The sequence below is a fragment of the Furipterus horrens genome, unplaced genomic scaffold, assembly GCF_987537825.1.
Source record: "Furipterus horrens unplaced genomic scaffold, mFurHor1.1.pri manual_scaffold_6, whole genome shotgun sequence".
NCBI lineage: Eukaryota > Metazoa > Chordata > Mammalia > Chiroptera > Furipteridae > Furipterus > Furipterus horrens.
Window position 1 is genome coordinate 181,864,403 of NW_028327176.1, and position 144,179 is coordinate 182,008,581.

Here is a 144,179-nt window from a genome sequence, read left to right on the forward strand (position 1 = left end):
ATATGACATTTTGCTTATTGATATATCATATACATATATGTACATGCATATGTATACATCTGTATCACTGTATGTACGTATCTACATCTAGGCATACGATTTCTACAGAGGCAGAAGAGCAGGAGTGATTTCAAGCATAGGTTCTGGAATCAGGCTGCCTGGCTCAAAAGCTGTTATTTGTGTGACTTGGAACATGCAAGTTTCCTCAGCCTCTCTCTCAGATCTTGTATTTCTCTGTCCGTAAAATAGGTCTACTGACAACACTTACTTCCAAACTTTGGTGTGGGGCTCACATAAGATAATGGGTGTGGTGCACTCAGCATAGTGCCAGGCTTGTGGCGGCACTTCTGACATTTTAGCTCTTTGTGTTATACGGTGGCAGATCACTGGTTACATCACCTTGGCAAGTCACCTCTCTGGGTCTTGATTTCTTTGCCTTTCAGGTGAGAGCATTGTTGTCCCTGCTCTGTGAGCTGAGTTCCTGAGCCAACAATCTTCAAGTCAGTTGTTAGAGAAAGTGACGCACTGGAAGAAGCTATTTACTTAGCATTTTACTAAGTAAGCAGGCTGCAGAGTCTGGCTTCTAAGCATTCTCATTTTTTACTGAGTTCCAAAGTCTGATAATTCTAACTTATCTCTAGATGCTGCTTAAGAGAAGCAGATAATAAAATTACCACCGTGAAACCCTTCAAAGGACGCAAAGGCCAATACCTTCGGTTGCTTAAACCAAGAAGAACACCAGAAAGCTGTTCAGTTCATTAGTGAGGTGGAAGAAAGCAAGAGTTGAATGTAGCCCATCTTTTGAGAAGGTGAGAAAAAGGTGTGAGCAGAGGCCTGGTGGTGACAGTAGTAGGACATTTGCCTTGGGAGAGTGGATGTGTGTGGCTTTGTTACGCTCATCTGGATTGTCGTCATGAAGCTTAAAGTGTCACATTAATAACATGAAGACAAATCACAAAAACAAAACACTATCTTTTGCTGTGGATTTTGTGTGGTGGGAAGGCCTTCCAGGATTCTAGTATTTGGTTAATGAGAAAATGCTCTTGTTTACGGTGTCCTTCCATACATAGGCTTCTGTGCTATTTAAGGGAGAGGACCCCAGAAATTAGTGAACTTTGTGCCAGTATGCACACAGTGACTTCGGTCCTCAGGGGAAATTTAGGCCCAAAGGAATGTGCATTAGAACTACAATATATATTGGAGATGGATAAAAAGGGATAGGTTATCATTGAAATATAATTCATTGAAATTTTATTAGGTCATTGAATCACTTTTAACTTTCGCAAAGATGATACATTTTAAAAATTAGAAATACGAGCAACTTCCTAGAGGCTAGGACCTCATGGATGTTAGCATCTACACAAGGCTCTTAAATTATCTTCCAATATCTGTTTACGACAGAAAGCCTTGTATTCTGTCCTATCCTCTTTTCCCCCCAGTTAATATAATTTCCAGGGAACAAGTAAAATTCTTTATGCAGATGACCTTTTAGAATACAACAAACTGCCCTGCAGTTCAGAAATGATGGAAGTACAAGCAAATAAAACCTCTCCTAGGTAACAAAAGGTTTCCATTAACTACTACCCTCCTTCTTAATCTCAGCACTGCATGTTCAGAAAATTGGAAGCCTAGCAAGCCTCCCAAGCTATAACTGTAGATGACATAATCATAGTAGAGAAGAATGAACATCCAACTCTGACATATGAAAATTCAAAAAACTGAGTAGATATCTGTTCAGTGCATTAACGTCTCCCATAAAAGCAAGGGCTTAAATACCACTTAAAAAACCATTTTGGTTACCTAGAGTATCTAAAGAATCATGGATGCTTTTCATAAGAAGTTGACAATAGACTTGCTTAGGGATTAGTAAAAGCTGGATTGATCATTACATTTTAATCTAGTTTCTAGTTGCTGCACGTTACGCTAAAGCTCTGTGGGGTACTTGCTTGTTCAGCATGGATCAGGTGGCACCTTTAGGGAGACGACTCTTTGCCTGGGACCTGGCTGACCCTCTTTCAGGGGACACCCTTGTCCTGGGCCAGGCTACTGTGGGTGCGGGTGGAAAGTCTGCCCCATTTTGGAGCTCATATAAGTGTAAAAATCTTTATTTTTAATTGCCTGATTCTCAGCAGTCATTATCAAACCTGAGTGGGACTTCACACCTTTTCATTTGAAGCCCAAGTGTAGGCCTATAAGCTGTGGAGTGGAGGGAGATCTCAGAGATGTATAGTTCTCTGCAGCTCACACTGGGGTGCATGCCCCTCTTAACACCCTGCTGAGCGACAGGGAGGGCAAGAACCCCAGGCTGAGCCCATGCATTTCCCTAGAGAATCCATCTTAGCCAAAAATGTGTATGGGATATGCTTACTTATTTATGTTTATACTAAAACAAATCTGAGTATATTATGGAGTAGAACACAGAACTACATATAATTTATTTTTTCCAGTGGAATAAGATGGACTTCAAAGAAATTTCTGTCTTACAGAGGGCTACTTTGGGCTAGGTTTCTTGGTCCTTAGGAGAAATTGTCACTCAAGCTCTTCTGTGTTAGCGTTACTTTAGGGGGAGTATTTGGAATTCTTGTTTAACAACCTCATTTGACATGCAAGGAAATAAAGCACAAAGAGACCTAAATGTTAGACCTAAAACAATAAAACTCTTAGAGGAAAACATAGGACAAAAGCTTCAAGACATTGGATTTGCAGTAACTTTTTTTGGATATGACACCAATGGCACAGGTAATAAAAAGACAAGTTGAATCTCATGAAAACTAAAAATTCCATGCACCAAAAGCACTAATCCCAGAATAAAAATACAATATTCAGGATGGGAGAAAGCATTTGCAAATTACATATCTAATATGAGATGAATATCCAGAATATAAAGAGAACTCCTAAAAACAACAAAAACACACACATCCTGATTCAAACAGGGGCAAAGAACTTGAATAGACCTTTCTCCAAAGAACATATACAAATGTCCAATATGTACATAAAAAAATGCTCAACATCACTGATCACGGAGGGAAATGCAAATCAAAACTGCAATGAGATACCACCTCACATCCATTAGAATGGCTACTGTTAAAAAAAAATCACAGGTTGGAGAGGCTGTGCAGGAACTGGAACACTTGTGCATCGTTGGTGGGAATGTGAAATGATGCAGTTGCTGTGGAAAACAGTATGGCGATTTTTTTCTTTTTTTTTTTTTTTAAATGGAATTACCATATGATCTAGTAATCCCACTGCTGGCAATATACCCAAAAGAACTTACAGCAGGGTCTCAAAGAGATATGTGTACACCATGCTTATGGCAACAGCATTATTCACAATAGTTGAAATGTGGAAGCAACCCAAATGTTCATGAACAGATGAATGGGTAAGCAAATTGTGGTATATCAATACCATGGAATATTTATTCAGCCCTAAAAAGGAAGGAAATTCTGCAATATGCTTCAACAGGGATGAACCTTGAGGGCACTATGCTAAATGAAATGAGTCAGTCTCAAAAAGACAAAAATTGTGATTCTACTTATATAAGGTCCTTGAGTAGTCAAAATCATAAAGACAGACTTCCGGCCAAGATGGAGGTCTAGACAGACATGCTGCGTCTCCGTACACAACTAAGAAGGAATACAACTACCTCAAAACTAGAGACAACCAGAAGTTCCAGAAAACTGATCTGCATGGAAGTCCAACAAACAAAGATATAAAGAAGAAATACTTATCCAGACAGGTAGGAGGGGTGGAGCCAGGGCGGAGAGGACGCAGTGTGGTGGTGGCGGCAGCAGCAGCAGTGGCAGGCTGGCAGAAAGCGCAGTCACATGTTTTAAAAAATCAGGAGGGACACCTGGGTAGTGTTCCCAGCTCCTCACCAGACCTCACAAATCACGGTCCCATCACCAGGGAAAATCAAGCCTCATTGCTTCTGTCTGTGCAAACCAGTGGGGGTTGGGGCAGAGGAAGAAACTGCCGGTCTCTCAGCAGAGTCCAATTGTTTAAAGGGGCCCCATAGTCTTAGAACATCCGCAGACCCAACATCCACAGACCCACCCACTCTGGGAACAATGACAAGGGCAACAGCTAGAGAGGCGCTAGTCCCATACAGAAGTGAGAGAAGTGCCTGGAAAAGGGACAAGTGCTCAGCAAGCAGCATTGTTCCCTCTGAGACCCTGCCGCCACATTTCGGCAGCTGTCCGTCTCGAGAGACGATGGTGTAGCTTCTTAAGAGTCTATCTGCACTGCCGAGAATGGTTGTGCAGTCCGACTCGGGAGTGACACGGTATCTGTCTCCTCCCGTGTTGAATTGACATCTTGCAATGACGCTGGAGTGTCCTCTCCAGTGAAGCTGAAGCTACAGAGCCTGGGCAGGGTGATATGGAGGGTCTGCTGTTGCCCATGCAGCAGACCCCCCCTCTCTTCGCAGCTGAAGGGTCCAAGGGAAAGACGGAGTCAATACAGCTTGGCTTCAGGTGCGCCGCAGGAGTTGCCGGTGTTGACTACAACGTCAAACCGCCTTAGGGACTCCGGCTCCGGATTTTCTGTCGGGGTTTACTCCCTTAGCCTTTCCCCTGAAGAGGTATGCCGCAAGGCAGCGGAGGTTTTTTGGAGTCAGAGTTTTCCTTCTCTGATGTGCCCTGACTGGAAGATCGAACCAACGACACTTAGCTCGCAGGCCGACGCTCAATCCACTGAGCCAAACCAGCCAGGGTAGCCACATATAGCACCACAATGTGGTGAAACTGGTCATCCTGTACTGATGAATACCTAAGGCTCTGCACCTTACAACATAACAAGTGTGACAGCTTTACCAAAGACACAGAGACAAACAAACACAGGAGTCTTTCAAGTTGAGGAGACAGAGAAGTATGGCCCAAAGGAGGGAACAGATCAAGGTTCCAGTGGGAGAATTAAACGATGAGGAGATAGCTAACCTAACAAACGAGGAGATAGACAACCTAACAGATACAGAGTTCAAAACACTGGTGATAAAGTAGCTCATAGACTTGACAGATATGCTTAAGTATGGCAAATGCATAAGGGAAGAAGCGAAAGCTATGCTAAATGAAATGAAGGAAAAGCCACACAAAACCAATGGAGAAGAAAAGGAAACCAGGGTTCAAATCAATGATTTGGAACATAAGGAAGAAAAAAACAGTCAACCAGTACAGAATAAGGAAACAAGAATTGAAAAAAATGAGGAGAGGCTTAGGAACCTCTGGGACAACTTTAAATGTGCAAATATCCAAACCATAGGGGTGCCAGAAGGAGAAGAGGAAGAGCAAGAAATTGAAAACTTATGTGAGAAAATAATGAAGGAAAACTCTCCAAATTTGGTGAAGGAAACAGACATACAAGTCCAGGAAGCAAGAGAGTCCCAAACAAGCTAGACCCAAAAAGGACCACACCAAGACACATCATAATTAAAATGCCAAAGGTGAAAGATAAAGAGAGAATCTTAAAAGCAGCAAGAGAAAGCAGAGAGTTACCTACAAAGGAGTGCCTATAAGACTATCAGCTGATTTCTCAAAAGAAACTTTGCAGACAAGAAGGTACAGGCAAGAAGCATTGAATGTGATGAAAAGCAAGGACCTACAACTAAGATTACTCTATCCAGCAAAGCTATCATTTAGAATGGAAGGGCAGATAAAGTGCTTCCCAGACAAGGTGAAGCTAAAGGAGTTCATTATCACCAAGCCATTATTATATGAAATGTGAAAGGGATTTACTTAAGAAAAAGAATATCAAAATTATGAACATTAAAATGACAACAAACTCAGAACAATCAACAACCGAATCTTAAAAACAAAACCCAACCAAGGAAACCAGAATAGGAACAGAATCATAGGTATGGGATCATTTGGAGGGTTATCAGCTGGGAGGGGGAAGTGGGGGAAATGAGGAAATGGTGCAGGGATTAAGAAGCATAATTGGTTGGTACAAAATAGACAGCGGGAAGTTGAGGATAATATAGGAAAGGGTGAAGCCAAAGAATTTACATGCACAACCAATGGACATGAACTAAGGGGGGTGGGATTGCTGGAGGGAAGGGGGGGTACTAGGCAGAGGGGAGCAAAGGGAAAAAAATAGGGACTACTGTAACAACATAATCAATAAAATAGACTTAAAAAATTCATAGAGACAGAAAGTATAATGGTCTCTAAGAGCTGGGGGGTGGGGTGTGGGTTGGATAACGGGAATTATATTATTTAAAAGGTGTAGAATTTCAGTTGTACAAGATAAGAAACGTCATGGGGATGATGGTGGCAATGGTTGCACAAAAATGTGAATGCATTTAATACCATCAAACTGTCCACTTAAAAATGATTAAGATTGTAAATTTTATGTTACGTGTATTTTACAGAGGGAAAGAGAGAGGTGGGGGAGGGAGAGAAGTCACACAAAGATTTAACTCCAATGCTTGAAGGAAATCCGATAAGAGAGGGAAGTGGGCTTACCATGAACAATGCTAATTTTAAGCTACAAGGATGTGGTCGGTGATTCATTCATTGGCCTTTACTCCTAAACTTTGATTTGTTCCTTGGCTCCAGGCTTCTTCCTGATTCTGGGCCATGGATGTTAGAAATGCACACTCAGGCCACTAGCGGGCAAGAAGGAGTCTGCATTGATCTACCCCTACTGTTGGGGAACCAGGATCCACTGGAGTGCAGACCCCTAGATTGCGGTTCGGTTGTCAGGCACACAGCTCACCATGGTTCTAATCCTCTCGGACGACTTCAGATTGGGTCTCTGCCTTCCTTGCTCTTGGGGATAAAGAAATTGAAGATGACAGAGTGTATCCTTCTATCTGCAATATCTACCCCAACTCCTGCCTGGGGACTCCTGCACCCCCCCCACCCCCCGCAACTTACCACCCACCTCTTTGGCACCTTTCCCAGGAGCCCTCCAGTTCAGAGACCCCTTCCAGGTGCTCCTGGGATGTGACATGCATGGTTTTGCCATGTTTCTCCTGAGAGGGACTGAGATCACCATGAGAGCAGGAGCTGTGCCTACATGACTTTGTGTCCCTGTCACCTAGTGCAATCTGGCACAGGGAATGTTGTGAAATCCAAGAATTGATGACTGAATGGAGCACAAATGAATAAAGCAACAATATATTAAAATACTAAGTCCCCAAATGAGAAATTCATCCTGGTTTATGGTTCCTTAGAATTTTTTTATTTTTTAAATATATTTTATTGATTTTGCTATTAACAGCTGTCCCAATATTTCTCCCTTTGCTCCCTTCTGCCCGGCACCCACTTCCCTCCAGTGATCTCCTCCCTTAGTTCATGTCCATGGGTTGTGCATATAAGTTCTTGGCTACTCCATTTATTATACTATTCTTAACATCCCCCTGTCTATTTTGTACCTACCAATTATGCTTCTTAATCCCTGCAGCTTTCCCCCCATTCTCCCCCTTCTCCCTCCCAGCTGATAACCCTCCAAATGAAACAGGAACAGAATCACAGATACAGCGATGATTCCTTAGAATTTGTTATCAAGTTTCTCTCTTTGTAGCTATTAACAGCCTTGGCTGCATCCCAGCTGATAGGGGTTCAAATATCACTGAGACTCTATTTAGCAATTTTGTGTAGATCCCCCTGGCTCCAGCCCAGTCAACCCTTTTGAGCCTCATGCCAAAAAGCTCTTCGATGCAGCTGTGTCTTGTGAAGAAAACTCAGAATTTGAGTAGGACTAGGCTACTTTAAAGCAGCTCATCAGTTGGCAACTGTATTTCAGCCCTTCCATAATTAACTTCCTATTGATTACTCTGTGTGCTTCTTTAGAAAGATCAGCAAATGCTCTGCAGGTTGTGTTGATCTCAGAGGTTTTTGATGGTCCCTAAGAGTTCTTTTCCTTTGGTTAGTACTTCTTATTTTACCTTCCTCTAATTTTTGCTTGAGGTGGATATATTGGTGATGGCGCATGTAGTGGTTGTGGTCTAAATCAGGAATCTTTAATTCATGATTCAATTCTTTTCAACAAAAATGGAGTGAACATCTATGGCTTTAAAGACAGAGCGAGGGAGCCACTGCAGAAAGGACAACATGTGTGAGTCATCGGCTCTGTCTTCAGGCAGCTGATCTTGGGTAAATAAATAACTCAAATAACAGAAGCAACTGAAATGCAACGAGAACATGAGCTCTTAGAGAAATCCCACCCGAGGGTGAGCAGTGCTGCACCGGGGAGGTAGATTTGAAGTGGAAACTGAATGACAAGTAAGTATAACAGGGTCATGTGTTAGTTGAGCTACTTTATGGACATTATGGATTAGATCCTTGGGAGGAACTAGCTGGGATTCCCATCTGTAGAGTCGTTTCTGACAGAAAGCAAGTTCCAGGTTCTAAAAATGGTGAGCAGATGAACTTTTGAATGCCACCTGTTTGTAAGTCGAGGTTTTAATAATGATAATCATGATTTTAGGTTCAAAACGAATTTTACAATCTTGATTGCTGAAATTCCTATCAATGGTTGGCAAGAAAGATATTGGTCTGACTGGGTTGATAGAAACAATAAATCCATGTATGTTTCTTGTATGAGTACAAACTAGACTAACACCTCTCTCTCCCTGAAATGACCTCTCTTCCTGACTTGGCTGTTTTTTATTAGGTAAGCTTTGTTTGTCCTGGTGGGTTGCCTTTGATGTATTTCACCTTCTATGTAGCAAGGTGAGTGGTAATAAATTAATCATTGCTGTTTACAGGTGGGGCAGGGGAAGGGCACCAGCAACAGAAAAGGTGGGTGGGTTCATTTTCTCCCTTGGTCACTCTTGCCAGGGGACCTTGGACAAGTCAATTGACCTCTATGAGTTGAGTCTGGGCATCTGGATATGAAATAAGCGGTGGAGAGAGGCTTCATCCAGCTCTGAACGTCTCAGATCTTGTGTATGAAGCAAAGTTTTATAGTGGAACTTCTCTGAAGATGATTTTTAAAATTATTGTTCAATGAGTGATTTTTTTCCATCCCTTTGTATATTATCATTGGAGATAGGTCATAGTTTGTCTTTAAAGTCTGGGTTTTGAAAAGGTTCATATTGTTAAAAAGTGTGTCCTTAAAAAGTCACTTGAGTGGCACCGGACAGTCGGTAACGGTCGTGGATTCTTTGTTTTCTTTGTATTTTCTTTTTGATGCTCAGCTGGTAAGCTATTTGATTTCCATGCAAGCATGGAATCCTAATTTTGGAGTCATGAATGTGGATGGATACGTAAATTTTTTTTTTTTTCAAATTTAAAATTTAGGACTTCTTTGAAAAAGGTGACCTGAGGTATCTGAAAAGGGGAAGAAATATTTTATTCTACCACAGCACACATGTAGAAATAACTAAGCTGTTTCTCTACTGCCATTTTAAACTGTCGTTCATTTTTATCAAACTGCTTTCCAGCTTCAAAAAGAAATAAATCTTGGGGCTGTGAGTTTGTTTGTTTTTTTTTTTTTAAGTTAATCCCAGTGCTTTTCCTTCTGTAAACAAGGTTACTTCATTCCAGGCTGGGGAGGGCATAAATTCACTCTTTTTACAACGATGATCCCTCTGTTGATGTGAGAATGAGGAAGTGGTCATCTGGGATGAAACTCGATTTCTCTTATAGTCTGTTAGCTACACTCACTGTTCCACAACGAGACCCTGTCTGATATGTTCAGAGCAAAAGGGAAAGGAATACCAAAAGGGTAAAAAAAGGTTAAAGCTTATGAATTGGGACATGTCTTTGAAAGCTACCAGGAGAGAGAGCACACAGTTTTAAGAGGACAGGATTCTGCACAGGCACTGCTGGTTATAGGGAGGGAGAGGCCTGTACAGTTAGACCAGCTGGGGTGTGTGGCTGGGGAAACTTCTCTCAGGCCTGCCTTCAGGCAGAGCGGAGGAGGGTCAGTGGAAGCTTCGATGCCTTTGCCTTTCTTCTCATCCCTCACACAACCATCTTGCTCACGCTCAAAGCCAAGCTCCTGTTTGGGCAGATGTTTCCATGATACCCATTGGACTTGTGTTGCAGGTTGTTCTGGAAATATTATTTACTCGATTTCTCAGGTGAGGAAACAGATGTGCAAAGGTGAACCAGCATGCCCAGGGACGCCCTTGTTGGTAAGGGTCATCGAATTTGAAGCCAAATCACTTGATGTTAAATGTCATGGTTTCTCTGCATTTCCTGTTATTCTGGAAGGGATTCTCAGAATATGTCCGGCGCTGATTTTCTGCTTTTCATCATTAAACTTATAGCAGGGTGTTCATAACATCCTTTGGGGTTTAGAACTGCCAAATGCCACTCTTGTAAGGAGGGGTGAAGTGTCAAGTTGGGGTGGCTCTGAGTCAGCCGCTGGCACTTCTCATAAGGCTGGCCTCTGACTGAGCAGTTTGCAGGCATCTGGTAGCCTTCGCCTCATTCATTGGTGTTGGGGGTGGTGGGGGAGAAGCGAGCAACATTTATGGGGCACCTGCCGCATTCAAGCTGGGCGTTCCCTTCCGCTGCATCCTGGGAGGACCCAGGAGGGCAGATATTCCCTCTTCCAGCTCCTGGCAGCCAGGCAGCAGGCTTGTGGCCTGAGCATGCTGCTGACTGGATGCTTCTTCCTGGGGTCCTAATGTGGTTGCAGTGGCCTGTGGTGCAGAATGAGTCAGGGGTGACTCCCCGCAGCAGCATGGAGCAAGTGTCTGCTGGGGAAGTGTGGTGTTCCGAGCGGAATGTCCCTGTGGGCAATCCTGGCCTGGCCTGGCCTGGTTCCCATGGTTTGCAAGCCTGGGTCTTAGACCTCCCTTTCAACAGACTCTTTCTTTGAAAGATGGTTTCTGTTGTTTCCATCTGAAAATTCAACTTGGCAGCCAATAAGAGGTAGACACGGGGTTCAGATTGGGTTTCTCAGATACTGTAAGCACATTATTTATTCTTCTATACCCAAAAAAACTGATCAGAATCTCAGGGACTGCCAAGTCCTGTCCAGCTTAAGCTTTCATGGGAAATAAATTTACAAGTAGATCAGTGATTAACAAGAGCAACAGTGATCACATGCACACATATGTATATTCACACACACACACACACATGTTTACATTGATTGGTGACTTTTCATGAAACAAATGAGCTAAGCTTTATGTTGCTGGCATTCCTAAAGGAGGAGAGTGGACGTAACATTTTCTGAGTGGTTGTAAGAGGTGCTAAGTGGCCCACAGAAGTGATGCATTGGTTAAGTACAGATTGGACATCAGACAGATTGATTCCAATCCTATGTCTACTATTTAATACACCCTGTGACCCTGGACAAATTATATATCTTTCTTGGACCTCAGTCTCCTTATCTGTAGAATGGGGATAATAATACATATTTCATAGAATTTCAAAACAGCACACAGTGCTTGGTACATTGTATGTGCTTAGTAAAAGGGAGTTATCCTTTTAATTTAAATATATTGCCTCGTTCTCACAGCAATGCTAGTAGTGGGTGTTTGTCCTTTCTTGAGTGAGGTTAGGAATCTTAACTTGTTGGCATACCCAATGACCTCCTTCTAGAAGCAGAACATGGAAGTGGGTGAGGAGCAGGCGAGAAGAGGAGGAACTGGAACAATCTTTATCTGTGTTCTCTTTGAGCCTCAAGTGTTATTTGGAGTGTCTGTTTTCAGGCTCATTATTGAACTGTTAGTCAATAATTAACTTGACCTGTTCATTTTACTTGCCATAATACCCAAGATAAATTTAGATTTAAAAGAGGCTGCTCTAAACCAAGGGCCCTCAGCATTTTAGGATACACCATGATGTAGTTCTCTGGAATGGGGTTAGCCCTGCTATTTCTGTTCTCCTGACAGTCAGGTGCTGACGCACCCAGGTGAGCCCCACAGCTCTGAGCTTCCCTGCTGAGCTTCTGGGCCTGAGGATGCTGCTCATCCTGTGTCTCGGGAACCATGGGCAGGTGCTGAGTGGCACCAGTGCCGAAGCAGCCCCTTCTACCAACGAAGTGACGATGGCTTTGGAGGAAGCCTCTGAATCCACTTAGAACATAAGTCAACCAACACATGTTTATTAATGAATACTTAGTAGACATCCACATGGTATTGTATGTCATGAGGTAACAAATACAGGAGGTTTTCCCCAGTATGCTTGCAAATAACAGGCATTAAGGGAATAAGTTCCCTTCTCCCTTTCTTATACAAACTCTTTTTGTGGCTTGGAAACATTTTTCTTCTGAATTAACATATAATTCTCACAAAGATTTTAAGAGATGTGTGTGGTTTGAATCTCTCCTTTACAGAGGTGGAAATCTAGGATTTGGAAACAGGAGTTTTAGAGGGTTGTGCTGTCTGAAAATGGTAGAGCCAGGGCTTAATCCCAAATCTTGCACACGGATCCTGTATTCATTCATTCTCCATTTGTGGGTCATCTGCCTTGTACAGGGCATGGCCTCTGCCTGCGAGGAACTCACGCTGGTTAGGAAGAGTCTTTCCTTTTTGCCACCCTGTCTGAGACAGCGCCATTTTTGTTTCTGGCCCCAATTAATGGTCCATTCATATCCCAAGGCCGGAGGATGAATAGCTATATTCAGGTTTCTAATTTATGGTAATTTTTTGGAAACCAACCAGTTTCAGGTCTCTGTTTCCGTCTGACCACACAATTCATAGTTTAACTGTCAAAAATGATGTGGAACATGGACATACTTTTTATAAGACCCCAAAGAGGGGCATTTCTGAGGTACGTGACACCCCGACTCTCTTTAGTCTGGGGAACAGAGAGGAAGCTGCCCCAGAGTCAATGCACACCCAGCAGTTGTGTTTTTGGTTTTAGCTTCTTTTCTTTACAAGACACAGCTGGGTTTATTGCTTACCGTGGTGCAGGAGACAGCTGCTTCAATGGAGGCTTGCTAACATCTCAGAGGTATGAGAGTAAAGTTGGGTCATTTATTGAGACTTGGAAGTCTAATGTAAGTCTTTCCGGATGGTGCTTGATTACAATAGTTACTCTTTTAAAGCTTGAGAATTAGTAGATTGAGGGGAAAAGGCATGGAACACCCTTGCAAAGTTTGAGGCTGTTGTCTAGGTCTTCCTTTGGCCACATCGTAATGTAATTAGCCCCAAGAAATCCAGCTGAGGGATGTATGGACCAAGAGTGGTGACATGTATATGAGCACAGGGTGGTTACTTTGATATTTCATAGTTCACTACTACCCAATTTAGTCCAAGGACAAATTCTCCTTTCCTCCCTATACCCCCCCAAAGTGGCACTTCCTGGAAATATCGTACACAGGACGCAGTAATAATCATAACAATCATAATAATACTCACAGCCAACATTGATTTGAGCATCATATACATGACAAAGGAATAATCGTACCAATCACAGCAATACTAATTGCCAACATATATTTGTACTTACCCCCAAGTTGCTCAGAGAACCGGGCTAAGCACTCTACAGGGTTCCTCGTATCAAGCCCCATGACAATGCTGTGATGTGGATACTGTTTTCTTCTTATTTATAAATTGGACTAATGAAACTCACCAAGGTTAAATACCTGGGAAAAGATGTTAAATAGTGCTGGGGCCAGAATTCAAACCAAGGCCATCTGAGTGTAAAGCCCACTTGCTCTTAACTATTATGCTATAGAAGGCATCTCTTCTTTTTAAAATTATGGTTTCCACAATGAATTTTTCTAAAGCAATGTCCAAATGTTGGTGCACAAGGGGGAAGAACGACTCTTTCACTATAGAACTCCTGTCTTCTTTCAACCCAGCAGGAAGTTTGGCCTTGAAACCACATGTCAGTGACTGGCAGATCCTCCCTGGGTAGCTAGGGGGTGGAGGCACAGAGAAGGTGACATTCAGCTAAGCTGTGACAGTGCGGGAAAGGCTTGGGAGAAGGAAACCTGAAAACTATGACCTGAGGAATGGCAGGTAGGGTTTGGTCATGTTGTCCTGGTGGAAGGATGTCCTCAGTGGGGACAATAGTGAGGACACAGGCACTGAATGAGACACAGGGCTCAGTAAGAGGAGAAAGCTGGGACTCAAGGGGGCCTGATACGGACTGGGAGAAAACTGTGTTGGAAGGAAATTCAGAGCCAAGACATGGAGGTTCTTGAGTTCCCTCATTTGATGGTCAGTGGGGAGTCATTGGAAGCTCTTGGACTTGTCAATAGGGGCCTGGAGGGAGTGATGTATAGACTGTGGGTAATGCTCTGGTGCTGGGCTGACTGTGAAAGGCCATCTCCCCCTGCTCACTGAAAGTGATGGTGTAATCAGGGTAAGTACCAGTGAAACCAGGCACAATACCAATAGCTTGCTTCAGGCTGCACCGGCGGCTGTTGCTGTGATAAGAACTATGAGTAAGAAGGAGGTTATGAAAGAAGGCTGTTGCTAGGCACCTCTGAGTGATGGTAAATGAAGACTTCTGACCCCCTCAACGCCTCTCAGCTGTGATTTACTCTGAATCCTGCTAGTCCCAGCTCACGCTTCACTCTCTGATTATTTGAAAGCTGAACAACCCCCTTTTCTGGAAAGTTTACACATTAAAAGTTAGGCAATTGCCTGGTAGTGCATATACTGTAAGCATACACAAGTAGCCACTGTTTTGGGGGTGGCAGCTTTGCATCCCCAATCATGCTGACCTTCCACACTGTGCAGTTCTGAAGAACTAAGTGAAGTTATAGTCTGCAAATCTGTGGAAAATCCAACCCCGGAGAATCATGACCAAATCATCTGCGTTCCTAAGTGTCATTTCTCCTCACCAAGGTGAATAGTCCGGTGGCCACAAAAAATATTATCTGGAAGTCAAACATTTGTGTACCTTAACGGCAGTTCAGCATGTCATCACCACATCTCATTTTGAGGCCAAGTGGGCAACACATCTATTTAAAACTATGGTCAACCAACTTGGGTCCCTGGTTGATGGCACCAGCTGAGTTCCCGGTCAGCAGCCAACTCCGACTAGCCATGTGCAATTATCATTGAAAGCTATGGCTTTAGAAAGTGTTATTGACTCTTCATAGAAGTCTCCAGAAGTTTGGTGGCATCTGGCCAGCACTGAGCATCAAAGGGAGAAGATACAGTTCATCATCTTTTGATAACTCTCCAGCTATTTAGAACTGACCTTTCATGAGCCCACTCCACGCAAGGGAGTCCCTCTCTGATTATCCCTTAATCTCATTCCCCTTTCATGCTTGGAAATGATCCTGTTTTATGTATGTATGTATGTATTTACTTATTTATTTATTTTGCTTCTTGATTATTGTCTCCCCTTGTGAGAATGTAAGTTGCCAGAAGGCAGGAACGTTGTCCATCTCTCTCACTGCTGTGTTCATGCCTGGAACAGTGGGGAACATATATTTTCCTTCCGTCCATTGGAAGGAAGTCAGGTGGTCTGCATGCTGTCCTTGGGATCTGACCTCCAGATGTGAATACTCTTCATCAGCCCCCTGGCCTTTCATCTCATGTTAAGCATTTAATTAATGTAGAAGCTAGAAGTAGGGCTTGATTAAATAGGCACTGGTTAAAGTTTGTGTCATAGGTAAAAGCACTTGCCTTTTCAATGACAATCTTTGACACTGGTTTATTATATAGTTACATAGAAATCTAGATCTTTAAATAAAGATTAACTGATTTATATTGAAATATGTTTCATCTTTTTTTCCTAAATTTATGATAGTTCCCAATGACACAGAATGGGAAGGCAGTAGCTGATGACATCAGTCTTTAGCCATAGACTACCAGGAGCTCAACTATAGCTGAAGAGATTGGGTTTGTTACTATTGTAGTGGAGAGGACACACAGCATGGACAACCTTGGGACATGTCAGTAAGCGGTGTGAGACAGGGCTGATAGGATTTGGGCTGTGGTCAGTGGTTTAGGGGAGGGCTTGGGGAAGGGTTGCTTTGATCTGTATTGGATGCTATCAGGAAGTAGGGGAAATTCCATGGCTGGGTGTCTTAATAATTTTTTTAAAGTATATTTTATGGATTATGTTGTTATAATAGTTTCAATTTTTTTCCTCTTTGCTCCCCTCTGCCCAGTGCCCCCTTCCCCCAGCAATCCCACCCCTCTTAGTTCATGTCCATGGGTTGTGAATATAAGTTTCTTGGCTTCACCCTTTCCTATATTATTCTTTTAAAAAATTTAATTAACTAATTAATGTTTTATAACAATAAAAAATAACAGTCCCTCCCTCTCAAACTTAAGACCCTTTATAATCTTATAAAGGACAATGGGCGAAGGTCTTGTGCTCCTCTAGTTGCTTCAAGCTGGACATGATCATCGTCCTATCTACCCTTGGGTCCAGAAATCCCTAATAAGAGTGGGGGAGTGGAGGGGAGGGTGCACTTCCCACATGTGGAAGGATCGTGCAGACTCCAGGTGGGTTGGCTGTCCCCAGACCATGGCGTGCTTGGTTTAACAGGCTGGCATCCTTGTATTCTGGGGTAAAAAGAACAGAGAAGGGGGGAGCTGTGAAAGAAAAAGAAGCAGCAGCCACTCCTATTTGCCAGGACAGGGAGATCTTGGTCACTTTGGTCTTGTTTTTGTCATGATTCTTCCTGGTCACAGAATGGCTTTACCTGGTGTTGATGTTCTGTGAACGTGTTCACATTCAACGGAAGAACATCAGGGCCGACCTGTGAGTCTCAGGCCAGCTTCGGCAGTCAAGGGCTTGTCTCTTTCTCACCTACATATCAGAGCTGTAGGAGGCCTCAACCTTGATTTGGCTAGAAGGAACTGCAAACAGAAAAGGCCTACCTTGAAGCTCTCAGTCCGAAATAGGTTCCACTCCTATCACACAAATATTCTCTTATGAAGGTGAAATTTGCATTCAACATTTTAGTTGGTACTGCCTATTTGGGAAGATATAAAAAAAACTTCTCTAAGCTTATTTATATAAATGGGTCTAAGTTTATTTAGATGTTAACAAGAGCCTTGTCTTTTCAAGTTCCCTGTTCCTCCTCACCCTGCCTGCATTTTCATGGGGCGTCACGAGGGATTCCTTTTCCTGAGATCCAAATGCCACAGATTTAAGAGGTGATCCTCATGTACACAAGCTAAGGAGCAAGCTAGTTTGAAATGGGATGGGGTTACATGCTCTTCAGAAAGCGTGCTTTCTGTTAAAACTTGGTAGAGGATGATGGATTGTCCTAACAGAAGGAGTAGACTTTAAATTCAGGGAGACCTCCCATTTACCTGCTGGGAGACCTTGGTGAGGTTACTGAACCTCAGTCACTCCCATTGTGAAGCTGGGATAAATACACCTACCTATAAGTTTGTTGAGAGGCATAAACCCACTATGACAAAGGGAAACACATTGCTTGCATGTAACATGGGCCATCTGTGACAGTTTTACTTACAGTTACCAGATAGTTGCCACCCACCAGTCATTCCTCCAAGCAAGCGAACTGAAGGGAGATGACAGAGAGGGTCGTCTGAGGGTCTTCCTCTCATTCTTGGGTGACAGGGAGACGGCTGATTGTTGTGGAAGGATTATTTGACTTGGAGTCAGGTGATCTGAGTTCTAGCTCTGGCTTGGTATAACTTTGAACAAGTCTCTTAATCTTTTGAACCTCAGTTTTTTTTATTTATAAAAATGAAGTAATAATGGGCAATCCTTTGCACTGCCCAGAGTTATTGTGAGAATTAAAGGAAAACTGGTAACACTCAGTAAGTACTTATGTGACAATACTACATGCAGAAGCATGTCACAGGCACACAGCACTGTAAAAGCTAAGACACTCGCAAAGAAACTTAGGAACTCATTAAATACTTGCTCTAAAAAGTTGACTTCAAAGTGAATTTCTATAGAGAATATTCCTTTTGCTTTCTTTTTTTTCCTTTGAGATATACCATACAGAAGTACCCATTTTGACATGTTTTCCTCTATGTAACTGCCACCCAGATTAAAGTCCATGTTTTCAGAACTCTCCAGAAGGCTAATTCTGTCCCCATTGGTTCGTTTTCACCTATTTGTTAACTTCATATAAATAGAATCATACAGTATGTTCTCGTCTGTGTCTGCTTCTTTTGTTCTCATGGAGACTGTGAGAGCCATTCTGGCTGTTTGCACCAGTAGTGTGCTGTTTTTGAAAATGACGAGTAGTGTTCCATTGTATGAGCGCATACAGTTCTGCTGTCTATACCAGCCGTTCTACTGTTGACGGACATTTGGGCTGTTTCTAGTTTCTACCTGTTGTAAGTAAAGCTGCTATGAACTTTCTTGTCTTTTAATATTGGCTTCTATTATAAAATGCCAGATGTGTTTCCTAGAAAACATTTTGACTGTGATGAGTAATGGGAAACATCTAACATTTAAACAAAGGCCTCCATACCTCAAGGACAATGATAATTTCGAAGGGCATCACTCCTGTAAGTAAATGATACATTGTAAAGCAGAGTGTTTGGCTTTATTTTTCCTTTTGGCACAGAAGCCTAAGAGTCCACAGCAGATTTGCATACTGCAGATTGGGGACCATCCGTGTGTTATAAAATGGAAAACCCCTTTTTTAAGAAATAGAAAATAAGAAAAAAATTCAAACCCGGTAAGGTAAGAATTATATCTTAAGACTTCTGTTTCAGTGACATATGCCAGTGTTTTCTGGGTTGCGTTATTGCATAAAGGGAACATTGTCTCAAACCTCATCTGGGACAGAAATCTGAGCATGACAAAATTCACAACTTCCTTCCAGAAGAAATTAGAGTTTTAGGTAAAACCTCAAAGTGATTTTCTGTGAACTTTAATGGTATTAAGACTTGGTTAGAGAAACTGTCTGCCCACCCAGTTGACTGCTGATGCGTATCAGTCAAGAATCTGGTGACTTTTACCCACATATTTATTTTCTTTTAGTGGTTAGTCTAACAATAAACCATCTTTTCCTTTTATTTTCTTTCTCTTTTTTTAGTTTTTTTAAATCTTTTTTTAAAAATTGTTTTTCCATTACAGTTGTCCCACTTTTCCTCCCATTGCTTCCCATCTTTTTCTTTAAAATGCCCCCACCACAAACAGATTTTTGAATGGCCTACCTCAGGACTTATCCTTTGCAGCAAGTCTATAGAAGTAACTTAGAAATGTGTTCATAAATTAGACTGATGAAGTTTCTGTCACATTATATAAAGTATTTCTATTACACTACGTAAAATGTGTTTTATGGAACAGAGCACGTGGAATTTAATAACTTCCCAGGTTCATACACCAGACCTGTGCAATGTTTAGAAGGGCAGAAGCAGGGCTATAGGGGCTGTCCCCTCCCCAGAGGACACCTTCAAGAGCAGAGACCAGGTGAAGGGCTTGCCAAGGGAATGGTGGCTGCCCATAAATGAGGCCAACAGGGTCCATGCCAGGGCATTGCCTGTGGGCTGAGTCATGCCTTTGGGAGGGAGGGCTAAGTGGCTTCACACAGAGCCGAATAGTGGCCAATAGATGGAGGGCATGGTCTGAGGGCAGAGAGGGAGAAGCTGGCATCTACAATCAACCAGGGCATAATCATCCTAATCATCTGTGGGTCTTGTGTCTCCTTGGAGGTTCTGGCCATGGCAAGCGGTATCTTGTGGCCTCACTAGAGAGTGAGATCCCTGCAGGCAGGATGTTGCCTGTCTTGCTCTCTGATACGTATCCTAGCGCATAGTGGGTCGAATGAATGAAAGTGCTCGTTCTGCCATAAGGGCAGATGTGCGCCTCTTTGCCCAGAAGTCCTCTCCGTGCTCCCTCAGGCAGATCAGGGCATGGCTCAGGACTGAGTGGCAATTAGTCTCTCTGGTTCCTGGGATCCTACATTACCTGCTTCTTTCCCAAAGGGCCAGGGGCTAGAGCCTGACAGGTGGGCTTTGCCAAGGACCCCCAAAATGTGTGGTTACCAGGGGCTTAGTGGAAGCTGCTGCCTCTGAGTATGACCAGTCAGAAGAAAGAGGAAATTAACAGAGAAAGCAAAATAAAGCATAGATAATTATTGTAAACAGCATAGAAAATAAAAGAAAAAGAGAGTATATCTAGTGTACCAATGAACAGTGAATGAAATATTAAATGAGCAAATGCCTGAAAATGACTCAAGATATCTTAAAATCCCATACAGGGTAATGTGTATTCAGTTGGTTACCTGAAATCCTACATTTTGAAATCACAAATTTTAAACCATAAAATTTAAAACACACTATGTAGCGTATCTCTTCGTTTGTTGACTCTGCTGGAAGTAATTTGACCTGGGTTATAAAAAGCAGCCTTCAGAATGAGTTCATACTACATATTCCAGAAAATAAATCATCACCTTTCCCCACATAGCTGAGTACTTAAAAGAAGGCTGATGGTTTTATCTCTTTACTTGCTTGTTTCCATTGTGTCTTAACCCAGTCTGTGCAGAAAGTGGAGGCTTAACAAAAGGCCTACGTCTGAGGATTCTACTGGGGGGTGTGATCCGAGGGAAAGAAGCCACTTGGCTCTTAGCCTGGCCTTGATGTTCTGTCCCACTTGCTGGTTAAGGGGGAAATGATTTTCATCAACCTCCCTGAGGAGAGGAGGGAAATTTTAATTGAGTGATGGTTGGAAAGCATTATTGAAATCAGTAGAATAGCCCTGTACTTCATAACATGTAAACGCTCCCCTAATGGAATAGAAATAAGGATTTCCCATGGGCCAGCTGGGTTCAGTTTTGAGAGGCATTGTGGGAGACGTAAAACATGTAAGATATATTCCCCCCAAATGCGGGAGGGAACTTACACACACGCTTTGTTAATACGAGGTCAGAGAACCAGGCGCTGAACTGTAGAGAGCACAGGTGGAGGCAGGTAGAGGAGGTTTTGTGGCATCCTGAAGAACCGATCATGGGAAAAACCGAAGAAGGAAAGCGCCTTAGGCTCAACTGGTATTTCACAACACAGTCCGTGTTTTTGTTTGTATGGTTTTCATGAAGTAGTGTGGTGAGAGAACAGTTTCCCTAACTGGAGTTTCACTGGAAGTTCATAAGGCACTTTTTCCTGTGATTCCAGTTACTGCCCCCACCCCCACCCCTCCGTGGTGCTGAAGCGTGTGAATGAAGAGGGAAACATTCAATCGTCTGTCTGTTTTTTTGTTCAGTGTGCATGAATTTTAAACTGTTCTTCCAAATGTTGGCAGCACGGGGGCTGAGACATGACAAATGACAGAAATGCTAATCATGGGTTAATGAGGGCTGCAAGGAAACAATCATGAGCACGTTGCCTTTCTGTCAGTGTTTACTGTATAAGCCTGAGATTAATTTTATTTTAATTAGGATCATCACTGTGGCTTTGGTTTCTTTAATAAATGCCAGGCCGAACCCATTACTTATTTCACAGCTGTGAAAAAGTTCCATTCTTTGCTAACATTTGTATATTCCAGAGATCAGGTTTTTCTATTTTTATGTAAGACAATTTTTTTTTTCCTTCTGCTTTGTATGTAGAATATTTAAGTTGTTGGTTCTGTCAAAAACTGAACAGAGGAATGACATTTATGATCACTGCTCCTCAGGTTGAATGGCCTCATTTTCCTTAGAATAAAACTTGCCAACAGCTAACAAAAAGGATTTATTCTTTTTTTTTTTTTAGATGAATTGTCTTACATTTAATTAGTCAATATTACCAAGTGTTTGTGCTACATGCTACCTCATAACATCCGGGTATGTGGGTATCTATAAAAGGGGGGGATCTCTAACCTCTGTCCTACAAGGGGGCTGCCTGAGGGCCTGTCCACGGTGCTCGCTTGCCTGGCCTCTTGCTAGGTCAGGGGCTGTGGACCTTTGACCAGCAGGATTCTGAGTCCTGAGCACAAATCAGGGTTTCTCTCAGGCCTTCCTGTCATCTGCACATGAACCTGCTTGGCAGGTGGGGCTTTTTGTAGACATGGCCGTGTGCAGGCACGCACCACATGAGAGCGCTGAGCTGGGGGCTGAGAGGCCTGGCCTCCTGGGCTCAGGCAAGCAGGCCCCATGGCCTTTCAGCCAGAGGTACACGGAGCTGAGGGAAGAGAGCAAGAGGCAGCCCTGTGTGTGTAGCACATGACATTAGTTGCTGGGAGGACAGAGAGAGAGGCCAGAAACCATCGGGCAGCTGAGAAACCCAGAGACATAGTTACAGCTTGGGCACTGGGAGGAACCTATACCGACCCGGGCGGTCTCTAGCGCCAACCTGCCAGGGGAGGCCGAGGGGACCGCAGGCAGGCTCCAGCAGGCCCCATCCCCTGCCTGTTCCTCCCCCCAGGATCTGGGCGTGGCAGAGCAGAACTGCAGGCTGGTAAAAAAGGTGAACAGAAGCACAGACATCCTCACTGCAGGACTGGGGCTCGGGGAGACGGGAACCACAGGACCGATCACTGGTACTGCGGGCCTGGCATCTGTTCAAGGATCATGTCTTCAGTGCCATTGACCTTGATGTGGTACACTGTGCGCCAGAAACCAGAGTTAGAGGATCGGTACCGTCTGCCAGGGTAGAGCTGCCACCCGAGAGGCAGCACGCTTGGGGGCAGCTAGCTGGGGCGCATGGCTCCCCCTCAGGGGCGTCTGTTTTCCTGACACGAGGTCTTTGACGCTACCTTCCTTCTCGATGTTTATGGGCACCCACGTGCGCTCGTTCTCATCCCCATACACACCCTGCTGCCAGATCCACAGGCGGTCTGGGTGCAAGGCTGAGCACCCACTGTACTTGACGTCACTCATGACGCCGGGAGCGGTCTAAAGAGCAAGAGCTGCAGCCTCTCAAAGCCTGTTGCTTGTCCAGGATTTATTCTTAAGACAAAACTTAGATGAGTCTTTCAGTTAGGTCAAACTCAACACATCCATTATGGACTGAATTGTGTCCCCCCCCCCCCCCCCCCGCCCGCCCCGCCCCGCTTCAATTCCTGTGTCAAAGCCCTAATTCCCAGTACCTAGGAATATGACTGTATCCAGGGGTAGTGCTTTTAAAGAGGTGATTAAGTTAAGATGAGGAAATTAGGGCAGGCCCTAACCCAATCTGACTGATGTCCTTGTAAGGAGAGGAAATTTGGACACACAGAGAGACACCAGGGATGGGCACAAGATGGCTGTCTGCAAGCCAAGGGGAGAGGCCTCAGGAGAAATTAAACCTCCTGACACCTTGATCTTGGGCTTCTAACCTCCATCATTGTGAGAAAATAAATTTCTGTTGGTTAAGCTATCCTATCTATGGTATTTTCTTATGGTATTCTTAGCAAACTAACAGCATCTCCCATCAGATTTATTTCCCTATCTAAACTCATTCATTCTGCGACAGAGGCATTTCCTGCTTCGTGAATATTCATGTACAGTAATTTCCTTAAAAGCCCTGCCCACCTGTGGTTAAGTGGGGCCAGGCACTAGCTCTGGTCTGCAGGCGACAACAATCTTATCCCCTGTCCCAGGAAGAAGCTACTGTTCCAGAGGAGTAGCTCCAGGATGGTGGGGTTTCCATCAGGTGCCTGGGAGTCTGACTGGAGCAAAACCTCCACCAACCAGTGTAGGGTGTGTCTCCCAGGTGAGAAATAACTTGTTACTGTTTTAACCCTTTGAGTGCCATGTGTAATTGCTAAAATTCCTGTGAGAAATGCCAGGCTATTTTGCTGAGAAATGCAGACTTTATGAAAAATGTCTGTAAAAACATTATTACTCATAATAATTTGCTGAAAATTTCACGACATATAGTAAATACTCTTCTTTTGTAAGCAGTGTTCTTTGACGCAATTTAGCAAAAAATTTATTGCATTAAAATTATTTTGGTATAACAACTTTTTTAGAAAAAATAAATTCTTTCCTTCGATATGGCTTTTGAAGTATAATATATGGCATAATATAAAACCTATGATTATAATTTGAAAAAACACATAGCAACGTGCATAACAAGCAAGAAGGATGTCAAATATTGCATAAAATTTTTTTTAAAAAGAAAACTTCATAACATACAAATAAAAAGAACACAAATGGCATTCACACTAGAGACATACATCAATAGATATCAACAGTGAACAAGTTTATAAACAAAATGCTAATGCTATACCGTGAAGCAATGAAAATGTCCATTAGCAAAAGCTTCCTTATCATGCACACTGCATAGAGTTTCAATGATTATTGCAAAGACAAATGAAATTAAAAGGATCATTTAAAATGTAAGTAAAAATTATAACAGAATTAATATGTCAGTATTTGAACAAGCATAAAAATTCAAAATTTGGATCAACATGAGAAAAAGTTATATCAATGTATAACCTGAGGTACAAAAAAGAAGACAAAACATAAAATATGAATCATTCCATTGTTATTTACATTTACAGGGTCCCTCTCTGTATCGCGGTTCACTTATCGCGGCCTCACTGTATCACGGGATTTTAAAAAATATTATATTGAATTATTTATCGCGGATTTTTTGCTATATCGTGGGATTTTGAGGTTCCATATATGTGTATTGTTAAAGTTATGTAGGCTTAAGAGTGTAGAATATGTTTAAAAACGTAAGTAGTGTTTATAAAAGTGTAGAAAAGGATAATAAGGAACTGGGAACGGTTTATAAGTGTGTGGGAAGGGTTTATAAAGCCTTAAAATATATATAAGTACTAAAATAAATGTATTTTAGTACATCGCGGACTTTCACCTATTGTGGGGCGGGGGCGCGTCTAGAACATAATACCTGTGATAAGTGAGGGAATACTGTATAGCCACCGAAAAAAGTCGCTGGGAGTGGTACTGGCACTTTTGGGAAAATTTGTCAGCATCGCTCACAGCAGCGTTGGCATTCAAAGGGTTAAGCCTGGGATTTGGGGTTTCATTTGTTTCTTCAGCTTAACTTGGTTTATCCCGACCAGTACAATATCCACCCTTTTAGTTGTTTCAGGAGTGTAAACTTAGCCATGTATCTGGACTCCTCTCACTTCATAATTTCACATCTGACTGGTCATTAGTCCTTCCATTCTATTTTTGCAACATTCCACAGATATGCCCTTATTTTTCATTCACAGAGCTGCCATCATTATCTCCCTGAACACACGATGACAGCAATGATGATGATGGACACTGTTCTAGGCACTGTTCTTCGTTCTTATAGAAAGTCATTTAATCCCCTAACCTATGAAGTACTATTACCATTTCCTTTTTCAGATAAAGGAAATGAAGTGCAGAGGGTTTAAGTTGCTTGTTCAAGTTCACACTTTCACTCTGGTTACATCGAGATGATCTGTTTCTATTCTCCAAACAAATCCTGCATTTGCCAACCTCTGCTTCATTGTCCAAGCTCTTCCTTCAGAATTGCTCTAGTTCCCATCATCTCCCCCTTGGCCCTATGCAGCAACGTCCTGTGCACCCTGCGATGCCCCACTCACTAGGCGCCTCTTCTGGGAAGCCTTCCGTGGGTCGTCTTTGTTCAGCACTCTCATAGTCCCTCGCCTGTATTTCCCTGTGGGCAGTCATGGTTTCCATATTGTGTCTGTGCCTCTCTTTCCCTAAAGTATAAGCTCTCTGAGCAATGAGACCACATTGTCTTCGCTTTTAGATTTCCTCTCTAACTGATGAGCACAATGCATTGCTCACAATCTTTGGCTGACAAACGTTGATTGCAGTTAATTGAAATCCTTGATATTGAACGCCTTGATATCTCACAGAAGATAATTACATTCTCCTGTCTCCCTTTGGCCACCACGGCTTAGAATTCCCAATCACAATGTGTGAAAGTGACTTTATTAACATCAGAACATTTATTTCTTCATTCCTCTATCAGCTGTCATTTCTCTGAGTTTGATGCTATCACATCTCATCTGTGTCATGTTAGCAAATTGCTCCTTTGGTCTTTTTATTAGAACCAAATTTCACTGGATTTCAATGATTTCTTAGCCTTGCTTTGTTGATTAAGAGCAGTCTTTTATCTTGGTGGTACTTTTCAAGCAAGTAATACTATATGTTCCAGTGACTTCCTGTCTCTCTTTTTTCCCTGCAAGCTTCACCTTTCATGAAGCCTTAGTCCTTTTCTCTCAGGGGTAAGCAGAAAGGTGAGAGGAAAGTGGGGTTTGGTCACTTGCTGCCAGTGTTTCTGGTTCAACTGCAGGATGGATTTGAAACTTGGACCCAATTGGGTTTCTTTGAGGATTTCAGTCAGTCATGTTCCCCAAGAATGTATGAGTGTTAAATGTGTTCTTCCCAGTACATGTTCCATGGTATGGCAGCCCCCAAAGAGCCTCGCCTCCTGGTTTGCATGCTTCTGTGCTATTCTTCCCACACTAAATAGGGTAGCAATCCTATGTAAGCAGTAGGATATTGCAGAAGGAATGGAGTGTGACTTCCAAGACTAGATTATAAAAGACGTGGCGGCTTCCACCTTGCCCTGTTGGATCACTTGCTCTGGATGAAGCCAGCCTCTGGTTGTGAGGACCTGGAGCAATCCTCTGGAGATGTCCATGTGACAATGAATTGAGGCCTTCTGCCAACACTGAGCACCAACTTGGCAACCCTGTGAGTCCACCATCTTGGAAGTGGATTCTCCAGCCCCTGCCAAGCCCTCAGATTATTGTAGCCCCAACTTAAATCATGGGAGACTGGACCTGGGTCAGCCCAGCCACGTTGCTCTCCAAATCCTGACCTGTGGAACCTGTGTGAGATGATAAATGTTTCTACTTAAGACGATTTGTTATGCAGCAATACATAATTAGCATATATGACACATGAAATTTGATTTTACTGGTTGGTACTCTATGAATCCATACTCCTGAGTTTTCAGTTTTAAAGATATTTTGGGCAGTATGTAGAGTGTGACTCTCTGTATGGTAGAAGTGCAAATCAGTGGCATACAACCAGGATGGTCAGATGCTCAGCGTAGAGAGAGTGCCTCAGTTTCCTGCTCTGGTTGTGTCTGGATCCCTGCAACTGCTCCAAGACATGCTCCCTTTACCTCCTCCACCTACCCCAAGACTCCTTTTGTTCCCTTCTCTCAGGCACCCTCAGCCCTCTCACAGGTGCCCTATTTCTGCCATCAGGACTCAGAGGCACCCACCAATCCCAAGGTCAACCTGGGCCTCCATGCTCCTTACATCTGCCATCATGCCCAACTGCTCCGATGGGGGTGCTATGACTTTGAAGAACTTTGTGAAATACTCTTTTCATCAGTTCTGGAAGGAGAGACAACAGGCAACTACGAGAAAAGGCTGCAAACAGTGAGGTCTGCATTTCACTGGGTGGGGTGAGAACGTGAGTCATTCATCACTTCAATAGAACAAACCAGCTCCAGACATAGATGGTCCCACGTGAGGGACCTCTTTAGCACCCAGGGCCTGAATGAGCAGGTGAAACCACCAAAGTCAATGTGCGCAAGACAGGGCCTCAAATACTGACCCCACAGATAATCTCTTTGACAAGTTCCCCTGTAGATTGCTGTAACTAGTCAGGTCACGGGCTGCTTCTTCCTGGCCTTGAAAAAGGTGGCCTCACCCATTTCTGTCTGTTTTAGAGGTGCCTCTGGCTCTGGCCACCTGGGAAAGTCTACAGTGTGTTTCCTCTCTCCTCCCCCTCTTTGCTCCCTCTCCCCTCCTCCTTCTCTATGTGCCTACACCCTGGCACAATTATAAAATCAGTCCTTATAATTCTAAATAACACATTTGAGGCACCTAGTTAATTAGTGGAAATTCTGCATTACTTTATAGGCAAGGAGTATGGAAAACATGGTGTAAAGTTCTGGAAGGATTAATTTAATTACTTTAGAAAGATAAAAACTAAAACAAACATATTAAGTGTATATACTTGTTTCCTGTAAAATGTTTAAGAACACAAGTCATTTCCAACTTAAATATTTGCTGTGGATCTGTACAATTTAGAGAGAAGTAAAAGTTAAAATCTGCACGGTTAATATAGTCAGTGTTCAAAACCATACTAGGTGGTTGAGACAAGAATATATACTTCATCTACTTTGATTAAATCTGCAAGACACTGTAGCTGCCAAATTTGTACTTGGCTCCACGTTGTATTGATAGATTTGAAAGTTATTGTGAATAATTCCTGTTACCCAGATTCATACAACACCTGCCACGGTGCGCCTCAGACCCCTTCGGGTTTTAATCTACTGATGCTCACATCCCATGAACAGGTCAAACTTGGCTTAGTGTCCACTGACAGTGGCCTTTGGTGATCTGAAGCCATCCTGGTACTTTATCTGAGCTCCAGGGTCTAAGGGATGGCAGAGGATTCTCGTCCTTTCAGGCCTCCTGAAGATCTGTCCCCTCATGAGGATCACAGTTCAAGTCCAAGCCTGCCCCTCAGCCCCTGCCCTGCCTTCCCTGTTCCCCCAGGGCAGGTCCACGTAGAATGACTGAGTATCACAGCTCAGTTCTGGGAAGGAATGGGGTCTGGCTGCCTTTTCCTATTCATGATGTCAATCAGGTGCTTTAGGGAGTTGTCCCTCACCCCACCCCCACCCCCACCCCAATAAGAGCTATTGTGCTATTGAAACTGCTGTGGGCATTTCCTGGGTACGTGTAATTCATCAAACAGAAACATACAATGAGAAGTATGAACAAATTCTACAAGTGTTTGCTCCTCTTGGAGCTGCCAGGGGAGGAGAGTACTTTGTGCTTCTTGCCCTTGGAGAGACGCTGGGTGGTGCCTAGCTAGCTGACTGTCAGTCACAATTATGAGTCACATTTGAGCTGCTCTAGAAGAGAATGTCTGGACAGGAAGCCTGTTCTACAGGAGTGCACTCCATCCATTCCCCAGGGCCAAACGGCCATTATGGTGACCAGTTCTCTAATGAGGCCTGGACTCCAAGGGACAGCTTGGGGCAAAACTCTGAAGTGGGTGGATTTGTCTTACTGGTCTCCTTCCTTTGAGTCCTCTCTTCTCTGGCACTTCCCTTCCAGATTTTCTCATTTTCTGCTCTCACCATTCCTAGTCTGTGTCCTTTTCCTTCTCTCCACTAGCCCCCGACTACCTGGGCCAACTGGCTTCATCCAAGGTCAATTGGCTTCACCCAAGGTGAACTGGCTTCATCCAATGCAAACTTCCCTCCATCTAGGACACCCCAGGCTTCACCTTCTCATCCTTTCCTCCTGGCTTGTAATCCGAGAAGGTCCTCACCACTCATGGGACAAGCAAAGAGACCCCAGCACTCCCATGGCCTTCTCTGCTTTTGAGGGAGCACAGGTCCCAAGATGCTCCGTATGCACGTGTAAAATCACACCTTTCTGTAACCCAGCCGTGCCTATGGGGGAGAAGGTGCAGGCTCCAGGAGGGTACGTCGCTGTGGGTAGGCTGTGGGGAGCATCTCTAGGGGCAGCGTAGGTCCTGCAGAGGCAACCTTCAGATGATGCAAAGCTGACAAACTGCCGCTCACAACTAAGTAGCGCTCACAGGCATTTTTTGTTTTGCTTGTACAGTTTTCTTAAATTTTTATTTAGTTAACAACATTTTAAAATGAGATTTCACATTTAAAAATCAGTTATTTCTGGATTCTCTTGAAAACCTGAAGACTTGGTCCTGTGGGAACTGGATAGGTCTTGGTAGACAGGAAGAATGGACCTGTATTTGTATGCAAATAGTCTGTTGTACTTCCTTCCTCCGGCCAAGGCCTTGGGAAAGCCCAGTTGGTGGAGACAAGGTGTCACCAGGCCCCTGGGTCACCAGTGCCTAGAGCGATTTTGGAGGAAGTTAAGAGAGTTGAGATGCTGGCTTGCAGGGCTGGAATAAAAAGAAAGTGACAAAAGTGACGACTTGCACCTGAATAAACATAGTTTCACAATGAAGCTGATGTCAACACGTCTAACTAATTCCAGGTTTTATGATGCAGGGGGTTCCTCAGAGGTCAAGGAAAATCAGTTCTGGGGATCTAAAGGTGGAGCTCGGGGCCAGCCTCAGGGGCCTGTGGCCGCTGCTGTCGCATAGGGCCCATGCTTGGTTTAATGCTTTGCTGATGTGGTCTTGAAATTATTGATAATCTTTGGACAAGGGTCCCACAGTTTCATTTTGCGCAAGGCGCCCTCCCCAAGTTATGTAGCAGGTCCTGGCAGAGCTCAACTGAAGCAGGACCCCTACCTCCTCAAGGGAATCTTTTTGAGATTAGGCGCTTTAAAGAGATATAAAATGTTGATGGAGGCCCTGCAGCTCTGGGTTTTTGAGCAGAGTAATTTTGTGCAATGCTGTGCTAATGGGTGAAATTAGGGAATCCGATCAATGAAAGACTGTGTTCCCAGGAGAAAGTGGGAAAAACTTAACTCACTGTTAAATGACCAGAGACCTAAATGACCAGGTGAAGACAACACTTCTGCTTTAAGAAATTTAGCCAGTGTTGTATGGGCAGAGTAACTGGGTCTGAAGCTGAAATTTCTCATTGGATTTCCTGCTTTGGATACTTCTGGAGGGTGATCTATTCAATACTTAGGGTTGCTACTTTCCTTCTGAAGGACTATAGTATAAATATCAGGCTGCCGCAGCATTAAGTCAACCAAATCAGTTTGGGGAGCTGGGATGGAGCTCCAGGCCTGCTCCCAAGGCCATTTGATTGGGGCAGTTACATAGGGCCTGTGCTTGGTTCAATGCAGCCACCTCTTCTTGCTCTAGTGGCCCGGCAGCCAGACAACCCGGCTCAGTCAGGCTCCCTGGGCCTGAGTCAGACACTGGCCCACTGTGTTTCCAAGTGCAATTCCTGAAGCCCATGCCCTCAGGCTCGGAAGTCAGGGGCCAAGCACCATCAACCTGCCCCCTCAAGGCTGGGTGATGGGGACTCTCGGCAGCAACTCCCCCCACCCCCAACTCCTCTCTATGAATACCCTTAATGTGAGAGAGGGCTGAGAGAGTTGCTTGGCCCCTTCCCCCCCACATCCTTTCTGCAGTCCTGCATGGTGGTCTCACACCTTACTTTGGCAGGTGGTATTTGTTGTCATTTGGGGGTCTTGGTGAAACATGATTTGATTCCTGTTACAAGGGTTTACTCTGTGCCAGACCCCATGTTAATTGCTCCATAATACAGTGTCTAAGTGCATAATCTCATTTCATCCTCGTAATACCTCTATGAGGTAGGTACTATTCCTACACCCATCTTACTGAGGCCAGGAAAATTTAAATATCTTGCCAAGATCAACGAGCTACTAAGTGACAGAGCCCAGATCCAAATCCAGGTCTGACTCCAGGGCCTAATATGGATTTTGTCAGTTTTTAGTTGTCCAGAAAAGCCTTAAAAACAGAACTTTAAAATATTAACTAAGTCTCCTTACACCTTACATTGTTCAGGAGGGTACCTTTATCTGAGCACAGGAAATAAGGTTCAGGGTTTATCCATAATCCCACAGCTCATTACATGACAGAGGCTGGTATGGGCTCATCACAACCTTGTTCTCTTTTCTCCCTGGACACGCAGCTAAACTCTGTTTCCCAGGTCTCCTTGCAATGAGGAGTAGCCCACGTGACCGAGTCCTACCCAGTAGAATGTACCGGTTCCCAGCCTGGCCCAGGGAAACCATGCTGTCTTCCAGGCTCTCCCTCTTCTGATGGCTTGATTTCATCACCTAAGACTGTCACGTGTTGAAGAAAGCAGAGTTTTCATGAGTCTGGTTGTCCTTTAAAGTGACTGCGTGGATGAAGGCTGCTATGGGGGAGAACTGTTCACCTGTTTAGAATTAACATATATGTGAGCACAGAATAAACTTCATAGTGGTGCAGCCATCACATACTTTGGGTCTCTGCCATAGCAGTTAGCTATTCTAATGAACACACACTGTGCTATTGATACATAGGCAGGTAGGTGCACAAGCAGAGTGTGCTGCTCATGGGCCAGATGGAGACAGTGCCGCATAAAATCCCCGCATGGCGTTACTCCCCAAAAAACAAATGTAAGGATTCAAGTTTTTTGGGCTAGTTTTTAAACTATCATTTCATGCCAATAAAGGGTCAGTTAACTAGCGACATCCTGGGAGGTGTCCTGGGGGCAGTCTAAGGAGTTCATAAATAAACACAATCCATGTATTATCTTGACCACATCAGGTAAATGATCCCATTGGCAAACCTCCCTCAATCCCATTCTAATTTCTCATGTGCACTCAGAAAACTTACTAGATGCTCCAGGAGGTTTGGCAGAAGGAAGTCATCAATCTTGATTCCCGTGAACTGAGTTATCACTGCCGTCCTCTTGTTTAAAAAAAATTGCTTTCAATTCTGGCCATTATAATCATGTCCAGAGCACATGTGACATCTGGGAAGACAGCTATTTCAGCAAACAAACAGTTCAGCTTTTTAAATAAAACCATTTTATTTGCAAACACTAACTTTCCCCCATAGGAAGATAAGCCACAACTCTAGGTCCTTCTAATTGCAATGTGGTTTGTACCTTGTTTACGGGGTGTTGCATTTGAAAGGATTCCTTGTGCCTGCCTGACTCAGGGGAGAGAGAGTGGAGTGAGTGATAGCTTGATGAGCCTGAACACCAGCTTTCTGAAGGAGGCCGTGGAGAATCAGGATCTCGGGTTCGGAGGAATGTGAGTGTGTCATGCCCAGGATGAGCTTGCCCTGTGGAGACTCAGAGTGATGGCCAGATGTGCTGCTGGCGTGCACCGGGCCCTTCATAAATGTCTGCTGGCAGAAAAACTCTACATAGAGAAGGGGGCTCCCTGGCTGGCCCAGGCCCTTACCAGCTGTGTGATTTGGGCAAGTTGCTTAACGTCTCTGTGTTTTCCATCGCCTCATCAGCAAAATGATGAATGAGCACTAAACAGTTAGCAGGTATAAAAGATGCAATGATGACAGCAGCTGACATTTAGTAGGGTTATATAAGTATTGCTGTTGTTACTACGATAGTATTATTAATATTCTCCTTGAATATAGACTTTTAGAATGGCTTAGTAATTCTCAATGTTTCTTTTATGATAAGCTGAAAAGAAAAATATAGAAGAGTTACAGCTTATCAACATGATATTTTAACGTCCAAATAGCATTTGGTATTTAAATGTCTCTATATTTAAAAATTAACATATTTAGTCATGTATTTATTCATTAAATCTACTGCTTGCCAAATACTATGCTAAACACTAAGGATACCAAGGTACTACAGTAAGCCAAATCATTTTTTATTTTTCTTCTGAGTTTTATATCTAAACCTTGTTGGCTAAAACTAATTTTTCCAGCTTCACAATTTTTTTGAAACCACTTTGGTTTCTTCAATCTTAAATATTTAAATTTTAATAAACTGGTCCTTTCTTGCAGGATCCTTTCCTTGCACTTTGACCTACTAACTTGGTACTGGATCCAGTTTCTATTAATTTAAAAAAAAAGAATCAACACTCAGTGCACTTGTATAAGAATTAATAATCCTACCTTTTAAAAAAGGTTAGATTTATTTGAAAAAGACATTTGTAAAAGATTACTTTTAACTCTAAGTGTGTTATTTTGTATTTATTTCCTTTTTCCCCTATAAAGTGAAAACAGGAAACATTTCAACATGGAAGGACGGAGGGTGAGAGTGGGAGTCACTGACAGGAAGTGGGTGCTGCGGTTCTAAGCCTGGGAGGTGGCACTCACTGTCATTCTTTTTTCTGGGCTCATGGCAACCAATACTAGTGCCCGATGGCATTCTTCCTGGCAGGGTCTGGATGAGGACTCCCAGCTCTCCTCCAAGCGGAGTGCTAAGTGGCCCCCACGAAGCAACATGAACCTCCATTTGAGATGAAATGTATTTTCCACCCCACATCTACAGGAGACTATAGTTAGCAGTCAGGTGCACACTCAGCTTTAAAGACTGTGTATTAATTCTTTGTGTTGGAGTAACACAGTGCTACAAACTGGCTTAGAACAGCAGAAATTTTTTCTCTCCCAGTTCTAGAGACTTGAAGTCGAAAATCAAGGTGCTAGCAGGGCCATGACCTCTCTCTGAAGACTTTGGAAGAGGATTCTTCCTGCCTCTTCTAGCTTCTAGTGTTCCTGGCTTGTAGATGCATTGCTTGGCTTAGACATATCACTCCAATCTCTGCCTCCATGATTAAATGCATTATTTTTTCTACAGGGACACCAATCATTTGGATTGAAGGCCCACCCTACTTCAGTATGACCTTATCCTAACTAATACCATCTGCAGTAATTCTATTTCTTAATGAAGTCACATTCTGAGATTCCAGGAAGGACATGAATTTGGGGGAGTGGAGACACTGCTCAATCCAGTACCGGCCCACAATCTTTCCTGTCCCTCATTATCATACAGATGGTTTATCCTAGTCGGGAGTTGCCTCCTTGGTCCTGGAGGATGTGAGAGAGGGCTGGCGGTGGGGAAGGAGACATGTGGGAGACGTGGGGGAGGGGAAAGGCTTGTGAGGCGGTCTGCCAGCAAAGGGCTGTGGCAGAGGGGCAGAGCACTTGGGATACACACCTGGGGGAGGACAGGACCTGGAAGTTAGGAAAAGAGACACGTATCACCCACTCACAGCTTGGCTCCAGCCTGGAACCAACCCAGAACTGCATTCCAGGAATAGCAACTGCAGATGGGCCAGCTCACCTCTCGTGCTTGGCGTCTTGGCTTGCTCCTTTGCCCGCCTGGCCGATTTTATAGGACCCTGGAGGGGAGACAGCACAATAGGGAAATTAGAGTCTTACCCTGTTTCCCAGGAAGACTCCACATTGCTTGGTTCACTAGAAGCATGTACTTACTAGCATTTTAATTTTCTGAAATGATGGCTGCGATGACAGTCTCAGTTCTGCGATGTATACAGTGATACTCTTGGAAGTACCTTGAGGCTTATCTTCATTCATTTTGCTCTACCCCATTTCTGGGCTTCTCTGTATAGAACCTCTTTCTAAGGGGTCAGACAGCCTGAGGACATCTGTGGAATTTTTAATAATTTCCTTTCTATAGGTTGGGTAGTCGGGGCAGAGAAGGTTAATGTCATTTATTACTTATTGCTTTGCTGTCTACACTGAGGATGTTACGTACTCTCACTGCTCAGTTCCTTTTCTGGGCTGTAGCATTGTTGCTCTACCATGACATTAGGTATGCAACATCATGCAATAGACCTTTCTGTTATCTTAAATAGAAAGCTGGAAAAAAATGCCATTCTCTACTTTTTCAGCATATTATGATTCTTAGGAACAACATAAGTCTCTGCACAAGGTTCTGACAGATCACACTCTTAAGTTTTTCTTTTCTAGTTAGGTAAATAGATTTCTTGGTGGTATGATAGATTTACTGATTTATGCAATTATATAATTATATCTGATTGACTTATTATTCAATAAATGAGGCATTTTGGTCTGCTCATAAAAATACACTCCTTTTATATTTCAAAACAGTTGCCAAATTGCTTTACCAGTTTCAAATTATACAATGAAATTCATACTGTGGCTGAATCGTGCATTTCTGTTGAAATCAATGTCTTTGATTAAGCACTTATAAAGGATGTGATGACGATGATTCTGCGGTACTTGTGGAGCGAAGCCACAGAGGAAAGAGTGGTTAAGAATGGGAAAGAAAGGAAGATGGCTGAGAAGAGAGGGCAAGGCTTGGGGAGTCCAGTTATGATATCTAAGATTGTCCCCGGGTGGTCTGGGGCTGTGGTCCTCAACCCTAGCTACACAGTGGAATCACCCAGGCCTTTTACTTTATTTTATTTAAAAAAATTGTGAAACATGTTTATTGATTTTAGGGAGGGGGAGAGAGAGAAAGAGAAAGAGAGAAAAAGTGAGAGAGAGAGAGAGAGGAAGAGAGAGAGAGAGAAACACTGATGTGAGAAACATTGATTCGTTGCCTCCCATAGACGCCCCACCTGGAGATTGAACACTCCACCTAGGTATGTGCACTGACCAAGAATCGAACCCTCAACCTTTTGGTGTATGGAACAACATTCCAACAAACTGAGCCACACTTGCCAGGGCCACCCAGGCATTTTAAACAGCACCATTGCCCAGACCTGGCCTCCAGAGACTTTGATTTAGTTGGCATGGAGTAGGCCCAGCATGGGATCTGTGTCCCATTGATATAGTGACAATTGATTTCAGAGGCTCTAGTTCTTAAAGCAGAGAAAAGGGAAGGAAAGACTTTTTATCAACAAAACTAAACTTGACTACTCCCAATTTGGAACTAGCGCAGCAGTCCTCTGAGGCTGACTGTCACTGGGCTCTCTCACAGTGACCCCATGACCTACCCTAAACACGCAGCCCTGCCCGAAAGACCATGCAGAGAACTGAGAGATGGCTGGGACCGTCAAGTAAGAGTTTACTAAGGAGTAGGCCAGAAGATAAAAAATAAGGTCTCAGCTCCACTACCCTTTAAACCTCAGGGTGGAGGTGGGGTCACTTAGCGTCTCAGAGCTTGGTTCCCTTATCTTTCAAACACAGTCATCAACCTTGCATGTAGGTTATTGCTCAAATTTAATGAGGTAACATTTCTGTTAAAGTGCCTGACACATAGCAACTATCAGTGATTGGTAGTTTTTGGTAGTATGAGACCCCAACTATTATAGACCTGCATCATCCACTCCAGAGGACACTAGTTCAGGACCTGCCAACTGTGGTTGTGAGTCCATTTTCCCATAGAGGACACCGGTCATACATTTCCTCAAAGTCTAATCAAGAGGCTAACGAAAAACTGCCTTTAAAAATTTTTTTTACCTTCCTCAGTAGTGCTTGAGGAGTCTGGCTTCTAGAAGGACCTTCTAATTCTCCAGATAATTGACACTGGAATGTCAGGCCCTTCTTTGATACACAGCCTCCTGTCCACTGGGATGGAGCTGATTATAACACAATGCAACATGCAATGGCACACAATGCAACACACAACACAGCACAGCTATCCCAACAGTTGTGAGAGACACCTGTAGAAAAAGGATTCTCACGCCACCTTCCCCAGCACGTGGCGTGCAAACAGGGTGGTGGCCACGTGGGCTCGTCATTCTGGGTCATGAGAATCAGCTCTATTTTTATCAAAGATTTCCAGAGGAGAAAATTGAAACCTGTGTCTCTTTCTCTCAAGATCTTATCATAGCTATTAAAGTTTACAAGCCATTCGTAATTACAAAACAGGACCTTTCGTGCAGTTTTTCCAAAGGTGGCTCCAGACCTGGTGCCAGTCAGTGAACTGCTTGTTTTGGTTCCTGGTGACTTAAGTTCAGAATTTGAGAGTAGATGTTTAGAAAGCGTTGGCGACCTTAAATTTTTTTTTTATTGCAGATGACATACAATATTATATTAGTTCCAGGTGTGCAACATCAACATAGAGATTAGACACTTATATAACTTAGGAAGCGATCTCCCTGATGGGTCTAGCACCCACCTGACACCATATGCAGTTATGACACTATTATTGACTATATTCTGTACGCTGTACTCCGCATCCCCATGACTATTCTATAACTACCAATCTGTACTTCTAAATCCCTTCACCTTTTACCAGATGGGAGGGGTTGGGGAGGGTACAGGCTAATCAGGTTGTAGAGACATTTGACATCATCATGGGGCCAGTGGTAGGGACTGGTGTTAGAGAACAGGCTTTAGACCAGCCCGCGTGCTGTCAGGCACCCTTGGGGGATCAACAGTGACACAGGCTGCAGAGGAATTGTGCCATGCAGGACCACGCCTTGGTCCAACGACCTGGGACAAAACAAAACTGGGCCTTCTCCACAGATGGCCTTAGACGGTATCCTGCAGAATCATCCCCACTTCTGCAGAGGCAAAGCCACCACTGTGCTGGGTGATGGCAGAGTCAGGGAGGAGGACGGTTGGAATCACAATCTGATTTTACACCTGATTCCTCAGCCATGGTCTCAGGACGGCCTCAAACCAGCTGGTCACTGAAAAGCTGAACCTGAACACTGCAGGAAAAGGTGATTGTGTAGGGTCTTGGGAGAACTGGGTGACAGTTGTCTCCTTTGTTTATTGCAGAAAAATGGTAAAAACTCAGGGATCTGGAGAGGGGAGAAGTGTGACTTCCTATGATTTAAAGGGACAGCCTCTACCAGATTGGGCCTTAGTGAGGGGAGGTGAGAGAGACCTGCATTTTTGTATATTTGCACTGGAGACTTGAGAAAAAAATGTGCACAGCCAGAAAGGGAGAGTTTCACTCATTCACTATTTGGGTCACCAGCCACGTGGTAAGCACTGTTCTTGGTCTTGAGGACACAAATTCCAATGAGCGACCTCTCTGTCTTTAAGAGTTTATCACCCAGTGGGAGGGACAGATGACCTAACAGACCCCTCTGTCCACAATGAGACACCTTGTGCCGCTCATGGTCTTGCACTGTTTCAGGAAGTGGAGATACCAAGGTGAACAGTACAGTCCTGTTCTCGGGAAGTTTATAGTCTGATGGGAGAGCGAGGCAGTTAACACACACGTAGGCCATTTTCAAATTGTCCTGTGAATGAGGAAGAGAAGCAGAGGCTGAGGGGATAGAGGGTGCTGAGAGAAGGCCTGTCTGAGAAAGTGACGTGTAAGAAGAAACCTGACCTAATCAGGCTTGATGGGTGACGTGACAGAGAGACAGATGGTGGCCAGTGGGCCAACATGAGAGTGGCACTAGCTAGAAAATCAAGAAGAGCTTCACTGGGGAGGTTGTGGGCCCAGGCAGTAGACAGGGGTAGCTCTGTATCCGGGAACTCCAAGTTCATGCTGGGCAGCATGAGGTGTGTGTGTATGGGGTGGGGCGGGGAGTGTTTAAACAGGTGTTGGAGCAGAAAGCAAGGGCCAGAGCAAGAAGGGCCTCATGTGCAATGCTCAGTTGTTTGGACTTCAGCCTGAAAAGAATGGGGAATATCGAGGGAAGCGATGCGACCACATTTGCTTTTAGAAATCGCTCTGTAGGAGCAATACAGAGCATGGGTGGGAGGCAAGGCGTGGACTCAAGCTGAGAAAGCACAAGAGAAATTCGGGAGGGAGTGTGGAGAGATCCGAGATGCAGACAAATGTGGGATCATTAGGATTGGCTTATTGGTTGGGTACAGTATCTAGCTTGGACAAAGCAGTGGATGGTGTTAAACCATCCTGGCAAAAGGAAGAAAAGAAGTGAAGCAGGTTTATCCTGGGAAGGTGGTGATTTCAGTGTGCATTTGTTAATTTGGGGTGACTGCAAGGTGTCTCGGTGCAGATGTCAACCGAGTAAGCAGTTGGATGTTGCTGTTCACCTCCACCTATCGCACTTGTCAGTGGGAACACTAACCGAACTGTGCTGTGTGGTGAGTTGGAGCAGGGTCCCTGTGGAGCTGCTCTCTCACAGTTCTCTTCACGTCCCTGAAGACAGGATGTGGTGTGGCCATAAATTCTTTGCAACATCGCCGGCACCCTGGTGATTCAGTCCTCTCTGCTATGCTTGTGATCCCTGCACACACAACAGCAGGCGTTATTCTAAGCACTTTATTCCCAGTAACTCATTTCCCACAGAATAACCATGGACCATCTATTTCTCATAGATGGGTAAATGGAGGCGCAGAAAGGTTAAGGTACTTGCAAAGGTCGCACAGTGCCTAAATGGCAGAAGCCAGATCCAATCCAAGCGGCTGGGATCTCAGTCTGTGCTGGGACCCATCACTGGATGTTTGTCCTCAAGCTGAATGCTCTATTGATCCCAAACGGCCTTCTGAGCTTCATCCTCCCAGCCGTGACCGTGTCCTGTGGAGCACGGAGGTCCAGCAGAGGTGCATCTTAATGTTCAATATGCTTCTTCTTTAGTTCTTTTGTGGACCGTACGCATGCCCTATGCCAGCCATTCTGGGTCAGCATTGTTTACTGGAACACTTAATAATGACAGAGAGGGCCAGGGAAATAAACAACTGGCCTGGAGAGGTGGGACTGGCACCCATAGGTGCTGTTCTGGCTGACAGAAGCAGTTTTCGGATTCTGGGCCGCAGCCCTTTAGTGGGTTGGTATATCAATTTAGTAGATTGTAGCAGTATTCCTTAAAAGTAATGAAACACAACAGAATAGAATAGGATGTGTCAGAGTGTGTCATATGTAATATGGGTATTTTATGTGTGTGGATATATATATTTGGGTCATGACATAAAATGTATTTCTTACTGTGGTTTGTGGTAAAAAAAAAAAAAAAAAGAAAAGTTTATACGACACTAAGCTAGAGCATCCTTTACTGTGCTGACCATCCATGGCCCAAAACATATTCACCCCACTATTTTGCTCTCTAATGAACTGCTAAAGTTGTATATTTGTGTACTTCCACTACAAACATATTTCATAGTGCATTGGCCCTAAAAGCAGTCTTCCTGTGGATCTGAAGCTCAGACCAGAAATCCACTTTGATTTGGGGAGTCTGTGGCAAGTAGATGGTGGTATGTGATCAAAGCGGAAGTTTCAGCAGGAGGCAGAATACCTGGGGGGAGCCTGTGAATGAGCAAAGAATGAACTGAGGGAACCATCTACCTTTAAGGCAGGGATATAGAAAGGAGCTCACACAACCCACTGCAATGGAAGAAACAAAGAGGTGAGAGGCCACCCAGGAGGCTGTTGGCATGAGAGCCAAGAGAGGAGAGAGTCTGAAGAGCAGGGAGTGTTTCAAGATGGTCACAGGTGGCAGGAGGTCAAGTTAGATAAGAGCTGAAAAGCGCACATTGAATCGAGTAACATGGAGTTTGATGGTGACCTTGGTTGGTGCCTTCAGTCCAGTTATGGTAGTTAGATGCAGAAGGCCGAGTTGGTACGAGGGAAAGACAGAGACATGGGGCAATGGACAAATCCTTCAAAAGGTTTGGCAGTGAATGGGGAGGGCAAGAGGCTACTGGCTAGACAGGGATAACTGTCCTCTAGAAACGAATTTGACCCTCATTTACAGAGAAAGACAATATCCCACCAGCTAGGTTTCCATGAAAGCCCATGGATATTTAATCTTAGTTAGAAGGAATAAGATGAAGCTATATTTCTCTCCCCCTTCTTTTTCATTATTTCTGAACAGTGAGGGGAAAATGTCTGTTAATTGCTGAGACGAAATTTTACAACTGTGCCGATGGCGTTTGCTTTGGTTGTTTATACAAGTAATGGCTAAATTGATTTTGGAAGTACAACTTCATATTGTAGCACACACTACAATCAGAGGCTCAGAATTAGGAGGAAAAGAAAAGAGGATGAAACAGTAGCCCAAAGGAAAACTACATTGATATACTGTTAACAACGTTGCTTCTATGACTCTATAACGAATATTGAAATAATGGGCCATATTCTGCAAACTGAAAGTGCTCTTGGTAACTGATACAATCCCAAAGGATAGATTACATTTCTTCTGCTTTTTGGAGGAAAACCAGATTTATAATTACCTTTGATTTGTCCTTTTGCTTTATTGATTCTTTGAGAGAATTTGGATGTAGGCACCTTATCACCTACAGTGTTACTCAAGGTAAGAATTCCAGGTTGAGGTTTGTGGGCCTTGAGACCGTAATGATCACAGTCTCAAAGTAGATTACCAGGTGTTGCATAATTATTGCAACACCAAGTGTTCAAGGAGTAAGGAAATTTGCATCTGAGTATAAACATTTATAGTTAATCCTTGTTTCTCTGGGGAGAGAAGAAAGCTCTGGGACCCCTGATTAAGTCATTTTGTCTAGCAAGCTTTGGCCATAAAGATTATTTCCAGAGGTGAAGGACCCATCTAATTCCTACAATAAACTTTCCCCAACAAGAAAGCAAGTAAAAATGTTCAGTTAAGAAAAACAGAAAGCTATGCAGAAAAGTTATTGACAAATGAACCTTTCTTAGGCTATTCTCCCATGGAGCAGGGGGGCAATTGCCTTAAGGTAAAAGGTCATCTCTTATGTTCTAGAATATTCTAGGACTATTCAATTCACAAAAACTATTTACTGTTTTTGATGAACCAGCATGTAAAAAAAAAACTTGTTTATATGGGCTAGAAATAAAAACATTTGCCTTGAACAAATATCTAGCCTTGTAGATAAGAAATATTGCAGGTTTTCCTGAATTTAAAGTCATCTATGGGGGTCTCTAACATGAGAATAATTCCCTATTCCCAAATATTTTGAAACATGGAATTAAATACGTGTGTTGGTGTGTAGACTGTAGGATTCACTTCAAATGTAAATTGTGTCCAGGATGGAGCAAGTGAATTCACGGGAGGAGGAATTCTCATGTTAGTTAAACTCCTAGTTGCAAGTCAAGGTGATTCATTTGGGCTGAGGAGAGACTGAATCTTCACTGGCTATTTTGCTGTAAGTTAACATGCCTAAAACCCCAACTTTCTTCTTAATGTCTCCTAGTATATGTCATTTTTGAAGTCATAAGTGAAAGGAAAAAGTATGCTATACAGTGAGAAAATTTTTAACACAAGAATTTCTCAAATAGAACTTAGTGAATTTTTAAAGAAGTTTAATTTTTTTCCTCTTTTGTTAATATCTACTTATTTCTAGAGGAGGGGGAGAGGGAGAAAGAGAAGGAGAAAAACATTCATTGGTTACCTCTTGTGCATGTGCCCTGACTGGGAATTGAACCAGCAACCTTTCACTTCGCAGAACAATGCCCAATCAACTGGGCCACACCAGTCAGGGTGAACTTAATGAATTTGTGTAAGTTCTTTGAAGTTTCTCTTGAATGACTCAATTCATTGTCCAAAGGCTCAAAAAGAGTTGGAATTCCCCATTCTTTATCCTACTCCTGGATCACAGGCACAGTTTTCAAAGTAATTGATAAAGCCAGAATGAGGCAGAGATTTTATATAGTTTCTCCTCCATTAACTAAAGTTTTAGCTGTTTTTGTTTTGATTGACATTCTTCTGTGCAGTTGGTTAAAGCTGGTTCTGGCTAACTTGGATATGTGCCAGATGTCTGGAGAGAGTCAAGCTTATTCTGTGTGGGGAGACTGTGCATCTCTGCAGCCTTCCCTCCTCCTCCTGGCCCACAGCGTCCCATTTTGTGGAGATGCTCACCCTCCTGATGTATGTTTCGGGTTTAAAATGATCTAGGTGCCCCAAGGCAGGTGGGCACAGAGGTGCCAGGGAGATTAGTCATCCATCTTTAGGGCCCAATCACAGTAGTTCCATCTCCCATGTCCTGGAAAGATTGGGTGGGAAAGCCACCTACTGATGGACAGCTGGCCTCTTCCATGGGGCAAAGATCTTTTAGCCTTGACCCCCACTGTTCATAACAGGGGTCCGAGACCCACACAAGCCAACCTATTCCACACAATTGTCACTAGATCCTTTCCTCTCTCTATTCAAGGCCTGATCTGTTCTGATGACGAGCTTCAGGCATGGGATACTTTGGGAAAACCCCTATTCAAGCTCTTGCTGGAAAACCCCAACTGGAAAGAACAGAGCTGATCACATATCTGGGACCAGCAGACCTGAGCGCCGTTGACTGGAGAGCCAAAAGAGCCAAAAGAGCCAGGAGAAAGTGGCTGGTTACTTTTTTTGTTTTCTGGGTCTTTACAAGCTGTTGGGCTAGACTCTCACACAGAATCCTCCCCTTAGGAAGTGTTCAGAGGGAAGCGGCTCGATTATCTTATCTCCGAGAAGCTTCTTTGTATACCTGTCAGTAACCTTTACAAGCTTAAAAACAATTCATAAAAGCTCTTTATTGTGTGTGAGCATCTTTGTGGTTTCTTTAAGTTGCCTCAACAGAAATGTTATGTACAACAAAAATATATTAGTGTCTCCCTATAATTTTACATGCACACACATGCGGTTTTCTGTTCATAACTCCCCCCCACCTCTTGGCCCTGAACGTTATAATCAGCTCATTCATTCCTAACTCCACTTGGCTGCATGATGTTTTTAAAGTAGTTAGTCGCGCAGTGCTGTCCCAGGTAAACAGAGGTTGTTTGAAAATGGTGTTGAGAGACAAGCTGACTGCAGGGAGCAATACCAGTAGGACATGTTAAGACCAGTAAACCGTCTTTGACTCTTAGGATGTCCCCAGCTCCTTAGCCCAAGGGACAATCAAGCTTTCTGCCCTTCAGATAATAAAGATATCCCAATGCTCTGCTATGAATACACGGTTTGTAAGGAGCAAAAAACTGGTCTGAAGAGAAGTTCTCAGGCACAGTGATTACATGGTTGCACAAACATCGCCTCTTCGATTTTCTCACAATCCGAGAGAGGAAGAGGCATGAATAGGAATGTGTGTTTGGAGCGGCGGGGTGGGGCCAGGAGCGGAGGATATACACTTTCCCGCCCTCGGAGGAGAGGGTAGAAAGACGAAAACCCTCGTGAGGATCTTGCAGACGCAGTTCCTTTCCTCGTTCCCTTCCAGGTGGCCCCCTGCCCTGGTCAGAGCCCGGCCGAGGCCACAGGAGGCGGCGGGTTTCGTGCGCTCTGGGACTGCGGACGGAAGCGCAATTGCCAGTCTCAGGGAGAGGAGAAAACGGTCACCCACGCAGAAGACCATCCCTGGCACCAGACCCACGCCAGTCCTGTCCAGTGTCTACACAACCGCGACCGCGCGTGTCTACGCGCACACATTCCGCCTCCGCGCGCAACTCCCACGCCCCGGGCCCCTTGGTTGCCAGGCGCCAGATCCGCCTCCCAGGCTGGTCCTAGGGGTCCTCGGAGGCGTCTTTAAGGCTGCGGTCCCCGCCTCTCACTCCTCCCCTCCCTCCCCATATCGCCGCGGCTCCTTCGACCTCCCAAGAGCCCGGCGGCCAGGCGTGCTCGGCGGCGCGCGGAGCAGGTGCGGGCGAGCCCCTCGCATGCCGTTGCCCGGCCCGCGGTGGTAGCGGCGCTGAGCGCGCTCCGCCTGCCCCTCCTCCCGGCCGCACTCAGGCTCCGGCGCGCGGGGACATGTCGCTGGCGACGGGCAGCAGCGAGGCGGCCGGTGGGGCTGGCGGCGGCAGCGCGCGGGTTTTCTTCCAGAGCCCCCGGGGTGGCGCCGGCGGCAGCCCAGGCTCGAACAGCGGCTCGGGCTCCTCTCGGGAGGACTCGGCGCCCGTGGCTACCGCAGCCGCTGCCGGGCAGGTTCAGCAGCAGCGTCGCCACCAGCAGGGAAAAGTGACAGTGAAATATGATCGCAAGGAGCTTCGGAAGCGGCTGGTGCTGGAGGAGTGGATCGTGGAGCAGCTGGGACAGCTGTACGGCTGCGAGGTACCTGGGCACGGGGCCTGGAGGGTCGGGGGCCCCTTCAGCCGATGTGCTCACACAGGAATTCTCCAGGGTTCCAGCTCCCGGGTGAGCACAGCCTTGACTCCCGGGAATCCAGCTTGGGAGCCAGGCGCGGAGCGTCCTCTTTCCAGGGTGCCCGGTCACCCCGCGGCGCAGCGATTGGGACGCCGCTGCTTGGGTTCAGCTGCTGGGTGCCTGAAGAGCTGCAGGCACCCTTGATGGCTGTGGGTGACGGTGTGGGGTTAGGTCTTGCCAAGTGCAGAGGATTTCTCAAGCCCTGGAGGCGTCTAGGCTCCAGCTGCTGCTAAAAGAAGCAGAGCTTGGAGGGACTCACCCCAGCTGTGCCTAACCCACGGCTATGCAGGGAACGCAATACCAGTACTCCCACCTGGGATCCTGGTAGCCTCGATTTGAGGGAACAGGGAAGGGACCTGAACGCTGCTTAACAGAAAGGAGAGGTTCTGGGGTTCTCAGGAGACCCCTCTGTTCCTGAAATTCTACATCAAAATCAGACGAACGCTTCCCTTTTCCAGCCAGCCCCAACGCGTGTCCCTATAATTCGTCCTTTCATTGACCAAAGCTGCACACGTTAAGCTTTGTTGAAGCAGCTTTCTTATTTCCTGCCGAAGCTCGGTTACTCCTGTTGGTGGGTGCAGAATGAAAGCCCTGGGCAACCTCAAAGCGTGCCTGGGTGGAAGGAAGGTAGCTCAGTGGGTAGTCAGGACACTGTGACCTCCCACAGTTTGGGGGCTCAGGTTATATACACCACTGTGACGGACAGGAAAAATATTTAGGATAAGCTATAACAAAGGTAGGCTAGAAAAATAACCAAAGCCAACATGATCTACCATTTGAGTCTTTAATAACAGTAATTAAAAATGAAACATTCTACTTCTCTTAAGGGAGTGGAGTTTGGAAAGGGTGGAGGAATGAAGAGGATTAATAATTTAGGAGAGGCTTCTCAGTTAAAGCTAGGTTTGTTAACGCTCTTCAGCACAAATGAAAGCCAGATGAACTCACCCTGGCTTTTCCACTGGGTTGGGGTATTCTGTTTTTCACACATTTTATGGCCTATTGTGAATACATCTCTTCCTTAACATTCTCCTCACACAAGGAAACAAGATTCTCATTACAGACTTCTGATGAATGGTTATGACATAATGAAGCTTGATTATATGACTAATGGGCTTGTAAAAATATATTGTTTCTCTAGCCCAGCCCTTACAAAAAAAACAATTTTAATCGCATAAATAAAAACTGGCCAACATCGGAAATGTTCATGGTTTTTGTTTTGTTTTGTTTTTTTTAAATAGGAAGTTGGTAAAACTCTCCAAAGAAGCAATATATGTGATTTAGATGGGATTCCTGTTGGATGGGTGGATATGCTCTGTCTTGCCTCTGTACAATGCAATTAATTTTCACTTATTTCATACTGGCCTTTATACTCCATTTTGAATTTGGAGAAGGCTTGAGTTAACAGAAACACTGTTGTTGAAATTAACAGTGCTTTAGCAATGCTCCTTCTGTGGGAGACTAATTAGATGGAGGTTGGAAAACTAGAGAGTTCCAGCCTCTTGGTAGGTTGGCAACTCATATATTTTAAAAATTCTTCTGAATAATTGGGGAAAAAATGATGGATTGATTGTTCACTGTGCTGAACATGTAGATGTATTTTAAAAAGGGTAAATATGACCTTGAATGTTTTCTTTGTACTTCACCTCTCTCATTGTAGACCTCCAAGGTACAGCAAACAGCTTGGATTTGAAAGATGAAATGATTCAAGGTGTCACAATATATGCCTGCCTATCGTTAAAATGTGGCAAGCATTTCTCTTCAAGTTATTTGTTGTATCATTTTAGACTGAAGGAATATAGACCATTGAGAGGGTTGTTGCCAATTCGTAATTACTGTGCTGATGGCACGCCATTTAATAATCAAAAGCATGTGGACTAATAAGTGGCCATATACATATAAAGGATTGTCTTCTTCCATCTAGTTCTCCAGTGGTAGGGCTCTATTTTTAGCTAAGCTTCTCTGGTCTGGTTGCCTTTCCTTGCTGATAGTGTCAAGTAGTTCAGCTTATTATACTGAATCAAGAAGGACTTACCCTGGTTTATAGCTCTGAATCCTATGAATATGAAGATTAAGAAATGCCCCTTTTTAACACTTCAAGTTGGTAATTTTTTCAAATGTTTAATCACATGAAATTGACACAGAAAGCCAGTTGCCAGCCTTCAAATTGGTCAGAGGCCTGAGCTCGTGGCCAAGTTGCGGGGACAATGGGCATGGACACAGATTTAATTTCAGAAGAGCTTTTATCAGGCAGGTCAACAGTTAGATGACTTGCCCATTAGAGAGTAGAAAATAACCTGGAGTGGCATAAAACATGACATTTTAAATTAGAAAGGAGTGGAAAGGAAGAAACACACTTTCTGACTCTAGTCTTATCTAGAATAACTTCCTGGCTCTGGTCTTATCTAGAAGTTTGCATTTGCCAATCAGTTTTGTTTGGAGGATAATATAAAGACAGCATTTGAGGAGAGCTTATTAGGTACCAGGTGCTGTTCTAGGCACTTTGTATGCACTCATTCATCTAGTTTTTACAACAATCCTATGCTGTTAGTATCTCTCTTTAAAGATGAGGAAACTGAGACACAGAGAGATTAGGAGGCTTTCCCAGCTCACGCAGCTGGGGAGTGGCAGGGGGTAGGGTGGGGGTTTGAACCCAGGCCTGCCTATAACTTTGCAGGGTCCCATGCAAGAGAAAGATGGAGAGCCTCATAGCACAAGTCTAAATATTTAAAAGTTATGAATTAAGCTAACAAACCAGCATTTATCTGCCTACCTTGACAACAGTTTCTTCAGGATGGCCTGGAAGGTTAGGTTTGGATTTAGAATTCTCAGACTTCCCGGAGCTCAGAGCTGGAATGTGGTCAGGAGAATACACCCTAGGCTTGGGTCTGCTTCCCTTTGCTTTCCCACCCCGGGGCAGCCCCACCTGGTAAAGGGCATGGTGTCCGCGTGCATGTCCAATCTTTGTCCACACCCTCTTCCACCCCTGAACCGTGCCTCTGGTGGCCAAGTCCCCCATTGGGAAATCAGATCTGTTCATGACCTGGCTGGGTATTCAATGAGGGAATTCTGGGGACCTGGAACACAGCCTAAAACAAGATGGAAGAACACCAGTTTTGGCTGGGTAGGTCCACTTCGTTCCAGGAACTCTTCAGGAAAACAAATGTGGCCCAGACTTACCCAGTTGAAGGCTCATGGTTCCACCCACATCTTTTAGCTTTTTGGTTACATGGATAAATGCTTTTATAACTTCTAAAATGCTTAGTTATATGTTCATAGTTATTTTCCATTTTGTCTTCTTGTATAGGTAAATTTTCACCTAGGACTTTGGTTGAACTGTTAGGTTCAATCTATATCCACATTTAAGGTGTTCTGTTTTAAGACATTTTCTTATCTCTTCCAAACCCTGATGGGTTTTCAAGAGCATTTGAAATCTGGCATAGCATCTAGGTGGACAAGTATAGCAAGATGACTTACTGGATAAGTCATATAATTTTTTTTCCCATCCTGCCCAGCATCAAGATGACATCTGTACTTCCAGTTATGCAATTCCGTTTGCTTTGGGGGGTGGGAGAAAAAGCCTGTTGTTAACATAAGAATATCAAAATGCCCTGGGCAGCTTCCCCACAAACACACGTGTACACTGCGGGAGTCTCCAGGGTTTTCCTGACTGCCCATTTGGGAGGGCTTTCCCTTCACTGCAGCTGTCTGCATTTTAAAAAGGGGTTTCTGGCATCATCACATCTTTTCATCTTCCCTGACTGCCTTTCATCCCCAGGCTGTAAATCAATGTTTTTCTGTTTTTTTTTTTTAATGGTGACTCATAGAAAGACACATGTTCCTCTCACTACCTGATACATACACAGACACGTGGGTGTATGAGGGCAGATCCATAAAGCACCACCTCATGATACTCTGTATGCTAAAGAAAAAAAAATTACAAAAGAAACATAAAATGCGATGTTAGTAATGATTACGTCATTTCCCAAAGTTGCCGGTTGTGACCCTCTAGCTTGATTTCATAACCCATTCTGTACCGTGGCCTGAAGTTTTAAAAATACTACCCCAGAAAGGGAAAAATCTAAACACGTGTAATAAAATCAGCTGACATTTACCGAGTGCTTTTTATGTATCAGGTATGCTTCATGTAATTCTAGGAACAACCTCTGACATTCCCATTTTATGGTTGCGGAAACTGAGGCACAGAGAAGTCTAAAAGTTGCTCTAGGGCCCTCAGCTGGGATGTGGCTGAGGAGGGAGGTGTCTAGGAAGTCAGATGTCACCTTAATCCCTGGACCTTATTGCTTCCCGAAGCAAGGCAAGCCTAGTACTTTCTGTGAACCCTATCTTTTGCCTCCTCTCCAGGTATGATTGTTGTAACTTCCATGTTGACTGATACTGCTTGTATGGGGACACCCCTTGTCAATGGGTTTGTTCCTGTACCTGGATCAGGCCTCTTGTTTTGAGTTCAGGTCCTTGGTTTGAATCTAGATTCCTCCTCTACAACATCAAGTTAGCCTGCTTCACTGCTTTGTGAGTTCCTCAGCTTAGCGGTAGAATTTGCCCTGTGGATTATTTGGTGAACCACCAACTGTATAGGTGTTTGAGAATGAATAGCATTTTAAACAAAACTGATTGAAAAAAAAATCTCCATAAAAATCAATCTGTAAAATATTAAGGTATAAATTAAACATGTCAAAAGTCTATGAATAAAAGAATTCTAAATTGCCAAAGGACAAAAACTATACTTAGCACATTTCTCTTTGAAACAGTGCTGAGGGAAATTGGGTGTTGAGGCAGCGGAGGCAAGAATAAATGCTTTGAAGCTAGATGAACCTGAAGTTACATCATGGCCCCAGCATTTAGTGGGAGTTAGACTTTAGGCAGTTATGTTAACCTCCCTGAGCCTCCCTTTCTCCTTGTGTTTAAGGGAATCATCCTGGCCTCTTTGCAGGGTTGTTATGAAGACGAAATGGGTAAAACACAGAACCTGGTAGCTGGAACACACTAGGTACGCAGTCAGTGTTATAATTTGAACCACAACCAGCCACTAAACGAGCCGTTATTCTCTATGCTGTGAAGAGAGGGCAGGAGGGGGAAGAAAGCAGGTAGTCACATCTACGTGGTGATAGAATTTGAAGAAGGATGTTGTACGTCTGAGATGGCATGTATATGAACTTGAATGTGGGCAGATATTCTCTATATGGTTTCCCTTTTTTCTAGAGCCTTCCCCATTCTGGAAGTTCCTGTGGGTTTCTGTATAGGTGTGAAGAAATTAGACTTCAACAATTGGAAGGCAAGATCTATCTTAATTTGATTTGTCTATGTCCCTAGCAGAGCACAGTTCTTTGACCATTAAGCATTTGTTTGAATGAATGAAAAAGGGTCAGTCTTCAAAAAAATCTTTGAAAAGCCACCTATGTTTTAATATTGAATTAGTTAATGGTGTTTCTTTGTGTTAGAAACAAAATTGACCCATGATTTTGTTACAATAATCCATATCATACTCTTGCATCATTACTGTTCTACGTCAGCCTTGTTAAAAAATATACCTTCTTTCATTGACTTACTTGCTCCAGACAAGAGTTTAGAGATAGTCGTGGCAGCTCATTGATTTTGAGCCTAGATTAAGAGCATTCTTTTGAAAATTCAATGTTCCCTGCATCTCCTGTCCACTCTTTTTCTTCCCTTCTGCTGGGTCCCCTGCCACACTCATTAGTTCTGCCTGCTGTTCTCATCTCTGCCCTGTGTTTGCTTCCTGTGTCTTCTGTGTTTCTCCCGGCCTTGAAACCACCTGGCTGCCTGCGGCACACCTGGCCTAGCTCCTAGGTCTCCTCAAAGCAGCCATCTCTCTCTGGATGGAGGGAAGAACAAAGTCTGAATTGTTCTGTTCTCTGGGCGGTGTGTGCACATGTCACTTTGTAGTTTACTCTTGTGTCTCATTTCCTTGTACTTGGCCTGTCTTTCCACTTTGCACTTCGCCTCTCCTTTTGAGGCATCTTTGCTCTTCTCCCTCTCCTTGCAAAGGTGTCCTGGCAGCTTCATGCTCCCCAAGCCGGCCTGGCCACCCTGGCAGCGCATCCTTCCTTAACTCGTCTTCCTTTCTTGGCTGCGTTCTCAGCTTTCCCCTTGCACCCTGGCACACACACAAGTCGAAGACTTTCATTTCTGTGAGTAATTAACCCCCTGCCACCAAAACGCTTCCCTTTCTCAACCCTGTATAGGGTTGCCGCCCTTTCTTCTTCCCTTACTATCTGTTTTTCCAGATCTTTCTCCACCCATGATGCACACTGTTTACCTACCACAACCTGATGTTGGCTCCCACCACAGCTTCCCTGAAGACCTTGTGGTTTCTCAGTCCAGTGGGTTTGTTTTTGTCTCTATTTTACACGGCCTCTGCCCGCCTCTCTGGTGCTGGTGTCACATGGAGTCTGCCTTTGGGCCCCTGCTCTATCTTCTCTCTTTTTTTTTTTCCCCACTCCTGCATGCTCTTTCTAGGTTTTATAAATATTCCTGTGACTACAGTTGCTGACCATATGCCGACAACTCTTCAGTCCACATTTTTAGCCCACGTCTGTTTTCTGCGTACCGGATATCTTCAGAGAGCTTTGACACGGACACCTCTGCTTAGGTGATCCACATGAACCTCACATTCAACTTGTCTGAAAATGCTTCCTCTGCAAACCTGCTCCTCTGCCTCAGCTCTCTCAGTGAATGACAGGTCTGCTGCCCACAGGTGTCCCAGCCGCAGGTCGCGCTGACACCCTTTGCCTGTCATACCCAGTAGTCATGAGGTCTCGTTCATTCTTGCTCCTGTGGCTCTGGAATCAGACTCCTTGATGTCCCACAACCACTGCTTTAGTCCAACCCTTTATAATTTCTCCCCTGTGTTATAGCAATAGACACTTCTGTCTCATTTCCTTCAAATGACGGCTGGTACTATAATACTGCTCCTGTTAGCAGTTCGCTGCTCTTGCTGCCATTACTACTGTTTCGGCCACTAACAGAGCTCTCTGTGAGGGCCAGGTGATTTATACATCTGATCTCGTACAATCAAACCTCACAATACCTCTATGAACTGGCTGGTATCACCTTTATTTCTTCCTGTTATAGAGGAAGAACCTGAAATCAGAGAAGGCATTACCTGTCCTTGTGCAAGATCATGCTCATTCCAAGTCACATAGCCATGATGCTGCCATTGATCCCTGCGGATACATTTATTAATCTCCTACTGCGTACCCTGTCCTTCAAGAGTTCTCATTGAATCCTTGCAAGGGTTAATTGACACTTCAAGGTAGGTAAAGACACTGAGGTATAAAGCGCTTGAGCCACAGACAGTCCCCAGTGAGGAGGCCACATCACTCTGAAATTGTGGAGCCAGGATGGACCCCTGTCCTCTCTCTGATTCCTGGGCTGGAGCCTCTTCCTCCAAGCCCTCCCCACACTTCGAGTGGTCCTGAAGTCCAGATGGAGCTTGTTACTCTCCATAACCTTCAGGATCAAGCATGAGCACCTTAGCCTGTGACAAGGGCCCAGGGGACTGCCCTGCCCACCTCTCCAGTCTCATCTCTAGCCACCATCTCCACCCCGCTTCTTCAGTGATGCACTGAGATCCTAATACAGGGCAGGCAGGAACCCCTTCACATTTGCTGCTCCCTCTGCCAGAACCCCCTCCCCCCTCCCTCACCACCTTATCTGCCTGCCTATTATCTGTTCTTCAGGCTCACCATTGTGCTGTCTCCTCCAGGAAGCCTCTCTGAGATGTCTCCTCACCTGCAGGCTTACAGGCCTTTGCTGGCTCACAGGCCTTTGCTGGCTTGTTCCTACCCTTTCCTTGGCACCTGGCCTATAATCCTGTCTCCCTTCCTCACCCAGACCCCCCCAGCTGCAGCTTCCAGAGGGCAGAACTTTGTGATCTTCGTGGCCCCCATGCCTCTCCCACACCGGCTGCATTCAGGCGCCCTGTCCCTGACTGTTAAGTGAGTGAGAGGCTGGTCCTCAAGGGCCGTCGGCGCATTTCTGGTGCTGTAGTTTTCAGAAATACATACTGCAAATTAACTGCATGCTTGTAATTTGGCTCTGCCCGTATTAAAAATCTGCTCTTTCATGGTTGACTGGGAGTTCTGGCTCTTTCTCATGGTTATGAATTATGTCTCTGCAGTCCTTTGAACCTGTGAACTAAAAGGAAGTTGTTGCGGAATAAAGCACAGATGCAGGGGTGATAAAAGTCTCCCGAGGAAGTAATCACAGGTTACCGCCACTCTTTTCTGCAATTTAAGTTTTTCAGGATGTACACGAATACTATTTTATTTGCACAGTAATCATTCATTGCGTTGGGAGTGGAAATGCGTGTTGTGCTAGGAAGTAGTGAGTGCCCCCCAACTGCACATGCGACGCGGATTGACAGGCTCACACAAGTCTGGCCAGAACAGGAACAAAAAGCAGGATTCCTGCCCCTGCTCAGAAGTTCAGGCCAATCAATTCTCACCAGGTCTTTCCTAGTCAGCACTGGCAGTTGGGAAGTCTGTCCCACTGTGCGAAAGCTTAGAAAAAAGAGAAGGCCAGAGTGTGGCTTTAGGCTGTAAAGAATCACTTTATGGTCGAAGATAAATAATCAAAGAAAAGCTTTTCCTTTTTGAAAGAATTTGTAGGGCAAGCTGTGGAAGGAACTGTGGAGGGCAGGGATATTTGTTCAATCATTCATTCATTCATTCATCCATTCAGCAGATATTTACATAGACGAGGAGAGGGGAACAGGAAGACTTCATCCTTTTAAACTGTGTAAGAGAAGAAGGAGAAAAAGTAAAGGAACTGTTTCCATGATAGGAGAAGAATGCAGGCGTCCATATGAGTGCAAGGCCTCAGAAGGCAGAGACTACCTCCTGCTCACAGTGTGTCCAGTAGATGATTCACTGCATAGCGTCTGTGTACCTCCTTCACGCAAAGCCTGTTTTCTCAAAGGGGTATGAGAAATTCATTAGTATCATAAGATCGACAGCTAAAAACACTTCCTCTTTCATCGTAATGGAAAGTGAGCACTAAGTAAGGAAAAGTAATTGCTTCACAGGTAAACTGTGGGAATTCAGAAGCCCGGGCAGGCTTATAAATTAACAACTTATCATTTGTGGGCTGTGAGGCCTTATTGGAATCTATGAAATCAAAACATGTCTCCTGTTCCCAGCACAATGTTGCAGGAAGGGCCCTGGTCTGGGGGACTCTCTTCTAGCTCAATGACCTTGACAAGTAATGTTTCTAGGTTTTCTTTTCTCACCTGCAAAAAAATGAGGGTGAGCTAGGGCTTTCAAGCTCTAGGCTTTAGAGATTTTATAAGAAAGCTGGCCCAGCACGGGAAAGAATGAGATTTATTAAAGAGAGGGTGATATTTAAAGCAGTGATAGAAATGTCTTTCCCTCTCAAGGCAGACCTGGGGCAAGAGTTAGACTAGTTCACCAAAGGCTCATCTAATTTACATAGTTAATTTTAGTAGCTGAAGTGAGTGTGTATCCATTCATCCTTTGCTTGGCATGATATCTGGTATGATGAGACTTAGGAAATATCAGATCGAGGAGCCTTTAAAAAAGTCCTCCTAACCCCCTCTAGCACTTCTTCCCTACTCTTGACTTCCAACTAAATTTGAAGTCTGACAAGTACAGATACTCATAGCTACCCTATATGCTGGGTTTTTTTTTTTTTTTTTTTCTTTCTAATTGGGATAACCTTTAAGAACAGCTGGCATATTTGACTTGAACACTTTCAGCATATAATTTATAATATTGGCTGTCGGGGGCCTTTTCCGCTCTTATTATTTGTTCTTTAGCTTGGCAGCTCACAACGAACTAATGGTGGTATTTATTTTAACTTGAGGAACATTTGTGTTGAGATATAAAATGAGCATCTGAGAAGTAAAATCACCGTAGCTTTATTTTTAAAAAAGTGAAGCATACAAATTAGCCTCAATAAGAGGCTGAATAGATCTGCACTAAACAAATTAATTTTCACTGGGGAATTTATCCCTGGAATGTTCCTTGATAGTTTTAGAACTAATGTGATGGAATAGAAAAAAAAGAAACAAAGATTTAACACGGACACTTTTGGTAGGAGGTGAAAAGCAGAATTTATTCCTCTTTATAATATCTGTTTATTTTGTGTGGTGATAGAATTCATAAAGCACCATCAGATAATACCATTCACGCTACACAAAAGCTCTTTGATGTAAGTAGTCATTCCATGTTTTAAAGGAGAACCCTGAGACTCAAAGGGACAGACGTAGTACCATGCCCAAGTTTAAATGGTCAGGAAGCAGAGAAGAGGAGGGAGACTCAGACTGGGTACCAGTGACCCTCAGTGTCACCTTTACTGCCTGACCATTGCCGCGAATTCTAGGACGCTTGACCTATACACTGGACAAGGCTTTTCTGCTTAGTTTATTTGATACATTTTCAAATATGCTTCATCTTTAACAATGTATAAGATCCCTTTATTTCTTAGAGAAGCCATTTACAGGATGCAGCTATTTTCTTTAGAAAAATTCAAACCCATTCTTTCTCAAGTATATATCCCTGTAAGCATGTTACGTCCTTCACTGATGGCCAGGTTTGCACGAGCACTTAGTATTAGAGCTTTTAGTCAGTCCATCTATCCACTTAGCTGGAATTTTGAGGTTAAAAGTTAGAAACTCACTTGAGATAAGCCAGAGGATGCAGACAGGGCATTTTATTCTGCGTGTTTGAAAGTACCAGCTATTACCTTGGGCATGAGAGAAGTAAAGAAGTAATGCCTTTTCTAAATAAAATGTGAAAAACCCTTAGCTCCTTGTTCTGCTTCTGTTAAAGGGTGTTCTTGTTCTGAGCACTGTGGCCAATCACCTGTTAATATCTTTTTTCTTATATTTTATTGGTCAGTAGTGCAGCTGACATAACTGCTTCATTCATTTTTGCTAATATTAATGAAATCTGTTTCAAGCCAAGTAGGTAAGGTTTTGAGTTTTCAGATTGACCAAAAATGGCTTTACTGCTTAGTTCTTGTGAACCAGTAGTACTCCACATAACAATTCTAATCAGTCAACTGGGTTTTCTGCTGTTTGTCCTGGGGCGGGGGAGCTCTCTGACAAGTCACAAGAAAGTGAATCATGGACTTGGTGCTAAAACATGATTATGCTTGCTATAATGAAAACACCCTACAAATATTACAACTAAAAAAGAAGCACATGTACCATTTCTGGTAGACAAGTGCCTTTTGTTATTCCATTTTTTCATCAAACCCCATATGCTTCAGGATTAATAACCTCATGCCAGAGCAGTTGTTATGGGTGGATGTTTAGGTAATGAAAAGGTTTGAGTATCGAGGTAAACAGACAACCAACTGAACTAGCATAGGCCTCTGAAAGCATTTAGCTGCCGGCTGCCTCAGACCTCTGGCATATTCCCGTGTTAAACTTCCGAGGCGGGTAGTGGGCTGCATTTAATAAGTAAAGATCTCAAGCTTGAGTTAACTTACTACTCCAAAGAAGGAGAAAATGAGGAACCTATTGATTGATCATTGACACCTTCCATAACCTGCCTTGCATAAAGCAATTTAAAACAGTGGAAGGAAGGCCAAAAGATGAGATAGAGCCCATATAAAACATTGAGTAAAGCGAAATGCACATTTCCAGCCAGATGTTGTGATTAACACAGCAACCCAGCCGTCCTCAGGTGCAAGGCTTTACAGGCGGGTGGGTGGGGGGCCGGTGCTGGGGGAGGCGGTGCTGGGGGAGGCGGTGCTGAGGACCTGCTTTCCTCTCAGGGAACCCAGGCTCATCACTCTCTTCCTCTTAGCCCCATGTGACAAAAACAACATAAACTGAAACGTTCTATGTGTGGGCTTTTTACTGGTTGTAGGAAGTAGTTTACTCCGTTTCTGAGATCCCCGTTGGTTGTGATTAGGGTTTTTTTTTTTTTTTATGCCTTATTTCCGGGTGCACAGGGCATCTCATTACCAGATAAACCCTCTCTTCTCCTGGGGGAGGTGTGGGTTTGGTCTCCCCAGGAGAACAAAGCAGACTCCCCTGACCGCCTTCATTCACAGAGTGGTTATGAGTCACCGTTCTTGGCTTCCTTTAAATTCCCTTTTTAAATGATACAGCCCTTTCGGGGATGTTTTGAGCATTAATAACATTAAAAATCATAACAATCATCCCAAGAAAAGCCCAGGATATTTATGAAAGCACCGTTAGCAACATCTGTGATCTTTTTTGCCACAATTAATTCTGCCTTATTAATACATATATTCAAATTAAAGTTACGTTCTTTAGCCAAAAAGAGAGCAGAGGCTTTTGGGGTTTTTTAATTTGATTTTTTTTTTTGATGGGGTGTAGGGCTTGATTGAAAATTTTGCTCGCATATTAGGTCTTGTGAATATAAAATAATCTAGTCAGTATCTTAGAACAAAAATATCTTGTTGGGTTGATTTATGAGGATTATCTTTTTACTGCAACAGAATTCTGACATTTGAGTTAAGTGATAATAGGTAACAATCTTTTCCATAAGATACCTTTGACAATTGCCTAAAAAAAGACTGCAAAGATACATAATAAATATTATTGTTAGTGTCATTATGGGCAACTTTTTTTTTTTATGTTTTGTACAATGACTGTGTATTCCTTTTATGAGAGAAGGAATAATCTAAAGTTATCTTTAAAAAGAGGTGAGTGTGAGTTTGCCCTTCTATTATTGCCAGTAAGAAGGGCTCCCTGCCCTGGCCAGGATGGCTCCATGGGTTGGAGCATCGTCCTGAAACCGAAGGGTTTCCGTTTTGATTCCCGGTCAGGGCACATACCTCAGTTGTGGGTTTGACTCCCAGTTGTGGGGTGTAGGGAGGCGACCAATTGATGTTTCTCTCTCGTATGGATGCCTCTCTCTCTCCCTCCCTCTCTCTCTCTTAAAAAAAAAAGCGATGAAAAAATACCCTTGGGTGAGGGTAAAGAAAAGAAGGGCTCCCCTGCTCTTTAATGACGCGAGCGCTCCTGTCACAGGGCTGAGCAATGTCCAGAGCACCTTTCATGGTGCTTTGCCTTCCTTCTTTTTGAGGCAGCCAGGGTCTTTAAAAATTTTAATTGAAAATAAGGAAAAGGTAGCCAACAATTTTGTTTCTATTCATTTCTTTACATTTTCAGAAGGAGCATGGATAATGCTTTTGGAAATCAGGGTGTCATTATTACCTTTCTGACCTCCAGTGAGGATGGTGGCACCACCCGTAGGACAGAGGAAAGTTAGACGGAGGATGGTGTCCCCCTTTACCTTCTCTCAGGAGCCTGACCCCTGCACCTGCTCAGGGCCTCTCAGCTTTTCCTCCATTTCAAGTCATCGAGCTGCACCCTAAGATCTATGCATTTCATGACATGTAAATTACACCTCAATAAAGTAGTCAGGCACACACAAAAATCTCTCCTTCCTTTCCCCCTCTTTGGCCAGATTTGACAGATAGCTTGTCTATATGCTTCATCCCCAGTTGGTCCACTCCTGCTCCCCTGTCAGCCCACTGCTGGGTTTCTGGTCTCCCCTGGCCATCAGGAGGCTTGTGCCCGCCGTGTTGCTAAGGCCCAGGTGCCCAGTTGTCTTCATGCTCCCAGAGTGTTTGACTGTCCAGAGCCACTCTGCCTGTTACCCACCCATCAGCTGTCCTAACCTCTGTCCACCTGTTCCTCCCTCCAATGTCCACCCATCGGTCCCTCCATTCCACCTTCTGCCAGGCCCACTTAAAGACAAAAACAAAGCTTATTTTTTTAGGTGTTTAGATTTATAGAAAGATTTTGAAGATAGTTCCCATATACTCCCCAACCATTTTCACTGATTAGTAATATCTTAAATTAGTATGGTATATTTGTTACAATTAACGGGACATTATTGATACATTATTATTCACTAAAATCCATCCTTTATTAAGACTCCTTAATTTTTGCATAGTGTCCTTTTTCTGTGGCTGGATTCCATCCAGGCCACCATATTCCATTTAGTTGTCATGCTTCTCAGGCTCTGCCTGTTTTTGGTGACCTTGATAGTTGTGTGGAGTACACTTTGGGTATTTTGTATAATGTTTCTAAATGGGATTTGTGTGATGTTTTTCTCACGATTAGACTGAGGTTATGGGTTTTGGGGAGGAAGACCACAGAGGGAAAGGCCCATGCTCATTACATCCTGTCACGGGGCATGCTGTCAACAAGACTTATCACTGCTGATGTTGACCTTGGCCGCCTGGCCAAGGCAGTGTCTGTCAGTTTTCTCCTCTGTCAAGGTACTCCCTTTCCCTCTCTCCATACTGTCCTCTTTGCAAGGAAATCCCTATGTGTAGTCCACAGCTAAGGAATGGGAGTTATGCTCCACCTCCTGGTGTGTCTATATAATTTGTATGGAATGCTTCTGCATGGGAGATTTGTCTCTTCTCCCCCATTTGTGTATTTAGTCAAGAATTTATTTATATCAGTATGAAGTCATGGATATTTATTAGGGACTTGAGTTATAATTCAATGCTTCTTATTTATTTTGTTGCTCATATTGTTCCAGTGTTGGCCATTGGGAGCTGTTTCATTTGACTCCTTTGTCTGTTTGACATACTCCCATCATTGTGTGTGTGTGTGTGTGTGTGTGTGTGTGTGTGATACTTCCTTACTTTCTGGCACTCCAAGATGTTCCAGGTTCATCTTGTATATTTCTTGCTCCAGACCTAGAATTGGCCATTTCACTAAGGAACCCTGGTTCCTTTTACTGGAGAATTATATTAGGAACCAAGATATGAATGCTAGGTATGCTTGTTGCTACTGGGATATCATTGTTTCTAGCGTCTTACAGAGCAAGGTAATATATGTGTGTATACTAACCTGTTACACACACACACACACCTGTAAACATTTCTATATGTAACTATCAGGATCTCTATTAAGCTAAACATGAGTTCAAGCTGATGTCGCCAACTCTAATCCATTGTCACCTGGATCATCTGACCTCCTTCCCTTGCACATGTGTAAACTCCCACTCCAACAACGAGAAGCCTGTGGTTCCCAGCACCCTCCATCCATTCACTTAGTTGTTTGGTTGTAGTATATGTGGATAGCAGTACCAGAATTATTAACCCCAACCCCCGTGGAAGGCAACTTTATCAGCTAGAGCATAGCGCTTAAGTGAAGTGCCTTTTGCTTTTAGTCTCCTAGACTCCACTGATTTCCAGTCACTTAAGTGAGCACCTTTTCCCCATACGTCATTCAGTGAGGCTGTTTCATATATTTGTAATATAGCTGGGTTGTTTTGTCACATTCTGCATTCCCACCTGGGATCCCCTACTCTCCTAAGTGATTGCAAAAATCTGCAAACATAAGATTTATTCTTTGTGGCATAAAGTTCTATGGATTTTGCCAAATGAACAGTGTCATGTATCCACCCTTACAGTGTCATATAGAGTAGTTTCATTCTCTAAAAAATCTCCTGTGCTTCCCTCCCGAGACCCTGACAGTCACTGATCTTTTTACCATTGCCATAGTTTTGCCTTTTCTCGAATGTCATATAACCAGAACCGTATAGAATATAGACTTTTCAGAGTGGTTTGTTTCACTTAATAATGTGCATTGAAGGCTCACCTCTTCTTTTCCTTCCTTGGCATCTTATTTCTTTTTGTAGTTGAACAATATTCCATGTTATAAGTGTACCTGCTATAAACATTTTCTGGCAGGCCCTCGTGTGGATGTAAGTTTCATATCAGTTGGGTAAATCTGCCAGATGCACTTATAGGCACTAAGGCTGCAGCAGGTCATCAGAGGCAAAGTCCCTGTGCTCCAAAGCAATACACAACTTGGTTTCTGCTTGTGAGATGTGCTATGAAAGAAAGAAAGAAAACAGGCTAACGGGACAAGGAGTGAATGACCGGCCAGGTTGGTGGGACCAGGAAGGGCCACTTTGAGGACCTAACTGGTGAGAGATGATGCCCACTGCTCAAGGCCTGCAAAGATGAACTTCCCTGCAAGGGGCTCAGTTCATGCTGAGACCCTGAGGCAGAATAGACCTTGACTTGGACAAAGGATTAGGGACAGAAAGAAATATGAGATGAGATCATGAATGAAAGCACTTAAAAAAAAACCTTTTCTGCCCTGACTGGTGTGGTTCAGTGGGTTGGGTGTCATCCCACATACTGAAAGGTTGCAAATTTGATGCCTGGGTTGTGGGCTTGGTCCCTGGGTGGGGGCCATGCAAGAGGCATGCAAGAGGCAACCAATTGATGTTTCTCTCCCTCCCTTCTTCCCTTCCTTTCTCTCTAAAAATAAATACAATCTTTTTTAAAGAGCCTTTTTCTTGTATACCATACAAAGTATACATATCCTACAGGTGGCTGAATTTTGTCAACTTGAGTCCACCGTGAAGATTAAAAAATTGAATGTTGCCCATCCCACGGGAGTCTCTGTGATGCCCTCTTTCCATCATTAGCTTCCCATCCCATTCCATGGTAACCTGAAAAACTTGGCCTTTTTTTTTTTTAGAATTTCTATGTCTGTTTCTTTTCTTCAGCATTAAGTGTGTGAGATACACCCATATTATTGCATGCCATTGAGGTTTGTTCATTTTAGTAGCTATACAATATTCCATGTGTGAATACATTAATTATCTCTTATCCATTCTGCTTTGATGGCCATTTGAGAGGTTTCCAGTTTGGGATTACTCTGAATTGAGCTGCTGTGACCATTATTGCACATGTCTTTTGGTGAACAAATGTCTGCATTTCTGTTGGGTTATACACATAGTGGTGAAATGACAGGTTTATAGGATATGTTTTGCTTCCCTAGATATTCCCAGATGATTTTCCATTAAACCATCTGTTAGGTATGTAGTGGTATTGTATTGTGGTTATAATTTACATTTACTGAGGATTAATGAAATCCATCCCCTTTTCATATATTTATTGGCCTTTTAGGTGTCCCCTCTGTGATGTGCCCAGTCAACTCTTTGCCCATTAAAAAAACAACCCTTTGGGTTGAGCTTTCTGCCTTGTTCTTAGTGATTTTTATATATCCTGGATACTGATTTTTATACATCCTAGATATCAGTCTCTCCTCAGAAATGTGTGTTGTATTTTCTCCTACTTTGTGAGTTGCCCTTTTCACTTTTTAAATCTTCTGTGTTTTTTGAATGAACAGATGTTCTTAATCTTTTCCAGCGTATCTGTTTTTTTTTTCCTTTATAGTTAGTGCAATTGGCATCTTCTTTAAGAAATTTTCATCTGTTCAAAGGTCCTATGTTGTCTTTTGGATGATTCATTGTTTTTATCATTTACATTTACATCTGCCATCTATCTAAAATTGATTTTTGTGTATGGTACAATGTAGGCAACAGGAGTCTTTATTTTCCCACCAGGGTATCCAGTGGAGCCAGCACCCTGGCTCATTCTCTCCCGACTGTGCTGTGGTCACAAACCAGGGGACCTTGTATATGTGGGTCTATTATAGCTTCTGGTGATGCTTTAGTGTCGGGTGGGGCCTTCCTGTCTCCCTCACTTTACTCCACCTCCATTTCCTGGCACAATGGCCCATGTGCTATAAATGCTCAGTAAATATTAGCTAGCTGATGGACTGGTCTGAACTTGCCTTTAGACATGAGGACTTAAAATATCCAGGTTCAGGCTCAAAGTCAAGATACTCAAGATTTCACTTCAGAGGAGACTTCACTTGACTATTTATATTTTTTCAACAGGCCCAAATATGGTCTTGCACAAGTTCTGCTGGCGGAATCCCTAAGAAAGGCCGGGCAGCTTCAGCAGACCCTGTAGTTAGCAGTGCATCTATCTGTTCAGCCATGCAGCCAGCCAACCAATACATGCTTTTTGTGGGCCTACTGTGTGCCAAGCATAAAATATGACTATGAAATAATGGGATTCTTTTCCGAATTCCTATTTTTAATATTAGGACATTTGTGTTTGTTTCTTTGCAAGTTAAACACTCAGTGCAAGTAGGGTAATTTTTAGAATTTTCTTCTATTTCTGGTATAGCTTTGTTGCTCTATTATAATTATTAAAAAAATTTTTTATGTGATAGTCTGGGTAAGCAGACAACAAGCCTAAGGATTAGAGCTTCTATGTCTTTATCAGACTGTTTTAAAACAAAACCCTACAAAAGAAAGGAGATTTTTATTTCTGCACATTATTTTATCTGGTGAATTCAATGAGCAGTTCAGTGCTTTTCTTGTTTCCAGAACTTAGTGCCAGCCCGAAGACCACATTCAGAGAAAGAGACATGTATTTTCTGGAGGCTGTTGTTGTGCTCAGGAGGAGCTAGTGTCACGTCAGATGCTGTGCAAGTGGGTCGCATGCTGAGCTCTGCGGTTGGTCCTGGCACCTGTCTGTCAGGGAGCCGGTCGATCAGGGGACCTGTCTACGGATGGATTCTCCCTGGCTGCCATCTTGCCAGGTTACACCAGGGTCCTAGGTGATGTCACAGGGCCTCTCTGCTTCTTGGCAGTGAGGGCAGATACCCCAAGCTGGGGCCAGCCCCCAGCATTTTCTGCTAGAAGGTGGGGCTGCCTCTGTCAGCTTCCTCATCACGGCTGCCTGTTTCTGGAGGTTGCCAAGCCCAGCTGCTCAGAGAGCTGGGGGGACTCTGGGACAGGCCGCCATGGCGCCGGACTGTGGAACTTGGCCCCTGCCTTGGGGAAAGGAAGGAGTCTGGCAACGGACAACAGAACAGGGTGTCTGTGCGGTTGACTGTCACTTACGCAATAGGGCTCTCTTATTTAGTTAATGAGGGCTCTGTTTGCTGTATTTTTTAGTTTGTCTCAGTGAAATGTTTTGGTATTGAGTGAAACCTCGCCTATGCAGAGGTCACCAACCTCTATCATTTGGGACACAGTGAAGAACCTAAAGGAAAGCGGGGTGGGTACCTTTGAGAACGGAAGGGCCCATCCTGGAGTTTATGCCCTTTATTTATTAGAGAGAGCCATAAGCTTTTTTTTTTTTTTTTCTTCTTTCTTTCTTTCTTTTTTTTTTTTTTTTTGGTCTTTTTATTTCACATGCATAATTTTTAAGACAATTATTTTTCAATTACAGTTGACATACAATATTGTATCGGTTTCAGGTGTACACCATAGTGAGTTAGTTGACTCTTTTACTTTGATGACAATGCTTATGAACTTGGGTTTCTCCCTTCTTAGTTCACTCTGATTTAGAAGCAACAGAGTAGGTTGCTAGATATAAGTAGCAGGAGAACCTCTAGAAGTGACAGCTGACAGCCTGGCAGTCAGGGGTTGACGAGAGGCTATAAAAAGCTCAGAAGATTGGAGCCATTTTATATAAAGCAGGAAGAGTTCCGTTCATGTCATTGGCCCGGAGGGTAATGCAGCGCAGCAGGACGTCTCCTCAGCGGGCTGACCCGAGTCATTGACAAAATAGTGAACTATTTGGTGCCCCTGCCTCCGAAGGCAGGCACACGAGTAATACATTTCAAAGATTTTCAGCAAAAGAATTTAAATGTTGGTTACCTGAAATAATTACTTAGATAGAGCCATTGTTTTCCTCAGGATACTAAATAAATACAATAATTCTCCCTTTCTCTCTGCCTTCCTTCTCTCTTCCTCCCCCTCCTCTCTTACTCGGTGCCCCCTTTTGATTTCTTCCATCCCTTTCTCTGTCCCCTTCCCCTCCCCACTCTCCTTTACCCCCACTTCCTCCCCTGACCTCGCTGTCTCCCCAACTGCCTTCTCCCCCCCTTTTTGAAAAATTTATTTTAGTTTTAAAAATTATTTATTTATTTTTAGAGAGATGGGAAGGAGGGAGAAAAAGAGGGACAGAAACATCAATGTGTGGTTGCCTCTTGCACACCCCCAACTGGGGACCTGGCCCTCAACCCAAGTATGTACCCTGACTGGGAACTGAACCAGTGATCCTTTGGTTCGCAGGCCAGTGCTCAATCCACTGAGCCACACCAGCCAGGGCTCATCCCCCTTTCACTTTCTTTTCTACCCCTTCTCTCCAACACAATACAGTTCCTCATTTTTCTTTGTCTTTAAAAGACACGAATGTCCACTGGGTTGCTGGTAAATGTCTAACAAAAAGCTCTCAGGAGAACACCCCCTAGTTCATAGCATTGCCCATTTCCTTGGTGTAAATATTCCCGCTGTGGTTGATTTCAGTCTCCTATTGGGAAGTCACCCAACATGGAGCAGGAACAGTGTTTCCTCTATATGGATACAAGAGACCTAAGTACCCTCAAGAACGTAGGTAAGAGGAAAATGTAGTAAAATTGTTAGAAAGTAATGCTTTGAGTTTTATTAATTTTGTTTTAATTATAATTACTTTATTTGTATGTTTACACCATTTAATTTTTAATAATGACTGTTGAACAGCTGGTTTGTAAAATTCCTGAAAATGTAACAGTCATCTCTGTGGTGAGCTGCTTACAAGCAAGCTCCAGCACACCATTGCACATAACCAGCACCTTATAGCTAAGAGATGTCTTGTTATCTTATCTGAGCATAACAACCTAAATTCTATAAAAGAGTCTCAGAAGCTCACAGTTAAAAGAGATCATGTATTTGGACCTCTCCACCTGACACATGAATTCCATCTACAGCCTGGTAGAAGGACAGTCCAGGGCTTTTGCCGCTCAGATTTCTCATGTCCCGATACAGAATCCACGATTGATGCACACATTTCAGAGTTAAGGGAAGTTCTTCAGTTTCCAAACGAGGACTGGAATTTAATCTCTTTCTCCTCATGCTTGCTTAAGTTCATTTTCATGAAAATTACCCAATTCCTAATTTCATAATTTAGCACATTTTATTTGTAGAGATTGATTTTAAAGACCACCAAACCATGCCGTTCAATAAAATCAACAAGTGTTTATTACCAGTTATGTAGTAGCTGTTCAGAATCTTTCCTATTTTTTACCAAAAAATTTATTTTACAGATTCATCACCCATATATAAAAGATATTCATTATGTAGGTTTTATATAATTTTATTAAATTTCTCTCTTATTTATGCTCTTAAGGTTACTTAATTTATTACTTGGTATATTCATTCACAGATATATATGTGTATTATATAACACACATACACACACACACACACATACAGCTTGGGGCGAAAGTAGGTTTAACAGTTGTGAGTATGTGAAATTGAGTTTATTCTTGTATTTATTATTTATTAATGATTGTATTGTTTTCCATATGAACAACAGTAAACTTACTTTTGCCCCACCCTGTATATGTACATATATTCATTATATGATACTTTTGACACTTAGAACTAATGGTTCAGGTTACTGTATGTTGGAAGTAGTTGATTTCCCCAGGCTAGAGAGACTAGATAGCTTTCTAGAATATCTCTCTAACTCTGGGCATTGGTGCTTTTGACAACGTGAAGCTCTTTTGTAAAGCTGTGACTTTGCGTGTGTTTGCGAACGCAGCAGACCACACCTGGCCTAGTGTATGAGGACTAGAGTGGAGTGAGAAGAACACAGCCTGCAGAACAAGGCGGCCCTTGGCCTAAAAACTGCTCTGTGGCCCACTAGTTGGTGACTGTTTTTCATTTGACTACTGAGAGCTGATGTTATGATATTTTTTCTCTCCTTCTGAAGTCTTAGTTTATCATGGGCCTCAAGCTAGAAGCTCAGGTCCTTTGGAAATGCAGTCTAACACTTCTACTGGTGGGCAAGGTTGCCGTAACAGGAAGCAGTGAGTGAGTGGGGCACTCTACGTGACTGCAGTGGGCAGATGGCTCGTGACAAGGAATGTGAGCGTGGTAACTTGAGAGGACAGTCCAGCCACTTCACAGCTCTGATAGGCCAGATTTGTTACATGTCTGGATGTGGGCACAGGCCACGCTCTCACATGTCAGGCTTGGGTGTCTCTTTGGTCTCGCAAAAGCCATATTGCTGTCTAAGGCATTTCATCAACGCATCACCTTAACTCCAAACCAGGACTTGCCCCGGCTTCCCTCTCTTTATTGCTGATGGGATGAATCACCCCCGAAGACCTGGAGTTTTGTTTTCATTTTGAAATAATTTTAGGTTTACCAAAGAGTTGCAAAGACAGTACTGAGTTTTCCCATATCCCTTTCATTCATCTTCCTCTGAAGTTCACACGGGCACAATACTATTCACTGAACTAAGTCTCTATTCAGAGTTCCCTGGCTTTTCCACCAATGCCCCTTCTCTGACCCAGGATGCCACACTGCACTTTGTAGAGTGTGTGTTTGACCCCTTCTCTCATTTCCCACCCACTCTGCACCGCCTCATCCAGCCCCTTGCCCCAGTCCTTCTCTTCCATGTTTGTGACAGGTGCCACAGCCAAGCCACAGCCCCTGCCCACTCACATGTGGACCCTGGTGCCCTGCTGTCCCCAGATTCTCCCACCTTCCTTGGGGCGCCCAGAGCTGCCAGGTAAACCATCGGAAAGGGATTCTTCTCACGTGACTCCAACCACTCCCTGAACGAGAGCTGAGCTCCCTCTGGACTCCTTCCCAACCTTCCAACATGGCCTTGCACCACTTTGCAGCTTCCGCTTCAGTCTCTTCCACAAATGGAAGGGTTTCCTGGCAGCCTCCCTCACTCAGCGGGTCACCTCGGGTCCTACTGTGTGTCAGGAACTGTGTTAAGCTCCTATGTCCTTCATCTTATTTGGTCTTCAGGACAGTAGCTATGAGGGGGGCCAATTCGGAAACTGAGGCACCACAGGGGATAAATACCTGGCCGTGGATGGTCTCATGCAGCTACGATGTGGTTGAAGAAGGGTTTGGGCAGAGACCATCTGACTGTAATAGACCTCAGGTTCGTAAGCACCCCAGTCTCTTGCATCAAGTTCAAGATGGCCCTGTGAGCTTTGCTCATCCCATTCCCAGGATTTTCCCCAAATCCTCCTTCTCTCGATAAGGATCCTCTCCAGCCTTCGAAGCTGAACTTAGATCCCATCTCCACGATGTTTGTCATTTTAGGCTGAGGTCAACCCGCTTACCCAGCACTTATCACGTATAAATTAATAAAAAAGAAACACTATAGCATCACTCAGCTGGCACTTGCATGCCGCCTGAGGTTTCTCATGTGTATGATCTTCCCAATTCCACCGGAGGCTCCTACAGGGTAGGAGCTTTGGTTTATAATGAACTGTGTTATTCAAAAAGTCCAGCAGATAGTCTCGGTGGAATAAATGTGTTTTAAGTAAGTGTGATTTCTTGGAATATCCTTTGATAAATCCTGAAGAGAGTGTTTCCTTTTGGTCTCATTACATTTGAAATAGTATTGATGGCTTGGCAGTGGCGTATGGTGCTGCTCTGGCATTTAATTCCCGTTGACTCTAATAAGACCACGACCAACCTTAAGAATAGTAAGTGCTTACTGGGGGGGGGGGGCCCTCTATTCTAAGGCCTTTCCTGCATTAACTCTTTATCCTCTTAACAAACCTATGGGATGGCTGCTATCACTGAGTATTTAAAAGGGTAGGACCTAAGCATAGACAGGCTCAGTTACTCACTGAGTACCACAGAGGAGCTGGTAGAGCAGGAAAGTGTCCCCTTGGGCCGAGTCTCTTGGATTTGCTCCTGAGGGGTCTTTGCCAGCAGAGGTCACAGATGGACACAGACTGCACCTCTTCTGCTTGTGAAATCAGACGGGTCCTGGACTAAGGTTACAGAACATTGATATGTTGAGTTTATTTGGGGGAAAGTGAGTTTGTTAATTTTGTGAACCTTTATAAATATTTAACTCCTTGCTCTTCAGGACTGCCTAGGAACTTCTTTAATAAAGTATTAACTTCCTTTACAAAGTATTAACTTTATCCTCAAGCAGCACAAAGTAAGGCAGCTGTGGAGCACAGCGCCCCGGGCGCTCAGCTGGCCCTTCCACGCCAGAGCTCTTGCTTTGTGCTTCGTGTGGTTTCCCCTTTCCAACGTTTAAGCATTTTGTAGCATCTAACCTGCTGTTTGGTAACCACAGCTCATGGCGTTTGGCTCTGCTATGTTTAACGCTGGTGCTTTCACCAGCAGAATTGGTGAAAAGAAAACCCTGACGTCATGCACCTGGTCTGTTCTGGGAAGTGCCCTCTGAACCACAAGCACAGTGTGCCTATAGGGTCTTTAACTGCGACTTGGTTTGCAGGTCTTAATGGCAACACTGGGTCCTGAAGTTCCTGCAGGTCTCTCTCCCTGGTAACAAGGTATCTACACCTACACACCGGAAGCTGGAAGTTGCTCCGCTAAAGAACTGAACACTCCACTGGGGTACTGAGAACCCTGGCCGGCATGGCCCGTGATCTTTCTCTTTTCTTGATTGATTACCTATTTGGAGAATGAAGGGGTTCTCATGATTGGGGTGCATGGGGGGAACCTGTTGGGTACTACCAGGTGATGGTGTGTGGGGCTCAGGGTAGCACCCCCATTGTGCTTACAGCCTGCCCTGCTGGCTGGTCTGGTCCCATGGGACCAGACGCCAACCCCTCTCTACAGGGGCCCCATGGCCTCCTTACATTATCATGGCAGTAATTGCTCCTGAAAATCAAGCTCGAGGCGAGCTGGCCATGGTGCAGTCTCTGCCCAGCACCTCTGGCAACTGCCTCATCTCATTTTCTACTTCAGGCAGTATCTTCCTGTGTAAACTGAACTTTCCTTTAATTGTACGTCTTAGTGCCAAAGGGATCACAGAGAAGCAACTTTCTGTTTCTGTCTATGCCATCATATTTAAATACCAAATAAGCTCAGGCTCAATACATGTGAGAACTTCCTTAGTTCATCGGAAGGAATTGTTCTTTGTCTAATTCACATCTGCTTTCTGCTGACATTTTGGGGGACTAGGTTGGTGTGTCAGGGATCAGAGAGTCGCTATGCTCATCTTCAGCTAGTTCTAACACACCCCTCTCAGGCCACAGAAGCGAGGTTTCTCTTTTAGCCCGTTATTGGGAGTGAGGCCCATGTAAGGACAGGTGCCTGTCATTGCTGCAGGTGTCTGGGTTTGGCAGAGGACTTGAAGGAGTGGCTGAGTCAGAAGAAGCCTGTTCACTGTGCGGGGGACTCTGGGGAAGATGCAGTGGGCTTACACTGAGTGACAAAGCCACTCAGGGAAGCAGGAAGCAAGGCGCTAGGAAGAGACAATTATTTAAGGCAGGTCCCACTAGGCGAGTCAGCTTCCTGTGTTCCTGACTCCATGTCCTGTGTGCTGCCTGCCCTTTACCAGAAATTCTAATATCCGTGTTTCCCAGCCTGCAAACTTGACCCTGGTCCCCGACAGATGTTGTGCTGGGTGGTTTTGCTTTAGATATTTTAAAAGCTGCACTGCCCTCTGAATAGGATTAAGCCAGTCTTAACACTTAGTACAAAGGGTACAGGCTTTTGCCTACCCTGAGTGGGTCAGAAAGGGCAGGACACGCATCTCCACAGTGCCAGGAGCACTAAGAGGGACTGCTTGTCATCCCGTTGTTTCTGAGAAGGGATCTGCAAAGAAGGGAGGGAAAATAAACTCATAGCTTGAACCCATATATGGGTCTCACTTAATGGTGCTTTTGGGACAGGTTATATCGGGAAGGGAACTATCTTGGTAGATAAGAAGTGAAAATTCTTGCCCCTGTGCCCAAGGACTGAACCCTGTCTGTTGACAGCAACAAGGGTCAACCAGGGTCATGTGTGAGGTGCCCATGGGGCTGTGAAGCTAGCTTTTGTGAAGAGGACGTGGTGTCACACCTAGCTGTGCCTTCCCTTCTCCTTTCTAGGCTGCTTCGTGGTCTTTTTCTCCCTGTACAGGGAGGCAGAGGGCAGGTGGGGGAGAGTCACTGTAACTGGGCCAATTGGATCCGTGTCAGAACTCCAGGGGCCGATTCTGCTCAGCATCTTCCCAGTGAGTTCACGGGGGTAGGCTTTGTCCCCAGGCAAGGAAGATGGGCTTCTCTCGGCTGTCTGTGTCTTTCCTCTCTGCTGTACTGTTAGCCTGGGTTGTGGTATAAATACTGTCTGGTTACCCATCAGTTTAATGTTTTGCCTTCCCCGCGAGCAGGCTGAGGGCCATGACCACAGTTTCCTAGTGGGCTTTGTGTGTGTGCCTCCTGGGTACGTGCGGCAGCCCCACACCCCCACCTGCACATGCGATGGCGCTTTTGTGCAGAGGCTTTGTGCCCTCCTGTGATCGGAGGCTGGCACCACATTGGAAAGGTTTACGGTGACCTGTCTCTGGCCCACCTGGGCCCTCTGGCAGGAGGCCTGGACTAATGGTCCAGCTGGTCTGTCTGATAATGCAGCCCATGTGGGAGGCTGGAGGCAACCCCCAAGTGCGGGCAGAGGAGCGTGTTAGGGGATGGGGATTCCAGGGATGCCAGAACTCCTACGTGGCTTGACGGAGGGGGTCAGACCAGCTCAACAATCTCAGGATCCTCCAGGCTACAATTGGAGGGGAAGGAGGTTACAGAATAATATTTGTTATTCTAATATACATGACCAGCCCTTGAAGTTGAGTTCTTTGACTTAAGTCAAGACAACACAATTGATTTATAGACTCACGAGAAGTATCTCAACCAAAAAGATGACTGTGTCTGATCTAAACGTAGTAACAGATGCATCATCTTGACTGCTATTTCCTTTTTTTATTTTTTAATCATTAGAGAAAAATGACTCCTGACTTTCAAAATTATCACAGTGATACAAAATACTGTATCAGAAATACTAAAGAGGATCTTTTTGCTATTGGTGATAGTGTTACTATGAGTGGGAGTGATAATAATTTGAGATGAAGAGATAGTTCGCTTGGGTTTGTCTCATATATATTCTGACCCGGCTTAAGGAGATAATGGAGGCGGCTAGGTATGCTCTCTGACAGGTGGATTTTCAATCTCACAGGTGACTGATTTCTTCCTCCGCAAAGAGGGAGAGAAAATGAGATCCCTGCACCTCTTGTATGACTGGCGCAAGATGGGCCTGCGGCAGGCCAATTCGGCTCTCCAGGGAAAGTCAGCCAGCTGGACTTGTCAGCCTTCTAGATGCTGTCTGTTACTATGAGCACAGAAGCTATTCAAGGCTCTGCTCTGCTTCCTGAAATACCCTCCAACTCACTTTCTCCTGGGTGAAAGGGAGGCCTGTGGTCTCTGCCTGTCCTGAGGCTAGAGCCAGTGTGGGGAGGTGTGGCAGGGGACCCAGTGAGGAAGGCGTGAGGGGAATGGACCTCCCAGGTGGGGGGAGTCTCAGTAAGTGTCTGGACTTGGGCGTGTGGACACAGAAGCCGGTCTTTCAGATGGAAAGTAACTGGGCTGATTTGTCCTTTATTAGACTCTGAATCCCCAGATATGCATCTCCTGTTAAATCTTTCACATCGGTTCATGGACTATTAAAAATAATGGATAAACTTCAGGATGAGGCTTTTATAGATGTGAGATGAAGCAGCCTTATTATTATTTTGGTTGTGATGTGACTAAACATAACATCCTGTATAGAATGGGTGAGAAAGACAAGAGTTTCAGTCCCAACTTGGTCACATACTGTCTGGGTCACCCTGTGGAAATGACTCAGCCTTTCTGTTCTTCGGTTTCTCCCAAATTTTATCCACACAAATGGGATAACAAAAGGGATGTAAGAATGAACTGAGGTGATCCATGTAATAAAGTGTTTAGCCCAGAGTCTGGTAGATAGTAAACAGTGAATCTTAGCTCTTATTATGTTTGAGACAATGTTGACTTCCCCTCCGTGGCAAATAACTGAAGCCCCCTCCCTGAGCCCCAGCTTCTTTGTCTGTAAAATGGGGATATTTGTCCCACCTATATAAAAGGGTTGTCATGAGAGCCACACGTAATAGGATTTGGGGAAAATGCTTTGATGAAATTGAAGCACTTGGGAGCTGTAGATTTCCTCCAGCCTTGCACATTGAACACCGCTGTGTACGTCAATCTCATGAACTCAGTTGCTTCCTGTGATGGAAATGTGATCACTGGCCTATGCCCTTCTCCCAAGAGCTGTTTTAAGCATGTGTCTTGAAGACCTCCCTGTAGAGACATAGGGAAGCAGTCTGTGCCAGCAGCTTGAGCACACGTAACATGGAGATAAGAGTGCCATCAGAATGATTTCAGAGATGGGATTGTTGCCAAACCGGGTGGCTGGGGGGAGGGGCGAGGGCGAAGTGCAAACTGCAGGGTTGAGTTAGAAGCAAGCCGGGAGTACCTGAAGGTCTGTTTGTGGTGAGTAATGGCTCAGTGCCTGGGACTTATCACTAGAAAAATGGATGCTGTCTACTGTCTACTCACAGTGCATCTGAAAATGTGACAGTCACAGTTTAGGTGTAGTTGGGTGAGAGGAACTCTCTCTAGCTTCTCCCGTAGGGACTAATGGCTGGGCTTAAATTTAGTGGTAAGTGATCCCTGTTTTTAAAAAGTGAACTGAAGTAGACCTGTCTTTAGAAGTACCATTTTTACCCACTCTACTGTTGTTGACTTATCTGTAAGTGGCTGGCTGCCTCCCGGGGCAGGGGGGCTGCCGTTGGAGGAGAGCTTCTTGGAAAGGGGCCCTGTCTGGCATGGTGGCGGGCTTCTCTGTGGAGGGGGGTGATGGAGGGCGCTCTGCCGGGAGGGGCGCTGCACTTTGCCCTTCCTTCCTGCTTTAGGATTCAGGCTGTCCCTAGAGGGGACATTTGAACAGCGGAGTGGATCATTTTTTAAAAATCTCATTTTGAGTATTTAACTGTTACTTAGCCGCGACCTTTTCTGTGACCCGGCTCTTCTCTGTTACGGTATTTCCTGTTTCTCCAGGTTTCTCACGTCTCAGATTAAAACTGGTTTTTTGCGTGCGCGCGCGCACACACACACACACACACACACACACACACACACACACACATTTTTTGCTTATACTTTAAGCAGGAAAACAGTCACATAAGTCAAGCTTTCTTGTTTCTAAGTCTCATAAGGTGCTGTGTCCTCCGGCCCAGTTGCAGCAGGCAGGAGAGCGCGGCCCCCAAGGTTCAGGCAGTCTCTGTGAGCGTCCCCCTGCAAACGGCGCACTGCACGTGTACCTTTGCGACTTGATGTGTTTTTGATGTGGGGCTATGACTGGTTTTCTTCTTCGTTGCTTCTCTAATTTGAGTCTTGAAATAAAATTACTTTGTGCAGTAAATAGTTTGCAGTATGTTTATCCTCTTCATCTCCTTCCATAGCAACTGCTAGATGAAGTGGGAAATTAGATGCAGGGTTAGAATAAGAATTAGTATTTTTGGAAATGCTGAGTTTGACGTGGGCTACGTAGCTAACAAGCTTGGGTGTAAACAATATTAAAGAAAAGCAAAACTTAATCTCGTCATTTGATTAAATTCCACCTCCATGGCTGCAGGAGGAACCCGATGATCATTTATAATTCCAATAGTCAAGTGACAATAATCAGCTCAGTGTCTCAATCAAGATAGGCTAGGTTATGCTACAGTCAAGAGAGACCCAGAATTTCAGTGGCTTGGAACAACAAAACTGTATCTCTCAGTCCTGCCATGTATCCAATGTTCGCTGACATGGGTGTTCTGTTCCTTGTTGTTACCCAGGGATCCAGGCCAAGAGGCTTCGTCAAGGCACAGGCTTCCGTGACTACCAAAGTAGGTCAAGGGTCATCTGAGGCACCCACTGGCTCTTAAAGCTTCCAGCAGGCAGGGCATGCATCACTTCTACCTCCTTGTTTATTGGCCAAAGCAAGTCACACAGCCACATCTATCTTCAGAGGGAAGCTCAGACCTACCCACGTACTGGGAAGGAGCCCCCAGAACATTGTTTCTAATTGTTACCATTACTCCCCCAAAAGATTGTTCCTTGCCACGTCTCTACCCTCATTTGAAATAATTGTTTTACTTCACCAGGGAGAAAGGACATTCATCCCTGGAAGTTTAGCAAATGGAGTTTTCCTTTGTGATGGTCTTTTGAAGCCCTCAGGAACAATTTTCCCATTCGCTTCGAAGGAAATGACTCTGCCATCTTTCTAAAGAGCAAATGTGCTCTGTAATCTAGAGTCAGGCCCCCTGGTTACCTCATTTTACCGTGCTTTCACTGAGCCTCTTCAACATGTTCAAGGTTTATTCACATGGGCTAAGTCCTGACTCAGATGTGGCTTGTCACTGCATCAATAGCTCTATGTCCAGGGAAGCAGCTTGAGTGATTTGCATAGGAAGCTAAATCAGCCCCTGGGAAGTAATCCCCCTGTGTTCAGCATTGAGCTAGGAGCTGGGGCCCCCTGATGATGTGCTTCAGTGGTACATAAACACTTTCAAGAAGCAGGAGGAAAGGGACATGTCGTGCTAGAGAACAAGGCGGGGGTTAGGCCCGGGGAGGGCTGCGCTCAGGTGCCCACGGGAAGGCTGAGAAGTCTGGTAGCCAGAGGGAAAAGGAGGGGCATGGTCTGCCAGCGAGGACCTTGTGGGCCAAGCTGGGGAGTCAGCATCTTAAATTTAGGTAGAAGTCATTGAAGCAGAGGAGCGAGGTGGCCAGAGCTGAGTTACTTTTGTGACCACTACAAAAGTTTATGTGACAAAAGTTCAGCGTGAAAATGTACACAACCCGATTTTTATGTCATTGTAAACAGGTGCCATGGAGACGGGACATGTAGAAGCCGTTATTACTCTGGTGAACAGAGCCATTGTTTGTACTGGTCTCAGGGCTTCTAACATGATGGTACCTTTTCCTCCCCCCACCCCGATGTTGTTCTCTTGCCTGCTAGTTGCCCTTTCCACGCACTCATGTATCACAAGATTTATAACAGGATCAGATCCCCACAATACTCCTCGGACATATCTGCCACCATCTAATTTCAAGGATAACTTCTGGTCCACAATTTGTTTTCGACTCAGGAGGGTGAGCTTGGTTCATGGCATCTACTTGGTGAGCTCAAACGTACCTCGCTTGAAATAAAATTCCTTTAATTTTTTGGTTTAAGTTATACTTGATTTATTCATTGTTTTCTTTCTTTTTGCTTTCCTTCTTGGTTTGATTTATATTTCTACAGCTAATTTCTGTGCACAGTATTTCTGTTTGAAACCGACGGTTATGTATATTTTAACCAAATGGCCACATTTAAATCCGACTCCTTCTAATATTTTTCACTCACACAGGAAATTCAACAATGTGGAAAAAAAAAATCAAGGTGGAATATTGTACTCTAACATAGATTCAGTCATTGTGGAGAAAGAGCTATTTATTATTGGAATTTATTTAGTTTTTTAGGTGATGACTACAATTAGTTGTCATGCCAAAATTTAACTTTCTGTGTATGTACTTAAAGCATCAAGGGTTTCTAATTTAGAACAGATTCATCTACTTTGGTTTTATGGTGAAATAATCTACTTACTTGAATCTTTTTTCTTTTGGTAATAGCTTATTTAGATGGTGAGCCAAACCTTTACACAACACATTCTAAAACTACAGCCAGAGGGGCCTGTGTGGCCCAGACCAGGGTGTTGGAGGTGGGATGGGGAAAGGCAAGCAGTGCAGGTGCTCTCTGGAGGTAGGATTAACAGAATTTGCCAATGGATGCATGCTACATCAAGCAGGAAGGTGACAGCAGTCATTTGCTCAGGGCACATGTCCTGGTGGGCAGACACTCCTGGGAAATGAGAAGGGAAATCAGAAGCTTGACTGGCAAATAGAACAAAGGGTGCCATCTTCTTATGAGGCATTTTAATTACCCTTTGTTCACTCATTACATTCCTCCTCCTTGGAGGTAGGTTTTTGAGTATAACTGAAATTGATCCTCAAGGGTTTGTGCAATCCTTCTCCTCCAAAGTGCCACATGAAGAGCGATGTCTTTAAAATGTTTGAGTCCACTCCCCATCTCCCATGCCACCCACTTCTTAATATATGTTTTCCTGTGGACGCAGTGCCAGTGCAGAGAGGTCTTAACATGATAGAGCAGGTTGCGGTGTTCTTTGATGACTTAACTGATGTCCTTGCCCCATTTTTCATGGTCACAGTTATTGGATTTGAGGAAGATTCTGGTTTCTTGATTGGATAAGGAAGATGCCCGGGTGCCCCTGATTGAATTCAGCCAATGTTCTGGAGGCCTGGGGAAACACCAAGTCGCATCTGCAATATATCACCGAACCATCTTTTGCACAGGAGGGATTTCTGGTGATGGCTAAGCTCATCGTGTTGATGTTGATTGTTTTAGCTTTTCTTTTAGTGGGAGTATTTTCTGATCTTACATTCTAGGGCTGCTCCCATTTGGAACCTTAAAAACTGTTCTTTAGATCACTATGGAATGTTTTATTATCAAGTGTGCCTCTGGATAGAGTTTGAAAGCTGTAGATGCATTAACACCAACAACCAAAGTTTGGAATCTCCACCTAGGCTGGTTCTATACTGAATCCAGCCCCTCCTTTAATTCTTGTGACTTATTTTTGAGTCACATAGATCTGTTCTAGATTGTAAGTGCCCCAGACCCATCCCCACCTTTACCCCCCCCACAACAGAACACCTCCAAAATACTACAGGAAGGCAAAGACCAAGACTGTCACCATTTATTAAGACCTTCCAGGCCTTTAGCCTGGCCTCGATTCCTCATCACACTTTATGTCCAACTGCCTGGCCTGGAACAAATCATATCAGCTCTCAGTCTTCATTTCCTCACTGATAATAACAGCATCAGCTACCAAACTCTTGATTGTAAAAGTTATTGGCACAGTGCCCAGTTCAATGATCCTGATAAATATTTGCTATTATTATTTTGATAAATGAGGTGTGTCTTACTCACATTTGGACTTGACCAGGCCTAGGACTGTATTTTGTGGTAGTTTGTCTTACACAGGTTTTTAAAAGAAAACAAACACATCGACTCTTAAGTCACTGATTCAAAGCTGATTTATGGTTCAGGAAGTTGGCCTCTTTATATTAATCAATGGATTAAATAGTGCCCCGTCTGAGACTGATTTGCTGATGCTTAGAGGATGTAGATCAGGTGGGTGGATAAGCAGTCTTCTGGACAGAGGCCGGTAAGCCTTACAAACTGTGTAATACATCTTATATTTTGAGCTCTGTTAAGCAAAGGCATCACCCAGATCTGATAAAGAATTTGAATCGAGAATAATCTTTTCCCTGGCCCAGGTCTCCTGTTGATTTCCTCAGACTTATGGTAGCTCTCATTGGTGAAGCCCTTCCTATAAGGCAGGCACTGCGTCAGGCAAAGGACATATATTTAATTCCTGAGACAACCCAGTGAAGTGAGGTCTATTTTTATTCCCATTTTATGGATGAGGAAATTGAGGTGCAGAGAGCTTAGGTCACACAGATAGTAATTGGCAGAGCCGGCACCAAAACCCGGTCTGCTTGGCTTAAAGTCTGTGTTCTGAAATACTGCTTGAAGGTCAAGGTGATGTCAGGTTTGAGAAAAACTCCTTTAAGAGCAAATATTTAGTGGTGTGTCAACAATGTGCAAGGTGATGTGTGAGGTCCCCTAAAAAGGAACCTGCTTTAAGTGTCCAATTACATACTGTCCCCAGTGTTGGTGTTACTCTCACTGGAGGAAAAAAAGAGAGCTAAGCAAACTTTCTTTTGTCCAGATTCTGGTGTGCTGATCTCTTGTGAAAGATTTATGAATTCACTCATTCATTTCCTGCCTGGGCTCACTGTGAATTCATGCTGAGCAGGCCCTAGTACTTACACTGAGTTCGTCTAGTCCGTCCGATCCCCCGTTTTCCTAGGTGACAAATTCATACCATTCCTCTTTCCTCCACACTCCAACACCTTCCACAGCAGCCTCCTCTCAGCCCTTGACCTTGCTTCCTGTTTCATGGAGAAGAGACAGTTGGCGAGAACTTCCACAAGTTCCCATGTGTCCCCGCGGGCATCTGTGCCCACACACACTGTGTGTCTCTTCTCACAGTGGATAAACTGTCCACGTCCCAAGCTGGGGACTGTCGCTTATGCAACGGCCTCCATTCTCCTCGCCTGCACAGGGATATCGCTCTGGTAATTTCACCTCACGCTCCTGCAGCATAGTTATTTCCTTCCCTGCTGGATCGTTCCCGTCGGAGTAAAAACGCGCTATTATTTCTTCATTTTTAAAAAGAAAATCTAAAATTCTTTCTTGACATTCTTCCTCTTCTAGTTAGCACCCCTTTTCTTTTCTTCAAAATGAAACTCCTTGAAAAACTCCTCTGTAATGAACACCAGACCCAGCTGCAACGGCCCTTTGGCTCTGGGTTTCCCCCACCAGCCCGGCCCCAGAGCTGCCCCCAGGTACTGTGACTTCCGTGCAGCTGAATCCAACGGTGCATCTCACACCTCATCTCACTTGCTGGTTTCACACAACTGATCTGCCCCTGCTCTCTTAAGGCATGTTGTTCTTCATCTGGTTTTCTGGCGCCAAACTTTTCCCATTCCCTTTGCTGGGTCTCCCACGTTTTCCTAATGCCTACACATTGGTGGCCTCAGCAATTAGCCCTCAGACCTCTTCTCTGATCGTCCTACCTTCCACCTCTTGTTTTTAGTCTCGTGGTTTAAGTTGCCATCTAGATACCGATGAATCCCAGATTTCTGTCTCTAGTCTGTACCCCTCCGCCAGCCTTCATTCTTCTATATTCAGCTATCTCCTCGACACCTCCGCTTCGGTGCCTCGTGGGCAGCTCAGCCCTAACACGTCCAAAACCAAGCTGTCATCTTCAGCCCTGTCCTTCTCTCCCCCCCTGCTGTTTCAGCCTGCCCTGCTCACCTCCCTGATGGCAACCTCATCCTAACACTTACCCAAGTCAGAAACCTTGGAGCTATCCTGACCTTGGACCCTATATTCAGTTGGTCAGCGAATCTCATTGGCTCGACCTTCAAAATACACCCAGAGTCTGATCTCCTCTTCGTTGCTGCATGACACCAACTTCTCTTGCCTGGATTATTTTAGTAGCTTCCACCTGCTCCCCCTTCTTCCTCCTCCACCCCTACCATTTTTTCTCAACATAGAAGCTAGAATGATGCTAGTCATATCATTCAAATTATATAGCATGTGTCTTTACACTGACCTACAAGGTCTGCATGATCTGACCCTCCAGCCCCCTCCTCATTACCTCTCGACTTTCCACTCCTTTCCCTCTGCTGCCCCCACACTGGCCTCCCCATTCCTTAAACAGGCCATGAGTGTTTCCTCCTCAGGGCTCTGCAGCATGCTGTTCCCTCTGCCTGGAACAGTCTTCCCCAAGATATCGGCATGGTTCACTTCCTCACCTCCTTCGCAGCTTTGCTTAAGGTGAGCCTTCCATGATCAACTTTTTTGGGGAATTGCAACACCCTCAACACTTCCTATTTCCCATTCTTACTGTAGTCTTCCCTATAGCACTGATCCCTGTCTAACACTATTTTTGCATATCTAAGTTCCAGGAGGGCAAGAATTTCCTGTCTTTCATTTCCTAGTCTATCCCCTGTACCCAGAACATGCCTAGCATGTAGTAGGCACTCAGTAAATATTTATGGCATGAATGTACCCACCAAATGTTTATTTATTGTAACTATGTACAAAGAAGAGTGCTTAGAATTGAAAGGGGCACGCAAATAAATCAGACATGCATAACGCTCTTGGAGTGTTCTCCATAGTATGACGAAAGACGTGCACATAACACCTACTTTTTTTTTATTTCTTTTTTTTATTGTTGTCCTATTACAGTTGTCCCCTCCCCCTCCCCATTGCTCTCCCCTAAACCCCCCCCCCCATTCCCACAGTCAGTTGCCACCCTGTTGCCCATGTCCCTGGGTCAGTTATACTAGTTCCTAGACTAGGCTCTTCCCCTTCTTCCCCCACTTCTCCCCCTCCCCCTCCCCTCTGGTCACTATCAGTCTGTTCCTTGTTTCCATGCCTCTGATTCTATTTTGCTCATTTGTTTATTTTGTTTATTAGGTTCCTGTATTAGGGGAGATCATATGGTACTTGTCTTTCACTGCCTGGCTTATTTCACTTAGCATAGCACTCTCCAGTTCCATCCATGTTGTCACAACAGGTAGAAGTTCTTTCTTTCTGCTGTGTAGTATTTCATTACCACCTACTTTTTACTGTCATTAAGTGCCATAGTGATATGAAACTTGAGAGAGCGAGACAGAGAGACAGAGAGAGAGCTGACACTGCCAGGTGTTCTAGAAGGAATTACTTCTTGAACTGAAATGTGAGGTGTAGATGGGAATGGAAGAGCATTCCAGGTGGGAATGCCCAGGTGCCCAGAGGCAGGAACACTGGGTGCAGAGAATGAGCCACTTGGTTTTGAAGTTTCATTTGAGCACACTGACTCACTGTGGGAGATGAGTCACTTGGTTTCACAAGTTCATTTGTTTCTAAGTACAGTGTCTCCCTGGAGGGGCACTGAAGGCCCTACCGAGGGTCTTCACAAAGTATAGAAATTCAGTGCTGGAGATTTGATTGGCTGCAAGATTAGGCGGATCCATTTTTATTTTTTGCACCCATTTTGTGGCCTTGATTTGGATATAGTTACCTAATTGTCTCTGAGACCTGGCCCGGCATATTTGTGTTGTACTCTAGTGTGCTACAGGATGGCATGAGCACAGAACACTTGGTTGGCCTTTTAGCGGGAAGGAGATAGACCCTGGAACATTCTGAAGGTTCACTTCTCTTCTTCTGCAAGTGTCTGTTCTTAATCTCTTGCTTAACTACAAAGTAAAAATCATTTCTGGAGGCTGCCACTGGCAGTTATGGGCTAGGCTTTCATTCATAGAGAGGAAGCTTTGAGGTTACCAGGCCCTATGTTTCAAAAACTTTTTGCTTATCTGAGTCACCTGGGAGCTTTTAAAAACCACTTCCACCCCCCTTAGCATCTCCAGAGAGCAGGCCCAATAATAGATACTTTATATATATATATAAAGAAGCTGACTGTGATCAGGAGGAGGGAGGGAACTCTCCATCAGCGCCTCTGGGTCACTTGGAACTGGAACGTCCTTCCAAGGCAGCCCATTCTGACTTTGAACAGCTGCTTTGATAATAGCTCAGTCTCCATTTCCTTCAACTGCCATCCCTGGGATGTGGCTCCTGACCCACTATCCCAGGCCTCCTTACCCTGGCTTGCCTCCAATTCTTCAGCAGCTGTTTACTGAATACCTGGCTTTCTTATCTCCTTTTTTCTCCAAACCCCTCTTCTATTTTGATTGCCTTTTCCTTATCCCTCCCAAAATGGTTACTCAAGCAATTCATAACCCTTCTGAGGATTCGGACAAAGCTCGAGCCAAGATTTATCTTTGTATTACCTACTCCTGTTTGTTTTCTGTTAATGTTCCACCACCATTTGTCTAAGTACAACATTTTTTCCCCCTTCATTAAATAAAGAAACATCCAGTTGTCTACCAAGCAACAGTTTATTATCCTAGGATGATTTTTTGAATGTTATTTTAAAACAACCTCCCAGCCTGGCTGCTGTGGCTCAGTGGATTGAGTGTTGGCTTGCAAACCAAGTGTCCCTGGTTTGATTCCCATTCATGGCACATGACTAGGTTGTACTTTAGGTCCGCCGTTAGGGGTGTGAGTGAGAAGCAACCACACAGTGATGTTTCTCTCCCTCTCTTTCTCCTTTACTCTCTCTAAAAATAAATAAATAAGCAAATAAATTATTTAAAAAAAATAAATAAAAAGTAAAATAAAATAACCTCCCATTTAAGGTATTTTACATTTTATTAAATTATGTTGGCCTCTCCTCACTCTGAAATTACCGATCCTTTTACGCAGAAGGAGGTTGACCACTTTGTCCCATGCCGCCTTTATCATAAACAGTTCTGTCATTCGTTCATCTGATAAAATGCCTGGCTTGGGTGGCCCGGTGGTGTAAAATCTGCTCTTATAATTTGTTTCATAATTTAAGACCCTGTTTGGTTATTTAAATCACTTGGCAGCAGATGGTTGCTATTCTTTATTCTTTAGCAGCTCAGTGAATAAGGGGGGAGTCCACGCAAGTACTTGTGCACATTGAATACCATTACTGAGATGGAATTCAAAGGTGAGATCAAGCCAGTACATAAATATAACAATTGATCCAAGAGGCTCTCTGTCTGGGGTGAATCGATCAGTGGAGGCGAGAGTTATAAAAAGAATTTATCTCCACTTTCCCTTTAGACTCCCTTTACTTACATACCTAGGGCCGTTGCTATTTATAGCCTTTCTTATATAACCTGCATAACCATCTCATCTCTAGTTCTCTGTCAATTACAAGAGGAAATTAAGTACCCAGGCAATTATGTGGGTTCCTCTTATTTTTAACTTGAGGATTCTAGGAAATGTGTTTAGTGGTAGTTTTAGGCTTAAACATTAAGCTTCTGTTTATTCACGCAATAAAAAAATTCACTGTGTAAGTGTGGGGGGTTGGATACCATGCTATCTATGGGGGTTACAAAAATAAATGAAACACAGTCCCTGTCCTCATGGAGCTGTTGGTGTGCTGGTGGGGGCCACAGATACATATCTTGAAGGATTTTAATGTGTTTGTGACTATGATGAGACTTCATATGCTAATCACCAGAGCTGTGGGAGGCCAGAGGACAGGCACTTCAGGTGCTAATGCACTGTCATCTTGTGGGCAGTGGCCTACCTGAATGGCCTTTATCCCATTTCCTGATGTGCTCTGGATATTGAGGATAGAAGGCCTGAGTTGCTTCAGCCTGGTCATCATCTGGGCTGAAGAACCTGCCTCAGGGAATGGAGAAATGGGATTCCCCTGTCTCAGGTCATAGCAGTTAAGGACTGTGGTCCTAGGAGACTCCCTTTCTAATTAGGAGGACCACCAGGGCCTTCCCAAGGGAACCATCTCAATACACTGTTGTTATGCCTCTGAACTCTTAGCGGGGCCACGTGGAGCAGCTACAGGCTGGCAAGGATTTATGCTCATTGGGGGCAACTGGACAATCATGAATCTTCAACCCTGCCCGCCTTTCTGACAGCCAAGTTAGCTTGCAGTGCAGAGAGCCACTGGGATTTAAAATCAATCGTTCAGTTGGTCACTCAGCAGATAATTATGCAGTGCCTGCTAGGTGTGAGGCATTGCTTCCTCTTTCATCTTTGTTAGTATTTAGGAAAGTGGGAGGAGCAGAGCTTCAGTTTCTTGAACTTAATTTCTGTTCCAAGGGCACCTCGCCCCCCCATTTTTTTTTTTTTTTTTTTTTATATTTTCAAGGTTGTTCTGAGTATGTCATTTGCAATCCAAATTGTTTTCAGCTCAGGAGAAGAACCAATAAAGTTTTGGGGAAAGATTTGACCATTCAGCACCCATTTCTGGGAATAAAAATGTAGATTAGTGTAAGGCAGTGATTTTCAACTGGTATGCCACAAGAATTTTTAAAACATGGCAATACCTGACTATTTAGTCAGGGGCACCGACTTCTTTTCCCTTAACTTGTCGACTAAAAGAATGACAACAGCCAACAGAAAAATAGCCAGCATCCAGTGTGAATGGATCAAAATTATACCTATTTTTTTGTCATAGCAACAAACAATACATTATTTTGGTGTGCCCAGAATTCTGGTAATTCACTTATGTGTGCCATGAGATGGAAAAGGTTGAAAATCATTGGTGTAAGGGATTTGCCCCCTTGTTATTGGCCACCAATTACTTTTTCCTCTGAAAACTAAATCTGTAGTTCAATCAATTCACTTGTTGAAATGAAAGGTATAGCCTGGCATCCCCTTTCCCTTCCATCTGTCATTATTTGTCATTTAAAATGGTGTCTGTGCCAGGGACAAAAGCCACAGATTTAGGTGAGATATCAGTCTGCTGCTTCCTCACTGAATCTGACTTGGGGACAGATTCAGAAAACACAACTGGAGCTTTCAGAATTATAGGAGTTAGATTATTGCTACTTGCCAGGAGCCTACACTACAGAGGTAGAACTCTACCTTCATCCGGCTGACCGTGTCTGTGGCATGAGAATTTCCAGGGCTGATGAAGGCGTGGGGGCTCGGTAGTCCCCTCCGGCAGACTCAGCTTTCACCCACGCTAACGAGTGAACTTTTGTTATTGTATTTACCCCTGTGGTTTCCAGACATGTAATCTTGGGAAATGACTCATGTCTCAGTGCTTGAAGGCCTGAGGAGGGTTACAAGGATTATCAGGCACTCCCGCCTTCCTTCGGCCTCGGATTGGGGCAGGAGAGGGGCCATGTTGGTGGGAGAAGAGAAAGGTAGGAGAGGGGCCCCGTGTAAGAGGCTCAGCTCCGGCCTGATGGGCTTCAGCTGGGCCAGCTGCGAGGGTCCGCTTCCCGCGAGCACTGACTGTCTGGTTCTTGGGGTCTGGGGTTCGTCTAGGAAGGTGTACGGTGGGCCTCCCACCACCAGCAGTCACTCCCAGGAGACACCCCTGGACCTCTGGCTCGGGAGGGCACTTGGATTGCGTGTGGGGGGCACTGAGAGTTTGCATTGGATCTCACGTTCTTCACTTGCCTGCCATCCGTGAGATGAGGGAGAAGGGGCAGCTGGCTCCAAAGTTCAAGGGTCGCTTTACAGGTTGGCAAATTGTTGACTTCCACACGTTGTGGGGTGTCTGGCGGTGGGTATCCCTGTGGTTGAGCATTGCTTTCCTGTGTGGTGACGCGAGCTGGCGATGACATTTGTGCCCACTTGGCGGCAGCTGAGGTGGAGGAGGGCCAGGTGAGGGATGCTGTGTGTCCCTGCCCTGGCTGCGCCCCAGGGGGAGAGGCCTGGCTGCTTGTTGGTGGGCGGTGTGTGAATGCCTTAGTTTCCCTGCCAGAACTTCCTTTAGCCTTGGCCTTTTCACTGATCCTGCCTCATCCTGTGTGCAAGACCTGTACATTTACAAAAGCTGAGGCAGATGGGTCTTTTGGTTCATTTTCAAAATGGAGGCCCCAGCCGGCGCTGGGAAGGACTCAGGCACCTTAAGCAAGGCCGTGTGTTGGCAGAGGGCCTCTGGAGAAGCAAAGATGAGCAGCAGTGGCCGTGGGCAGGGCGGGATCCTCCTGTGGCCCCTGATGTAGTCAGGACACCATGGCCGGCTTCCATAGCCAAGGCGCAGCATCTTGGTGCCGCCCTGTGCCTGTGTCACGCTGTCTCTGTGCACTTCTGCCAGACCCTCTGACCTGCAGGCGTGGGCCTGATGGTTGAGTCCCCAGCTCCCAGAACAGTGCCCAGCCTGCCGCAGGCAGCCAGTGAACACAGAATGAATCCTAAAGGGCCATGGAGGTCAGCAGCCACACCGTGGAGTGGCTTTTCCTTTACTGATGTCACTATTTGTAATGGAATGGCTTCCCTTAGTTAAAAGGCTCTCAAAACCTTCTGAACAGGGGTTTGCAAACTTTCATTGGTTTATGAGTCCTGTTACCAATGGAGACTCCTGAGCTCTCCTTTACATGTTAGGGTCCAGGGGCTCTGGGGCGGGGGTGCCCGGGAACCTGCATCTTCACACGGCGCTTCTGGGGCCGCAGGTGTTCTGTGAGTCAGGGCGGAGAAAGGGCCCGCCGGGCTGCTGCCTGCGAAGTGCTCTGGAAGGAGGCTCTCCAGACGGGGCGTCCACAGCTGTGACGGGGACTCGGGCTCACGGCCACCGCTTTTATCCCACCTGTGGCATTTTCCACCCCTGTGGTTTCCTTGGTACCACCCCGCGAGGCCCCTAGGTGCACTTCAAAATTCTCTTCAGGTACACTTCACATTTTCAGTGGCATGACTGAAACCAGTTGACATTTTAAAATTTGAGTATTTTTATAGGCCAGCAAGAACAAAAGAAATTACTGGATGTACCTTTAAAAACCAGTCAAATGTCTGAATATCAGAAAAACTCTGGCCCCAGGAGCCTGTGATGCATGCATCACAGCCACCCCCGTGGCATCAGGGTCCTAATTATTTGCTTCTAGGACACAGTTGCCTTTGCTTCTCTCCCCTGCAACCTTGTAGCCTTCTCTACCCGCCTGTGCATACTTAGCTGTATCTCCTACATCCTAAGGGAAACCCATCCAGTTCCCCCTTCCACAGGGGTGAGTAGGGACTGGGTAGGTGTGTTGTGTTAGGATGACAGTTTCGGGGTGAGGAGCTTGGTCTCGTCACAAGGGAGACCAAGGCATCTTTCCAGATGGGCTTCTTTCATGGAGAAATATGAATGTAACTTTTCCCCATTTCTTTTCGTGGCTTGACAGCTCATTTTAACAACAGTCTTTCAAATTCCAACTGCACCAGGAGGTCTCTGGACAGGAATCACACAATTTCTTCTCAGCACCTGGCTTCTCTTCCAAGGAGCATTTCTGCGTCACCTTCTCAGTCTGTGAACCCATCAGTTCTGTGAACCCATCTGTCCTAATTTCAGGAGCCTTCCCAAGGTGGGAGGTGGACAGTGTCTGAATTCAGCGTTCTGTGTTTGGGATGTAGCTGATTCAGGAGCGTTACCAAGGTAGGACATAGGCCATGTCTGGATTTGCTGTTCTGTGTTCAGGAAATCTAACACCATGGTGACTCCCTATTTTCATCCAATGGTTTTGTCGTGAGCAGTGTGGTGAACGCTTTGGTACTGTGCAGAAATAGCTATCTTCTCTCTAAGAAGCAGGCTGTACCAGACTTTGAGTTATTGTTGACTTCATGACACCCTGGGGGTACAGCGGGGGTTTTCATCCGAAAGAGTTCTGCTTGGCCTCTAAGCCATTTTACTAGAAAGGTTGGTGTCTACCTTCTCCTACCAGAAGACAGCCATGGCCAGCTCACTAAATGGATGGGAAGCAGGACATAGCCAAGTGTGACTCCTTAGAGGTAGGCTGGGTGGCCATTGCCTCTTGCTTTCCTTGGGCGGCACCAGCCCCTTCCTTGGGGACACTCCTTTACTCTCCCCTAGGGTCCTTACCCACTCCCTGCAGCCCAGCACCCACTTGAGCTCATTGCTGGGTTGCTTCATCCATAGTTTCAAGCTGCCGGTCCCTCCTGTCTTATGATGTACATCTTGAAGGCCATGCCCACCAGCGTCCTCATGACCTGCTTGGCAGCTTCCAAATGGTCTTCATCCTTGTGTAGGTGCTGCCTTTGGGGGTGAGGTCAGCGGGAGGCCCTGCTGTACATCAGCATGGGGCCTGGGGATGGTGGCCGGCCACCCGCTGTAGCCAGAGCCTTTGACCTGTCCTCGCTGTCTTCCATTGTGCCGTGGCTGAGAAGGTCGCCCTTGCCATCTTCAGGAACTGCCTCAGCTATCACGTATTTCCAAGGACCTTATTAGGAACAGCCTCCCGATGCTCTCGTCACTTTGGCATTGTTAACATGCAGAGGCACGTGTTGAGTGTTCATGTGCAGAGAGGCAGAGCAGGGTTCTTGTTTCCAGGAAGCTCTGCATCTAGGGATTTTTTATTTCATTTTCTTTTCATCCTTGTGGTTTTGAACAAGCTAGTGATGTGTTAAGTCTTTACTTGAAATTCTCGGGTGAAAGGAGTGAAAGATTCCGTGGAAGAGACATTTGCATTGAACTTATTTTTTTAAAAGAGGAATCAACTGATCAGCAGTGCCCAAAGCACCCTCTGAGGTGATGTCCCTGCTTGCTCAGTGCGCACCTTATGCCAGCTTTTTGCCTAGCCCTGAGAATGAGATGGTGGTCCCCATTTTACATGCAGGGGGTGGGGGGCATGGGAGGGTTGGGGGGTGAGTTGTCTTGCCTCAGCTCACACAGGCTGAGTGGCGGCAATGGAATTTAAACCCAAGCTTGTCTCTCTCTAAACTCTGTGCATTTGGCCACTACCTGGCCCCAGCCCAAGGGGCCTCCTTAGTGCTGAGAAGCAGGCCAGCGGGGGCCTATGTGGGAAGATGGAGGATTTGATCACTGGGTTCCTATTCTGCACCCTGTTGACCCAGACCCAGGGTTTTTTTTTTTTTTTTTTATCACCAAAGGAAGTGGCATCATGAGCCATTGATCCTAAAGGTAGAATATCTAACGCCATTTAAAAAATATTCTGTCTGGAGAGCTACCCTTATCTCTCCAGAGATATTCATTTGTTAATACAAATTGTTAAATGTTAGGTTTTAAGAAGGGCAGAGATTTGGGGTGGAGGAGACCTGGCGCCCTGCAGAACAGAGCAGCCTGCTTGGAGGGTGAGGGAGGGAAATAGGGTTCAGACCTGGGAAAGCTCCTCCTCAGCTTAGTTCCAGATCTCCCTGCCCCTTTCCCACGCAGCTCCTCCTTCCGTTTCAGCATGGCGCTTCTTCCTTGACTTCTCGGCCTGGACCCCCGCTCGCCAAGTGCCCTCCCCTCACCACCAAGTCCGCATCCCCAGCGGCTCACACTCACGATGGTGTCCACCTGCTGCCCTCGCTCAGTAGGTGTGGGCTCGGTACACACACACAGCCTGTGCTCTAGCCCAGCCACCCTCCACAGCAGGGCGGCTGCAGATGCACCCTTTTGCTCTTTGTGGTTGGATCAGTGGTGGCCCAAATAAGAACAGAATATGTCCACTGTGCCACTGCCCTAGCCTAAGCCAGTGTCATCTCTTACCTGTTTTTTCTCTATGGCCTCCTACACAGTCCTGCTGATGTCCTCACCTCCACCTCAGCCCATTCTCCACAAAGCAGCGAGGGTGAGCCTTCTAAAAGGTACGTGAGATCATGCCACCCCCTGCTCAAACCCCCACTGGCTCTTTGTCTCTCGGGACCCAAGTCACAGTCTTTTCGGGGGCCCTGGCTGCAAGTTCACTCTAGTGACCTGGCTCGTTGCAGCGCTCACGCACACCTGGGCCCTTGCCGTCCACCCACAGCACTCTTCCCCCAGATAGCAACATGGGTTCCGCCCTCGCCCTCTTCAGGTCTTCCATTCAGAAATTTCTCTTGCTCCTTTGACCACTGTCTTTCAGTTCCAGCCAGCCTGTTATTCCTCCTCCCTCTCCTTTGCCTGTTTTTTCCCCTCCAAAATATTTATCACCATTTGCTCTACAATATATTATACTAAGGTCCTGGCTGGTTTGGCTCAGTGGATTGAGCGTCGGCCTGCGAGCTAAGTGTCGCTGGTTTGATCTTCCAGTCAGGGCACATCAGAGAAGGAAAACTCTGACTCCAAAAAACCTCCGCTGCCTTGCGGCATACCTCTTCTGGGGAAAGGCTAAGGGAGTAAACCCCGACAGAAAATCCGGAGCCGGAGTCCCTAAGGCGGTTTGACGTTGTAGTCAACACCGGCAACTCCTGCGGCGCACCTGAAGCCAAGCTGAATTGACTCCGTCTTTCCCTTGGACCCTTCAGCTGCGAAGAGAGGGGGGGTCTGCTGCGTGGGCAACAGCAGACCCTCCATATCACCCTGCCCAGGCTCTGTAGCTTCAGCTTCACTGGAGAGGACACTCCAGCGTCATCGCAAGATGTCGATTCAACACGGGAGGAGACAGATACCGTGTCACTCCCGAGTCGGACTGCACAGCCATTCTCGGCGGTGCAGATAGACTCTTAAGAAGCTACACTATCGTCTCTCGAGATGGACGGCTGCCGACGATATTATACTAAGTGTTTATCATCTGTCTTCCCCATCAGGGCTTAATCTCCATGAGTGCAAGTATTTTTGTCAGTTGTTTGCTCCTTCTTTATCTCTGGCATCTAGAAAGTGCCTGGAAGACACAGATGTTGCATGAACTTGCCCAGTGCTCTTAGAGGCTGATGTAGAGGTGCTAGTTCTAGAATACTCTCACATGCCAGGGATGTGACTCTTCCTATCTATGAGCTGGCATTGTTTTGTCCTGTGGACTGGTAGGGCGGCAGTTCTCTCCTGGGCTGCTGTGACACAAGGGTGTGTCACAAGTGATTTGTTTAATGGTAATAGCTTAAGTGCCAAATGAAGCCAGTGGACTAGGAAACATTCAAACATGTTCTAGGGTTTTTGTAAAATAATGTCAGTCTTGATCACTCATATCACGGTGAATTTTCTTGAGCAGTGGGGAAGGAGTGGCGTTCTGTGTGGGTGCTCGGGACAGCTCAGGCTTGTGGCTTTTTTCCTCTCTGCTGCATCTGTTGTTCGTGTATTCTCTGAGCGTTCCAGAAATGAACCTTCGTGGTGGGGTGTGCAGGTTAAAGAGAGGCCCAGGCCTGCTCTCCTGGGTGGCAAGAACAGCGACCTCTATGGATGGTATTTAAAACATCCCTTCACTTTACTCTAGGATGAAGTTCAGTCAGAAGATTTTGATTTTTTTTTTTTAAATTTTTATTTTGGGGGATATTTTGCTATTTGGCTCTGAGCAAGCTTCATCCATTGGAGGATATTTAAATTTTAAAACAATTGTGTCCTGGGGACATACTAGTTACATGGGGACACACCACTTGCCAAGGATGTTGAAACTGGAGTGATCTACACTTGTTTACCCCATCTTAGTTCCACTTGCGGCCTGAAGTGAGGCCATCCCACCCCAGTGCATCTGAATGGCTTGGCCATCCATGCAGATGAGGGTGCCCACCGGGAGCTGAACCCAGTGCCCATAATACAAATCGGCTCATCACCACCCCCTCTGCTCAGTGTCTCACCCTTTACGCCTCCATTTGCTGGGCCCTTCCCTGCCTGGCCTTGCAGGTACGCTCCTCCATCCTCACTCTAGTGTGTGCCCTCTGGCCTTCAGGACCCACAGCTATGGGTGACTGTCCTAGTTCATTTCTTTGTTTTGCTGGAACACTTCTTTCCGAAATGGGAGGTAAGTGCAGGGTGGGCAAAAGTAGGTTTACAGTTGTTCGTTCGGGAAATAAAACAACAATTAATAGATAATAGCACAAGAAGAAACAGTTTTGCATACTCACAACTGTAAACCTACTTTTACCCACCCTGTATATCAATTAAGACAAGCTGATGTGACTTAAAATGTCTGTAGTTTTTCTCTAATTCTTGGTTGACCGTTGAGGGAAGCAGGCGTCTGGGTTGGAAATCGTATCCTCTCAGGATTTTGGAATCATTGCTTTGCTGGCTTCCAGTGGGCAATACTGCTTGCTGTTGGGGAGCCTGATGACATCGATTGTCTGTCCTGTGTGAGCTGTTTCCTTCTGAAAGACTCCCCGATGTCCCCTTCTGCTCAGTATTCTGATATCCCATGGTGATGGGGTGTAGGGTAAGCTGGGCTCCTTTTTGAGTGGAAAAAAACATCTTGCAGATTCCAGGGCTGATTTAAACATTTAATATTATGTCATTTAAATATGTACCACTTAAAACCAAGTGTAAACTCCTTCTGCTTATGGTTCTTCCAATTATAAAATCAAGTCAGAATTGCAGATTAAACATAAATGCCCAGCCAATGGAACTCAGCCATACAACATGAATTCACCATGATGGCTGATGTCATTCTTTCCATGTTAGGAATTAGGGACAGATTGCTGTAGCTCAGTGTCCTTTGAGTGATGTCTTCTGGCTTCGCTTGGTGTGAATAAGTCACTTATGTGTTAAATCTGCCCTTTGTTCTTTTTCTCATTAGCCCATGACAGCGTAATTCTGCTTGATGCCAGTGCGTAAACACAGAGCCAGCTTGGCTAGAGGATGGCCATCCAGACGATTTTTAGAATAAATAGACTTGCTTACAGAACATTTTGGATTGTCAGTAGAATGAAAACATGAAATGTAAATATTTTCACAGGGCACTCACATAACCACCAGGATTTCGTTTGCCTCAGGTCTCCATGGCGTCCTCCTGTGTCCTTTCCGGCGCTCTCAGAAGTGGCGGCTGTCCTAACAGGTCGCTCCCCATCCCCAGCCCCTCCGGTCCATGTGTCTCCCTCAGGAGCCACGGCCAGCTGGTGTTCACAGTGCTCTTATGCCAGGGTTCTTCACATCCTGATTTCTATATGGACACCACGCTGTAAGCCACTGTCACTTTCAGGGAGCTGTTGGACTGGGTGTCATCAAGCTTGAAAACCAGAATCCATTTCCAAGCTGTTTTAGCTTGAGCATTCCTGCGCCCTTCACTACTTTGGAGAGAGCCGAGCATGTGTATTTAAAAAAAAATAATTTATTTATTTGTTTATTTTATTTTCAGAGAGAGAGGAAAGGAGAAAGAGAGGGAGAGAAACGTCACTGTGTGGTTGCCTCTCACTCGCGCCCCCAACTGGGGACCTGACATGCAACCTAGTCATGTGCCCTGACTGGGAATCGAACCAGTGACAGTGACACTTGGCTCTCAGGCCGACGCTCAAACCACTGAGCCACAGCAGCCAGGGCCTAGCAAGTGTATTTTTTAAAAGCTGACACCACACTTGATAGGCTTCATGGTGTAAAATTTCTGGCGAGTTAGAAGTCTGTGGCCATGTGGGATGTGTTGAGTGCGTGCGTGCATGTGCGTGTGGATGGATGTATGTCAGTGCGTGTGAGTGTGAGTGTATGTATATGTGCATGTGAGTGGATGTGTGAGTGTGTGTGCAAGTGCATGTGAGTGTGTGTGTGTGTGTGCTGTCACCCCAGGCTGGCTGTGTTTGGGAACTTGCCTTGGTTGCATTACTGCAGCCGGGTGCCTCAGCCTGTTGGCGGTCCTGGCTGTTGCAGGCCTGGTTGCAGGCCCCCGGTATTGCCTGCGAGGGCTGTGCCTCTGTCCCTCAGCACGGCCCTTGGAGGTGGCAGCATGGGGATCCTGCTTCTGCTTACAAGTTTGGAGGGGGGACGCTGGAGATGGCTTAACTCTGCTCATTGGGTTGTGAAATGTCTTCAGGGTCCCAGGTGTGCTCCCATGACGACAGCTTTCTTCAAAACCTCTTGGCTCGAAACCTGGATCTTCTCTATTTTTTCCTTCTCCGTCATCCAATATCCAGGTCCTCTCCAAAGTCCATCTGGTTTTCCTGCCCTGTTGGTCACCGTGTGAAATCTTTGTTCTGGCCACAACTCATTCAAGCCCTGGTACCTCTCACCGGCATGAGCTAGTGCCCCTCTGCGGCATGCCTCGCCTCCTCCCTTCGCCCGGCCCCACCGCTGGGCCAGCTGCCCCCCCCATTTCCCACCCTTGCTCTGGAGCCCTCAGTGGCTACCGTCCTGCAGGATGAGGGGAAACTGACAGGCTGCAGGCTGGTGGATTTTGTTTGTCTTTCACAATATTTTAAGGACTTGTTAACCCATTTTTTTAAAAAATCAAGATATTTTTACACTAAAGATCTGTATTTTCAACTCTTCCTGAAAACTTGGAAAATCTTGCAGCACTGATCACGTTTCAAAAAGATTACAATAAGTGGGAATGGAGTGTTCTTCACTGCCTTTCCTCGAGGCTTGTTTTCACCAATTTGCTGCACCCCCCCCCCCCCACTACTCCTTATAGTGCCCCGATCTGCTTCATCTCTCATTTCTGTTCCCTGTGTAGCCTCCTTTGATATTTGCAATGCAGAGCTGTCTGACTCAAGGCCAGGGACCTTTCTACACCATGTAAGTTGAACACACCTTCTGTTCTTGCCTCCTGTGTACCATTTGGTCTCTTATGGGTACTCCCCCGGCCCCACCAAACCTGTCCAAATCCTGCCATTCCTCAAGGTGAGTGGTCATACTCTCTCCGCTGTGAAACCTCTCAGCCAGGCCCAGGTGGAAGTTTTCCCCTCCATGATTGCCAAGGCACTTGGACTGGTCTCTCTATGGTGCCACTATATGTTTCGTTCCGAGCGCAGACTGGCCGTCCCTCCAGGGGAGAGCCTCACAGTGTCTCACACACTGCGCCTGGCATGTAGTGGATTCTCGGCAGTTGTGTGACCGCAAGGATCCATAAAGTGATCAGGTGCCTTGCTCTGTGGGTCCCAGCAGGAAGGCCTGTGACTCAGCGTGCCGTGGAGTTAGTGGTGACCCCCAAAGTTTCTCTAAAGAGATTGTTTGACTTCTTGTTGCTGGAGCCACTATCTGGGGATCTGTTTTTAGTGTGGGAAAACCCCCAGATACAGCTGAACTGTGCTATACCAGAGTGGGCTGTGGGTGTAGTCACTTGTGTGTAAGTGATTTGATTTGCCACTGAGGTTATATATTCTGTGATACTGCTTTATGAAGACAGTAGAGAACTTCAGTCGAATTTAGACTCTTTCCACACTCCTCATTAGAAATATTAAATGCCAAATACACACAAGATACTACATTTGATCCTAGATCAGCCTCTGTGTCACAGGAACTCTCCCACGTCTGCCTCCATGGCCCATGTCTGTCTGTCCTTCTCATCTGGCCTTGGTTTTGGCACATGGACCATCAGCACCCATCTCGACTTCATGCTCAGTGTGCATCCTGGGCTCAGACTCCTGCCCTCTGATAGGTGAGGGTGGGGGGAATGAGAAGCCGCGTAGGTCGGTAGAAAGTGCTGATGCTCAATGGTGATTGTAATTAGGGAAGAGTTGCATCAGCTTCCCACTGGGATAGTCAAGCCCAGGGCTTCCCAGCCACATGCCTTGGGTAATGGTAGTGACCTTGCAATGTGTTTTCTATACTCCTGCCTCCCAACCTCGAGTCCAGAGTGTGGGTGGACTCCAGGTTCTGTATCCAGGGCAGCAGCCACTCACCATGTGTGGTATTTGAGCACTAAAATGTGGCTAACGTGACGGAGGAACTAAATTCTCTGTTGTATTTCATTTCACTGAATTTAAATGTCAATTAGTTAGCGTAACACATATGAAGGACCCATGGACAATGGTGTGAGGGTTGACTGTGGGAGTAGGGGCAGGCTGGGAGGAGGTGGGGGGAAAGGGGGAAAACTGGGACAACTGTCATAGCATAACCAATAAAATATTTTTAAAGAATTTACATGTAAATACCACACGTGGCTGCCGTATGGGGCAGCCCAGATCTTGAGGACTGGGGACAATGGGTCGTGCAGGGCCAGAGGGAGAGCCATGAGCTTTCAATGGGAGGGCACGTAATGGCCGGGCCTCGTCTGTGGGTAGGACTTGATCTTGCTACACAGATGGAAGACCGTTAGACCATATTTGACATCAAAGCTTAATACTGTGTGCAGGAAAGCCCGTTTCTTTGCTGTTCTGAAAAAGGCATTATTTACTTACTCTTTTACTTCCTCTAAGAAGAGCGGAAACTGAGGTCCCCTTGCCTGTGATTTTTTGACCAGGCCCTACATCCACCTTCCTCTACTTCATTTCAAATGATTGAGAGAGGAGTAGGGGAATAACTGTTACTGATATCAAAATTGTGAGTTTTCTCTTTTACCAGCAAGAACTGACTATGGGTATTGCGGCCTTACCAGGGCTGAAGAGCTGATGTAATCTGGAACTGTATTTGCTAGAATACACACACAGCGTCTGTGGCTCCACTCCAGCGGCCCAATGGCCATGGCTTCAAGGCCTTCGTGGCCGGGAGGGTCTGCAACTGATTTCTCCACACTTTGGCTTCCCAGCTCCGTGTTCACAGGTTGCTGGGGGTCTTGCAATCTAGTGAGTTTCTTAGGTGATCTTTCAGTCCCCAGGAGTCTTTTCACTGTGAGAAATCTGACACCCTTGATCGATGTAACCACTGACTTTTTGAATCTTCTCTAAATGGGTCTTCCTTTCAGCAGGGGTTTCCTATACACACAGGAAAGGTAGCCGAGCAGGTATAGGGGAGGGTGGGGGGGTGTTGAGGGGAACAGAGGCGGGTGGGTGCCCAAGGAGGGAAGGAAGCAGCGCTCATTCAGTGTGATTTTTCCCGGTGCCCTGACAATGGAGTGAAGTGGTGGGGTCCTGCCAGCATCCTTCACGGTCCTCTACCCCTAAGGAGGCCACTTCTGTACCCACCTCCCTGCTCTGCCCCAGCGGGGCTGAAAAATGTCATCTCACTTGGAATAGTGGCTCTATACCGGGAGTGTGAGAGACGGACTGACTGGACGGGCCTGGCGGGCACCATGAAATGTTCTCGTAGGCAGATGCACAGTCACACCCTGTGCTGCTCCTCTGGTGTCCCGGGAAGCCAGGCGATTGTGTTTTAACTCCTGTCACTACTCTTCAGCCAGAAGTGTCATCTCTTGTTAGTCTTATTATTGATTTCTTAAAAAGAGATTTGAGCTTTCATAAGACTCCGGATTTTAGAACGTCCAACTTTCCTTCTGTTTTATCTGAGCTTTTCAATGCTGACCGCATATCTTACAATAGTAAAGAAACAATAATCAGTAATCAAGAAGTGTTTGTGGTGTGCCAGCTACTGGTCTAAGAATTTGATATCAATAAGCTAACTTAATGCAAACATCAATATTATGAGGTAGTTGTTACCATTTTTATAGGTGGGGAAACTGAGGCCAGAGAGGTTAAGGCACTTGCACAGAGTCACACAGCGAGTTAGTGGCAGAGCTGGTCTTTGACTTGGGCTGCCCAGCACTACATAGCCCATGCCCCAAGCAGTGGTCACCTTTCAGCCTTGTTCTCGTCAAACATTTAAACTTCCTATTTCTGTATCATTGGCTTTTGCCAATAGGTGATGATCATTCATTATAAATATAAAAATTATGTCAGTGAATACAAAACCTTTCTTCTGTCAGGTAGAACTTTGCCGTTGAGACAAAAGATGCGCTGATAAGCAGTGATTTTGAAGCAGATTACCCCACTGAACACCTGATCAAGGGATCTAAACAGAAATTCTCAATAGAAACAGGAATAAGTCACTTGGGGTTCACAAGAGGGTGTTTCTCTGGAACCCTTCATGCCCACTGAGGGCCTACCTTCAGTAGTTGGGTAGGAAAACACACTCCTCCTATGTTTCTCCTTTACCCTCACACTATTACCACACTCAGCACACTTCTGATCCCAGATGTGTGGGTCTCCCACATAACAGTCCAATCCAGTCCAATCCAGTCCAACTCTACTCAGAGACAGTGTCAGAGCCCACAAGTTAAGGGCTCATTCCATTTCAAAGGCCAGTCTCAAGTCCCAAGTTGTCTCCTATACTTCTGACCTACCAGCTATAAATTGGGGTTCTCATGGCCTCCTTCATGGGCTCAAGAATGTGCCAGGATGGCTCACTGGACTAAGGGAAATACTTATTTTCATTGGCTTATTACAAAGGCCACACTAAAGAACAGCCAGCTGAAGGAGGTACACAGGGTGAGGTCCAGGAGGGTCCCAAGAATGGAAGCTTCTGTCCCTGTGGAGCCAGTGTACCAGCCTCCCGGCCCATAGGTGTGTTCACCAACCTGGAAGCTCCTGAACCTCATTCTGTTGGGATTTTATGGAGGCCTCATCGGCAGGATTGATTAGTAACTCCATTTCCAGCCCCTTTGTCCTTCTAGGAGGATAGAGGATGTCATGGAAAGTTCCAACCTCCTAATTAGGCTTGGTCTTTCCTATGACCCGCTGCCATCCAGAGCTGCCAAGAGTCTCCCCATTAGAACAAAAGATGCTTCCATCACCCAGGAAATTCTAAGGGACTTAGGAGCCCTGTGTCAGGAACCACAGGCAGACACCAATCTACACTATTTCTTCTGATTTTACAGCAGTGTGTCATATTCCTCAGTTTCCTCAAAACACTTGGGTCCTCTTTTGTGTTGGGACAGGAAAAAACAAAAATTAGGTAGTGAATGCATTTTACTAGAAAGAAAAGACTCAGAAAGTCAGCCATGGCCCTGAAGACCAGACGATGCAGCTGACACAGCGGCTAAGCCAGGTGAATGCACAGATGTCCCCACCCAGGTTTCTCTCTCACGTCTGTGGATGCTTCTCACCCATTCCTGTGGCTGGAGGGGTTGGAATGCAGCTGACTCCTAATGGGAAGGGGAAATGCAAAATCACAGCCTTTCTTAAATGTGATTTGACTTTGACATTCTCAGAGGTGTGGGGGTGATCAGGTAACAGAGGACATGAGAAGCAACAAACATCTACTTTGGAGTGGAAGTACAGAGTCCAAATTAGTGAGGACTGTTACCACATTCCAGCTGGACTTCCTTGCCCTCTTTTCTGGGTTGGATGCCTTTAGTTTCAGGAACATTAAACCCCATCATTCTGGCTGAAATAATAACAGGGATTTAATTGCAAATATGACTCGGTGACTCAGTGACATTATCCAGAACCCTCTTTTCTTATTTGTCCTACTCTGGCCATTGTGGAGCCAGAATCACCCCTTTCTGGTCGTCAGGACGACTGCTAGCAATTTCCAGGCAAGAGCCTCCTCGGCCCACTCTCAGATACGAGGGAGTGAGGAGGGATGCTTCTGTTCAAAGAGCTTCTCTTTCTAGAGCCCCTCCCTGGTCTCATTCGGGCCCGAGTTCTCCCTGGAGTCAGTAACTGGGGCCGGGGCGCAGGTGAGGCTCACCCAAGTGCCCAGCCTCAGAACCTGTGCTAGAATCAAGCTTTCCCCAGACCCAGAACCATAAAAGGAGTTTTTCAGTCCCTGAAAAAGGTCAAAGGTCTGGTATAGCCACCAAGAGAAAGGTAGTCATTGAGCAGGAAACCACAACTCTCACTGCTTTTTCTATAATTTGCCAGTCTCCATGGTGTCCTCATAATTGCAGTTTTCTGACAGAAAGTAGAAAAATGGCCATTTTTGAAATTTTAGTTTTTACTGAGTTGTGACTCTTAAACCTCCTCTGTTTCCCTCCTTCCTCCTTTCCTTACCCCTCCCTCCTTCTTTCTCTTTCTCCATCTTTCCCCTTCTTCCTCCTTCCCCTTCCTTTTTCTTCTGTTTCCCCTTTTCCCCCTTTTCTTCTCTTACTCCCATTTCCCCTTCCTTCTCCTCCTTTCCCTCCCCTTTCTCCTAGTGTCTCCTTCCATCTTTATTGTCAACCCTCTTAAACTGATGATCTAGTCATTTGTTTAACTCAACGAAGTTGGTTCAGTACAATGTAGTTTCTCACTAAACAGCACGGCTTCCCATTTGTCCTCCAGGAAGAAGAAATGCCGGATGTAGAAATTGACATTGATGATCTTCTCGATGCGGACAGTGAAGAAGAGAGAGCTTTAAAGTTGCGGGTAAGCAGCTTTCAAAATCTGGAACCTTCTGGTTGTAGATGCTGGAATCCACTTGGCTCCCAGAGCGTAGCATGCATGGATCCTGCCTGTGGAAGTGTTGGCACCAGCACTCGGGCAATGGCAGTTTGCAGAGAGGAGAGTGATGGGCTGCTGAGTGTTCCTCCTCATGTACATCTCTGGTGATAAAGCAGTTCTTGACAACAGCCAGTCCTCGAAGACCCTGATGGATATGAATTTGTCCAGCCTCATCTTCTCTGGTGGGAGAGCTGGTTCTGCCTCCAGAGACCCACTTGCTAGAGAGGGAAGTGACATCCCCCAGTTGTATGAAAAGGAGAAGAGCTCAGCTAGAACAGGAGTATCTAAACCCAGGCCTCTGGTCTTGCAGTTGGGGATTGTATCATTCATGACATTCATTTCTACAAGAGATTGTTTACAACGTAATTCTGTTTAATAAAAAAACCTTTGTTAGGGTATGCTCACCTGATAGCATTTTAGTTCAACTATGGATGTTGAGAAGTCTCATGTTTCCTTAGTCCAGAGTAATACAATATTTATTTTCCTTCCCAGAGAAGGTCAAATCTATCATTTAAAAAATCTGTATTTGGGAGTTTTTAAAACCAATAAACCTTTGACTTGCCAATGTTTTTATGTTCACTGATAATTACAGTTAATGGCCGTTGGTTATGGCCCATGGAAAATGATCACTAAAGGCAATTAAAGGGCACATTTTAGTATATTAATGTGTTTAATGTGTTAATAATTACTAATGCCCCTTGAGTGGTAAACAGTCTCAGTGTAATGATTATTTCTTGTTGGTAAATTTAATTGAGAGGTGAAAGTTAAAAAAATTAAAGCAGGCATCAGTTCTATACAGAATGTAATGGCGTACAGTTTTCTTAAAATTGAAAACTTGAAAGGGGCTTTAGCTATTGTCAGGCCAACCCCTTTGATTCCCAGGTGCAGACACAGAAGTCTACACAGGTGTGACAAGCTGGTTTGTGGTTGAAGCACAGCCAGGGCCCTCCCTGTCCAGCATGATTGTCACCATCTTTCATGGGCTGTCTCAGTTTAAATATATCAGTTTACTATTAACCAAGTAATTAGCCCAAAGGAATATTTGTGTGTGTGTGTGTGTGTGTGTGTGTTCTGGAGAGGGTAAGGTATTTGTGCGTATGAAGGACACAACTCTTTATTTCAGCACCCATCGGCCATCTAAAGATATAAAGTGTGATTCTAGATAGTCAATATGAAATATTGGTTTACCATGCTTAGGATAGTACTCTACAGATGAAATAAATTTTTAATTTCATTTTTAAAATGAATTTGAATTTTAAAATAATAACACTTATCTTCTGTGTATTTCATTCTAGGAAGCTCTTGTAGACTGCTACAAACCCACAGAGGTAAACAAATTATGTTTCCTAAATGCCATGTTTGAGCTCTTTCTTATGGAATCAATTTGTCTATTTTTAAAGCTAAGCCACAATAAATGGATTTGATTAAGTACGTACTAAGTAGCAATTATTATCCTAAGGGACGTGCACATGTTTGAATAATACTACCTTTCTTATTTGTAAGCCTAAACATGTCTGGTTTAGGAAGACTTAAAGCTAACAGAATCTCATGCATTGCTTACTTTTATACAGAAGCCACACTTCAAAGGTAATTGTGAGAGGTTTTAGAATCATTTTAGCAAAAGTCTTAGGTTTGTAACTGGAGAATACATTCTATTAGTGTCTAGGTGTGTATTTTTGAAAAGCTTAAAGCCAGTTCTATTGTTCAGAATTGAACAATTGCCTTTCTTGGAAGAACACATGTATGCTTTGTTTGGGTTTTAACTAAGTGTATAAGTACTAATGTGAAAAAACAGGGTATATTAGTTTAATTAGACATAAGCATTTATATGTATACTCTGATGACCGAAAGTACAATGTAGGAATTAAGGATTTGTTCAGTTATGAAAATATTGGTAAAAGAAATTGGAAGATTCATCAGATGCTTTGGAGTCCATTTGGTGGCAGGACTTCTGCTGTTGGAAGTGGTATAATTACAAAGTGGCAAGAAAGCATGCTTTCAGAAGAGTGTTGGAGATTTAAATGACTAGGGTGTCTTATGATCATTTGGTTTGCAGCCAGGTACTACTTATTTGAGCTGTGTTCATACTATCTCCAGTTTATGTTTATATTGATTATATCTTGCAGTTATAGAGATTTTTAATTTTAATTTTAGTTATTAAAATATATTTTAATCAATGCAATACATAATCATAAGTTTAAAAGCCAAGCATATGATTAACTTATAAAGAAAAAATAGCAGTGCCTTTCCCACTCATCAGTCCCCCACCCTAGAGATATATACTTTATATTCATATATTATATTTACATGTTTTTATACAATAACACTCCTGGCTGTTTCCCTGCTATTTACTCTTATATGATATTTATAAGTATACATTTATAACTTTTTAAAAAATATATTGACTTAAGGGGAAATGTGGTAGCTCTCTCACTCTCCACATAATTTATTTCCCTTCATCCCCTTCATAAAGTTATTTAACATTTTTTTGTTAAATCAATAGTCAAGTATAATAATATTATGGTTTAAATAAATGTTTTTCTCTGCTAAATCAAACAGTAAGATATGACCATGACTCCTTTCTTGTATAGCCCTCTGTTTTTCCTGGAGTTGATAGTTACCTTGTCTTTATTTTGTCTACCTACTATCTATGGCTATTTTTTTTTTTTTTGCTGAACTCTCCCATATCTTTGTCAAAGATGTAATATTGTGTTTTATGTATACTCAAACACATAATTACCATGCCCCCACTCCAGAACTTCCTTCCGGAGCCCCTGTGTAACAATCTGGAGAAGTTAGTGTCTAAATCTACTGAGTAGCTACTGTCCTGAGATTTCTGTTTACTGCTATTCTACATTAGATACTTTGTTTCTTAAATCTCAGTTTTCCTCAATTTAGTTGGAGTGCATCACCCAGTAGCCTTTTGGGAAAGGATTCATAGAAGGTAAATTTTTTTAATCCTTGCATATCTGAAAAGAAATCTTGATCAATATAGTTGGGATGGTGTAGAAGTCCAAAATAAATTTCATTATTAAAACTCAATTTTAAAGGCATTACTCTATTTTATATTACTTCTATTGTGAAGAAGTTCGGTGCCATTTCTCTTCTCAGACATTTATTTATGTGTGGCCTATTTTTTCTCTCTTCTGTTAACTTTTAGGATTTTCTCCACATTTTGAATTTTGTAATGATATGCTCAAATGTGGGTCTTTTTCTACTCATATGCTGGGTATATTGCAAGCTGTTTTAGTCTGAAGATTTGCAGTATTTTTCGCATTATAAGATGCACCCGACCATAAGACGCACCTGACCATAAGACGCACCTAGGTTTAGAGGAGGAAAACAAGAAAAAAAATATTCTGAACCAAATGGTGTACTAAAATATTTAATAAAATATAACAGAATAATATTTAAACCATGTTAAGTGAACAGCAGCCCACAGTGGTATTAAGAACCATCATCACTATCATTAACAAATGAGGAGAGACTTTAAGGTTCAAGTACTCTTCTAGCTTTCTGGGAACCCCAAGAACTCAACATCGCTAGTGTCAGAATTTATGGGGGCCTTTAATAACAGGCACTGAGGGAGTTAAGAGGTATCACTAGTTGTAACAGTAGTTACAGTAGTTACAGGTCTACCCCCAGTGCCTGTTATGGCTAGTGATTCCCCTTAATCCCCTCAGTGCCTGTGTTACTACTAGAATAGTGACCCCACCATAACTCCCTTTACATACTACAAACTTCAGCATTTATGGCTGCTCACCCAGTTACTGATGGCCTCCTCACACAGAAATCTGGTGTGCCCTGGAAACAGTACAGAGGTAGACGAGACAGCTGGAGCATCTAACGGAGCCAGTAGCCAGCCAAGAACATGTTACTTCAGCTCCACCTGTCTGCCTCTCATGATTGGCAGAGCTTAAGCCACAGTGATTGGTGACTGGAGGCAGTTCTACTGACACAGACCCCACCCAGTGTCAAAGACAATTGGCACTTGGCACTGTGCCTCATACCCATTATTAGCCTCAGCTGATTCGACAGGTCAGTGGTTGTAGCTGGGAGTGTCAGGCGGCTCTCTGCATCTTCCCAGGTCTCGGGTGATGAGCAGAGGCAGACGGCAACTGACCAGATGCCCTGAGATTCAGCAGGAAAGTGGGACATTTAAGCATCTCCAGGGCTTTCGTGTGGGCCCACCGCTTTCTCTTCTAACAGCTGTTGCCACCGCTGACCGGTCAGGTAATACACATCACGGTCTGTGACGCAATATTTGCTCCATAAGGCGCACAGACATTTCCCCCCACTTTTTGGGGAAAAAAAAAGTGCTCTTATGGAGCGAAAAATATGGTATATCTTTCAGTTCTTCAAAAATTGCCTTTTATTATTTTTATTAATTTTCTCTCAGGAGTCTATATTTCTCAGTCTTATTATTTAGATGGTATACCTTCTGAATGGAGTGTCTCATTTCTTAGCTTTTCTCTTTTGTTTTCCATCTTGATCTTTTTTTGTCCTCCCTTCTGAAAGATTTGCTTGACTTTATCTTCTAATCTTTTTACTGTTACTTTAAAATTGCAGCTATTTTATTTTTATGTCTAAGAGCCCTCTCTTGATCTCTGGTCATTCTTTTGGTTTTAGTATTTCTTCTTGTTGCCTTGATGCAGTTTATTCCTGTTCTCTTTTAGGATATTAATCAGATGGTTTTTGTTGTTGTTGTTGTTTTGCCTTTAAGATTATTCTGCTCTCTACATTGTCTCTGTTTTCCCTGTATCTGCCTTTTTTCCCCTGTCCATTCTCATCTGTCCTTGCTGATTTTTGGCAGTGGACTCATGTTTGAGCGTTAGGGAGCCAGTAAGCTGATTGAAATCTGTGTGTGTGAGCACAGCCTGTCCATTGGTGGGTCTCCCTGTGGAGTCACCAGGTTATAAACCAGATTTTTTTTTTATGGTTCGTGTGTATGAAGGAAGAGGCCATTCAAAATGTTGCTATTTGGAACTTTTTAAATTTTTTTTCTGGAGCAAAAATGGGAAGGAGGCAAGAGAGTTGCCATTTAGTTTCTTTGGAACTTCTTTATTTATAGTTAGTTGGGGAATTAATGTAAAAGTTGAAACAGTTATTTATTTGGAGAATGATACTAAATTATTGTGAAGGGTTAGGGAAAGAATAATAGGATTATGCTGATGAATTGGCGGTGATGTGGGTTGGGAGGGTTGGGACTGAGAGTGCATCTGGACTGGTAGGTGTGGACCTGCCATTTACTTACTTTTTATTTCCCTTTTCCTCAGTTCTTCTTCTAGATGGAGAAATTTATGTTTTGTTTATTTAGATGGGAAAGGTTGGACTTGCTTTCTCCGCAGATTGGCTCTGCAGCCAGGCAGCAACCAGTAAGAAGTCAGTTTCAAGTTCTCACCTAAATGAGCCCTGTTCTCCCCAAATTTTCATTCAAATTTGTCTATTAAAGAATCATTTCAGTCCTGGCCAGTGTGGCTCAGGGGCTGGAGTACCAGCCTACGAACCAAAAGATCAATGCTTCGGTTCCAGTCAGGGCACGTGCCTGGGCTGTGGGCCAGGTCCCCAACTGGGGGTGTGGGGGAGGCCCCCTATTGAGGTATCCATTGCACACTGATCTTTCTCTGTCCCTAAAAATAAATAAATAAAAATCTTTTTTAAAAAAATTATTTCAGAAATGGTTGGGTAGTTTTGCCTTTGAGCTGATGTTTGTAAGAAACCGATTTTACTGTGATGATTAAAAAAAAGCTTTTATTTTCCCAGGGCTCTATAGTTCACAGTGTGGTAATGAGCACTCTCTTACTTAGTCCTCACAATCATCACTTGAAGTGTTCAGGTGACATACCTAAGACCACACAGGAGTGGGCAGAGAGGCCAAGACTTAACTCTGAGGGCCTGACCATTGATCTTGTACTCTTTCTTCCCATCCTGGCAGTCTTCCAAAGCTACTTGACTCAGTGAGACTTTCAGGACATGAAAGGATTTTGTCCTATCTCAACTAAATACCTAACAATGAATGATTCTCTTTTTCAAGTAGCTTTCTCTGGGGGGGCTTTTTTCTTTTTAATCAAAATGATTTTACATACAATTATGCCACTTTGATGTTAGGAATATAAGGAAGATGTCGCTGCTGATTCAGATACATTTTTACAGTGGCAGGGTAGGATAGGGGGTGGAAAGAAGACTAGACTTTGGATCAAGTCTTCTGCTAGCAGCAGTACTCAATATGTGTGACTTTAAGCAATTTTCTCCACTTCCCTGAGCCTAGAAGATGGAAGCAATAATGACCTCCTGGGGTTTTAGTAGGGCTATTTGCAATAATAATAATTTTAGTGATAGCAACAACAGCAATAAAAAAGCTAAATAATTACTAAGCACATGCCAGGCACCAGCGAATCACATCACATGTATTAACTCATTTTTTCTTCACAACAAAGCTATGAGGTTGACACTATTGTTTTCAGTTAGGGAATTTGAGACATGGAAAGGCTATGTAACTCATCTAAGGGACATAGTCAGTGGAGAAGTCAAGGTATGAAATAAAACACATAACATGAAGCTTGGTACATGTGGGTTAATCTGGTTCGATATAAGGTAATGCTTCTCTATTGCATAATAAATATGAAAAATGCCAAAATTCACCAATAATGAGGTTCTTGAATTATTCAAATGAAGAATAGCCTTTGAAAAATATGCCAGTTTCACAGAAGTGATGGTGTTTTTGGCATGTCACATACTTTGGGGTCCATGGTTTCATCCTATGGAGTCCTTGACTAATAAAAAAGACTGTAGTTTCCCATTTTGATTCATAGCCAAACTGTCAACTTACGACTTGTATATCTTTCCTGGCTTGGACCCTTTAAAACACAACAATATAATTGTGGTCACCACACTAATCTATTGATTGATTAGTAAGAATTTGTGTTTTAATTTTTTCCCCTTGAGTAAATGCCATTTCTGATATAGTTGATATTAAAATAGAGTTGATTTAAAGGTAGAAAAAGGATGTTTCTTATGTAATGCAAGAAAAAGAGTATTTTTGTTTGGATTATTACTTGGATTTGGAGGATCGGTAGTAACAGCCTAGTAGACATTGTAGAAATCAGAGGTGGGGGTATTGGGAGGAACTCCTTTTTCTATTTCTCATTCTAACTTTGCATGGTTTTCAAATCTTTGGATCACATAGAAACACCTCTATTGTATTGGGATGGTGGACAGAAAATACATTTAATATTGAGGGCATCTGTCTTAGCATCTGTTAAGGGAGCGGACTTTTAGAAATCTCTTTTTACAGTTGAAGGTGTCTTTGCCATTGTTCTCTTTTCAAGATCAGATTTTTCTTTCTGTGCCTTTATTTCATTTCTGTGACATAGAAGTTGTGTATTCCCTACCACTTTAGCAATCAAAGCCCATAAACTGATATACATCAGAGGTTCATGCAGATGACTAAGTCTAAGAGGAATTGGTGAGAAGTCGTTCTCGGTGCCCGTAATTTGCCGGGTCACAAAAATGTCATGGCCACACAGAGCTGCAGGAAACGATATCTGATTCTGATCTTGATTTATAAAAAGACTTTGGGGAGGCAGGCTTGCTTTGTTCTTCTTTCTGTGTTGGCAGTAGGAGGGCAGGATCTCCATCTTTTGCCTTAGTGTCATGGGGACTAGATCTCACTTTTCTGACATGCTTTGGTGGTGGCTGTTGTCAGCTCATCCTGATCACATCAGCTCTTGATCCATTTATCATTTTAACCTGTTGTTTAAAATATTCTTGAGCTTATGTGTATATGGAAGTACTCACAGTCCATGTTCACTGAGACTATTGCAGTGGAGAGAAAATAAAAACTGGATATTTACAACACAGGCTATGTGGGTGATTGGAGAGACAGGCTTGGCATTTTGCTGTATTTTCTCGATTCATTTGCTCAGCGAATGGTTATTGAACATCTTATGTGCCTGTAACTAATCTAGGGACTTAGATAAAGCAGTGAATCTCGATGTCCATTTTATTTAACTTTTTTATCTTCATCCAAGGACATTCTTTTTCCTTTGCTTTTAGAGAAAGAAAGGGAGAGAGACAAAAAGGGAGGGAGAGAAACATCAAAGCGAGAGAGGAGCATTGATTGGTTGCCTCTTGTATGTGTCCAGACTGGGGATTTGTGCCCAGATTGGGGATCATACTCATCCAGACTAGAGGGGTCACTAGTGCCTGTACCTGGCCTGGGGATTGAACCCACAACCTAGGTATGTGCCCTGACTGGGTGTCAAACCCACAACCGTTTGGCTATGGGACAAAGCTCCAACTAACTGAGCCACACTGACCAGGGTTGTATGTCCATTTAAGACACAGTCTCTTATAAGGCCACAGCTACCTATGGTGAGAATTGAAATGCTCAAGGAATATGAATATGAGAATAAAAGGACAGCAATGTCCGGTCATCAGCTTATCCCATGGTTCTCTAAGTTAGGAACCAAATGGTTTAACAAAATGTGATTTCAGAAGATCGGTCCTTGCTGGAGAAAGCGCAGGAAGCAGCCACTTAACTCCAGTTTAATGGGTCTGAATCTGAGCGCTCACAGGGGAACCTTTCCATCTGGCATTTCATGGGGTTTCCTCCAAAATGACTGTGGTTTGGGGTTGGGTGAGGAATAGAGCTTGAATGCTAGATTAATGACTTCAAGTGCAACCTCCAGAACAATGTTTCTGAATAGCGAGAGAACTGGGAGCTTCCAAAGAAAGATTGTATTCAGATGAAAACGACATTCTAGTGCTTGTAGCCAGTGGCTATGAGAGTCTTATTATGTTTTATGTAATTAGGCAGGTAAGAAATGAAGGGGTGGGATTCATTAACCAGGAACATAAGTAACCTTAACTAGCAGTCAGAGAGATTTTGGTCCCAGTATGTCAGCTGCTCACACACTTAGAATAGGGCTCTTTATACGCCAGGTCTCCTTGGCACAGGAAAAAGAGCCAGGACATGCCGGAGCTGGCATTTGGATGCACAGTTGGGTTGACATCCTGTGCTCTGTCTACTTCCCACAAGTTCCACTTCGGAATATTTATAAACCTGATTAAGATTGTCTTCATTGCCCTGACCAGTGTGGCTCAGTTGTTTGGACATCATCACATAAAGCGAAGGGTCGCCAGTTTGATTCCTAGTCAGGGCACATGCGTGGGTTGTGGGTTCAGCCCCCTGGTCAGGGCGCATGGGAGGGACAACCGATCAATGTTTCTCTCTCACATCAATGTTTCTCTCCCTCTCTTCCTCCTTCCCTTCTCCTTTCCCTAAAAATAAATAAATAAAACTAAAAAAAAAAAAAAAGATTATCTTCATTGAAGAAAATCAACTGAGAAGTATTAGGTGAGCTTACTAAAGGCATGCAGTCTTGGAGCAAAACTCTGCATTTGTTTCCTGGTCCTTATTCAGCATTCTTGCAAAGGTAGGGAACAGTCTACAAGACCATCATCACTTCTGAGACCAACTGCAAGTTCAGGGGTCTCCAAGACCATACTCATGTTTGGTATTTGGCTAGAAGGAACCACAGAACTCACTGAAAGTTGCCATACTCACAGTTATGGATTACAGAGAAAGGCTACAGATTAAGATCAGCCAAGGGAAGACATGCATGGGACAGAGTCCAGGAAAGTTCCAAATGCAGAACCTCCAGCTGTCCTCTCCCAGTGGAGTCGCAGACAGTGTTGACTCTCAGCTACGATGTGTGGCAGTGTGTAGAGAGCATTGCCAACCAGGGAAGCTCATCTGAGCCTGGAGGTTCACACTTTTTATTAGGACTTGGTCACATGGTCATGGCTGACTGCCCACAGTAACCTCAAGTCTGCCGCCTCTCCGGATATTGAGCTGGTACCATACGACCCAAAGCCCCTGCCCTAAATCACATTTAACAAAGACTGTCTTGCATGTCCCAAGGCCCCAGGTAAACAAAAACACTTTCATTAGGCAGGACATTCCAAGGGCTTAGAGCTTGCCTCCTAGGAGCTGAGGGCAAAGACCAGATAGATCTCTTTTTGGGCAAGATTAAATTCTTCACTATGCAGTCTTAGAAGCAGGAATACCATGGGAATAGTGATGATGATAAGAACTATTATTTATGGTGTAACAGAAGGGAGGAAGAAAGAAATGCCATTATGTGAAGAGCCACATGCATCTTGCCTTTGGAATGCTTTCCTTCCAGTAATTAATGATTGTTATTATTATTTTTTAAGATGAGATGGAGGAGGTTACAGGCTTTAAAGGGCAGTGGGCCTTTAAAAGGTTAGTATTTCAAAATTATTGAATGTGATATTTTTTGGCCTTTTTTTCTCCATTAATTTCAAAAGGAATAGTCATGTTTCACAAGCTCCACATTCTCTTCTTGTGTTTAGACTTATCTAGACAGAAGAAAGAATATGAGTTAAGGGCAATTTAACACATGACTTTTGGATTTCTGTATATTTTAGCAAACGGAGTCACAATCGAAACCAAATTTTAAACAGTTTGGAAATGGATTTCTTTCATTTAGATACGACTGAGGTATCTGTAGCAAATGCTATTGTCCCTCATTGGTAATGGGATACTTGATGAAATGACTTTAGCTTTGAGGTGATTACAAAGTGGGAGATGTAATTTTGCTGAATCAACTCCATTGATTATCTGCATTGTTGTCTGAATTGCAAGTGTATGGATTTTAAGAACCGTATTAGTAGGTGAAGGAAGAAGTAAATGCTAGTAACGTTGAATATGGTGAGGGCAAAGGACCTGCTGTCCCGCATACAAACCAAGGCTAGAATTTGGGTACAAAATAAACTAGCTTAAGAGCAGTGGTCTGACTCTCTAAGATAGATTATGGGGACTGCTCCCAGCAGCAGAACAAATTAATCTTCAAAGGCAGATAGTCAAGAAAATAAATGGACAAGATAGTGTCAGTGGTTTTAAGTTAAGGGAAATGGCCGGGGCGGGGGTGGGGGCGGGGTGTCGATCATCCAGGATGCAGTTAAGACCTTCAGGAATTTCTGTTGGCAGAAGTGATTATAACGGCAGCCGGCACAAACCCCGACCCCCAGCAGATTCATAAGCCTCTTTTCAGATCATGAAAAATAGGATCAGTTCTGCTGTGCCCTGTCAGCAAATGAACCTCTGCCACGGTAAACAACACTACCCGCCCCCAACAGGGGAGAAATTAAATACCCCAGTGGGGCGTGATGATGGTGCTTATGGCGCTGAATGCCCGTGGCTGCAGGGAGCGAACCCAGTGGCACAGTGGGCTGGGGACACCCCCCAAGCTGTGTTCCTCGGTGCGGATTCACTGCCTATGCCTTTGGCCTCCTGTGCGTACTGTATGTTCGGGCTGATGAAAGTTTACCGTGTGGTTTTAAATGCTTGGCTGGTCCTTCGGGTGAGGACATTTTGCCATTTGAAACCTTTTTCAGAGTTGCTATCACGTTTTAAGAGATACCTACTAACTACCCATTCATTGTCCTCACTTATCTAAACTTTGTTGGATCTAGAATTTCTTGCAGAGCATGGTGCCTGTAGTTAATACTGTATTCCATATTTGAAAGTCACAAAGAGAGATTTTAAAAGTTCTCATCGCCAAAAATGTATTGTAACTATGTGCTCAGGAATGTTAACTAGACTTCTTGTAGTGATCCTGTCACAATAGATACATGTATTGACTCACGTTGTATGCATATACCTGAAACTAATATAATGTTATATGTCAATTCTGTCTCCAGTTTAAAAACAATTTCTTCTCTTCCTCCACCTGATCATAACCTGCCTCATTCTCAAGTCAACTGCTCAGTGTCAGGCTTTTTGGAAGAAGTGCCAGGTAGCTACATAAAATGTGTGAGCTGAGGGCTGGGTGAAAAAAGGGATGGGGAAGTATAAATGAGTAGTTACAGAGTAGTCACAGGGATGGAAAGTACAGCACAGGAAACACAGTCAATAATGTTGTAAAGACTATGTGTGGTGCCAGGTGGGTACTGGAAATACCGTAGGCATCACTTTGTAAAGTATGGAATTTTCTAACTACTATGTTGTACACCTGAAAGTGATACAAAATGGTATTGCGCAGTGGGGAGTGCAAGATGACTTGATTTGCCGTCATCTGGGACCGGGAGCAGATGGTCCCCGTGAATATGCATTTTTAAGGAAATGGCTGATGCATTGATTGGGCTGACAGAGGAGACAGGACACAGGAAGTTGCTGGCCCACGTGAATTTCAGCCTCTCGAATCCTTACCTACTCTTCTCTTCACTCTGTCCTGTACTCTGTGTAAGGAGTGGATGATTTTTTTTTTTTTTTTTTTTTTTTTTTTTGCGGGGGTCGGGGAGCAGCTTGAGCATCCAGAGTTCTGCTGGGCGTGCTTTGTTGGAGCTGGCGTGACCTCTACAGTTACTGTAGTTGGTGACACTGTTCACTGAGCAGCGGTTTCCACATTCCTTTCAAAAGTTCTTTCATCAGAAAATACTTCTAAATCAAAGGGCTACCACATCATATCCATTTATTTTATCTTTTTACATGACTCAGAATGCTGAAAGGATGGCATCCATGCAGCTGATGCACAAAGCAGGATTGGCCATGATGCAGTGGTTTCTGCTTTTCCTGCTTTCTGATGGGGCCAGCTTCGTTTAGCGTTGCGAGAGCCTCAATGAGAGTAACAGCGGAGTCCCTCTGAGTGAGTAGGGAAGGTTCCCAGACACCTGGCCCCGGTGATAATTACAAAACGCATGTCCATCTGCCACTCTGGCACAGACAGAGCAGGCGGGACGGGGTGGAAGCTGAAAGCCACAGGGCCCCGGAGCGTTGGGGGGACGAGAGCTCAGAGTGGAGTGTGGCCACTGTTGTGTTGGTCAAGCCCTCTGACAGTGCCACATGGCTGAAACTCCACAGCGAGGAAGGGCCTTCTGTTTTCATGGCGGCTGCCAGGTCCCCTCAGAGACCTGCTTTGGCTTCTTTCTTTCTTAGAAATCTCTCATAAGGCAGGTGGCTGCATGTTATATAAAGTCAGGTTTCCAAGGTCACTGGAAATGTATTTTCTCTTTTCTGTTGCTTCTTTGATCACACACATGCGCACATGTGCTCAGGAGCTGCCCTTCCCCAAATGCTTCTTGCCTTCCCTAACTTCCCCAGGTCAGCTAGTTTTTCAGGGCTGAAAGGAAAATCTCTAGAACCTGCCTCCATAGTAGCTGGGGCCCATCAATCATTTGTACAATTCCACCATTCCCCATTGACACGCAATGGCCCCATTCTTGCCAATTGAATAGCTTTGTCTGTCTTTGACTTACTCAACTCTTATCAGCTCTTGACTTCATTGAGGACCTCTTCCTTCTAGGGACACTAGAAAACCTTCTAGCCAACACTTCCCTTGGCTTCTTAATACCACGCTCTCTTGGGTTTCCCCCATCTCTCCTTTTATTTAAGTCTCCTTTGTTGACTCAAACTCCTCTGCCAGACCTCATTTGTTAGAAGGCCTCTGGTCTTGGCCTTCAGCCTTCCTTTCCTCTCTATTTATGCTTTCCTTCAATGTTTCGCATCTAGTGTGATTCAAAGCATTGTCATCTGCTCTGTCCAGTAGAATTTTCTGAGACAGTGGAAATGTTCTATATCTGCAGAGTTAATTATGGTAGCCTCTAGTCATATGTGGCTATTGAAGTACTTGAAATGTGGCTAGTATGACTAAAGCACTAAATTTTAAATTTTATTTAATTAATCTAAATTTAAATAGACACTTGTGGTTAAAGGCTACTGTTTTGAATAGCCCTGGTCTAGATTATTGTGTTTATAAACTGTGGGTGATGAGCCATTAGCTGGTTATAGCCTGTGTTTGTTTATTTGTTAGTTTCAAAATAAAATAGAATGGAAAATATTAAGAGGTATTACCTATAGTAAGAGTTATCTTTTTTCGCAGAATTTTTGTTTTAGTCTTCTATCTCTACTAGGTTGCTCTAACTATATGTGTGTGGGTCACACATAATATTTTAGTTTTGTTTGTTTGTTTTTAGTCGAAAGCCACTGATCTAGGTGCCCATATTGATGCATTCAGCCATGAGCTGAAACCCACAGTCATATTTATCTGTCCCCTCAGATGTCCAGTAGGTATCCCATGTCTGTAAACCCTTTTCCCCCTCCAGTTATCCCCTCTCTCAGCAAATGCCACCACCCTTCTCCTAACGTTCCTCTGATGAAGGTCCTTTTTTGCCTTCTTTCCTGTCCCTGACCCCCGCGGCCTGCTACCCCCACATTCAGTCCACCAGCAAGGTCTGTTGGCTCTGCCTCTGAAATGGATCCCAACTCCACTCACCAATTTCCATCTGTTTCCGTCCACTGAACTCCAAGCCACTGGCATCCCTTGCCCGGACCGCTGCAACAGCTCCAAACTGATCTCTTTCCCTCTTGTCTTCATAAAGCCTATTATCCACAGTGCAGCCAAAGGGATCTTTTCAAAACCCAAACCAGATGGCGTTCTTCTCTTGGAGAGCTGCTGGTGGCTTTCCTTTGCACCGGGAATGATCCCTCATCATCCGTGTCCACCAAGGCCTGGCGATCTGGCCCCAGCACCTCCACCATGGCTCCCACCATGCTCAACGTGGCTTTTCTTGGCCAGGAATGCCCACGTTCTTGCTCGTTTCTCTGCAAGGCCCCTGCACGGGTTCCACGTCCTCGACCCCCAGATCTTCTCCAAATGGCTTCATTTTGTTAATGTAGGTCTTAACTCAGATGTCTTTTCTTCAAAGGGACAGCCCTTCTCTGACAAAATGAGGGTCCATAACCTGAGTCTCAGGGATCTGTTTGGAAGTAAATGAGATATGTTGTTTCTTATATACAGTGTTTTTGAGTAATAGGAACCAAGAGCCATCAATCAGTATTTTTGATTAGAGATCCTTTAATTTTCTTTGTGAATCATCTGTAATCAACAAAATCTTTCTCTTGCAAGTGGTGTTGTCAAGTTTCTATCTGGAGAATAAATATTGATCCTGCTATTTTTTAACTTAGCTGAGCATCTCATTATGCAAATTTAATGAACACTTTAAAATATGCACAATAGACTATGTTAAGTCATAGGTATATAAATTATGTTAATATAAATTTTAAAATGAGATTTTCATTGATATATCATAAATACAAGGTAAGTTATTTAATTTTTTAATCACTGAGGTTTATACACATCATAATCAACATTTTGAGGAAATTTGATTTAAATTACCAAATTACTCTTGCCTTGAAGAAGAAAGGTCTGTAGTGTAGGTTACATTATTCCTTGTATGATTTTAGTCTTTATTTTTATAATGATCCTCATGAAAAATATTATTAAGATAGTGCAGAAAAATTACTAGACTTATTAACAAGATAAATGATAGGGTTTGTAATTCTGACTTTTGTTGAAAAAAGAGAGAGAAAGGAAATCTACACTCAAATGCTAAAACTTCTCACAACAGTCAATTGAATAACAGATTCCACAAACCATGAAACTGAAATTTATATTCAGCACACTACATGTTGTTTAAGTCACGTGGTAAAAGAGGCAATGGGAAATGCAACGAACTTTTCAAAATGGAAACTGACTATAAGTGGGGAAATTTGGCATTATTTTGTCCTAGAAAATTCCTTAAGTTAGATAAAATAATGCTCAGAAACATAAAATAGGGTCTCCTTTCATTCATGCGGATTTCATTCTGTCCAAGTTCAGAAATGGTGGTGATTAAAATGATTTTGTCCTTTGAGCTACTTGAATTGCTCTCCGAAGGGAATAATCCAAACTGCAGGCAAAGCCCAATGCACAAAGATGTTAACTGTGGCATTGTTTATAATTTTGAAAAGCCAGGAACCAACCAAATAACCACTGATGGGGGAAGTAAGCAGATTGTAGGAAACCCATACACTAAAGGATTGTATAACCATTAAAATTGTTTTAAGAAAGACCATTTAATGTTGTGGGGGAAAGCTTTGACATAATGCTAAGTGGGGGGAAAAGAAGGATGTATTTATATAGTATAATCTTAATTAGGTAAAAAATGCTCTCCGTAAAAGAAAATATGTTAATAGTGGTTCATTCTGAAAAGTAATTGTTGCTGGTTTGTGTTTTCCAGGTTTCCCAGGAAAAGCTCATATTACTATTACGCTAGCAAAAAAGATTATTAAAAAAGAAAATATGAAATAGCCAAGCGTATTGTGTTTTAGAGCCGGAGAGCAGTTGCAGGCATCATCAGTGTGGGGGCTTGTGACCGGGGTTGTCACTGGTCAAGGGGCTTGTCTGAGGGCTGTTTCACCGTCTGTGATGGGGAGGGGTCTCTCTCAGTGCTTTTGCTCCGTTCTGCCACTCATCGGCTGTCACTTGCTGATCAGAAAGCATGACTGGCTGTCAGCTTCATCTTTGACAGACACTAAATAGGAAGACAAAGTACTTGTCGTCTAATAAATGGGGCTTACTTGGGAGCCAATTTTGTGTGTGCGTGAGCACAGACTGTGAATTATGTTTCCTTGCAAGTGATGCAACCTATGGGCACACTTTTCTCTTCCAAGTTCTTTAACTGCTGAAATTGCCCTTAAAGAGACCACAGACATTGTAAAATGCTCAATTGGTAATTTATTAAGTTTTCTGTCAGTCGATACCAAATATTTTAAAACATGAGGCAACAATGATGGTATAAACCGGGAACCATTCTAGATTGTTCTTCAGTCTTTGCGTTCTCATCCATGAATCATAGAATTGCTTTAGTGGGTCTCCCCCAGCATTACCTTGTAAGTGAAATTAGAATATGTAGGAAATATAGAGTAGGTTGTGTATTGTAAGTATTCACTTTTTAAATTTTTATTTCAGGGGTGTGTTTAACATACTGGATTATAAATGTCAAATGTGTGTGTTTTTAAACTAACTGGTCAAAAAAAGTTAGACTCTTACTGTGACCCAGACCAGTGGTTCTCAGTAAAATCCCAGGACCAGCAACATAACATAGGCATCACCTGGGAGCTTGTTAGAAATGCTGATTCGCAGGCCCCACCCCCAACCTGCTGAATCGGACATCTAGGGGTGGGCCCAGCCTTCTGTGCTTTAATAAGTCCCCCTGGGGATTCTGGAGCACAGGCACATTCAAGAACCACTGGTCTAGCCTTGCCTTTCCAGGTGTGGTGGGAGACTAACATTGGCATCACTTGGCAGCCGGCTGGAAAAGCAGAATCTCAAGCCCCAACCAAGACCTACTAAATCAGAGTCTACAGGCTTCCCGGGTGATTTGTATGCTCTCATTAAAGGTTTATTAAAGGGTTGGAAGCATTGATTTAAACCACATATGCCTGCAGGGTCAATGAATGAAGGCAGCCTGGTTTTCTCCCTAAAAAGTACAGATTGACCCTGGCTCATGAAGGTTCGACTTATGATTTTTTACTTTACGATAGTGCAAAAGTGATACTTATTTAGTAGAAACTGTACTTTGAATTCTGATATTCTCCCAACGCGATCTGCAGTACCATACTCTCTCATGAAGCGGGGCAGCAGCAGTGGGATGACTTTGCCCACCTGTAGCTAATGGAAGCATTCTGAGCACAAGTAAGGTAGGCCAGGCTAAGATACAGTCTTCTGAAGGTTAGGTGTATTCACTGTATTTTTGACATACAGTATTTTCAACACAAACCCATCATATGTCAAGCAGCTTCTGTATAGCAGAGAGGAGGCACTGTGGTGTGAAATTTAAGCACTCTTCATTTGTTAATAAAAATTTCCTGTATTGTACTGGTAGGGGTTAATACATCCCTACAGACTCATCAACTAAGGCTAACTTCACTTGACATCAGTTACTTCAAACAGATTTTAAACCCAAATTTTGATGGAGTTACCCCTTCATATTAACTTCTTCTGATCTCTTTTAGGACTTTATCAAGGAGCTGCTCTCTCGGATAAGAGGCATGAGGAAGCTGAGTCCCCCGCAGAAGAAGACTGTGTAATTCTGGCACAGGGTGGAACTTGCCTGGAAACCAAGACAGGGTCCAGGGATTTGGACTTCACAAGGACTTTTATTAAAGAATAGTTGTCCTTATGAGAAACTTGTTTTGGGGTGGAGGGGGGGGCATATCTATTAGACACTTATTCAAGAGCGTTCCTTTTTTGTTTTTAAAGGTTTTATTAGTGTGCTATTTTAATAGCAAAGATATCACGACTCTGGTTTTCAGCCCAATGAGGGATTATCAAACCAGGTAGACATCCAAGGATGGACTGGGCCAGGCAGTATTTTCTTGGAGAAATCCGATGTTTAGGACCTAACTATACAGGGATGATGGTTTTTTAATAACTAGTTTCGTATTCCTTTTATCTTAAGTTGTAAATTTGACTCAGATGTCGAATTTCTCATACTTGTATATATATTAATATATATCTACACACAACAGTTACAATGTAGATGTGAGTTTTATTTCACATTGATGAAATAAACTTGTGGTCGTCCTTTAAGCGGAGGTCCCAGCACGTGTGTTTTTAAGAGGCCACTAGATATTCTTCACGTGAGTGCTGCTGACCTCCAACACCCACTTTATGCACCAAAGTGAAAGAATTCAGTGTATCCGTTATTCGAATGAGCTACACTGCGGAAATGTCGCGTTGGTCAAGGGCTTAATTTATGGACTTTATATCGTTTCATTCATTGGGATGCTTTGCCAGGTCATGTACTTATTGCCTCATTTGTGGTATTTTCAAGTTTTGCGAACCCTTCGTTTGAAGAACTACTGGGATTTCTAGAGAAGGGCCTGTGCTATCTGAGCGGTGTTTTGCGATGGAACATGGAAGCACTGTGTAGCAATTAATTCCCTGCTTTCAGCCCCGTTCTGTGGAGTGTTCTCTCTCCACGAGAGCAGGTCCTAAAGAAGTCAGCAGGTCATGTAGCTTCCTTCTCAGAAGGTGGCTCTGGTCGCTTCTGTGCCTGGGCGGCATCAGACCCAAGGGGGTGAGCTGAGTGGCGAGCAGGTGGAGAGGTGGGAAAGCTTCGCCTTCTCTCCGGGAAGCCGATAGAGGGGCATTTGCTGGGTGGGCAGCGCGGTGGAGACAACATTTCCGGGTTCTCTCAGCAGCATATGGTGAGGACTCTGGCTCGTGGCCCTAAGTTTGCACCTCGATCCCCTTGCTTGGAGCTAAGCCTGGGGTGCCTGCCCTGTCCCTCTCAGTTGTACAGCAGCTCTTTGGGGGAGGCTTAACCTTCAGATGGACATGGGCGGGGTCAAAGGTCAGAGTAGAAACCCTTCCTTCCCTCCAGGAGGCCCTGCTGCCCCCCCACGAAAAGCCCCCCTGCAGTAAGACATCTCTAGGAGGCCCTGTGAGAGCGCAGGGGTCAGGTGTTTTCTATCAAGGGTGCTCTGAACATATTTTATTTTTTAAAAGAACTATGTTTGTGAATTTTATGTATACTGGCAAGCTTTTGAAAATGTATTTAATTTTGTAATGTTTACCAATGATTTCTTTACAAGCTATTTACTCAAATAAATGGAGCTGCTTACAACTCTGCTTACGTGTTTGCCTCGTAAAACACATCCATGGGCTGACTTTCCGCGATCAGACACTCTGCAGCGGCGGGTCCCAGGCTGCTGTGGGTAGCTGTGCCTTTCCAGGCATCTGATCCTGGCTCTCCCCTGATGAAAGCCAAGGAGCTGGAACACATTCCTGGGCCAAGAAGGAAACAGAAGAAGAGCACGTGGCCCTGCCTGCCTATTCCAACCCTCTCCTTTCCTTTAATTAAAACTCCCCTTTACCCATCTGACAGAAAGCCTCAAGGTTTCAAACTAACCAGGTATTTCAATTACTGTTAGAATGCCGTGCACCCTGTACATATAGAAAAACTCAGGATTTGCAGGATTTCCCTTAGGCTTGATCAAGTTATGGTCTTCAGATAAAGCCTGAGCAAGCTTCTCCGAAGGCCTCTGATTCTACCACGTAACACACTCCCCGCCTCCCCTCTTCCTTCGCTCAGGGCCTGACATTGCCCCATTTCCCCTGCGTGCTCAAGCCACATGCTCGGACCTCCCCTCTGACTCCCCGTCTCTGTCCCCAACACACCCTTAGTCACCACGCTCTTCCTCTGCTAATACCTCTCAGGTCTGCCCCTTGTTAAATCTTGCCTCAATTGCAACTGGTTTCTCTGTGTCCAGTCTTGCCTCCCTCTGACCTAATCTGCACCCAGTAACTAGAATCATCTTTCTGAAAGACTGCTCTGATCATCCTACCTCCCTCCAAAGAACCCCAGCATCTCTACACTTCTCACGAGGAATTGGTCTGCTTCTCCAGCCTCACCTTTTGGCTTTGCCCTGATGGCCAGTTGTACTGAATTCTTTGGGGTGTCTAGAATGTTCTCTGTACTTTCTCCTCTGGGGCTTTGCAGAAGCTGTTGCCTCGGTCTGCAGCCCCCTCCCCAGAAACAGGCTCTCTCTGAAGACATTCCAGTGTTGACCCCTCGTGGCACCTATTCACAGTGTCCCTACTGTCTTTTCCCCTGTCAGTCACTGCTGTTAAACTCTAGCGTCCTTGAGGTTGGAACTGGGGCTTATAAATCAAACACCTTGTCTTGTGCTTGGCCCATCAAAGGGATCAACATGTGTTTGCCAATTGAATAAATAAGATAAAAAGATTCTTCAAGAAAAAGCAGCTGTTTCCTTCCCAGCTGGGGTAGTGGTCCTTAGACCTGAACATACATTCATTTCAGGTGGAAAGCTTTAAAAACAGCTGAAGCCTAAGACCCTCATTCTGCCAATTTTAATCAGAAGCTGTAGGAGCAGATTTCATGCGTAAGTCTTTACAAGCTCACAGGTTGAGCCCCACTGGGCCACCGGGTCATTCTTGTGTTGTTGGATGCATGAGCTTGACCTCAGCTCACCACGCTGGTGCTGTTACAGCAGACGGCAGCTGTGGCATCAGCACATTGGCTGTCTCTCGTTTTATTTTCTAATGGAGAGAGTGACAGCACAGCACTGGGGGATGACTCCCGCGTGTCCAGCTTCCAGTCCAGTGCTCCCGTGAACACTGGGGGACCTAAGTTTAAACTTTATGGAATGGTGTTCATTTACAACAATCATAATGGTTCCCGTTTATCATGGCTGTGCTCAGGGCTTACGTGCCTTATTTCATTTAATCTCAGCATTAATGTTGCGAAGTAAATTGTACGCCCCTCATTTTACAGATGAGGAAATAAACTCAGAAAGGCTGAGCAGCGTACTTGCGGTCATACAGTTACGGAGCTGAGGTTCAAACCCAGTCCTGTTTGTCTCTATACCCCATTGACCATTAGGATTTCCTTCCTCTTACAGGGGGTTACTTTCATCCCACCCACACAGGTGAAAGCTGGGAGCTGAATCTGATGTGAGCTGGCCCCTGAGCCTATACGTGGGACTTGGGCTGCTCTGTGATTGGAGAAGATCCTTGGCCCCCTGCAGTTTCTCCCTCACCACTGAGACTTGAGGGGCTCCCTGCTCCTGAGCCACAGTGCAGCTAGGGCTGTGTGTGGCTGCCCCTCTGTTTCCAGGCTTTCCTGCCTTCTCCCCTAACAAGTAGCTCCTGGACTTGGACTCAGCTGCTGAGCATGGAGTTTCCTTTCATCCGTTACCTGAGAAGGCAAACCTGGGAGAAAGAGCGGCTCAGGGTAAGACGGTTTGCAATTCCTGTAACACACAGGGATCTGATTTTCATTTACCACGTGGAGTTCCCACGAAAGATTGTGCAGAATCAGCTTCTCAACAATACGTGAGTATGTGGTTATACCCGGCTCTTCCCAAGAAGATGCGGGGGTTGGGAACTTGAGGTCTTTTTGAGCCATGACTGTCACTTCCCCGAGGGATACTGACTGAAGGAGCCATGACCAAGACAGAGCCAGTCTGGCCCAGACACTAGGCCCACCACCTGGAGAAGCAGGTGCGAGAGAGCAGGTGGGGGGTGAATGACCCTTTTCCCTTCCACAGTGCAGGAGAGGCTGCAAGTGGAAGCCAGACACTTGCCCTACGGCCTAGCTCTGCACCGGGCACTGCTCCACACTCAGCCTGCTAGGATTGGGTTTGTTGTTCTTTATGCATCTTAGTTTTCAACAAAAGACATTTTAAAAGTGAAAAAGAAAATTAAAATTTTCTAAAATAGAAAACAGCTTATAGGATAAGGATAAGAAGAAAGAAGACGCATTTGGAAAGCTGTACCATGTGTTTGTGTTTTAAGCTAAGTGTTATTACAAAAGAATCAGAGTTAAAAAATAAAAAGTGTATAAAGTAAAAATGCTACAGTAAGCTAAAATTAACTTATTATTTAAGAAATAAAAAATGTTTATGACTTGAGGGTCGTCAAGCATACAGTGTTTATGAGGTCTCCAGTGGGGGACAGTAATGTCCCGGGCCCTCACATTCACTCAGCACCCCCTCACTGGCTCCCTCAGAGCAGCTTCCAGTTCTATTGGCTCCACCCAGGGTAAGCGCTCTATACACGCATACCATTTTTATCTTCTTACCATATTTTTACTGTCCCTTGTCTATGGTAAGATACACAAATACTTACCACTGTGTTACAGTTGCCTACAGTATTCAGTACAGTAACATGCTGTACAGGTTTGTAGCCCAGGAGCAATAGGCTACACCATACAGCCTAGGTGTGTAGTAAGCAGTAGCATCCAGGTTTGCGTAATGATGTTCACACAATGACAAAATCACCTAACGATGTATTTCTTAGGGTGTATCCCCATCTTTTAGCGATGCATGACTGTATACACTTGATCATATTTATATTTTTAATTCAGTGTTATTGTTGTTAGGAATTCTCCATGGGTTTCTCATGTTTCTGCATGTTTGTGAGCAGAGACTACCATGGTTCTGAACAATTGTATGTATGTATGCATAGCAAACAGTCTTGGAAGATATAATGTCTTCCTCTAGAGCAAAGAGCAGGTGAGCTTACTGCCCGTTATAAAAGATGAGGGTTCCCTAAACTCAGCGTTCTTTCTCTTGTAATGGCATGTGCAGCTGTCACCCAGCCTTCTTTGCAAGCCCCTGTAGGAACTGGGACTTCAGAAAACAGCACCAAAATTGGCTGCTGTTCTGGCTACTGCTATTTCTGTGAGGAATAAACTACCTTTTCTTCCTTACCCAGGATTGTTGGCTCTTCTACAGCATCCACGGCACGGTTGCTGGCAAACTTGTCAGCTTGTAGTGAGGTCAAATCTTACACCCTGCACAAGTCTTGGCAATGGCCAGTCTTGTTGGTCTCTTTCAGTATGACTTGTCATTCTTGTAGCTGGTAGATACATTCTTGTATTTAGACCCTAACTTGACTAATCATTTTCAACTATATACGGTCTGAAGTTTCCTTTAAAGGGATTCGTGCCTGGAAATGGTTGTTCTGTGGGCTGAAATTACTTTCACAAAAGCGCCTTTCTGTCTTCCTCCTTGTTAGGAACAAAAAGGAGTCCTGCCTGGTAGAGACCAGGGACGATGGGCGATGGAAGAGACACACCTAATTTATAGAAAAATGCCACCCAAGAGCGAGGTGGAGAAGACAAGCAAATGACAATTCTTGCCACGCATCTTTCTCTTTAAAATATGTGCCTAAATAACAGGAGTAGCACATTATCGCTTGCTATTTTGACGTTTCTAAATTAAACTCCAAAGCAGTTTTGAGACTGTAATTTATTTGCAGTATCACAGTCCACCCAGTGGAAGCTGAAACCAAAAATAGAAAATGAGCTCACGGAGTATCTGGTGTTACCAGATTGGTTCTTGTCAGGTCGAAAAGTGATCTATCTATATAAAGGGTGCCCCAACACACCCTTCTGGGTCACAAGTTGCTTGCGACTGATTGATTTACCATCTGGTTTTCCCATTGTTAGTGACTGGTGCTGATTAGATTGATAAAAGGGGGACTCAGACCCCCTTTCTGATAGCTCATGGAAAGGGGATAAATAAAATAATTTCCCTTTAAAAAAATATATTACAGCACTTAGCACAGCGCCTCACTTTGTGGCTATGATCCAACACGGGGAACCAATGTTACAATCTATCATGTAGGCTGGTATCGCTTTCACAGAATACCCCCAAAGTCTTAAAGAGGCGCATCGTTCTGAAACTGGTGATGAGTTGAACGAAACCTCTCAAACTATTAGAAAAACATAGCATAGTTTTTTTTGTTGTTTTTTCTTTTCCTTTGGAATGTTATTTCTGTTTCAAGCATCTATGCTCTTTTCAGAGCTGAGAACTTCCTGCCCATGTCTTTAAGCTTTGAGTTCTTAAAGCTACAGCTCAGGTAGGCTTAAGGTGGGATTCTCTCTGCCTCTGAAACTTTGCAGGAGAGAGAACATATGGAGATGGAGCCACAGAGAGAGAGAGTGTGTGTGCTGAGGAGAGAGTGCCAGAAAGGACCAAGATAGGAGAGGGGCAGAGAGGTGTGAAGATTTCGAGAAGGAGCAGGTCTGTTCTATCATCAGGGTCTCAAAGGTTCATAACTAGAACACCTAAAGAGCCAGGCCAGGAACTTTGCAGGCCGTGCCAGGCAGGAGGCCAGGGTTGCAGTCTGTCCCAAATCAGCTGGGGACGAGCCCAGCCTTGCTGATTGGACTTCCTGACTTCCTTCCTTCCCACCTCATTCCCAGATGTTCCACTGTGCTGAATTCCTTCCATGGTTGGAAGCCTGGAATGGGCTGGTCCTGCAACGCCTCACGCACATATCCTGGCTTATTCAGAGGTGGGTGCCACGTCCCTCTTCTCTTCTGCTTTCTATGATGGGTTCCGCCCACAGAATCTCATGATCACAAGCTGATCCTGGAGCTTGAACTCCAACATGGTTAGCTTCTCAGGTTCAGTGGCAAGGCCTTTGCCTAACAGGTGCACACCAGGTGCTGAAAGGGACAGACCACTTTTTGTGCATTCTTTTATTGTTTCATAGGTGTGCAAAGAAAGAAAGCTATTGTATCCTATTTGGGCTGCGAATTTAGATTCCATAAAACATTTTATACCTTCTGGGAAGAATTAAGCCTTTAGTTGTTCTTTTTTGCTCACGTTTTATCGTGAAACCCATGTGACTTATGGTCTTTTTGTGGCGGGAACAGGGAAGGTACTTTTTAATGCCCCTGCACATGCTGGCTGCACCTTGAGGGCTGGGAACAGAAATCGCCCTGCGTAAGCACTTGCTCAAACCCCCACCACCTGAGCTTAACATGACTCACCCACAATATGGGAACCAGACAAACCACATTTTGAATGCACGTCAGAGCCTGAAGGCAGAAGCCCTTTGCAAATTAAAGTTCCCATTTTGTTCCCAACAACAAATGATCGAGCCTAATGTTCACTCGGTGATGATTGTCCAGGGAGAAACAAGCAGAAACAAAGAGATTTAAAAATCAACTGATCATGAAGTCAGTCACCTCCCTCAGATACTGACTTCATTACAAAGAGGGTCATTTCTTTTGTGTCGTCGGAGTTTTAAGGAAAAGTCCTTGCATGTTGTTCCCTGGTGACGGGGAAAGGCAATGTTAATGCCTGCTGTGGATGAGGAAAGAACGTTTTCTGACTGATGGTTCAGATGCTTATATGGAGCTGGCCCTTTTGGGAAGTTCCATTGGTTTTCCACCCAAGGCTTCATAAAAGCTTTGAAATCACCTGTTGCTGTCAGAGCAAATTGGCTCCTCAAGTAGGTGGATGCCGTTGGCGCTATGCTGTGTTCCAGGTTTGTAAAATGCTGCTGCCTGTGTCCGCCCTTCTCCCAATTTAAATTGTGGCCCCGAGGCCAGGCTACAGGTGCCACTGATTTTAAAAGAAAGACTCCATAGGCCAGAGCTGGGACTCTTAGGAGCGGTGGAGTTTGCAGGTGCCTACGAGGGTGAGAGTCCAGCCACCACGGGGTTAGTGGTGAGGTTCTAGCAACCACGGCATTCAGAATGCGCCCGCCTGGCCCTCCTTCTCCTGCCAAACCGCAACCCCTTCCCACATTAGGGTGAAGACCCCGCAATCAGTCATTCATCCTCCAAGTTAATCAGCAGGCACTCCTGGCTGGGATCCTAAGCTTTAGTCATCTTTGCTTTTGTCAAATTCTCTATTAAGGAAGAGCATTGGGGTGTGTGAAGGCGGTGAGGCAATAGTTAAATTTAATGGAAGAAACACTATCACAAAGGTCATCTGAGGTCATAAGGCCGTTTACAAATTAAGTTAATTCGTACAGTGACCCTATGACGTGAGCAGCATGATGTCCACGTTTATGGTCAGGAGCAAAGCTGAAAAAGGCTGAACTCTGCCCAGTGACAGTGTGTGTGTGGGGCGTGTAGCAACTGGAACCACACTTTGGGAGGGCAACTTAGAACTCTTTATTGAAATATAACATGTTAATACACTTTGATTCAGCAGGGACACTCTTTAAAATGTACTTAATATGTGTACAAATATATAAGTAAATAGTCTTTATTATGGGATTGTTTATAATAGAGAAAAAAATGGAAACCAACCCATGCCCCAAAATAAACTGTAATTTTAACAGAATGAGATACCAATGTGGTGTTGTTGGTTACTCAGAGGGAAGAGGAAATTCAAGGAGAGTATTTCATGTAATTCCACTTTTTAAGAACAGTATGTACATATGGTTTTATACATTTTTAAAAAGCGGAAGAATATTCTATTGTCAGTAGTTTTCTTGGATTGGAAATATGGGGTTAGCATTGGAATACCACTTATTATCTGTTACATTTCTGGAATATTTGAGTATTTTTTCATAGTAAGAATATATCCACTCTTTCGGTTAGGAGACAAAGTTTGAGAAAGAAGACACCTTTTGGGGGACTGTCCTTGCCCAGTGCCTCTGTGACCCTCACATCCGTGGCCAGCGCCGGCCGAGGGTGGTCAGCATGGGCTGACCTGTGCACGTGGGTGCACGTGATGGCACAGAGTGTCTGGAAATTTCCAACAGGCCCTGGCAGAGAAGGTTTAGCCAGAAGCTTATTTGCCTGAGAGAAAAGGCTCATGGTCCATTGGAACCCAGTCTCCTGAAAACAGGACAAAATAGAGTCAAACTCCAGCAGGAAGAACTAAGTAGACTGTGAACGTGCAGGATTGTAAAAATATATCCACAAAGATAGGTTGAAGAATTGGGAGAGGGGGGATTGGTTTCTTTCTGTAACATATTTAAGAAAAGGGGAGGGTGGCGTTTTTTCTCTGCAGAATGGTCCAAAGCAGTGGTGGCTGGAACAGACCCAGGATGGCCCTTTTATTGTATGTACTGTGTATCTTGGGTGTCCGTCTAGCCTCTGCTCATTCTGTCTGTCCAGCTCACATGACTACATGCAGTATGAGCAGAGAAATTTTTTCAAGTCCAAGTCCTTTTACTTAGGGATGCTGTCATGATCCCCAACCCCTCACTGAGCAAGTGAGTTATCTCAGCCAGCTTTCCCTGAGTGCTCACTGTACTGGTACTGTGCACGGGGATGCGTTATCCAGGGAATTCTCATAGCTGTACTTCCTATGAGGCTGCCGTTAAACCTACTATACAGATAAGGAAACCGAGGCTTGGAGAGGTTAAGTAGTCTGAGGTCAGACAATCTAGTCAATGATAAAGTTTCGATTTCAAAGCAGGCACTCCGATTACAAAGCCAACTCTGCTCACCCGTGAGAAGCTTGTGGCTAGAGATCAAACTAAGATTCCAAGCGAGGTAGTGATATGGGCTGAGGAAGTGGGTACAGTCACAACTTGTGGCTCCCAATTTGTAACATAGGCAGATCTCAGTATTTAAAATAAAAAAAGAGCAAAACTTAATATGTATTGAGGCAGGTCCTCGGTGCTAGATTAGGCAGACTGTGATTCTGGTTTGCTGATCTGAGTGAATCCTCCACAGAACACTTCACCCAATGCAAATATTGTTGAGAAAGGTCTAGCTCAGAACAGTCCCTGAGGGACCATGGGACTGAAGCTTGCAAGGGGGCAGGTGGGGACAGGTATAATCTGCCTTGTGATAAAGCCACTGTAGACTCCAAGAAGTTGACAAACTGAAAATAACACTGGGATCTGTCACAACCCAGTCTGGTGTCCTTGGGCTACAAGTGGTTCTGTCTGGGCCTCAGTCTCCTTCTCCGTAAAATTAAGAACACCGGCCTTGACTCCCTCACCGGGTGGGTGGAGAGGAGCAAATGAGCAATGACTGTGGAAGGTCTGACTAGTATAAACATCTACAGAACCAACGTAGCATGTTCATTTGATTGGAAGCTTGTGTAGCTATAAAGATATGGTGGCAACCCACCCATCCATCCATCAGTCAATAGCACTGGCTTGGAATCCGTCCTGCACGCTGGTCCAGCTCTGCTGCTTATTACAGGTGTGATTTCCTGCGCTGCCTTAGGGGTCCATACTTGCTGTCCTCACCTGTAAAGTGGTCAAGTAACAGGATTAGAGTTGTATCTATATATGCGCATATGTATACACACACAGCACCTTCTTACTTATGTAAGAGGCAGATGCTGCATGTGGTTACTCAGAATGCTTTTCTTGCTCAATCTTACTTTCAAAACTAATGATCACTACCCTTCAGGCAGGTCCTCCCTCTTCTTGGTCTGTTCCCATCAGTCACCTGACTCTGCTTAGCCACAAATGAGAAACCAGGAAGTTCAAGGGAGTTGACAGCATGCACTAAAGTCACGAGGCCAGAATCAGGAAGTGTCTCTAGAAGCAAGACTGGAGCACCTGCCCCTGAGGTGCTGTCTGCACCCTCAGAGTTCCCAAGCTCTCAGATTCCCTAGTTAGACGCGTGGAGGACCTGAAAAACTTGTTTTGATCTTTGTTGTCTGTGTATTACACTTTCTACTTCTTAATTTTTAAAATGTGTTTGTATCATTTCTCTCTCCTGGGGTCATATTTGGGGGTGGAGATGGCAGTTGAGCAAAAATCCCCAATCCAGCAGTCATCCCAGAGGGCCAGGTCCTGGGTGGGAACATGGCCCTTCAGAGCTCAGGTTTAAAAGAGAAACCCATCTAACAAGGTGCACACGGTTTTCCAGCATGTCTCAGGGCCAATGTTTTCTTTTTAAAGCACAAACAAGGTTATGGAAGATCATCTTTAATTAAACCTGCCCTCAGTCCCTCCAGGGCTTTGTGCTGTGTTCACCTCTTAGCTCACACCCCAATTAGCAGAGCCCTTCCTCCTGGCCTCCAGGTTTATTTGCAGGTCTCACCATCCGCAGCCGCTCCAGTCTGTTTCTCTCCGTGGAAGCTTCGTTGACAGGATTTCTTCGTGCGCCGCCTGAGGCTGCACTGTTCTTCCCCCGTGTGTCTTGGCTGGGAGCCCTGATAAGGCCACAGCCTGTGCTATCCTCAAACCGTCCCTCGGCCTATCTGCTCAGCCTATCTGCATGGCCTGTCACTGCCCTACGGCTGGCCACCGCTGCTGTCTTCTGCTCCCGATCTGCCCACCAGCATTTCCTGCTGCCTCCAGAAAAAAAGCTTGCAGGAGCGATGTTTCTTCCCTCAGCGAGGAAAACCCAAGTATAAAAGGACTTCTAGAAGGAGAGGGGTAAGAGCCTGCTTAATCAAGCACAGGCCTGCTGCCCCTTCCCCCTATAATGATTAGAAAAGGTCAGTTGATTTTTTAAATCTCCATCATTAGATATTGTCAATGAGCTCAGGTGACTTTGAAGAGCCACAAAGTGTCACCTACTCTTTCTTCCTGATAGTCCTTTGTTCCCTCCTTCCCTCCTTCCTTGCTTTAAAAATTTAAAAAGTTATTTATTAATGTAAATGTGAGTATGGTTATGTAAGATTATATTAGTTATATTAGTTTCAGGAATATAATAGGATGCCTACTTGCTTGTTTTTGACATGTTGCTTGCCCAAATGTTTTATTATTATATTTTAGATTTTATTTATTTATTTTTAGAGCAAGAGGAAGGGAAAGAGAAAGAAAGGGAGAGAAACTTCAATGTGTGGCTGCCTCTATCACAGCGGTTCTCAACCTGTGGGTTGTGACCCCTTTGGGGGTCAAACGACCCTTTCACAGGGGTTGCCTAAGATCATCGGAAAATACATATATAATTACATATCGTTTTTGTGGGTAATCACTATGCTTTAATTATGTTCAATTTGTAACAATGAAAATACATCCTGCATATCAGATATTTACATTATGATTCATAACAGTAGCAAAATCACAGTTATGAAGTAGCAATGAAAATAATGTTATGGTTGGGGGTCACTGCAACATAAGGAACTGTATTAAAGGGTCGCAGCATTAGGAAGGTTGAGAACCACTGCTCTAGCACGTCCCCAACTGGGGACCTGGCCTGCAACCCAGGCATGTGCCCCGACTGGGAATTTAACCTGCAACCCTTTGATTCATAGGCCACTGCTCAACTCACTGAACCACACCAGCCAGGGCTTTTATCATTTTTTAAATATCACCACAACTTCCTGCTTGAACTCAAATACATTTGAGGAACAGAGTGCCACAGTCCTCCGCCTCTCTATAACTCATGTAGAATGAGGCTCATCCCACTCTGGAGACCCGTGTGTGGCCCGGTTGGGCGGCGCCAGTATGGGAACTGTTTTCTGCCTCTGGGAACTAGAGCTCCAGAGCAGACACACAGACAGGGGACAAGTAGGGTGGACAGTGCTCATTGCACACGGGGCCATAAACATGCTGGAATTACGTAGTGCACTTAACAATGCATGCTAATTAAGCCTTTTGATTTTTTATGATTATCTAGGGGGAAATATATGGGAAATGGACGGAATCCTGGAAGACAAAGAAAATATTCATGGAGAACAGTCTTGAAAACACAGAAGAATGGCAAGTCTTGGGGGAGGGGTGAGTATGAGGTCAATATTTGTAATGAAAAATGTATCACAAGGAGCTCTGAGAATATAGGGAAATCCCAGACTATGGGCAGTGGGACTTGGGACAAGCTCCCGCCAGGCACACTGAACACTTTTTAAGTGAGAATTACAGTATTAGAGAAATGGGCTGTCTGTTGGCTTGGAGGAGAAAGCATTTTGTTCTCAGAATTGCTCTGTCGAGCTGGATAACGCCTGGAAGAGCAGACAGCGCGCCGTGTGGCTTGTTAAAGACGCTTAGAGAGGACCGGCAGGGGTGGAGGCTGCAGGAGCGCGGATGAGGCTGAGCTCCTGGGAACGCACGGGCTAGGAGCGGACCCAGCAAAAGCCGCCGTTTGGCGCTGCGCTGTGTGCGCAGGGAGATGGCTGCAGCGAGTCCCAGGCGCGGACTCAGAGAGGAGGGCCGCTGTTGGACAGTTTAGCAGCGCCTGGTCCGTACCCCTCCGTCCTGCACCCTGAATGCACGCACGGGCCGCCGCACTGGCAAGCACACACCCCGCATGGTTCCACCAGCATTCCGTCCTCCCGTCTTTCTCTGACTTTTTTCATGTCTGCTGACCTACAAGGACGCACCAGCAAAGTGGCACTCCTGGCAGGCGACACCCGCCTCACACAGAAAATGGCAGGCACTTCTCTGAAGTCCATCTCTGCCCTGCGTGGTAGGTCTGGTGGCTCCCTCCCTGTCTTTTATATCACACTGTGGCCTGCTCAGCTGCTTAGAGACAGCTGACACAAGCCCTGGGACAGCAATGTCACCCACCGCAGGGCTGAGAAGCGGCCACACTGCCTGTTCGTTGTCCTGGTCATGCATCTCCTAAGGAGATGGCAGGACGGATGGAAACACCTTCTTTCCTTCTGTCTCCATGCCAACGGTGAGCTTACAGGTCCTGTCTGTCTTCCTCTGTCCTCCCTGGGCCCCAGCAAGGACAGCCCCAGAGGCGGTGTATTGATTACCTCCTTGAACTCGCTCACTGGGACCTCAGGCACTTTGTCCTGATTCATTCCATCTGAAGCCAAGCCCTCTCTTTTTATTGTCCAACTTGGAGGTCAATTTTGCAAAGTCTGAAAGAAAAAGAAGTAGTTGTCTATCATTTGTCAGAAATATGCCCTTTGAATGTAATGACTGATATTAGTGACATTTTATTAGGAAGTGTTTTCACCTGTTTCATTTGATACTCAAAGCAACTTTATGAAGTAGGCAACTCTGTGAAGTAGGCAGGGCAAGAATTTATTATTCAAAGTTTTTTAAATTGTCACATTATAGATGAGAAATTTAGCACTTGAAGAGAATTTTAGGCCTCCTAGAAATTTCTGAAGTGCCCAGAGTTGGTGCATGATGGATCTGGGTCTCAGACCCAAAAGTTCAACTCTGTGAAAGTCCTTTGATTTTCAACTCTACTGTTGTTTAGATCAGGGTTCTACAGAAAAACCAAACCAATAGGATACACACACACACACATGCACATACCTGTACAAATACATATGTGTGAATACATATATGTATGTGACTATATATAAAATTTATTAAGGAATTGCAGAATTTTATATGTATATGTCTTTACATATCATATGTTATATATCGGCATCGGCAGCCGTCCGTCTCGAGAGACGATGGCGTAGCTTCTTGAGAGTCTATCTGCACCGCCGAGAATGGCTGTATTGACTCTGTCTTTCCCCTTGGATCCTTCAGCTGCGAAGAGAGGGGGGGTCTGCTGCATGGGCAACAGCTGGCCCTCCATATCACCCTGCCCAGGCTTTGTAGCTTCACTGGAGATGTTATATATATATATAATGTATATAAATAAGGAATTATTATTATCTTATAGAATTGACTATGCGATTGTAGGGATTGGCAAGTTCAAAGTCTGTCGTGCAGACCAGCAGGCTGGGAACTCAGGTAAGAGTTAATGCTATAGTTTTGAGGCAGAATTTTCTCTTAAGACCTTGAACTGATTGAGCAAGACTTACCCACATGACCAGGGTTAATCTCCTTTATATACTGTCAACTGATTGTAGAAGTTATCCATATCTACAAAATACCCTCTTAGCAACACCTGGATTACTGTCTGATTAAGTAGCTGAGTACTAAAGCCCAGCCATGTTGGCACATAAAACTAACCATCACAACTGTATTATAGAAATCCTCCTAGGAACATGACCTATTACCAAATAAAATCATATTTGCAGGTGCTGGGGGTCAGGGTTTCAATATCTTCTGGTGAGGGACACAATTAAACCCATAACATCCAGCTTTCATACTGGGCCCAATGAATTGTAAACTGTTCCTTTGCTCTGGCCTGAGGCAGATGCATGAATAACTGATGACTGAATACCCAGTTCCCAACTACCCTGTGGTGTGTGCAGAGGAATCCCAGCCAGAGTGAGGTCGCGGCATTGTGCTATTATTTTAATGTTCGCTGTTGTTATATTGTGTATCCTGCAGTAAGCACTCATTCAGTTGGTGGTGCTGGTGCTAAAAGATGGGTTGGAATGAAAATTATCAATAGAAATAAAAAACTGTCAGGAAGGCCAAACACCATGATGCACCATACCATTAACTTCAGAAAAGAGAGAGAGAGAGAGCTTGCTGAAATATTAAAGATGATACTAGATACTTAAAAATTAAAAAAAAAACACTACTACATGGTTGTTGGTTTACATGCTATAGGCAATTATTTCTCCCACTTTACATTTATTTCCATGTCAAAATTAGTTTGGGTTACATGAGGCCTTCAGACTGAATCCCTCTGTGCAAGGCTACCACCCTGTACACGTGTAATGCTGCTTTCTCTCCCACGTGTGTTCACAAGTACCACCTCACTGATCTACGTGTTGTATCACGAACTGTCACCCTGAAGTATGCAGGCAGGGTGATGGTCCCTACTTCCCAGGTGCAGTAACTGAGCTGCAGACGGTAGTGAGGACCTGGATGGGGATCCCATGCTGGGGCTCTTCCCACGGCCGCAGGTGGAAGACCTTGTTAGGAGAACAGTAAAACCCTTTCATGTCTGTACACTGCTGAGTCAGACAGTCTAAGTCACTGGTTCCAAAGCACTCAGCAAGGCAGGAAAATCCTTAATGATGGCAAAAGATGCAATTGTCCAATGTCAATTCATTCCATTGGGTACTCTTTATTTTTGAAGTGGAAATCAAATGCTTGATAATGAGTTGTTCTGAGGTTGCCTCCTTTGGAAAGTGATTGGCCAAAAATCAATGGCCTGATTAAAGTCAGCCTTGCTGTTAACTGAAGATCAAGCCGGGAGGTGCTGGTCACTAAAGAAAACACGTCACCTGTCGGGAATAGTTCTCAGTTTTCTGCTCCAGGCACTCTATAGCCTTCCACAAATATCTATCTTGTTGTCACCTTCCTTCAGACAAGATCAGACAGGATCAGACAAGATCAGACACTTTCCCTTCCCAGCATGCCTGTCTGGAAGGAACTGCACCCTGCTGGCCGGATTCTGGAATAATGAGTCCCTGAGATGCTCCTGGGGACCGACACAGTCGCTGGCAGGAAACAAGTCAGAGCGGTGCCATCCAAGTCTAATCAAAAGCCTGCCACTTGCTGGAAAGTGTGCTGGGCGCTCAAGTTCAATGGTGAATGAGAGTAATAGTTTCTATTTTCTGAGGCCTTACCACGTGCCAGCACAGCTCTAAGCACTTCCCATGTATATTACTTTATTGGATCCTCACAACATTCTTGTGAGGCTGGTAGGTGCTAAATCTATCCCTTCTTACAGATAAGAAAACTGAAGCTTAGGATTGATGAGAAGTGTGTCCAGGCACACAGTTATAAGGAGAGCCAGAGAATTAAACCTAGTTGGTCTGACTTCAGAGCAAGGTCTTAAAGCACTATATAAACATTGAGGCACTTACAGTCCATTAGGAGAGCAAAGTCATAGGGGAACAGAGAGAATGGAGTCTTGCAGGTGGGGGGAATTATGGGAGTACTTCCAGAGTGGGAGCTCTAGCTATGTGTCCCCATGGCACCCTGTGATAGTTAATTTTATTTCAACTTGACTGGCCCATGTGTACCCAGATATTAGGTCAAGCATTTTTCAGGGTGTTTCTGTGAATGTGTTTTTGGATAAGATTAACATTTAAATTGGTGGACTAAGTAAAGCAGATCGCTCTCCCTAGTGTGGGTAGACCTCATCCAATCAGTTAGCCATGCCATCCTTCTGCACTGAGGATGTGACAATTGGCAGCATGTGACGAACGGTCTCCAGCGGCATCAGAGTTACGATGTGTCCCCAAGTGCTCGAAATAAAGGTGGAATTTCTGTTTTGGTAGCAGCTAGATGAATAAATGGTGTCTAGGGAGAGTCTCTGGGGAAGAATCACACTAGCATGAGTAACAGTCTCTGTGTTAAAAGCAAGGACCATTGAGTTCTGAGCTAAGAAACCTCAGTGTGTATTCATGCTCACTGTACATTCAGGTCAGCTGCTGACACGACCTTTTTGTTGGTCAGATGTCCTACAGCGAGTCCTCACTTAACCTCATCGATAGGCTCTGTGACTTTTAGCAACACAATATATACCAAAGCCAATTTTACTGCAGGCTGACTGACACCAACAAGAGTCAAGTTCCTTCAGCATCTCATCAACATTATAATAAAGCGACTCTTGGAGGGCCTGGTGTACTCCACATGGGAAAATTGTGGAGGGTGAGTAGATTAAATAAATATTCCAAACCTCAGTTTGCTCCGAGGTAAACCCCTCTTATAGCACCAACTGATTGTAATTATTTTTATATTTACCCAAATGTGATTTTTCATCAACATTGGCTCAAAAGGAAAGGTTATCAGAGTGATCTGTGGCACATGGAGGTGTTCAGTACAGATGAATTAATAACTATTCTCTTTTCTGGAGGGCGAGTAGATTAAATAGGTATTCCAAAGCCTTCCAAACCCTAGTTTGCTCCTAGGAAAAGGATTGTCTTTCTGAGCTCACCAGAGGGAGAGAGGCAGGTTGGTTTTCCCAGCAGTATGGTACACAGCAAAGGATGGACAGGGTTTTGTTTTGGGTACAAGGGTGATGGAAATGCAGCAAATGCTTACAGAATGTCAATGATTTGTGCAACCCCAGCTTATGAGGATTGCAGATGCCAGATGGGTGTTTAAATTTTGGAGGCATTACTGGAGACTTAGCCTCTGTTGCCACATTCATGTGAGCATCAAAAAATCCAAAATGGCTCCTCTAATCGGAACAGGCACTTACGAAGTCAAACTGGTACCTTCTAGGATGAACATGCCACCAGATGGAGAACAAAAGGTACTGTCTAGCCTGAGGGCAAGTTATTATTTCTTTTTCCTTTTTTCATTTAATTTCTTGCACTTTACCCTCCCTTTTCTTGTCCTCTCTTCACTTTTAAACTGATCCCCCCTTTTCCTCGAACTCCCGTTTCCAGGGTGAGGGCCACCTGAGTAAGCAGGTGCATCATGCAGCAAATCAAAGTCACCCAGGGACTTGCCTAGTGACTGTCCTGTGCTTAGTGCGCAGCCCTTGTTTCCAAGGGGCCGGTGAAGCGGGATGAGCAGAAGGGTGACGATCACGAAGCATACAGGCCCCATGTGAGGAAGACCGAGCAGGAAACTAACCAAGGGCTGTAGGAATTCAGAGAAAGTGGAGAGGAAGGAGTCCGATTCTAATGGGCAAAGACAAACTCTCAAGGTGTGGAGATTAATCTGAGCACAGACAGGTAAGAAATCACGAGAAGACCAACCTGGCTGGTGTGAAAGGTCCACACCCTTCTTCAGACCACAGAGACACGGGAGACTTGCCAAGGGCATGCGGGTGCCTGGGGGTGGGAGGGAACACACTGAATGAAGAAGGGTTTTTTGTTTTCAACAAAGGTGTGTGGGCAAAAGCCACGCTAAACAGGCAGCGTCTCCATACGACTCCACTGACGTATGTTCTCACTCTGCTACTGAAGCCCACAGAAAGTTAGCATGTGGCTTTTCCTTCTCCGTCCCCAGAGGAAATGACAGGTTGTGGGCATGTCTGTCCAGCTGTCGCTCTGGAAGAAGGAGCGGCTGGGGCACCACTGCCCCTGAATGTTCTTCCGAGGGCCCCCTGCAGGTGTACCTGGTCTGACCCTGAGGCCGGGAGGGCAGAGGGCCAATCTGGTTGGTTCCTGGGCTGAGTAACCAACCAGCACAACAGCTGAGGTTTCGATTTTTGTCTGAGGTGAAATTAAAGGCTCACACATCTTTTAGAGCCACCCACACTCGAGTAGCTTAAAAGGGCAAATTGGTCATCAGATGATTCCCTCGGGGGAAACAACACGGCCTGTGTACAGTTGGCCTGGACTTGAAAGGTCCTAAATGAATTGTCTGCTCAGGTCTTTCTAGGAAAGAGGCCTGAAGTGAGATGCACGTTCTCCTCCACTCTCCTCTCTGCTCTCTGCCCTCCACCCTCCTCTTCCCCCTCCTCCTCCCCACCACTGCTTTTTCTTTCTTTGCTGGCAGCTCAGAAGCATCCTGGAAACCCCACCAGGGCCCAGGGAAGTGAACTTTAAAAAACAGGAAAGGGGTGGGGAGGTGCTGAGACTGGGGTTTTCATGTCAGGTCAGTGCAGTGAGCTTTGCTTTCTCTGAAGGGAACCCGAGGAGCAGCCCAGCCTCGCCTCTGTTCTGGGTGGTAAACCAACCAGTCGGTACTGATGGAAAGACTTTGACAAAAAATACAGGGATGTGCTTCCTTGTCCCACTCAATAGCAAACAAACTGAAAGAATTTCCCCCCAAATCAACCAGGGAACAGAAGGTGTGACATTGTGGTTTTTTATATATATTTGGTCTTAGTCCCAGTGTCTGGCACAGAGCTCCTAAAACGCTTGGGATTTCCTAAGTGAGGAGAGCAATAGAAGATGTCTTTTGTTATGTTAATAGGATGGTTTTGGAAATCCCCTAAGTCACCTAAGGATGGGGACTGGTTTTCAGGGGAAACAATCTTGTAATTAGATGGTTGGAATTTCAGGACCATCCCCTGATTTTTAAGGAGGAGGCTGAAGTAATTTTCAATGGCCATGATCCTGACTGTGTAAGGAAGGCTCCAGAAAACCCCAAGATGACAGGGCTGAGAGAGCTTCCGGGCTGGTGAGCACAGGCAGGTGCTGGGAGAGGGGACACCTGGGGATGGCATGGAAACAGCTCTAGGCCCCTTCCCACATAGCTTGCTCCATGCACCTCTTCCATTGGCCGTTCCTGAGTTACATCCTTTTATAATAAACAGGTGATCTAGGAGGTAAACTGTTTCTCTGAGTTCTGTGAGCTGCTCCAACAAATGAACCAAACCCAAGGAAGGGGTCACTGGAACCTCAGATGTATAGCGGCTTGATCAGAAGCACAAGTGACAATGTGCATTTGTGATTGTCAACAGAAGTGGTGGGGCTGGTGGTAGGGCTGAGCCCTCAACCTGTGCAATTGGATGCGTCTGCAGGCAGAGAACATCAGAATCGAGTTGAATTGTGTAACACCCAGCTGGTGTTGGGGAATTGCTTTCGGTGGTGGGAACCCCCTGCCACACGCAGACACACCCACAGGTGTTAGAATTGGGTGCAGAATCATTAGAAGGCTAACAAATATGTTTGTGCTGAACTAATTTTAGTACAAACTTCTCAATCTTTTTCGCATCACGGCATACACAGAAAAAGATATTTGATGGCTCACTGGAGCGAATGGAGAAGTTGAAGGTGAAGCCTCTGGGAACAGACTTGTAACCCACCAGGATAGCACAGGGGAACATTCTGAGTTTTGTGAGCCCAGTCAGTTGTGTTATCTGAGGAGGGGAGGGGAGAGGGTGTTCACTTATAGAGCAGCTGGAAATTCTTCCAGAGACCGACTTTCTTATGATTGGTTCCTCCTGTAACAGAGTAAAATGCTTGCCCTCTCTGACTCTATCTTAATTCTAGCCTGCATTTTCCCCCTGGCCTTCAGACTAATAGCTCCTTCTATAGATATACAGTAGTCCTTCTCTTTATCACAGTTCACTTATCGTGGCCTCACTGTATCACGGGATTTTTAAAAATATGATATTTAATTATTTATCACAGATTTTTTGCTATATCCTGGGATTTTGTGGTACTGTATACATATGTTGTTAAAGTTACATAGGTTTAAGAGTGTAGAATATGTTTAAGAACATGAGTAGTGTTTATAAAAGTGTGGAAAAGGTTGATAAGGGAGTGGGAAAGGTTAATAAGGGACTGGGAATGGTTTATCAATGTGTGGGAAGGGTTTATAAAGCCTTAAATATATATATCGTCGTCGGCAGCCGTCCGTCTCGAGAGACGATGGTGTAGCTTCTTAAGAGTCTATCTGCACCGCCGAGAATGGCTGTGCAGTCCAACTCGGGAGTGACACGGTATCTGTCTCCTCCCGTGTTGAATCGACATCTTGTGATGACGCTGGAGTGTCCTCTCCAGTGAAGCTGAAGCTACAGAGCCTGGGCAGGGTGATATGAAGGGTCTGCTGTTGCCCATGCAGCAGACGCCCCCTCTCTTCGCAGCTGAAGGGTCCAAGGGAAAGACGGAGTCAATACAGCTTGGCTTCAGGTGCGCTGCAGGAGTTGCCGGTGTTGACTACAACGTCAAACCGCCTTAGGGACTCCGGCTCCGGATTTTCTGTCGGGGTTTACTCCCTTAGCCTTTCCCCTGAAGAGGTATGCCGCAAGGCAGCGGAGGTTTTTTGGAGTCAGAGTTTTCCTTCTCTGATGTGCCCTGACTGGAAGATCGAACCAGCGACACTTAGCTCGCAGGCCGACGCTCAATCCACTGAGCCAAACCAGCCAGAGTAAGACTAGTAATGCTGACTATTTAGATATATATATAAATACTAAAATAAATGTAAGGTTCCTACTTCGCGGATTTTCACCTATCACAGGGGGGTGGGGGTGGTCTAGAACGGAATACCCGCAATAAGTGAGGGAATACTGTACATACTGCTAATTAGTATAAGAATTAGAGTGAGCTTTTGACAAAGAAGTGCAGGATTCTCCAGACTAGATTTATATCAGCTGGGGTCAACGAAAGGGGAACCAAGACATTTAGACATTCCTTGCTCTTCCTTGAATCCTTGTTGCTAGCTAGGCACACACCTCTTACCCTGCCAATTCTCTCTTCCCTTGACATAAAAGAAGTCTGAATTCTGGGATCTCTTAAGATGGATTTGAGGAAGCCTGCCAGGCCTCCATCTTCTCAAGCTGATGCCCTCTCGATCAGTAAATTTTTCCTTACTCCAAACTCTGACATTTTGAATACAGTACTGGCCTTTGGAGGATTGGGCACACGGACCTTGAACTGGAACACTCCCTCCCTTCCTGGCTCCCTTTGCCCCTCTTCGGTTCTTTCTGTCATTAATCAAAATCTGTCTTCAGGGATCTCACCTTTAGTTCTAGGGAAAAGACCCCTGAAGCCCCACAAGGCAGTGTAAAAAGTAGGAGGATAGAACTGTCAGAGGGTATTTTTTGAAACACATTCCTAAGTCAGTTTCTCCCCAGCGACTGTCTCAGTTCTTATTTATAGATGCAGTCTCTGATTTCAGATCTCAGGAATCATTGCTTTATCCACCCTCAAAGGCTCCTCAAGTGTGAAATCTGCTTAAAAGCACCATTCCTCCCTCTCCTTCCTTCCTTTTATTACCTGAACGTCAGCATGCTGAGAGTCACACTGTATTTACATTTAAAGAGAATTTGAGATGGTACGGAGAGGTCCATATATATCATACCACTTTCCCTATTATTAGCATTTCCATGAGTATGATACCTTTGTTAAAATCAATGAACCAATTTGATCTATTTTGATTAACTGAAGTCCATGGTTTATTTAGATTTCCTTAGCTTTTACTTAATGTCCTTTTTCTGTTCCAGAATCCTCTCCAAGGTACATATTACATTTTTAAAATCATGTCTCCTTAGGCTTTTCTTCACTGTGGCAGTTTCACAGATTTTCCTTGTTTTTGATGACCTTGACAGTTTTGAGAAGTACTGACCAGGTGTTTTTTAGAAAGTTCATCGACTGGAATTTGGGTGAAACTTTTCTCATGATTAGTCTGGGGTTATGGGTTTTGCTGAGTAAGACCACAGAGGTAAAGTGCTATTCTCATCATATCAGGGGTCAACTTGCTGTCAATATGATTTACGACTGTTGATGTTGACCTTGAGTTCCTGGCTGAGGAAGTGTCTGTCAGTTTTCTCCACTGTAAAATTAGTTTTTTGGCATGCTCTTCTGCCCACAAAAAAAGCCATGTTCTCCTATTGGCTTTCTCAGCAGTAATGCTAACATTTTGTCTATCCCTTGTGTCTTATTTCTCAACTGATTCCTCACTTAAGAAAGGAAAAAATAAATAGATGGCATATATTGAACCCCTAAGAACTCAATACTCTCCATCTGGCAAAATACTGTTCATCCTTTAAGGCTCACCTAAGCTTTGCCTCCACCTTGAAGCCTTCCTTGATCTCCCCAGGCAGAGTCAATGTGTCTTTCTAGGTGCTCCCACAATCTCCACACATCTAGTGGGACCTTTCACTTGGCTGTCATGATGCATTCTCCTTGGTCTTTTCTCCACAGGACCATCAACCCCTCAACGGCTCTGGCCATTCTCTATTGGTCTCTATGTCCCTGCGACCTGGTTCAGGATCTGGAATTTAGAAGCTGCTTGGTAAATGTTTGTAGAATAAAGAAGCTTTCATTCCAAATTCCCTGTCAGCGAGGCTTGCCTGACTCCTCCAGGATGGTGACTTAGTGTGACTGCCCTTGGGGATGGCTTGAGGAAGGCATCCATTCTCTTTACAGCTCTTGGGAAGGAGACAGGACTGTCTAGCTGGTGCAGCTAGAATCCTACTTAAGTCCAGAACCCATGTTCAGTTAAGACTCAGGACTCCATTAATGTTGATAGTTGTTACTGAATAAGTAGCAGAAGGAAGCCCATCTTCTCTGGGTATTAGTCTTCCTGTTGGTTGAGCCTTTTCAAATAATCTCAAGAAAGGAGTGTTGTCTTAGAAATGCTAAATAGCAATTATCATAATAGCTATCGTTGTTGAGCATATGTGATAAGCACCATGCCAGGTGTTTCATACATGTGATATTTAACTCTTACAACCAGGCAAGGTACATTATTGCCTTGACCTTACCCGAAGGTCATATGACTGGAGACCCAGAGAGGTATTTTGCTCAAGATCACATAACTATGAAGACCTAGACCTAAGTAGGTCTAATTCAAAGTTCATTCTATTTCTACTGACTCTATACTGATTCCCTTCACAAACTTTATGCTTTTCTTCATTTTCTGATTTCTGTAATTAGCTGAGGCAAAGAGATGTGAGAAAGGATACAGTATTGGCCAACAATATACAGCAGATGGAGTAAGGTTCTGTTCTTTTTCTCTTTTTTTAATAAGACTCCATTTTTGTAATCTTGCCCAAAAGAATGCTGACTATAAACCGTTTCTGTACATTTTACCAGAAGCTTCACTGATATGACTGTATTTTCTTGATTTTAAGATGCACAGTTCCCTACATTAACATCCTCTAAAATTTAAATGACTCTTCAATTGCATTCAACCTGGATTGAAATCAAGGGTCTTATGAGGGGATCTTAAGTTCTATTTAAGGTTGTTTCAGTTTTGGGGTCCTATCTGCTTGGGTTCGTATTTTCCCGAAATATTTTTTTCCCACCTTCACCCAATACAAGCTGAGACTGGCAGGTCCTCTGCTGTTACTTTTTGTGGAGTGGAGTTATTCTTATTTAGCCCTACACCAAAGGCATAGCCTTTGGTGAACCAGTTTTATTTGAAGAGTCTCCCAATATTGGACAGTTTTTTTCTTTCTTATTGTTACATAAAATGAGGATGTGTCTTACTGTCAATGATATTTCAGGTCCAGTGAAATACAGTGTTTATTGAGGGCTGACGTTAGTTTCAAGCCGTATGGTAGCCAGTGTCCATGACACCTCCCACCCCGTGATTCTTACCTCAGGATATTTACACCCTTGTGAGGTCCCTCTTACTGAATAAAGCTTATCTGTGCAACCAGTAAGACATTATGGAAATGACAGAGTGTGACTTCCAATGCTGGGTCATAAAAGACCTTACTGATTTTATTGTGATCTCTTTCAGATCACTCATTTTGGAAGAGGCCAGCTGCCATGTTGTGAGGACACTCAATCAGTCCCATAGAGAGGTCCATACGGGGGATTAGGAGCTTTTGCCAGGAACTATCACTAACTTGTCAGGCACATGAGTGCACCAACTTGAAAGAAGATCCTTCGGCCCCAGTCAAGCCTTCATATGCCACAGCCCTGGCGGGCATCTTGACAGCAGCCTCATGAGAGACCGTGAGCCAGAACCACCCAGCTAAGCCATTTAGAGCTGTAATTCACAGAAACTGTGAGATTGTAAATGTGTATTGTCTCAGGTCACCAAATTTTGGTGTAACTTACTGTCTGGCAGGGACAAATGCTACAAAAACATTTTTTGAAACAAAAAATCATCCCTGTCTTTTCAAAAGCAGTTTTTCATTTTCTAGTGATCCCTTTTCCATTTTAATGAGAAAGTTTCTATTATTTTCAGGAAACTATTAGTATTTGCTATGTTTAATATATTAAAAGCTTAAAAATGACTTCATGCTTTGTGCTTTATGTTTTATGCTTCAAACATCATACTTTCATTGCATAGATTTTTTTTGATAATGATATAAGTAGGAATAAAATATGTATTGCTTAATAAAACAACCAATGTTTTCTGCATTGGAAGTAGCAGGATTTCTGGATTAGGGTCTCATAACCTGAGAGAGAAGATGTAACTGGTAGGAACTTGAAGGCAAGTACAAGATTCTGGTACATGTCAGCCAGCAGGTGCTCTCAAAGGGAGGAACGCCCATGAGAAAGTCTTTGTGGTGGGGGTGGCAGAGGGAACTGCAGGGCCGGGGTGTCAAACACCCAGTTTGATGTTGTCTGAACTGTTCTGTAACCGTCCTCCATGATCCCAGACTTCCTGTAACTGTCTTCTACACACACTAATCGTGTGTTGGTGATGCTTCAGTGAATGTGAAGTGATGTCTCTTGAGCGTGGAGAATTCAGTGGAAAAGGTAGATGAGAGAGAGAGAGAGAGAGAGAGAGGAAATCCAAGAGGACTGAAATCTTTCTAAGATGCCCAGGAGACACAGGGCTCTGGGCTCATAAAGAATGTGGATGTGCTCACGCTATTTTCCCCAAATGTCAAAGGAAAGAGTGACATGCCCAGAAGAAAGACTTGGAAACTGACAACCCAAGCAGACACTTGGATTACTCCATAAGCTTTCTATGAAATGGAAACTTTTATCATGCTACACACATTTCTGCCACATAGAAACTTGGGTCCTGACGGACATTCGCCCCAGGGCTAGACGGCCCCCTCTTCTTGCACATCCAGCTGTGCTTCAGACACTGCTTCAGTGCTGCCCAGAGAATAAAGTCACCAGTACTCCATCACAGGGAGACAGGTTTACAATAGCTGGGCCAAATGCTTGATTAAAGCCCCCAGGAAAGGGACAGAGTTGTCAAGGGAGAACGGAGGGACACCCCACCCCACCCCTTCCCAGCCTTTGTATTCCGTGATTCTTAGGACGAGCGGAGCC

General features: G+C 44.4%; 1 protein-coding gene across 1 annotated transcript; it reads left to right on the forward strand.

Moving 5' to 3' along the window:
* The first annotated feature begins 44,257 nt into the window (after positions 1–44,257).
* Positions 44,258–119,251, forward strand: PPP1R14C (protein phosphatase 1 regulatory inhibitor subunit 14C). Its single transcript, XM_090279974.1, has 4 exons — positions 44,258–44,900; positions 99,614–99,697; positions 101,068–101,100; positions 117,636–119,251. Exons 1-4 carry the CDS (start codon positions 44,601–44,603, stop codon positions 117,708–117,710), a joined length of 492 nt encoding a protein of 163 aa, XP_090136100.1. The 5' UTR covers positions 44,258–44,600; the 3' UTR covers positions 117,711–119,251.
* The last annotated feature ends 24,928 nt before the right edge of the window (positions 119,252–144,179 follow it).

Coding starts and splice junctions, on each gene's coding strand:
- PPP1R14C (XM_090279974.1), top strand. CDS start 44,601: ATGTCGCTGGCGACGGGCAGCAGCGAGGCGGCCGGTGGGGCTGGCGGC. Junction 44,901..99,613: donor GACAGCTGTACGGCTGCGAG/GTACCTGGGCAC, acceptor TTTGTCCTCCAG/GAAGAAGAAATGCCGGATGT. Junction 99,698..101,067: donor AGAGAGCTTTAAAGTTGCGG/GTAAGCAGCTTT, acceptor ATTTCATTCTAG/GAAGCTCTTGTAGACTGCTA.